Source organism: Mobula birostris, chromosome 9 (assembly GCF_030028105.1).
Source record: "Mobula birostris isolate sMobBir1 chromosome 9, sMobBir1.hap1, whole genome shotgun sequence".
NCBI lineage: Eukaryota > Metazoa > Chordata > Chondrichthyes > Myliobatiformes > Myliobatidae > Mobula > Mobula birostris.
Genome location: NC_092378.1, coordinates 105468344 through 105612522, shown reverse-complemented (window position 1 = coordinate 105612522; position 144179 = coordinate 105468344). Strand labels below are relative to the sequence as shown.

Below are 144179 nucleotides of genomic sequence, written 5' to 3'. Positions count from 1 at the left end.
TGCGTGGGTGCATGGCCACACAGTAACTGAAATGCTCATGTGCACATTGCTTTTGTTGCTGCACAGCTGGAATTTTTTTAATATAATGTTTCATTGAAGCGCTATGCAGTTTTCGGGCCACGTAAAAACTTCCTGCTCAGAGCAATAGTTGGTCTAAGCAGCTGTAAAAACAAATTAGAAGGAACATTGCTTACACCTAGCAATTGGATCTGAACTTAATTCCATAGACAAATAGCACATGAAGTACCTTTAATTAAGGAATTCAATGAATTATGCCAAAATTATTAAAATTTGTGCCTGTTAACAACATTGGCCCATGCTCCTCTGTAGCCATTCACCCTTACACAGAAAACAATTTCCAGTCCATGTGCAAATGAGGTCATCAGTCCCTGCTCTTCTGCCTTTAATGTCATAAACTGTTCTTGTTGTCTGCAAAGTTCAGGATTTGATTATTTTTCATCTGTGAGAACATCATGCTACTTAAGAGCTATTTATATGATTTAAAAGTACACCGCTGACCTTCGAATATCGGTTTGGGCATCTTCAGAAATTGGATTAGGTTATTAACATGCCTTCCAAAGCCCATTGATTCTGCTGGAATCCACAGTGTGACCTCTGCTGCCTTTAACAGCTTGAGTTCAAATCTAATGGGGACATCAATCGTCATGGGTGTTATCAGCTACTGGATGAATAGATACGACGATGAATGGCCACATGGTTTCGCTGATAGAAAAGCCATTTACAGACTAAACTGGCGGATCATCAGAAGCACCCACTACACATCCATCCTCAGGGAGAGCATGCAGCCAGACATTTACAGAGAGAACAACAAGAACTTCCGTCTCTTTTCTTGACTCCTTGCTCCTGAGTGATTCCTTGTTCTGTAGAACACAATTAAAAATGAAAACTATTGGGTTAGCAGAAACATTTGGCGTTCACGACAAATTTCTGAATGCAGCAGTAAATGCAGCAGGACATTGGGGCAACGAGCCACAAGCACTACCTGCTGCGGCACTGAGTTATCATCCATTATCTGTACTCTCGACCTCCACGCCACTGTTTAGCTGCTAAGTAGGTTAGTAATTTGTCCTCAGTTCCCTCACGTACAAAATGCTCTGAATTGCACTGAAGTAAGGTGCTTCCCTGCCTTGCTACATAAATGTCAACATAAATGCCAACAAACTTTCTGTTTGCTTTGAATAACAACAGAAAATGCAGGTCAGGCCATGTCTGAACTGCTGCTTCTAAAGCCTGCATTGATCTCTATATAACAGTTTCTGTCTGGGTACATTCCAGCACTTCTGGGCTTAAAACTGAATCCACACAACTTCAGGTAACTAGATTTCTCTGAGTGTATCAGTCACCTATCTGTGATAACTCAGCTTCTTTATCTTCCTTTTGTCCCTCAGTGAGTACAAGACATGACCAGCAGATCATTCTGACCTACCGGGCATGTCTTGCTGCTCTGCATTTCACAATTCTTACATGCCTTTATCTATGTTTACACTCTGTAACTGCTCTAATTAATCAATTGACTATATTATCCTTTTTTCTGTTTATCCCACTGGTCATCCTGGTTTTACCCTGCTCCACCCCTCTGCAGTTTAACAAGCTTCATTTGGCTTCTTTCCAGTTGTTACAAAGGGTCTTCAATCTAAAATATTTGGGTATTTATGTGTGTGTGCATTTATTTATTGAGAACAGCACGGAATTTTTATCCAGTTGTTCATCTCTCTCCTATCAAGGAGGAGGCTAAACCTAGCATCCATCCGACTCAAAAACAGTTTCCCCAAGCAGTGAAGCTTAACCACACCTCCACAAACCCCCAACTGCCATTCCTGTTAGTCACCTCACTCCTGTGCCTAGCAAGATTTTATGGACATACAATCAATCTATGTGTATAAGCTATCTTATGTATTTATATTTATTGTGTTTTTTTAAATCTTATTAAGTTTATCTAACTGTGTTTTTTTGTGCTATGTCAGATCCGGAGTAACAATTGTTTTGTTCTCCTTTGCACTTGTATACTGGAAATTGCTTTAAATGATCTTGCCCTGCGTAATATCTTGTTATGTTTTCTTTTCTTTTTTTGGCGTGTGCCTGTGTGCCCGCAAGTCTGTGCGTGCGCATCTGTGTGTCCGTGCGTGCGTCCATGATGATGGATTTTTTATAGCTTTTTTACAAGACAAGGCGCGAGAGAGAGGGAAAGAGACTGTGTGGCATGCCACGCCTCACACGGACATTTTTCGCAGTATTTTCCCTTTGTTTTACAAGGTCAAGTTGTGATCCCGACACTCAACCCGGCACGGATGGAAAGCGTACTTGGGGGCGGACCCGACTGGTTTCGAACTCGGGAACCTCCGCTCCCAGGTCCGGCACCGATGTCGTTGCGCCACCAGCCAGCCATGTAAAAGGCACTATGCAAAGCATCGGATGATATTCCCATCACACAAAATTGTAATTTCTACATCATGCACTACAGTAATTAGCCATTGGAAAGGTATTTTTAGGCATTTTCTTGGGGGTTTTGGGTTAAATTATGATGTGGAGAAATACCATGTGGAGAAATACCCAGTACACACAGTGATGAAGATGACAGCGAGATCCATTCACAATTGGTTAATGCTCCAAACAAACAAGTGAGTTGGGTAAGAGGTGTGTCACTGGGAGAGGAGAAGCTTGGCCCAATCCAAAATTCATTCTCAGAAGCTTTCCCTGAAACTTCCAAACATCCAATCTACATTCTTTTTACCTCTCAAAATGTTGTTGGCTCCCCTGGAATTAGAATGGGCTACAGAAAGCAGAAATATTAAAATATTAGACTCCTTATTGTATACAGATAATTCCCATTCTGCAAAGATTGAGTCAACGGACAGCAGTCTTGGTTCATGACAGTACTAATGACAAAAGGTAAAAGAAGGATGAGGTTCTACAAGCTGAAGAGGGGGCTAGAAAGCAGATTTTTAAAAATGGACCTTGAAAGTAATCAAATCAAGAATACTACCAGAGTAAAATTTAACAACATAGATTGGATGAATACATGACTACAGCAATGGGTGTAAAGGAAGTGGATCAAGTTTCCTATTACTGTCGAGATGATACTGGTGGGAGTGAAGCCAGTTGGATGACTGCCCCTGGGAAAGACTGAGACCGATGTGCTTGTTAGCGGTATTGCGGAGGCTTTAAACTAAAGTGGCAAATGGTTGGGAGCCTCTTCATGGAGACTGAGAATGGAAAAGCTAGAAACGTAAACAGAAGATAGGTATCAGGAAGAGGAAGTAAATCGGATTCGATATTGGCTTTGCGGGAGAAGTCAGAGAGTGGAAGTAGATGGTTGCCTCTCTGACTAGTGGTGTGGCGCACGAATCGGTGCTAGATCCATTGTGGTTTGTCATTTCACTCACACTCCCGTGATGTTCACTCCTCTCTCTGCGGTGCCGCGGCTGTGAGACTGCTCCCGTTGTTACGTGCGTCATGTCTGTGAGCTTCGTGATGAGCTGAAACCAAGGCTTTGGGCCTACTCCCACTGCCCTGGAGATTCGGGGTCTATGGACTCAATTTGGTTCGGAATGCTGTTGTTTGCATGACTTGTGTTTGTTCTCTTTCTCCGCGCAATTGGTGTTAGTCTTTCTTTTTTAATTGGGTTCTTTCGGGTTTCTTGCCTTGAGGCTGCCTGTCACAGAAACTTACTATCACCAATTAGACTTAAACAAAGACACAGACCCTGGTATCTGGTTTAATTACTTTATTAAGTGACCATGGAGAGCCCACTAAGACACTCAGCTAAAGCGAGCACAAGCATGCTCTTCCACGCCTTAAAATACATGCAGTTCAGCCGGTTTCAGGGATCAAGAGATCCTGCTTAACCTATATTGACAAGGTTCAGGATGCTTCCATACCTTACACAAAATTAGACATGGGTACCCGCATACACAATCAGTTCCCCATTAATAAGAAGAAACCAAGCTGTTAGTTCTGTTGTCTAGAGGGCTCAGGGTTCCTCCTTACACACAACATCCGTGCTTCTCAGTTCTTCATTACTAACAGGACTTACTACATCTATAGGTTATGTTATCAGTTCTTCATTTCTTACAGGACCTATTGCTAATTAGTACAAGTAGACAGACAGATCCCATCTGCTTCTCACCCAGTTATGATTTTGTTAACCCCTAATCCTCAGGCTTAATTTTCTTCCACACTGCCTGTAAGCAGAAAAATGTCAAGTTTGTGTAATTTATGCATACATTGATAATAAATCTGATGCAACATATAACAATACACTAAAATAAAGAACACAATAATTTTAAAAATACTACAAATACAGATAAGGTAGGTTTTATACATAAACTGATTATATGTACGTAACTTGATTCTAGGTACAGGAGTCTCTGTGCATAAGGCGGCTCTGACAGGAAGTGATAAAGTAGTTGTGGTGGAGGGTGAGGCAGAGTGAGTTAGTGGGTGAAGTTATTGATCAGCCTTGCTGTTTGGGGAAAGAAACTGCTTTTTGGGCCTGGTGGTCCTGGTGTGGATGCTACGTAACCTCCTCCCTGATGCGAGTGGGACAAACATTCCAAGAGCAGGGTGGTTGATGTCCCTTATGATATTGCATCCTTTTTGCCGGCACCTTTCTGTATAGATGCCCTTGATGGTATGTAGACTGGAGCTGGTGATGAATTGAGTAGCTTTATTTACCTGTTGTAAAGCCTTCCTGCCCCCTGCAGTCCAGTTTCTGCACCACACAGTGGTCCAGCATGTTAGGATGCTCTCTACCGCACATCTGTAGAAGGTCGAGAGTATTGACGAGCACAGTCCAGCTCTCTTGCGCCTCTTCAGAAAGTAGAGGCATTGCTGAACTTTCTTGATTGTGAAGGATGTGTTCTGGGACCAAGAGAGGTTGTATGAGATGTGCACACCCAGGAGTTTGAAACTGCTCACAGTTTCCACTGCTGTGCCACCGATTTAAACAAAGGTTTGGAGAGTGCGAGTTCTCCTGAAGTCGATAACCATCTCCTTTGTCTTGTTGACAAGCAGGAAGAGGTTATTTGCCTGGCACCAGGCTTCGAGCTTTTCCATTTCCTCCACTGTTGTTGGTGATGAGCCCCACTACCGTCGTGTCATCGACAAACTTGAAAATGTGATTAATCGGGCATTTGGACGTGCAGTCATGTGTGGGCACTGCACAGCAGTGGGCTCAGTGCACAACCCTGAAGGCCACCTGTGTTGAGGATGGTGGGGAGGGAGGAGCGGTTTTGCATCCTGACTGTCTAAGGTCTGTTGGTTAGGGAGTCCAGTACAACACAGTGGTGTATTTAGATGGGGAGTAAGAGTTTGTTCACCAGGGTCTGTGGGACAATAGTGTTGAATGCCGGACTGAAATCCAGAAACAGTATTCTGACATTAGTGTCCTTGTATTCTAGGTGTGTCAGGGCCAGGTGCATGACAGATGCCATAGCTGTTGGCAGGCATATTCGTGAGTGTCCAGTGTGGCAGGAATGGAGCATTACCTGCTGTTTCAGTGCCACTGTTCTTTAGTAGTCACTTAGTTATGCAGGTGTGGAGTTCTTTGGCACATGAATGATGCTGGCTGATTTGAAGCATGTGGGTCAGCAGCCTGGATGAGTGAAGTGTTGTAGATGTCCGTGAAGACGTTAGTGAGCTGGTACGTACACTCCAAGTACGTACTCAGCCTGGGATGTCGTCTGGCCCGGCAGCCTTTCGAGGTTTGACTCTCTGCAGAGTCCTTCTCACGTCTGTTGCAGTTACAGAGGTGGCTGTTCACCTGGAAGGGGGTAGTTTTCGCGGCCAGCGTTCTGTTTCATGCCTCAAAGCGTGTAGAAAAGTTGTTTAGAGCCTCGGGGGGGGGGGGGAGAGGGGAGACCGGTACAATTGACAATGTTTTTCCTTGATATCCAGCCACATACGCAGGGAAAAATTATTAGATAGGTGTTCCTGAATTTTTTGTACGTAGAGAGTCGTTGCCCTCTTGGTGCCTAAGATGAGGTTTCTTCTGGCAGCTCAGAGAGCTGTTGTGTCACAGACTTAAAGGCAGCATCCAGGCTTTTTAACAGAGGGCACACCTCTGCATTCAGCCAGGGCTTGTTCTTGAGGTATTATGTACACACTTACAGATATAACTGGTGGCAGATAGGGCATATTTCTCAAGGTCTGTGCCTTCTCCATTTGTGCTGGCCTCCTTGAACATCTGCCAGTTAGTCGAGTCAAAACTGTCCTGAAGCACGGAGGTTCCCTCATTAGGCCATACAGTGATGGTTCCCTTGACAAGTTTTTCCATCTGCTGGTTAAAGAGGAGCCTAAGGCAGTAGTAAGGAAAGATATCAGCAAAGATGATGTAGAATCTGCATGTGGAGCTAAGAACTCACAAGCATCAAAAAGCCTTCGTGGGAGTTGTTCGCAAGCTCCCAAAAAGCAACAGTTCTGGGGATGACATTAAAAAGGAACTTGGAGGTGCTTGAAATAAGGAAGAAAGAAAGCAAATATTTAGGAAGGCAAAATTTATTTGCTGACCTTCATAGGGAGAGGATCTGAGTACAAATGCTGGGATATTTCACTGAAATAATTCTGGACCTCACCATGTGCACTGTGTGCAGGTTTGTTCTACTTATCTGAGGAGGGGTGTTTGTGCAGTGGAGGGGATGCACTAAAGAATCAGCACATTGATTCTATGAATCAGGATAATTAAGCTTATATTTGCTGGAGTTTAGGTGACTAAGATAAAAGCATCCGTTAGTCTTGCGAGACCATGGATCTGCGCCGGGAAAGTCTTCACTCTCCAGGGTGCAGGCCTGGGCAAGGGTGTATGGAAGACCAGCAGTTGCCCATGCTGCAAGTCTTCCCTCTCCACGACACCAATGTTGTCCAAGGTAAGGGCATTAGGACCCATACAGCTTGGCACCAGTGTCGTCGCAGAGCAATGTGGAATTAAGTGCCTTGCTCAAGGACACAACACGTTGCCTCGGCTGGGGCTCGAACTCACGACTTACAGGTTGCTAGTCCAATGCCTTAACCACTTGGCCATGTGATGACAGAGAAGAGCCCTAACTAAGACAAAGACAAAGATTTAACAGACCAGACAGGGCGAAGGAAATAGAGAACCAGAGATCACAATCTAAGAAGAGAGGGAAGCTATTCCATTTTGTAATGAGGAGAAATGTATTCACCCAAAGAACAGTCTCAGGAAAATAAAACTGAAGGTGTGCACTCCGCTTCAGAGAGACATGCACTCCAGCCTGAGGGCTTCACCTTCCTAACACAGACTGCATCATGGCATCAGGTAAAGACAGAGGCAGTGGTGTCTGCTCCATGATGAACTCATCATGGTACACAAATGTGGTGGTTTTGCCTCAGTCTGGCTCCCCAAAGCTGGAATTATGTGGGGCTCAAATTTGGTCTATTCTATCTACAGTTCTCCACCGCCATCCTGGTAGGGGTGTACAGTAAATTCCACCATTGACAAATGTCAGGCTTGCCTGGAGAAGCTGAGCACTGTGATCAACAGTCACAAGACAGCATACTCTGATCTCTTCCTAACTGTTGTGGGGAACTACAACCAGGACAGCATAAAGCAGTCTCTGAAAAATGGCCACCAGCATGTCATCTATGGAACCAGCACACTTGATCACTGTTACACCACCACAGAGAATGGTTAACATACCACCCGTCACCCACACTTTGGCAAGTCCAATTACCCTGTGCTTCTACTCCCTGCATATCATATCGGCAGACACTGAGGATCACAACATCAGTGATGAGGATCATGAAGGTATGGTCAAAGGAGGTGGAGGGGCATTTACAGGAATCAGTGGACTGGACCATATTCACGGATGCATTTCTGGATTGGAATGGATGGGCCACTGCCGACACCAACTTCATCAAGACGTCTGTGAATGAGTGCTTGCCTTTGAAAAGATAAGGGCCTCTTCGTCTTCTATTTCTTGAAAGGCAAAATCCATCAGCATAAATATCAGTGATACTTCACGCTTCCGATGAGCTCAATGTCTTTCATGCATGCTTTGAAAGGAAGAGTAACACCATACTTGTGCAAGTCCCCTCAGCATGCGGCGATCCTGTGATACCTGTCTCAAAGGCTGATGTCAAAACATCCTTCAGGAGGGTGAATCCTCACAAGGCATCAGACCCCAATGGTGTACCCGAAGAGCACAGAAAACCTGTGCCAATCAACTGGTTGAAGTATCTACAGCCTCTTACTGCTGCAGTGCGAGGTTCTTACCTACTTCAAAAGGGCATCAATCATACTGGTGCTCAAGAAAAGGGTGAGCTGCCTCAATGACTATCAACTGGTAGCACTCACATCTACTGTGATGAAGTGCTTTGAGAGGTTAGTCACGGCTAGAATCAATTACTACCCAAGCAAGGACCTGGACCTGCTGCAACTTGCCTACTGCCACACAGATCTGGCAGATACAACGTCACTGACTCTCCATTTGGCTTTTCATCATCTGGACAACCACAATACATATGTCAGGCTGCTGTTAATCAACGACAGATCAGTGTTCAATGCCATCATCCCATCATTACTATTTAAAAGATTCAAAACTGGGCCTCTGTACCTCCCTCTGCAATTGAATCCTGACTTCCTTATCGGGAGACCAGTCAGTGCAGACCAGAAATAATATCCCCTCGCTGGCAATCAACACCAGTCCACTGCAAGAATGTATTCTTAGCCCACTGCTCTATTCTCTCAGCACTCATAACTATGTGGCTAGGCACGGTTGAAAAGCCATTGACAAACTTGCCGATAACACTACCATCGTCGGCAGAATCTCAGAATGTGTGAGATAGATCAGCTGCTTACGTGGTGTCACAAAAGCAACCTTCACTCAATATCAGCAAGATCAAGGAAATAATTGTGGACTTCTTGAAGGGGAAGTCAGGAGAACACATGCCAGTTCTCACTGAGGGGTCAGTGGTGGAAAGAGTGAGCAGCTTCCAAGTTCCTGGTTGTCAACGTCTCAGAGGATTTATCCTGGGCCCAACACATAGATGCAATCATGATGAAGGCACACTTCTTTGGGAGTCTGAGGAGCTTCAGGTATTCTTGCTAATTTCTACATATGTATTGTGGAGAGCATTCTGATTGGTTGCATCAGCTGCTGGTGTGGAGGTTCCAAAGTGCAGGATCAAAAGAGGCTTCGGAGGGTTGCAGACTCAGCCAGATCCATCACGGGTAGAACCCTCCCCACCACTGAGGACGTCTTCAGAAAGGAGAGCCTCAATAATGCAGCATCATTCATTAAGAACCCTCACGATCCGAGACATTGCCTCTGCAATTACAAGAATCAGAGAGAAGGTACAGGAGCCTAAAGGTACATTCAGTGTTCAAGGAACAGCTTCTTTTCATCCATCATCGCATATCTGAATAGTTTATGAACATTACCTCACTATTTGTCTTTTACTTATTTTTTAACTTGCAGCAATGTTTATGTCTTGCACTGTTTTGCTGCCACGAAGCAAGAAATTTCACAACATGTCAGTGATAATAAGTATGATTCTGATTCTGTTCACCCCTGGAATTTTCAACCACAGAGGGAAGCAGGGGTCAAATCATTTCATTATATTCTAGAAAGGGTTTGATTCAGTTCTAAAGGTTAAAGACGTCAAGTGATAAGGAGAGAAGCAGGAACACGTTATGAATTTGAGTGTTCGGCCACCATCATATTGAATGGTGTGGAAGGCTTGATGGCTGAATGATCTTCTTCAGCTTTTACAGTCTACGTTTCTTTGATTTCAAAAACATAATCATCTAAACCAACAATGGTAAATAATAGTGCTGTCAAAAGAACTAAAAATGTTATGCTGTTCATCTCAGAGTGTTACAGCACAGAAACAGGCTCTTTGGCCAACCAAGTTGATGCAGCCTGTTGTATCTCCCTACACTAATCTGTTTTACCTGAATTCAGTTCATAGTCTTCTGTGTCTTGGCAATTCAGGTATTTGGTTGGATACTTCTTAAATGAAACAGAAATTTCTGCTCAAACACGAGGAAATCTGCAGATGCTGGAATTTCAAACAACACACATAAAAGTTGCTGGTGAACGCAGCAGGCCAGGCAACATCTCTAGGAAGAAGTACAGTCGACGTTTCGGGCCGCGACCCTTCATCAGGACTAACTGAAGGAAGAGGGAGTAAGAGATTTGAAAGTGAGAGGGGGAGGGGGAGATCCGAAATGATAGGAGAAGACAGGAGGGGGAGGGATGGAGCCAAGAGCTGGACAGTTGATTGGCAAAAGGGATATGAGAGGATCATGGGACAGGAGGCCTAGGGAGAAAGAAAAGGGGGAGGGGGGGAACCCAGAGGATGGGCAAGGGGTGTAGTGGGAGGGACAGAGGGAGAAAAAGGAGAGAGAGAAAAAGAAAGTGTGTATATAAATAAATAAATAACGGATGGGGTAGGAGGGGGAGATGGGGCACTAGCAGAAGTTTGAGAAGTCAATGTTCATGCCATCAGGTTGGAGGCTACCCCTTTTCTTTCTCCTTGGGCCTCCTGTCCCATGATCCTCTCATATCCCTTTTGCCAATCACCCATCCAGCTCTTGGCTCCACCCCTCCCCCTCCTGTCTTCTCCTATCATTTCGGATCTCCCCCTCCCCCTCCCACTTTCAAATCTCTTACTAGCTCTTCCTTCAGTTAGCCCTGACGAAGGGTCTCAGCCTGAAACGTCGACTGTACCTCTTCCTAGAGATGCTGCCTGGCCTGCTGCATTCACCAGCAACTTTGATGTGTGTTGCTATAATGTGTGAGTACAGTGTTTGCTGTCACCATTTCCTTTGCCTTTTGGAAAGCCACCTCACACGCTTTGTCCATTGCTATTTCTTCCCAATCCGTAGTAATGAATACAAGGGTTGGAGCACGGTAGCCAAGTTAGGCAGAAACCTGTGAAAGTAATTGACAAATTTTAAAAAGAACTGCAACTGTGACAAGTCCTCGTAGCCTTGGGGCATCCGCCACTGCTTGAATTCTCTCAGCACACCTGTGTAATTCTTGTACATCAATGATATGACAACAGTAAGCAATGCTTGATTTAAAGAATTCACACTTGTCGCATTCTGTTCTGGGCCCATAATCTTCTAATCTTCCTAATACTGTCCTGAGATTTGGAGATGTTCCTTGTCATCCTCACCAGTAACAATAATGTTATCCAAATAATACTGAGTGCCTAAGCATCCTTGCAGTACCTGGTCCATAGTTTTCTGCCAGAGTGCAGGTGCAGGTGCTACTCCAAAAATAAGCCTATTATAGCGATGAAGCCCTTTGTGAGTGTTCATGGTGAGAGATACTTTGGACTCTTCTTCCATTTCCATCTGTAGGTAGGCCTCAGCTATTTTAAGTCCATTTTGCAGTATTTCCCTCCAGAAAGGTTTGCAAAGATATCCTCTATCCTGGGCAGAGGGTATTGATCTCCTTTCAATACTGGGTTGATGGTGACCTTAAAATCACCACAGATCCTGACAGACCCATCCCGATGTTGCCCATGAGCCCCACTTAACCTTGGAAAGAATTCCTTTATCCTCCATGTAATCTAGCTCACTGGCTACTTTATCACCGGTGGTATAAGGAATTGGATGGGCTTTGCAAAACTTGAGTGTGGCATTTTCATTTAACACTATTTTACCCTTGACATGTTTCAGTTTTGCAATTCCATCCTTGACTACGTCTGTGCATCATGTGGTACCTTTCTTAATTTGCTTTCAGTTGACTCCACTGCATGCAAAAGGTGGATGGATCTCCAATCAAGATGTAGTTGTCTCAGCCAACCACAGCCCCACAATGCTGGCCCTCCTGTTTTTACCATATACAAGCCCAATGTGGCTTGTTTGTACTTTATTTCATTGTTATGAATGTCATTCCCACAGGAGTTATCTTCTCCCCGGTGTAAGTTCTTAGGCTACAGGCTTCAGTTCAGTATCTGTGAAATGCTGTTCAAACTCACTGTGTAGAATGACTGAAGCAGCTGAGCCAGTGTCCAATTCCATTTTAATTAATTTGCCATTGACTTGTGGTGGAAGCCATATTGCTGGTCTCTTCTTGGTTTTCACATTGTAAATCTCAAAGCTACCTAGTCAAACTGCAACTTGACTTTTTATCTTTTTCCTCTTCCCTGTGCAGTCTATTTATTTTTGTCTGCCCGGTATGCTCTTTATATGTTTCCTACTTTGTTGCCTTGTTTTTTTCAAGTTTTGCCGTAAACCCTGCAATAGTCTAGTGTATGTGAGCCTCTGCCACAATGGTAACACAATTTATTCGGCCAGTCAGATTTCTCTTTAGATGTTGCAATTTTGTTCACACTGACTTTCATTCCAGGCTGCAATTCAATTGCGTTTCTGGCCTCTATTTCCATTGATACAGTGATATCAACTCTTCTTTTAAATGTGAGCTGTGCTTCAGTTAGGAGCCGGTTCTGAATGCTTTCTTGTAAGATTCCATGAACTAAACAACCTCTCAGTGCATCATTAAGCTCATCACTGAACAGACAATGCTCAGACAATCTCTTCAATTCAACCACATAAGCTGAAATGGACTCCCCTTCTCTTTGATCCCGCTTATGAAACCTAAAGCATTCTGCGATCAACAATGGTTTTGGTCCTGCATTACGTTCACGATTATCAGCAAAGCTCATTTTGGCTGGTTTGGTTGAAGCAGTCAAACTTCTAAGCAAACTGTATCTTTTCCATCTATTACACTCAGTAACACAGATAATAGTTTTTCATTGCTATTTCATTTGCTTCAAAATACTGTTCAATTTGTTCAGTATACATTATTCAGTTACCTTTTATGCAAAGGAACATGTCTATCTTTACAATGTAGCCAGCCATTCTGCTTTGCCGTCTCAAATTATCCTCGCAGTTAACTAGCCAGTTTACTCATCTTCAACAACTTTAAATAAATTTAAAAGCACACTTTAATGTTATGTGATAGATCAGATCTTGCTGGCCTGGTCACCTTCTCCCCTGCCGCAATAACATTAACTTTACACCAAAACAGACTATCCATCCCAGTGTCACTCTGCATTCCACCTGGATGACAATATTGCTTTGAGGTCCTGCCCTCTAATCAAGCTAAGTCAGCAAAGTTGACTTAAAGTTGGCTTTGCCAGCAATAAAACATGCATTTAACCTTAAATAGGCTTTAAATGTCTAAATTCAAGACATAGAAACAACAAATATTGCAATAAATAACCTTTATGTCAGAGGTCATTTTAATTAAGATATTAAACTAAGATGCAGAAGTAATTACAAAATTAAGCAATAGCAAAATTAGGTTACCTTCCTCTTTGTGTCTTAAATCTTTTCTTTTGAAATTAATAGTGTCAAGTGGAGTCCAATAGTGAACCAATTAGAGATATAACATGCTAGGTCTACCAATAATTTCAAATTTTAGCTTTTCATGGGATTGGGGCAAAACTTTGGGACTTCTAACTTAATGGTTACATTCTGGTAATTCCGATGAAGACTACCAGCCATATTCAGAAAGATCCAGCTGATCTTTCAGAAGGAAACTTATTTTACTTTATTCAAAATAAACTAAGTTTTAAATGGGTAACCACAATAGAAACAATAGGATAATTGTTTTTTTATTGAGTAACTGAACACACAATTGTACAATAGAATAAATTAAACCACAATAATAATCTCATGAGTACATTTCAGTCTGTAATGAATGAATGGTTGGGAAGTAAGGGGCATATCCTGGTGCGAAAATCCAACATCATTCTTAAAAGGGCAGGTGTAAGGAGGGAGAATCACAGCAATTTTGTTGTGAAAAAAAATTTGAATGCAACAAAACATGCAGCAGAGCAAATGTCTGATAGGACAGACTCCATATTTTCGAGAACAAATATTAACACTGTCTATCTATATTCTGCATTCCTGTGAATAAGTTCAAAGTAAATATGTTATACATATATGTCACCATATACAATCCTGAGATTCATTTTCTTGCTAGTATGCTCAATAAATCTATAAAATAATAACCACAATAGAATCAATGAAAGACTGCCCAATTTGGGCATCAACTTGTGTTTCATAAAGTCTCAAAACACATTTTGTAATCAGCACCTTGATTGCCAGGTGTCAAAAACTGACAAGATAGAAAGTCTTTACCAACATATCATGCATCCACTTGCTCAAAGAGACGGTATTCATTCCCACCATGCTGTCCAACACCAATCATTCCCACTGCATCATGTGTAATAAAATTCAAAGCCCAAGCAGCTGACAAAGCATTTACATTTTAAAGCCGTGCATTCTGCCAGCAATATTTGAAAGGCAAGTTTCAAGTTGACCTTTGCAGCAATTGGCATATTTTTTGGCTGAATTCAAGCCTACACTGTGGCCACTTTATTAGGTACACCCATCCACCTGTTCATTAATGCAAACACCTAATCAGCCAATCATGTGGCAACTCAATGCAGACATATCCAAGAGGTTCAGTTGCTGTTCAGACCAAACATAAGAATGGGGAATAAAACTACACTTGTGCAAATCCCGGCAGCATCTGGTGACCCCGTGACCTCTGTTTCAAAGACTGACGTCAGAATATCTTTAAAAAGAATGAATCCTCACAAGGCATCAGGTCCTGATGGTTTACCTGAAAACTTGTGTCTACCAATTACTAGGAGTGTTTAAGGACATCTTCAATCTCTCACTGCTGTAGCTGGAGGCTCCTATCTGCTTCAAAAGGGTGACAATCATACCAGTGCCCAAGAACAGCAGTGTGAGCTACCTCAATGACTATCACCCAGCTGCTCTCACCTCTAGTGTGATGAAATGCTTTGAGAGGTTGGTCATGTCTAGAATCAACTCCTGCTTAAGCAAGGACCTGAACCCACTGCAATTTGCCTATTGCCACAATAGGTCTACAGCAGGTGCAATCTCAATGGCTCTCCTGAACAAGCTAAATATTCTTTATGCTTGATTCAAGATTGATAGAACTGAATCTCTGACAAGACCTGTACCTTGGTGATCTCTGAGGTTAAGGTATATAGAACATTCCAATGTCTCAACAGCAGCAAGGCAGCGGGCCAGACGGCACTCCAGGGTGCATCCTTAAAGTGTGTGCTGTACAGTTGGCTGGTGTGTTTATGCACATTTTTAATGTCTCCCTTTCCCAGTGTGTAGTGCCCTCCTGTTTCAAATCGTCCATCATTGTCCCTGTACCTAAGAAAACCAAGGTAGCATGCCTGAGTGATTGGCGTCCTGTCGCACTCACCTCAATTATAAGCAAATGTTTTGAGAGGCTGGTTAAAGACTACATCTGCAGCGTGGTACCACCCACACTGGACCCCGACAACCTGCTTACCGATGGAACCGGTCTACCACCTGGACTCTCTGATGATGGTGACTGAAAAGAGGGTGCTGTCCAAGTTGCATGCCATCTTGGACAATGTTTCCCATCCACTACATAATGTACTGGTTGGGCACAGGAGCACATTCAGCCAGAGACTCATTCCACCGAGACGCAACACAGATAATTCCCTCCAGACTTGACAGGAAGCACAGAGACCTCAGTGGTCCTTGTGCAGCTGGGAGCTGATTTTGGATTACAGGAGGAGCAAACACAAGCTCGCCCCGATCAACATCAATAGGCCTGTAGTTGAGAGGGTGAGTAGTTTCAAATTCCTCCATATACTCATCACCGATGATCTCACCTGGACTGTACACGCCGGCTTTGTGGGGGAAAAAAGCATAACAGCGTCTCTTCCACCTCAGGAGATTGAAGAGGTTCAGTATGGGCCCCCAAATCCTCAAGACCTTCTACAGGTGCACCATTAAGAGCATGCTGACTGGCTGTATCCCTACCTGGTACAGGAACTGCACCAACCTTGATCTCTGCGCACTGCAGAGAGTGGTGCAGACAGCCCAGCGCATCTGTGGATGTAAACCTCCCTCCATTGAGGACATTTACGCAGCAGGTGTGTAAAGAAGGCCCAGAAGATTATTGGGGACACCAGGCACCCCAACCATAAACTGTTTCAGCTGCTTCCATCTGGCAAGCGCTATCACAGCATTAAAGCCAGGACCAACAGGCTACGAGATAGCTTCTTTCTACAAGCCATTAGATTTATAAATTCACACGTCTGTATATTGCAGTGGTGTCATAATCCAAAGATTTTTACTCCCTCATATTGTGGGATGGATGTAAGATTTAAAGAGGAGGAGAAGATGGCAACGCAATGCAGCGCATGCAGCCTCTCCGGTGATGAATAACTGTTATCTGTCAAGTAGGGTGCCATGCACAATTCTGATTTGATGGAGGCAGACGTGAGAGCACGAAGGAACATCTGGAGAAACTTCTGAAATGCCTGCCTTGCTGCTGCTGCTACTGTGTAATCCAAAATCTCCGGAGGGGAAGGCCCCGAATCCTCCGCTTTGCCTGTTGCTTGGCGGCTGGGGTCAGGGTCAAAGCGCTTATTAGAGATGGTGCTTGGTGTCGGAGGCTCGAAGTTTTCGGACAGACTCAGAGTCAGACTGTGGTCGGGTGCTTCCAGGGTGCTGCATCGGCAGGTTTGCGGCGCTGGAAGCTCATGGCAGGGAGAGTTTCTTCCTGCTACTGTCTGCCTGAGATGATGGGTTATCGGGACTTGGAGACTTTTTTTTACCGTGCCCATAGTCTGCTCTTCATCAAATTATGGTATTGCTTTGCACTGTTGTAACTATATGTTAAAATTATGTGTTTTTTGTCAGTTTTAGTCTTGGTTTGTCTTGTGTTTCTGTGAGATCATACCAGAGGAATATTGTGTCATTTTTTAATGCATGCATCTCTAAATGACAATAAATAAGGACTGAGTGTCCTCATAATCTAAGTCTAAATAAATTCTAAATTCCACTCGGCCTTGGATCACCTGGACAATAGCAATCCCAACATCAGGCTGCTGTTATTGATTACAGCTCAGTGTTCAACACCATCACACACTCAGTTCTAATCATCAAGCTCCAAAATCTTGCCGTCTGTACCTCCCTCTGCAACTGGATTCTTGACTTCCTCAATGGGAGGCCACAGTCAGTTCGGATTGGAAGTAACATTTCTTCTTCACTGACAATTAGCACAGGTGCACGTTTAGCTCACTGCCCTACTCTCTCTACACCAAGGACTATGCGGCTAGGCACAGCTCGAACGCCATTTATAAATGTGCTGATGACACAACTATAGTTGGCAGAATTTCAGACAGTGATGAAGAGGCATACAGGAGTGAGATTAACCCTTTGCCCTGTCCATCACACCTAGGCTGTGAGCTGCTGCAAGTATGGAGACCATAGGACAGATCATTAAGGATCTTCACATCCAGGACATGAACCTTTCCTGTTACTACTATCAAGGAGAGGTACAAGAACCAGAAGACACACACTCAACAATTCAGAAACAGCTTCTCCCCCTTCGTATGCCAATCTACACACTAAAGGCAATTTATAACATTCCAACATTTAAAAAAAAGAGAATTTAGTGTTTTCCCAGTATATATGACAAATAAGCTCTTCTCAGGATTCAATCCAGGTACGGGTATCAATCATAACCAATGTTTCGATAACAAACTCTGCCATCTTCTTCAGGGATGATGCCTGGGCAAGTCTAGTCTGGTGGTATTTATACCCCTGCATTCTGTCCCTCCTCATTGGTTAGACCTCATCCAATCAGGTTTCCACACTCCCACCTTGTTTACAGTCGAATTCCAGTTCCTACTTAGTGCAAGAACTTCAGCTTTTTTACAATTCTTTTCCTCTAGTTTTAGTTCAATGGCTTTCTTTACCAGGCAGTCCCAAAAGCCATTGGCATGGCACGGTAGTTTTGGGCCATTGAAGTCAATCCCATGGCCATTCCAAATGCAATGTTCTGTTACTGCCGATTTCTCCAGGTAACCCAAGCAGATGCACCTCCTGAGCTCCGATGCAGATTTCCACTGTGTGCCCCATCTGACCGATATACACTGCTCCGCATTCACAAGGGATCCTGTAAATGCCAGCCTACCTGAGTCCTAGGTCATCTTTGTTCTGCATAAACTGCACCTTGTGCTTTCTTACAGGTTTGTGGATGGTATTAATCTGGTATTTCTTCAGGATCCTGGTGATCCTCCCAGAAATCGTGGATATATGGGGAAGACAGGCGGTAGTGATGGGTTCCTCCTTGTTGTTAGATTTCCTGGTTTTTCTGTCAGCCCTTTAAGTGCTTGATTGATTTCCTTCACCTTGTAGCCATTCTGTAGGAATGTCATGTGCAATTTTCTTATTTCATTGGGAAGACTCTTCAGGTCCAAAACAGTTTTTGCACAGTTAATCAAAGTAGAAAAAACAGCTCTACATTGTGTGATGGAGGCTGTTATTATTGAGGAATAAGTCTCTGTGAGTGGGTTTTCGATAGACAGCATGTCCGAGGCCAGTTTTCTTCGTAAACAGTTAACATTCTAACCCATACATCCTCGGAATATGGGAGGAAACCAGAGCACCCAGAGAAAAGCCTCACAGTCACAGGGAGATATGCAAACTCCACAGAGACAGCATTGGTCATAGTCCCTGAACCTGGGTCAATGCAGTCATAAGGCAGCAGCACCACCAGCTGTGACACTGTGCTGCTCAAAGGTCAGAGGTAGCTTGAGGAACCCTCGAAGTCGAGTCGATTTAGTTAAATGACCTTTCTATTGAAGAGAAACCTGGTATGACTGCTTTCTTCAATCCAAGGAGAAGGAGATGAAAGGCGTCTGATGTGCTGAGTATTTCCAATTTTTTTTTTATTCTCTTGCTGTGTTAGGTTGTGTGCTGGAGCTGCATTATGGAATGATCCTGGAGGATAGGCTTTTTTTCCCTTCTTCCTACCAAATGTACAGTAGCAGTTGTGCAGTGGGCTCTTATTCTTTTCACCTTTCCCTTATGCTGTGGTTCCCAAATCAACAAACAATGAAAATGACTAACCCAAGGCAAAACTCTGTTAGCATTGTTATCTGTAATCAGGTATATTTCTCCACTTACAGCAGATCTGCAAGGATGATTAGCTTTAATTCATAATGTAGCATTTTAGAAATATTATGCAGATATTTACAATTTCAGAACACCACAGCTAAATATCCTTTTTTCCAAATACATTCTATGGGATCTAGGGGTACTATGTCTTCACTAAGTACCCTATGATGAGATGTCAGCTGTAACTCAGAGGCACTCTCAGCTTGATTCTGAAGGATGCAGGGTCATAATCCACTTTGGAGTTTTGAAGGTACGATTTAGGCTGACACTTGACTGCAATTTTGAGGGTGTGAAGAACAATAAAATATTTCTTGTAAAGATTAGAGAAGCTGACAAGGAAATAGTGAAAGATATGATTCTGAAGGATATAATTATGAAGCCCTTGAAACACACCATTGTTAAATAGAAACTGTCCAACATATACATATTCCTAAAGACAACTGGCATCTTAGTGTGACTGGCACTCCAATACCTCAGGTTAGTAGCTAAAAACTTGGACTTGTGCTGTTTACACCAATGATGTTAATTCTGATGGAAGTTTCCAATTTAATCTGAGTTCAGTCCAATTTACAGTCAGTGGCCACTTTATTAGCACCTATTAAAGTGGCTACTGAGTGTATGTTCATGGTCGTCTGCTGCTGTAGCCCATTCGCTGTGCACCACGTAAGGCCAGCATTTAACATTCATACCTAGTTAACTGAGAAGGTGGAGATGGGCTACCTTAAATTCCTGTATCCTAGTTGTGAAAGTGTTCCATAGTGCAGTTTGGTAGGGGAATCCAGGATTTTGAGAGAGTAAAGGGTAATATATTAAGGTGATGAAATTCAATTTGAATATATTATTCTCCTGCACCCCACGTTTGTGTTAGTCTCTAAATAAAGGCATCCATTAGTCTTGCGAGACCATGGATCTGCGCCTGGAAAGTCTTCACTCTCCAGGGCGCAGGCCTGGGCAAGGTTGTATGGAAGACCAGCAGTTACCTATGCTGCAAGTCTCTCCTCTCCACGACACCAATGTTGTCCAAGGGAAGGGCAGTAGGACCCATACAGCTTGGCACCAGTGTCATCGCAGAGCAATGTGTGATTAAGTGCCTTGCTCAAGGACACAACACATTCCCTCAGCTGGGGCTCGAACTCGCTAGTCCAATGCCTTAACCACTTGTCCACGTGTTAGTCTCTATGCACATGATATACCCTCAGTGGCCACTTTATTAGGTACAGGAGTGGAGCCCAGTGTAGTCTTCTGCTGCTGCTGTAGTCCACCTAATCCAAGGTTCAACGCATTTTGCATTCAGAGATGTTCTTCTGCACACCACTGTTGTGGTTATTTGAGTTACTGTCATCTTCCTGTCAGCTTGAACCAGTCTGGTCATTCTCCTCTGACCTCTCTCATCAACAAAACATTTTCACCCACAGAACTGCTGCTCACTGGATGTTTTTGTTTTCACACCACTCCCTGTAAACTCTAGAGACTGTTGTGCGTGAAAATGCTGGGGGGTCAGCAGTTTCCGAGAAACTCAAACCACCCCACCTGGCACCAACAATCCTTCCATGTTTAAAGTCACTTAGATCACATTTCAGAATCAGGTTTAATATCACTGGCATATGTCGTGAAATCTGTTGTTTTGCAGCAGCTGTACATTATAATGCATAATAATATATATAAATTACAATAAGATATATATATATATATACACATTAAATAGATAGTGCAAAAGGAGAGCAAAAAAGAAAAAAAAGTGAGGTGGTGCATATGGCTTCATTGTCTATTCAGAAATTTGATGGTGGAGGGGAAAATGTTGTTCCTAAAACATTGAGTGTGTGTCTTCAGGCTCCTGTACATCCTTCTTGATAGTAGCAATGAGAAAAGGACATGTCCTGGGTGATGGGACCCTTACAACCCGCTTACTATTCCCACAAGCAGCATGTACAACATTCTCGCTGGATTGAAACAGGAGGTTCATAAAAGTTTTACAGAGATTGTGTTGGAGATTGGTTTTAGTAGTCCACCACTGTTCCAACAGAGCTAATTGGAGATCAAAAATGAAGTCTGTTCTTCAATGAATCACTCCTTGCACTAACCTGCAACTTTAAAATAATTTTCATCTCATTTTAAATTCAGGATCTAAAATAAATGTGAAACAATACAATGATGCCCTTTCATGAAAAACAATTAAATTCCTTTTCTACATTCTAAGGCAATGGGCACCAGGGTATGGTTCAAAACAAATTTTCTTGTCGTCTACAGAAATATTATTTTATATTTAAGGGATTTGTATCACAAAATGAGTTAATATCTTACTGAGGTGGATTGCAATCCGGTTCATTGTTTCTGGGAACAAATCTCAGAAAAGATATCCTGAACTTCTAAAGGGTTGATGTAGGTTCACCAGAATTTTACCAGTTTTAGAAGATTAAATTGTAAAGACAGACTGGGCAATTTTGGCTTGCATTCAGTTGAGTTATGATTGAGGATGTTAAATAGAAGCACTTAAATTGATAATAGAAAAGGGCATATTAGAAGTGCTCAATACCCAGTTCAAACTATACCTATGGAGGGAAAGGGTAAACCTTTTCTTGTCAATGATGTGGAAATTGATAGTTTCAAAAGAGTGCATGCAGAGTAGTTGCTCCCTTAACAGGAAACCAAATGGAATCAATTGCAATTACAAATCAGGGAAAATAAACAAGATCATAAGACCATAAGATACAGAAACAGAATTAGACCATTTGGCCCATTGAGTGCTCTGACATTTCAGCATGGCTGATCCAATTTTCCTCTCAACCCCAGTCTGCTGCCTTCTCTTCATATCCCTGACCAATCAAGAATCTATCAACCTCTGCCTTAAATATACATAAAGTCTTGATCTCCACAGCTGCCTGTGGTAAAGAATTCCACAGATTCACCACTCTTTGGCTAAAGAAATTCCACCTCATCTCTGTTCTAAAAGGACATCCCTCTATTCTGAGGCAGTGTCCTCTGGTCTTAAGACTCTCCCACCATAGGAAACACCCTCTCCACATCAACTCTATCATAGCCTTTCACCATTCAATGGGTTTCAATGAGGTCACCTCTCATTCTTCTGAATTCCAGTGAATACAGGCACAGAGCCATCAAAAGCTCTTCATATGACAAGCCGTTCAATCCTGAAATCATTTTTGTGAACCTCTTTTGAATCTTCTCCAGTTTCAGCACATCCTAAGGGGCCCAAAACTGCTCACAATACTCCAAGTGAGGCCTCACCAATGCAATGCTTTATAAAGTCTCAACATTATATCCTTGCTTGTATATACAGTAGTAGTCCTCTTGAAATGAATGATAATATCACATTTGCCTTCCTCACCACAGACTCAACCTGCAAAGTAACCTTAGGGAACCCTGCACAAGGTCTCTCAAGTCCCTTTACACCTCAGTGTTTTGTGTTTTCTCTCCATTTAGAAAATAGGCAACCTTTTCATTTCTTCTCTCAAACTGCATGACCATACACTTCCTGACACTGTATTTCATCTGCCATTTCTTTGCCCATTCTCCTAATCTGTCCAAGTCCTTCTGTAGCCTCTCTACTTCCTCAAAACGACCTGCCCTTCCACCTATCTTCATATCATTTGCAAACTTTACAGCAAAGCTATCAATTCCACCATTCAAATCATTGACATTTAACGTAAAAAGATTCAGCCTCAACACAGACACCTGTGGATCACCACTCGTCACCAACAGCTAACCAGAAAAGGCCCCCTTTATTCCCACTGTGTCTCCAACCAGTTAGCCACTGTTTTATCCGCACTAGAATCTTTCCTGGAATACCATGGGTCTGAGCTGATGAAGCAGCCTCATGTGTGGCAGCTTATCAAAGGCCTTCTGAAAAACTAAGTACACAACATAAACCAATTCTCCTTTGTCTATCCTGCTTGGTATTTCTTCAAAGAATTCCAAAGACTTGTCTGGCAAGATTATCCCCTAAGGAAACCAAGGTAATTTTGGCCTATTTTATCCTGTGCCTTCAAGTACCCTGAGACTTCATCCTTAACAATCAGGTCCAACATCTTCCCAACCACTGAGGTCAGACTAACTGGCCTATAGTTTTCTTTTTTCTGCCTCTCTCCCATCTTGAATAGTGAAGTGACATTTGCAATTTCCAGTCTTCTGGAACGATTCCGGAATCTGGTGATACTTGAAAGATCATTACTAATGCCTCCACAATCTCTTCAGCTAACTCTTCCAGAACTCTGGGGTATACACCATCTGGTTCAGGTGATTTACCTACCTTCAGACCTTTTATTTCCCAATAGTAATCCTAACTTCACGGCCACTGAAACCTGGAACTTCCACCATAGTGCTGGTGTCTTCCACACTGAAGACTAATGCAAAATTTCTTAATCAGTTTGTCTGCTATTTCCTCATTCCCCATCACTACCTCTCCAGCATCATTTTACAGTGGTAAACATCATTAACTCTTGCATCTCTTTTACACTTCATGTAACTGAAGAAACTTTTGGTATCCTCTGATATTATTGTCTGCCTTACTAATCCTATCTGCCTGCACATGTTCTGTATCCCTCCATATTCATGTGCCTGCTGCTTTTGGATCTCCTTCCATGCAGCGCACCCACCACTCTCTAAGCAAAACCAAAACTTGGCTTGTTACTCTCCTTCAAAATTTCTCCCTCTCATCTTAAAGCTATGTCCCCTAGTATTTAAGATTTCCACCCTCGGGAAAAGACCATATCTACCCTATCTACGCCTCTCATAATTGTGTATCTTTCTAAAAGGTCACCCCTCAGCTTCTGACACTCCAGAGAAAACAGTCCAAGATATACACCTCTCCACAAAGGAAGTTGTCAAGTTGCACTTTTAAACACAAGAGATTCTGCAGATGCTGGAAATCCAAACCAACACAAAGTGCTGGAGGAACTCAGCAGGTCAGGCAGCATCTATAGAAATGAATAAACAGTCAGCGTTTCAGGCCAAGACCCTTTTTCAGGACTGGAAAGGTGGGGAAAGATGCTGGAATGAAAAAATGGGGGAAGGGGAAGGAGGATAAGCTAGAAAATGATAGGTGAAGCCAGGTAGGTGGGAAAGGTGGAGAACAAGGAATCTGATGGGAGAAGAGATTGGACCATGGGAGAAAGGGAAGAAGGGGCACCAGGGTCAGGTGAAGAGAAGAGATGAGAGGCTGGAATGGGGAATAAAAGAGAAAAGGGGGCAGGATTTTTTTTAATTACTGGAAGAGAATCCCATGTTTATGCCATCAAGTCAGAGGCTACCTAGATGGAATGTGAGGTGGTGATCCTCCGTTTTGAGAGTGGTCTCATCATGGCAGAAGAGGAGGCCGTGGACTGACGTGTTAGAATGGGCATGGGGATAGGAATTTAAATGGTTGACAACAAGGAAATTCCACTTTTGATGGACAAAGCGGTCCCCTAATTTATGTCGTATCTTATCAATGTAGAGGAAGCTGCATCACGTGTACTGGATGCAATAGATGACCCTAACAGATTTGCTGGTGAACTGGAAGGAAAGTTTGGGGCCCTGAATGGAGGTGAGGGTGGAGTTGAATGGACAGGTGTAGCACTTCAGTCGCTTGGAGGGATATTTGCCAGGATTAGTTGGGAGGGATGAATGGACAAGGGAATAATGGAGGAAAGTTGGAGGAGGTAAAGATGTGTTTGATGATGCAATCTTGTTGATGGCACCTTTGTAACTTGAATAATTTCTGTATTTCAGAAACATTATCAATGGGAATATAGAACAATATAAAGATTAAATTCAGCATGTGAGGAGTTATTGCCTGAGGCCACACTGCCATCTGCTACTGACAACCTTATTGGTGTTTATTTTTAAATTGGGTGTCTATATACTTCATTCATCTGCAATTAAGCAAAAATAAATATTAATAAAAATGTCTGTTAATAAAATAAAAATAAATATTTAAATATTCACATTTTCCTCATCTAATGGTAAACATTATAGGTGAAGTGGTAAACAATGTGGTGAAATGATTCACAAGATTAGTAAGAACCGTTGTTCCTGAAAAGTAAAATGAAAACAATATTAAAACAATATTAAAGTATCTGAGTGAGGCATATTTTTCATTGTGATGAATCATATTGCTTATTTTCATCTTATCTAATGAAATGTTCAAACGCAAATGTAGTTCTAAAGTTATGGAGATGAGGCAGCTTTTTTTTTAGCCAGAGGGTGGTGAATCTGTGGCATTTATTGCCACAGACCACTGTAAGAGGCCAAGTTATTAAGTATATGTGCTTAAAACAGAAGTTGATAGGTACTCAATTAGCAAGGATACCTGCCAAAGGATCTCAGCCCAAAAAGTTGACTGTACTTTTTTTCCATAGATACTGCCTGGCCTGCTGAGTTGCTTGAATTTCCAGCATCTGCAGATTTTCTCTTATTTGTGTTTTATGAGAATTAGTTGTTGCCAAAGTCCTTGTTCGGGGTAACATAATTGGGAGAAATGTATATCATTCACAACCACCGCCATCGCGTTGGGGTTTCAACTTTAAGAGGCTGATCCATCGTGATAAAAGGTGTTACCAGTTTCATTAAACGTTATGAAACCCGTAACATCTGTTATTGAACTCCAAAACCTACACAACAAAAGCACGCTAAAACACTTTTACCTAAATGTCACCACGTCAGACTAGCTTCTTTAAAGTGCAACCCCAACTCGATATCGATGGTTGTGAATTCTGTACATTTCTCCCTATTGTGTCACCCTACTTGTAACAAGCCTCTGAAAATGGAAGCCATGACAATTTTTTTTTAAGTAGAACATTACTTCAACTATAAAAGGTTTATTATGGCTGGCTATGCTGTAACATCCAACTTCAGCACAGTTGGGAAGGCTTCGATGATACATAAATTTACCAAAGTGGGAAGATTTTACTTCCACAGATAACTGAATAATGTGGAATTATTATCCTTGGAACAGAGACTGGAGGAATCTGGTAGAGGTATCATGAAAAATAAGGTAGACAGAAACAATTCCTTTGTGAACTGGGGAATGTAAAATGAGGATGTTTGCTTGAAGAACTAAGAGGCACATTTTATATGGCCAGTGCTTAAGGTCAGGAAAACACCCCAAGTGCAGTAGTGGAGGTAAATTTAGTTCTAGCATTCAAAAGGGGTCTGCTGAAGGAATCTGCAGAGATGCATGGAGCTGGGAGGAAGGGAGTGTGCAGGGTTGCCTGGTTGGACCGAACAGGTAGAATGGCTTCCTTCCATTCAGGAACAATCACCCTTCTCAACTTATAACTTTCTTGGCTCTGATGAAAGGTCCTCGGCTCGCAATTTTAACTTTGAATCTCCACAAATCTTGCTTGAACTTTCCGGCATCTTGCGTTTTTATTTCATATTTCAGGTGTCTCGTTTCCCCTTTTTACAGAAGTCAGCCTGTTTGAAGGAAAATCAAACGCTAAAAATACTCAACAGGTCGGGCGCCAGTGATGGAAACGTGACAAAGAAAACGTTTCAGTTCGATGTCCCTCAGATCTCCTACTAGAAGGTGAAAGAGGAAACCATCGAAGCGTGCGCCCGCCTGCCTCCGCCGCCCAGAGCCCGGCTCGGGCTCAACGCCTCCTCCAGGCCGCTGTGTGGACTCGCGAGATTTACAGCTGAGTTCTCGTCTGCGTCAGGACGTGGTAGCGCCGGTCGGCCTGTTGCCATGGCGGGGTTATGGTTTCTCTTCGCCGCCTTCATCGTGGTCCCCGTCTGCAGTTTTACTGATGCGGATGTGTGCCTGCTGTGCGTGGGGGCGGCGCTGGTGCTGGTCTCGGTCCCGGTGGTGTGGGCATCCCGGCGGCGGGGAGCTGTCGACCGCAGGGCTGTGTGTGTGCTGGTCATGGGGGACCTGGGCCGCAGCCCCCGCATGTTGTACCACTCGCTGTCTCTGGCCAGGCACGGCTTCAGCGTCACTGCAGTCGGCTACCCCGGTGCGTCCGTTCGGAAGGCTGGCTGCCGGATTCAAATCCACTGTGATATCTGACCAAAAAAAATCAAATTAATTCTCAGACATTTAGACTGATATTTAAGCAACGTCAAATGCAGTTAGTCATTCAATTAAATTAATCTTAATCCTTATATTTGAATAACTGGAGGTTGTTTTGAACCAATGAAGTCCATCCTACTTAATTTGACGCACTGATATAAAAACTGCATGCAACACATGTCATTTGTAAATCATCAGAAGCAAGCGATTTTAGATAATATCTTAAACATTTAATTGTCTATAAAGATGCTTTATAGCCAGTGATTTCAGTAGTGTTTTTTGTCCTCATGTCTTGTGAGTAATGGATAAAATGATTTGCATTTACTTCACATCTTTCAGGAACGGATGTTTCAAAATCCCCTTATGTCAAAGTACTTTGGAACTGCAATCACTGCTATAAATGTGGCAGCAAATTTGCGACTCAGTCATCTCCCACAGGTGCATTTGTGATGAGGACTGATCTGTTTTAGTTTAGATTATTGTTATGTAAAGAGTTAACAGGACTTTCCTCAGGTTTAATCTAAAATGCAATGTTTCTAACATTTGGACATTGCCAGACACCTACACTTTAGAGTTGAAACCTCATAAATTGATTAGCTTCTCTTTAGCCATTTGTATTGAATGTGTTTTGTTTGAATTTATTTAAATAAACCATGCCATAGTTCTTGAGTTCGGTATTTTTCTTCCCCCCCCCCCCCACTGATAGTTCCTCCATTTGTTCCCCCTCGCCCAACTCTTGGTACCATCCACCTACTAACCAACAGTTCACCCATTGAATCCTTTCCCCTGTTGGGTTCCACTTCTCCCTGCTATGTGTCAGCCTCCAGCACTGGTGTTCCTGGCTATTCTTCCCCACCTTTTGGCTCTATCTGTTATCTTTGAGCCCTCCTTGGTCCAGGTATCATCCAACTGTTCCTATCCTACTTGCTTTTCTCCACTGTGGTGTAGTATCTCAACTGGAATATTGACAGTTCCTTTCTTACTGACGTTGATGAACCTGTGAGTTTCTCCAGTATATTATTGGTGCTTTTACATATCTTTATGTTATCCAAATCTGTAATAACTCGATTTTTTAAAATACTGAGTTTGAATTATATTTTTCAGGTTCAAAACCTCATAGAGATGTTTTACATAATGATAAGATTAAAATTGTCTACTTAACAGAGATTACAACAGCAACAAAATGTAAGTATTGTCATCTTTGTTACACAAATTATACATTTAAATTTGGAAGTGTATGGATTGAATTGTGAACCACCAGTCTTAAGCCATTCACAGAGAAGCCCAGGATTTAAGCATAACCACTTTGGGAATCATTGAGCTACCAATTCTATTTCAGCTGTTGATGGTGATTTAATACAACAATGTAGCCATGTTAAATAATTGCAGTGGATTGATCTTCATGACACCAGACACTTCAAAAAAAAAATCCAAAAATAAAAGATAAACAATGCATTATAAGGGTGGCAGAATTTAAAACAGTTCTTATTACTAGAGAAAAGTACAAGAAAAACTAATGGGGCTAAAAGCCAACAGGTTCCTTGGGTTCTAGTATTTTAAAACAAGTGGCTGCAGAGATGGTGATTGCTCAGTTGTAATCTAAAGTTCAAAGTAAGTTTTTATCAAAATACATATATTCTATACCTTAAATTTATAGTTAAAACAAAGTATCTCTGAAATACAGGTATGTTAAATTATTCTGTAATCAGTTTACAAACTATTGTTCTATATTTTGTAGTTGGACCAAAGATTTTTCAATATGGGGTGAAGGTGGTAGTGCAGGCTTTGCAAATATGTTTTGCCCTCCTAAAAGTTGATCCACCATCCTACATGCTGCTGCAGGTAAATGGTTTATTTTAGTTGTTTTTTATTCTCTGAATTACTTGAATAAACTGATATTAAATTTTCTATGTTTTTTTTTGATAATTCCATACAGAATCCTCCAGGCCTCCCAGCAATTGCAGCTGTGTGGGCAGTATGTTTATTAAGAGGAAGTAAATTTATCATTGACTGGCATAATTACGGTTACACCATTATGGGACTGACTCATGGAGTTCATCACCCAATTGTGCAGATTGCCAAATGGTTAGTATCGAAATATTTTCTATGGTTAATTTTGATATAACATCTTATTATACCTATTCTGTATACTTCATCTGAAGAATCAGTAAGCTTGATACTTTTGCACATGTAAAGCCTTTAACCCCAACTGATTCCCATTGCCTAGGGTGAATAGCCGTCAACTCCACCAAACAGTCCAAATGCTTTGGTGCAGATACGGTGTGAGGTACCCAATGATCAGCCTCGACACAAATATCAAACAATATACCAAGTGTGAATAAAGAATTATACCTTATAGTAATTTTTGGTTATGGGTTAGTAGCAACAACTAAAAGAAAAGGCGCCACATAAGTAACTTACCAGTCTTGTGCACATAGTATTTTAATACATTGGAGCTCACACCTCCTATTCCATCCACAACGTCCTTCCGAGATTCCAGCCACCATCCAAACCCCCAAGGTCTGGTATCTGCCGCCCTGGAACCGCGGTCCATTCCCGCACGTCCGTCCTCCCCGCTCGCCTTCTGGAAAAAGCTCGCGATCCTCAGCTCAGCACACACATATACAAGACAGCAGAACATGACTTCCATTGGCTAGCAAACGAATACAATTTCCTTTATCTCTAATTATAACCCAAACATACCGCCACAGAGAACCCCTTGCTCAGCAGTTAACAGTACAAGAAGCCATTTTGTAATAAGCAATTAACAGTTAACAGTCCAGCTAATATTACTGAGAACCTTACACACAAATACAAATTACAAACAAATGAACTAAGACGTAAGAACATAGAAGTAGCACAAGCCCCTTACCTTTGCTTGACCATTCAGTAACATCGTGGCTGATCTTTTACCTTAGCGACATCTTCCAGCACTAACTCCATGTTCCTTGATACCCTTGCGCATAAAATTTATTCACCTTTACCTAAGTTTTATAATGACTGAACCTCCATAGTTTTCTTGGGAAGATGATTCACTATCCCCTGTATGAAGAAATTTCTTCCTGTGTCACTCTTGAAAGAACAACACTTTCACTGATGAGGTGCAAGATGACTGACAAGGCAGGCAGGTGGATGGTTTGTGAGGGGTGTTCTCATTTCATTGTTTGTGCAAGGCTTCTGTGAGCTCCAGCTGTGTGGACTGAAGGTTCTCAACATCATCTTGAATGTTACTTTGAGCAGTCATGGGCCAGAAATTTCCAGGAGTCAACATAGCTGTTGCTTTGAGTGACTCCTTGAATATTTTCCTCTCCCTGTGTGGTACTCCTTTCCCATGACGAAATTCAGAATGGTTCTGTTTTGGAGTCTGGTGTCAGGCATGTGAATAGTCATGGCCAGCCTAATGGATTTGAAAGAATATAACTAGGACCTGAGAGAGGACGCTGATATTGGTTTACTTTTCTTCCCAGTGAATTTGGAGTACTTTGTGGATAGAATAGGTTATATTTTTCCAATATTTTGAGGTGCCTGCTGCAGAAGGGTTGGGATTACTGGAACCCAGCAAACCACATGTTGTGCTTGTAGCATCTGGATGTTAGCATAGTGATTTGAGTACTAGGAACCTGGGCTGTATTTGAACCAACATCTTTATTCTCTCACTGTTTAAAAATTATGTTTTTCCTATTAAATTGGAAGGAGGAAACATGCATTTTACTATGTATTTCATTTGCCAGATCTTTGCCTTAATCACTTAACTTTTCTCCCCTGAAACCTCTCCGAATCTTCCTCGCAGTCCACTCTGCCTCCTCGCTTTGTGCCCTCTGCAAATTTGGATGGATTGCATTTGACCCCTCTCATTCAGATCACAACATAGATTGTGAACAGCTGTGACTCCAGCTTTGATTCCTGCAGGAACCACTCGTCACAGCCTCCCAAACTAAAACGACAATTTACTTCCATTCTTTCTATCTATTAGTTAGACTACAATTCCAGTTAATATATTATTTCCAATATAGTGTGCTTTAATTTTCTTAAATAATCCCAGTTGTGGCTTCTTGTTGAAGGCCTTTTGAAGATTCCAGGTAACCATATTAGCATGTTCTCTACAATTTGCTTGTTGCAAACTTGGAAAATCTGTCATTGTTAAATATGATATCTTTCACAAATCTGTTTAATAATTCTCAAGTGTTTTGTAATAATACATTTAAAAGATGCTAGCATTTTTTGATGACTGATGTCAGGGTAACTGGTGTGTTTTCTTTCACAAACAGTTTTGTACTATTCAATCATTGTAGAATCTACTTAATTGTAATAAATGGCACAGTTAAGTGCTTCCATTATCTTAAAAACACATCTGCTTCAAAATCAGAAGACACAAGTCATCAGGCCTGAGATTGTTAAACACCTTTCAGTCTCATTATGTCTGAATAATTTATTTTTATTAATTCTAATTACTTTGAGCTCCTCATCCACTCTAAATCTTTAGTACTATTTGTGAATGATTTTCTGTGTTTTCCAAAAGGGCAGGCACAAAATATTTGTTTAATTTCTCTGTCATTTCCTTAATCCCCAATAGAATTTCTCTTGTCTCAGTCAAAAAGCAGTTCACATTAATTTTTAACTAATCATTTTTTTTTATTTCTATTGCTTCTTCTTTGCCTGCTCTGATATTCTACTTTCTCTTTCCTTGCAATGCATTATTTCTACTTTACTGAATTCTTAGATTTTCCAAGGCAATATTATGTGCATTTTCCTTTGATATAGTTTAATAGCATCACATTTTTCTGGGTTTTATTGCATTTTAAAGGGTGATGCATTAATTCTTTAACTGGGTTGTAAGTAGTAGTCACACAACAGATGGAGGTCATTGAGCTGGTTGAATTTTTGCCAGTTGTTTAGTACAGTGGTCCCCAACCACCGGGCCATGAGGAAATGATATGATTTGGCGATATGAAACGATATGAGTCAGCTGCACCTTTCCTCATTCCTTGTCACGCACTGGTGAACTTGAACATCCTCCCCCCCCCCCCCCCCCCCCCCCCAGTCGGCTGGTCCTCAAGAATATTGTTAATATTAAACCAGTCCGTGTTGCGCAAAAGGTTGGGGACCCCTGGTTTAGTAGATCTAATTGGTCCCATCCTCTGCTCTTTTAGTCAGCAAATTTCCCCTTTCACTTCCCATGTGTAAATATGATTGTTATTTAAATTTTACTGTTGAATCTTTTTCCAACACCCTTTCAGCTAATCCATTCCTGAACTTCTCAAAATTCCACATTTCCCACTTAGGTTTCTTGTTAGTTATGTACACACGTAATCTTGAATGTTTATGGACCTTCTTGGGCAAATTTTTTTTTAAATCTGAAGGTCATCTATATCATTAACAGTGAGAAGTCTGTCAGAAACAGTGAGGGCCATTAGAAACAAATATTGGAACTGATTTGCTGTTGAGGCCAAAAGATGTGGTTGAGATGCTAAATGAATATTTTACACAGAAGAAGAGGATTCTTAAAAAAGTGATGGTAAAGAACAATGCTCTGTTATCTATCTGAAGTGTCAATTCAGTTTCTCTCTCTACTTGACTTCCTTAGTATTTGCAGTAGTTTCTATCCCTTGACACTGTGAGGTTGCTAGAAGTGGTAACGTACTTAAAAGTTGCTTAGAAATGTGTTCTGGATAGGATACAGTATGGTTACTGAGGAAATTAAAATTAGAGTCTGGAGCTGTGCTCACAGTATTCTTGCACACCGCACCCACTTGGATAATATAAGGGAGATTAAAAACTGCATATTGTACCAACTGAAATATGTATTGTCTGGTTCTTGGGCTGGAAGTTAATTTTGTAAACAGTCTTAGAAAGAAATTAATTGCCAGTTGGACATTCATGGGCCAGTGCAGGAGAGCCCACTTTTAAAAAGCAAGTCACTTCAATAATGTCATTGGAGGAGACTGAGGAACATAGAAATTAGAAACAGCAGCAGGCTGTTGAACTTTCTTGGGTATTCACTGTGATCATGGCAACTTGTTATCCTGTTTTTGCATTCTCCCTATATTCCTTAATCTCTTTAGCTATTGGTAATATTTTCAGCTGTTCCATGAATACATTTAATGACTTAGCCTCATTTGCCTTCTGTGCTAGAGAATTCCACAAGTTCACTACTCTTGAGAGCAGAAATATTTCTTCCTCTCTCTCCTAAATGGCATAATGCATATCTTTAAGCTGTGACCCCTGGTTCTGGGCATTGTCATGGCATATTTTAAATGTTTAATAACATGAATTTAAAATTCTTTAGATCTGCTCACCAAAAAGATATTTATGACTTAAATATTTATAATGTTTGAAAGTTCAGATTAATGTATTTGTCACAGATGATTTGTTATTAATATTTGCAATGATTTTGTTTTTAATTAGGTATGAACATTTTTTTGGTAAGCTGTCTGATGCAAATTTGTGTGTCACTGAAGCCATGAAAGAAGACTTGAGAGTGAACTGGAGGATCAAGTGAGCCTGCATTCTTTGCTTAATATATTTGACCATAATATATGTCAACTGAATTGCTTAAAGCATGTTCTCTGTTACTGTTTTGTAAACCCAGCAGTTAATACATTCTTTAACTGGGTGGAAATAATTAGATGTATTATTTATTCATATATCGTGTAAATTGGGTGTCAGTGTGTGTGGACTGCTCATAATCTGTGGCTGAGTTACGAAATTTGAAAGTTTCTGGCTAATAATCTGATCTTTTTGGAAAGTTTCTTGCTACATCAAGTCAAGTTGTGGGGTTAAGTATGAAAAGATATAATTAAAAATGTAGAGATGAGCAATGCTGGATGTTGGATTTATCCAGAACTGATAGTGGTTAAGATAAAATGGAAGAGAATAAATGACCCATACTGTAAAACAAGTGCAGAATGTACAGCCCACAGACCACATCTGGCCCCTGGAACTGCTTGGTGCAGTCTGTTGTAGTAAATAGTGAAATAAACTAAATCTTCACACTTTCATACTGCCCTCTCTGTTGTCTTGCAAGGAATTACCCTGAGTTCTATTTCTCTGGAGATTTTGTATCTTGATATTCACTCTAGTTATTAAGAAGTGCTATTGAGTACTTCCTAACATACTAGTGATGCCTACTTTAGTTTATGCCAAGACCATTCCAAACATGCACCAAGGTGCTGAATTCCAGAGGTGAGGTTAATGTGATTGATCAGTATAAAGGTTGCATTTAACCGAGTATGCCATCACGGAGTCTTGGTAAAATTAAACTTAATGGTATCACATTCCCCAATTATTGGAATCATACTTTGCACAAAAAAGATAGTGTGTTTGCCAGAGATCAGTCATTGTAGTTTTAGTTCATCATTACAGGAGTTCTTCAGGGCGGAACTCAATGCACAACTGCTTCATCGTTGACTATCCTTCCATTATTAGGTTAGGTGTTTGGTGATAATTGCACGACGTTTAATTCTGTTCACAACCCTTAGCAAATGAAGAAGCCCACACCTACATGCAATAAGACGAGACAAATTCAAGCATGGTTTGATGAGTGGGAACTAAAATTGCACCACTTATCAGCCTGTGCCTGAATGTTGTCTGTCTTGCTTCATGCGAATATGAGATGACAAATACCAAATCCAACTAGAGGCATTTAATGACCTACTGAGACATTCAGTGGCATTACCACAACAAAGCTCCAGCTCATGAATAAAGTGGATACGAGAAGAGGTCAAAGGCTGGGTATTCCAAGTCAAGTGACTCACTTTGTAACACTCCAATGGCTTTCCAACATCAACATGGCATTAGTCAGGAACGTAATGGGTTACTCCATTTATCTGGATGAGTGCAGCTCCAATAACTCGCAAGAGACATAACACCATCCAGATGCTTGTTTGTTTGGCACTCCCTAAATGTTTGTTCCTTGCACTTCCTGCAGAGCATTTGCAGTGTTTGCCATCTACAAAATGCTTTCCAGTTGTTCACAAAGAATCTCCCGAATCAACAACCTGTACCACCAAAAAGAACAAAGGTAGCAGGTGCATAGGAACACTATAACTTGCAAGCTCTCCTCCATCCCATATAAATTCCTGACTTGGAAGTACATTGCCTATCCTTCTGGAACTCCATACTCAAAGCAGTGTCGAGGACCTCCACCCATAGGGCTGCATCAGTTCAATAAGGCAGCTCACCTTCATCTTCTCAGGGCAATTATAGGTGAGCAATAAACGCTGGTCCTGTCAGTGTCACCCAGATACCAAATATGAATAGTAAAAAGCGTAGTAATATAGTTCAGAGTTTTTAATTACATGCTTTTATTGACATTTGTATAGACAATTTATCTTTGTCCTAATTTTCAGTGGTATGTTGAGTATGTTTCAGCTTTATTTTTTAAGTGTTTTTCATTTACAGGGCAGTCACACTATATGATTCCCCATCTCCCATTTTCAGAGAAGTTCCTCTAGAATTGCAACATAAGTTATTTAAGAAGCTTGCCAATGATTTTGTCGCATTTAGAGCAAGGTATGTTTTATGTGTGACATTTTTTGTTTATTAATTACTTAGTAGAAAAGCTAAGCAGTGTTTGATATTTTTATATCAAAAACAATTGAAATCAGACATAGAACCAGAAAGCCTTTTCTATCTGCCAAATTCCAAAAATAGACTTCTTGAGCAAGTAGATCTACTTAATAATGTAGTATACAACAGTTTTATTTCAGACACATCTTTTGACACTATAAGGCATAAACTATACATTTTTTGCTGTGAAATTAGGACCGAATCTGTGCCTTCTAATTTGGAACAGACGGCCTTTACTGTACTGAATACAAATACTGGAAATATCACACATGTCCAAGGAAGACCTACATTATTGCTTAGCAGTACTAGCTGGACAGGTAAGTCAGATTTTTCTTTGAGAACATAGCCAGTTTTACAATACTACTTGTTGTGCATACTAATAATTGAATGTTTAAATATCTTTATATGAACATGAAACAGGATAAGGTGATGGAGGGACGTCAATGAAGATTGCAACCAGCGCCAATTAATGATTTCAAATAGCAATGAACTATAAATAAGTTCCTTATACTGAGCTGGTTCTTTTAGATGGAAGTACAATGATTTTAAAAGATAGAGAATTTTTAATTCTCTAAAATATATGTCAATATAACTAAAAGAACATAGAACAGTACAGAACAGGAACTGGCCTTCAGCCCACAATGTCTTTGCTGAATATATGACAAATTAAACTAATTTGCTTCCTCCTGTACTGTATCTGATCCATATTCCTCTATTCCCTTCATATTTATGTGTCTATCCAACAACCTTGTAAATGCCATTATAGTTTCTGTCTCCATTACTCCCCATGGCAGCCTGTTCCAGGCACCTACATCCAGTTCCATAGCCTTTTAACTTCATTTTCAGTTATCCAGAATTAAATTATTCACAGACCGATTAATTGTTCTGATTTATTGCCTGAAAACTTGGTCACAAAGAAATTAATTCCATCATCCAAATCATTCATGTACAACGTGGAAAAAAAATCAGTCCCGAAACCTATCCTGTGGGAAAAGAAGCGATCCCAAAGCCAACCCTGTGGAACACCACTAGTCTCTGGCAGCCAACCAGAAAAGGCCCCCTTTATTCCTATTTTTTGCCTCCTGACAGTCAGCCAATCTAATATCCATGTTAGTATTTTTCATGAAATACCATAATCAGTCACGTGTGGCAGCTTGTCAAAGGCCTTCTGAAAATTCAAGTAAACAACATCCACTGACTCTCCTTCATCTGTCCTGCCTGTTATTTCCTCAAAGAATTTCAACAGATTTGTCAAGCAAGATTTCCCCTCAAGGAAACCATGCTGACTATTTCATCATGTACCTTCAAATATCCTAAAACCTCTTCCTTAGTAATGGACTCCAACATCTTTCCAACCACTAATGTCAAGCTAACTGGCCTATAATTTCCTGTTTTTTGTCTCCCTCTCTTCCTAAAAATGGAGTGACATTTGCAATTTCCAGTCTTCCAGAACTATTCCTGAATATAGCGATCCTTGATTGATGACGACTAATGCTTCCACAATCTATTCAGTTAACTATCAAAACCCTGGGATGTAGTCCATCTGGTCCAGGTGACTCAGCTAACTTCAGTCCTTTCAGCTTCCCAAGAAAAATACTTAATGAGTTTGTCCACCATTTCCTTGTCCTCCATTACTACCTCTCCAGTGCATTTACCTGTGGTCCGATATCCACTCTCGCCTATGTTTCTCTGTATATCTGAAAAAATTGCTATCCTCTTTTATATTATTGACTAGTTTACCTTCATATTTTGTCTTTTCTCTCATTGCTTTTTTAGTTGCCTTCATTTGGTTTTTAAAGGCTTCCCTATCCTCTAATTTCCCACTAATTTTTGGAGTATTATACGCCCTCTTTTGCTTTTATTCTGACCTTCATTTCCCTTGTCAGCCACGGTTGCTCACCCTCCCTTTAGAATACTACTACTTTTGGATGTAATTATCCTTCCCCTTCCAAAGTGCTCCCAGAAACTCCAGCCATTGCTGCTGTGCTATCATCACTGCTAGCGTCCCCGAGGCTGACTGCCTTTTTTATTTAGAGATACAATGCAGAACAGTCCCTTCCAGGCCTGCCAGCCGTGCCACCCAGCAACCCACCGATTTAACCCTGGCCGAATCACGGGACAATTGACAAAGACCAATTAGCCTACTAATTGGTATGTCTTTGAACTGTGGGAGGAAATTGGAGCACCTGGAGGAAACCCACATGCGCACGGGAAGGAACACACAAACTTGCTTACAGAGGGTGCCAGAATTGAGCTCTGAACTCCAACACCCTGTGCAGTAATTTTGTCCTGCTACCATCTTAAAGAAGGCGAAGGTTATATACCAACAGCACTAAAATGCTGTCAAAATAGCCAAATCTTTTTGCACCACTAATTTGAGATTTATACATATTAATTTACAAAGTGTTTAAAATGTGGCTTATGGGTCCTATGGATTTTTATGTGGCCCAGGAAGGAAGTTCCTTGGCTTCACCATAATAGCTTATCTTTATTTGATTTTCAGAGGATGAAGATTTCTCCATTCTATTAAAAGCATTAGAAGGTAGGTTACTGCTAATTTTTGTTTCCACTTAAATGTGTGGCACATTATTATCCTTATTTTAGAAGAATCAAATACATGCAGAAATGGATCACTACAGGAAATTAAAATTTTTTTTTGTCCCTCATATGTACAGAAAAGCAAAAACAGGCTGAGAACATCAGTGTTTAATGCATAACACCAAGTTCCCCATGAGAAGCAACACACATCAAAGTTGCTGGTGAACGCAGCAGGCCAGGCAGCATCTCTAGGAAGAGGCACAGTCAATGTTTCGGGCCGAGACCCTTTGTCAGGACTAACTGAAGGAAGAGCTAGTAAGAGATTTGGGAGGGGGAGGGGGAGATCCAAAATGATAGGAGAAGACAGGAGGGGGAGGGATGGAGCCAAGAGCTGGACAGGTGATAGGCAAAAGGGATATGAGAGGATCATGGGACAGGAGGCCCAGGGAGAAGGAAAAGGAGGGGGGGACCCAGAGGATGGGCAAGGGGTATAGTCAGAGGGACAGAGGGAGAAAAAGGAGAGAGAGAGAGAGAAAGAATGTATGTATATAAATAAATAACGGATGGGGTATGGGGGGAGGTGGGGCATTAGCCGGAAGTTAGAGGAGTCAATGTTCATGCCATCAGGTTGGAGGCTACCCAGACGGAATATAAGGTGTTGTTCCTCCAACCTGAGTGTGGCTTCATCTCTACAGTAGAGGAGACCATGGATAGACATATCAGAATAGGAATGGGACGTGTAATTAAAATGTGTGACATATCAGAATGGGAATGGATTTTAATTCACACATTACGACAACTCAAGCACAGTTAAATGCTTTTATTAGTAAGAACATAATTTCCTTTTTAAAAGTATTTACAAACGGTTACTATGAATGTTAATATAAACTATGCCAAGTCATTGAAAGGCCCTTGATAAATTCTCCATTTCTTCACTGAAGTTGCTCACAGTATGTCCTTTCAGTCTTTAAATTTTGTTCTTCACAGAGGCATCTGGTAAAGCCTCCTCACCACTCTCGTCACCTTGACTCGATGCACATAACGTCAGAGAAGCTCACCAGCTGCTGCTTTTCAAAGTAAACACTCTCCAATGAATTGGGTAGTTGATTTTGAGTGGAGTGGTACTGTTCAGTACCTGTACGATTATATCTCAGAACCTGCGATCCATCCTCGACACAGGTGTATGGGCTGCCATTCTCTATTCCAAAAAATTGATGAAGGTCTGGGAGAACACAGATTATCTTCTGCACCATCATGAACACCAACCAACCTGGAACTCTCATGGTGTTGGTTTCTAGCACTCAGGAGTGATATTGCTGAGTCTGACTGCAGAAACTGGAGTTGTTGCTGCTATTTATTGAGGGGAAGATAAACACCGTGCTCAAATATGGTCATTGTAATGATGGCTTCATCATATTAGGACATTCACATTATATCTGCCCATATTTAGTCATTTGGTTCATCTAGTTATCAACCATTGTTGATGTGTAACTGTCACACAATTTACCTTCCCCCAATAAATAGCAGCAACAACTCCAGTTTCTGCAGTCAGACTCAGCAATATCACTCCTGAGTGCTAGAAATCAACACCATGAGAGTTCCAGGTTGGTTGGTGTTCATGATGGTGCAGAAGATAATCTGTGTTCTCCCAGACCTTCATCAATTTTTGGGAATAGAGAATGGCAGCCCATACACCAGTGTCGAGGATGGATCGCAGGTTCTGAGATATGATCGTACAGGTACTGAACAGTACCACTCCACTCAAAATCCACTACCCAATTCATTGGAGGGTGTTTACTTTGAAAAGCAGCAGCTGGTGAGCTTCTCTGACGTTATGTGCATCGAGTCAAGGTGACGAGAGTGGTGAAGAGGCTTTACCAGATGCCTCTGTGAAGAACAAAATTTAAAGACTGAAAGGACACACTGTGAGCAACTTCAGTGAAGAAATGAAGAATTTATCAAGGGCCTTTCAATGACTTGGCATCGTTTATATTAACATTCATAGTAACCATTTGTAAATACTTTTAAAAAGGAAATTATATTCTTATTAATAAAAGCATTTAACCGTGCTTGAGTTGTTGTAATGTGTGAATTAAAATCCATTCCCATTCTGATATGTCACACATTTTAACTCCATGCCCCATTCCCATTCTGATATGTCTATCCATGGTCTCCTCTACTGTAAAGATGAAGCCACACTCAGGTTGGAGGAACAACACCTTATATTCCATCTAGGTAGCTTCCAACCCGATGGCATGAACATTGACTTCTCTAACTTCCGCTAATGCCCCACCTCCCCCTCGTACCCCATCTGTTATTTATTTATATACACACATTCTTTCTCTCTCTCTCTCCTTTTTCTCCCTCTGTCCCATGATCCTCTCATATCCCTTTTGCCAATCACCCGTCCAGCTCTTGGCTCCATCCCTCCCCCTCCTGTCTTCTCCTATCATTTTGGATCTCCCCCTCCCCCTCTCAAATCTCTTACTAGCTCTTCCTTCAGTTAGTCCTGACGAAGGGTCTCGGCCCGAACCGTCGACTGTACCTCTTCCTAGAGATGCTGCCTGGCCTGCTGTGTTCACCAGCAACTTTGATGTGTGTTGCTTGAATTTCCAGCATCTGCAGAATTCCTCGTGTTTATGTTCCCCATGAGAATATGGTAATGACCTGTCCTTTTAAACTACATCAGGGTACTTTTCTAATAGTGCTAGTGGACTGTTTTGGAAGTTCGCAAATTATTTTCTAGTTCAGATGACATTTGACTTGCAGGTGATAGCTTTCTCATATACCATCTGCCCTCATCCTTCTGAATAGTCGGGTCTGCAAGCTAGAGAAGTATCGTCAAAAAGATCTTGCCAGATTGCTATACTACTTGTCAATGCATACAGGGCATGGAAAAAGTGAGTTTCAGTTTGTCAGATGAAGGTGGGTTGATTGTCCTGGAGAATGCACTTGTGCATCACACATCTTAGCTTTTAGGAAAGATGGGTTAGTGGGCAGAGGGAGTGGTATGGCTCTGTGTATAAGAAATAATATTAAATCATTGGAAAGAGATGACATAGGATTGGAAGGTGTAGAGTCTCTCTGGATTGAGTTGAGAAATGGCAAGGGGAAAAGGACCCTAATGGCAATTGTACACAGGCCTCCAAACAGCAGCCGGGATATGGATTACAAATTACAGCAGGAGATAGAAAAGGCATGTCAGAAAAGCAATGTCATGATAATTGTTGGGGATTTTAATATGAAGGTGGATTGAGAAAACCAGGTCAGTACTAGACCTCGACAGAGAATTTGTAGAATGTCTAAGGGATGGCTTTTCAGAACAGCTTGTTGAGCCCACTAGGGGATCGGCTGTGCTGGATTGGGTGGTGTGCAATGATCCAGAGGTGATAAGAGAGCTTAAGGTTAAGGAACCCTTGGGAAACAGTGATCACAATATGATCGAGTTCACTTTGAAATTTGAGAGGGGAAAAAATAAAATCCAATGTGTCGGTATTTTGGTGGAATAAAGGAAATTACAATGGCGTGAGAGGGGAACTGGCCAGAGTTGACTGGAAAGGGACATTTGCAGGAAAGACAGCAGAGCAGCAATGGCTGGAGTTTCTGTGAAAAATGAGGGAAGTACAAGATAGATACATTCCAAATAAGAAATTTTCAAAGGGAAGAAGGACATTTCTGTGGCTGACAAGTGAAGTCAGGGCCAAAGTAAAAGCAAAAGAGAGGGCATACAAGAAACCAGAGCTAGTGGGAAAGTAGAAGATTGGGGAGCTTTTTAAAAACTTGCACAAGGAAACAAAGAAGGTCATTCGGAAGGAAAAGATGAATTATGAGAGGAAGCTGGCAACTAGTATCAAAGAAGATACTAAAAGTTTTTTAAGGATATAACAGGTAAGAGAGTGTCAAGGGTAGCTATAGGACCAATAGAAAATGATGCTGGAGATATTGTAATGAGAGACGCAGAGATGGCAGAGGAACTGAATGTGTATTTTGCATCAGTCTTCATAGTGGAAGACGTCTGCAATATACTGGACTTTCAAGAGTGTCAGGGAAGTGAAGTTTGTGCAGTGAAAATTACAACTGAGAAGGTGCTCAGGAAGCTTAATGGTCTGAGGGTGGATAAACCTGGACCTGATGGAATGCACCCTCGGGTTCTGAAGGAAGTAGCTGGAGAGATTGTGGAGGCACTAACAATGATCTTTCAAGAATCGCTAGATTCTGGCATTGTGCTGGATGACTGGAAAATTGCAAATGTTACTCTGCTATTTAAGAAGGGTGGGAGGCAGCAGAAAGGAAACTATAGACCTGTTATCCTGACATCAGTGGTTGGGAAGTTGTTGGAATCGATTATTAGGGATGCGATTACGGAGTACCTGGAGACACATGACAAGATAGGTCAAAGCCAGCATGGTTTCCTGAAAAGAAAATCCTGCCTGACAAACCCACTGCAATTCTTTGAGAAAATTACAAGCTGGGTAGACAGAGGAGATGCAGTAGATGTGGTGTACTTGGGTTTTCAGAAGGCCTTTGACAAGGTGCTGCACAAGAGGCTGCTTAGCAAGATAAGAGCCCATGGAATTACAGGGAAGTTCCTAGCGTGGGTGGAGCATTGGTTGGTCGGCAGAAAACAGAGTGATAATAAAGGGATCCTTTTCTGGCTGGCTACTGGTTACCAGTGCAGTTCCAGAGGGGTTGGTGTTGGGACCGCTGCTTTTTACGATGTATGTGAATGATTTGGACTATGGTATTAATGGATTTGTGGCTAAATTTGTCAATGATACAAAGATAGGTGGAGGAGTAGGTAGTGTTGAGGAAACAGGGAGCCCACAGAAAGACTTGATGTGCAAAGAAGTGGCAAATGAAATGCAATGTTGGAAAGTGTATGGTCATGCACTTTGGTGGAAGAAATAAATGGGCAGACTATTATTTAGATGGGGAGAGAATTCAAAATGCAGAGATGCGAAGGGACTTGGGAGTCCTTGTGCAAGATACCCTATAGGTTAACCTCCAGGTTGAGTCGGTTGTGAAGAAGGTGAATGCAATGTTGGCATTCATTTCTAGAGGTATAGAATATAAGAGCAGGGGTGTGATGTTGAGGCTATGTAACACACTCGTGAGACCACACTTGAAGTATTGTGTGCAGTTTTGGGCTCCTTATTTTAGAAAGGATATACTGACATTGGAGAGGGTTCAGAGAAGATTCATGAGAATGATACCAGGAATGAAATGGTTACTGTATGAGCAACGTCTGGCAGCTCTTGGGCTGTATTCCCTGGAGTTCAGGAGAATGAGGGGGGATCTCATAGAAGCATTCCAAATGTTAAAATGCCTGAACAGATTAGATATGGCAAAGTTATTTCCCATGGTAGGGGATTCTAGGACAAGAGGGCACCACTTCAGGATTGAAGGACGTCCTTTTAGAACTGAGACGCTGAGAAATTACTTCAGTCAGATGGTGGTAAATCTGTGGAATCTGTTGCCACGAGCGGCTGTGAAGGCCAAGTCATTGGGTGCATTTAAGGCAGAGATAGGTTCTCGATTAGCCAGAGCATCAAAGGTTATGAGGTGAAAGCAGGGGAGTGGGGGTGACTGGAAGAATTGGATCAGCCCATGATTGGTGCAGCAGACTCGATGGGCCAAATGGCCTACTTCTGCTCCTATATTTTATGGTCTTATGGTCTTTTACTTTGAAAATGATGGAAAGACTTTGTGGAATCAAGAAATAAATATTGCATGCAGAACACCATGCCTCAACGTGGTGATCATACCATTGAATATTACAGGGAAATGGGTATACCCTCCCTTGAACTTGGAGATTGTGCTTTACTTGTGTGGCATATACTTTTCTTTTTAAAGTCCAAGCAACAATGATAACTATTTAGTGTTTAGACCATTCTATGATTTTGTAATTTAATTGTTATCTTCCTTTTATTTCTGCCCTCTTCTTCCATGCGGTATTGAGGGGAGATAAAAATTTCTTTCTTTACTTTATTTTCTTGTTTGCTTGTTGCAGGGTGAAATCCTCTTATTTTATAATGTTTGTTATCTCAGTGTTTTTGCATTGACGATCTCTTGTTCTCAGTCCTTTTTTTTTCTTTTACTTTGTTTTACTGAAAATATCTTCTAACAGAATTGTCCAAGCCACTTTTTAAAATGTTGTATCTTTAACAGGGAGAAAACAATTCGAAAGACTTTCATGGGGATGTTATTAAACAAAATTTCAGTTGAATCATGTAATAAGACAACCAATAGCACTGCTCAAAGAGAGCTTTTATAGATACCCTAAAGAAAGAAAAAGACTGGCTAGAGAAGATTAGGTAGTCACAATTCCAGTCAAAGGTGAAGGACTTAAATTAAGGGATCTGGAGAGAATAGAGTTAAAGGAGCAGAGTTATCTTGCAGGAGACTAGAGATGAGAAGTGCTGAGACCATGATGTCGTCATTCTGCCTCTGATTTATACAACCATGGTTTTTGAATAACTCCAGCTGGAACATTAAATTCCTGTATATTACATTTACAAAACCTGTTTTGGATGAAGGAATAACGTTTATCCATATTGTAGTTTTGCTGGAGCCCACTTCCATCTTGAAGATATTATTTAGATTTCATCTTGTGAACTTGCTGAGTGTTATCAACCAGGCTGTTTTATAAAATCTTAAATATGCAATTCAATGCTGCCTCCTTATTTAAAAAAAAATTGTTGTCATCTCCAGTTTGTCAAATAAATGGCATTTCTACCATATATTATACATACATGCATAAGATAGATTTTAAATCTATTTTGTTTCCATGCCCAGTATTTAATTTTCAATCTGATCTTCTAAACACTGCAAGGATATGGATTCCAGTGACAGTAGAATGAATTTTCTGTAGAACCGAATTCTTGGGAGGACTGGAAATTATTGCATCAAGGAAATCAATGTAATCTGTCAGCAGTATTCAATTTGCTTGATTGCAAATGCAGGAATTTAAAGTATTATGGTAGCTGCATCAAAGGCTAGGAATTATGTTGTTTGTGGGGATTAGATAGGACAGTTGAAATTGGGTCTTTTTTTTGAGTTATGTAGCATTATAAGCCCATAAGAATTAACAAGTATTTTTGATAGGTACTAAACATAAGTTTAATAATGGTCCAATGTCTGCTTCAGTTAGTTTCTGGCAAAATGATCAGTGCATCATGAACTGCAGACAAAGAAAACAACCAGAAATAATGCCTACAAGAGGAAAATGAGAGATTTTTTAAATGCTGGTTGATCTTTTGCTGAATATTATGTTTTGTTCTGTGTGGGCATAAAACTTTATGAAGGGTATCAAAGCCATGAAGATGCAGAAGACTTATAACAATACCTTCATTTTTACTTTGATACTGGCAAAGCCACAGTAGTGGTTGGGAAGTTGTTGGAATCGATTATTAGAGATTGAACCAAAGACCAGCTTTAATTTCCTTGGTGGCTTTATATCACAAGATGCTAGAAGTAAAGTAGAAATAAAAAGAACTGCCATTGCCAAAACCAGCTTCCAAAAAATGAAACCCATTTTTGCCAACAGACACATTTCTATGACAACAAGGCTTAGGCTACTAAAATGTTACATCTGGTCAATCTTGCTGTGTGCTTCCGAAACATGGACTATAACACCAGAACTCCAAAGAAACTTAGAAGCAACAGGAATGTGGTTTCTTAGAAGAATGCTGAAAATATCATATAGAGATAGGGTAACTACTCCAACGTGCCCATACAAAAAGATCTTTAATGAGAACATTAAATGAGAGGAAACTTAAATTCCTGGCCCATGTCATCAGAAAGGGAGAAATAGAATGCCTTACATTACAAGGCTGTATGCCTGGGAAACATGGAAGAGGAAGGCAAAGAAGAAAATATATGGACACTGTGAAAGAACTAACAGATCTAAGTGTGCGAGATATCATTGACGCTATGAGGGATCGTTTGATGTGGAGAGCCATGATCGCCCAAGCGTGTAACGCGCAAGGCACATGAAGAGGAAGATTGGCAAAGTTGTATTGTCCTCCCTGGAGCCAAGATGATTAAAAAAAGATTTGATTGCAATGTTCAAAATTTTGAAAGTATTTGTAACTAATAAGCAGAAACTGCCTTCTCAGTGTTAAGACCATCTATAACAAAAACATATAAAAGATAATGGTCGATCTGGAGGTGCGCTAATGAAACTTTGACAGCAATTTGCCCGTAGCGTCCCAGTGGTGAAAACGATTCTTTAACAATAAAGTTATATGTACTTTGATAATAAATTTACTTTGAGTAACTGTAGTACTTGAGAAGGAGAAAGCATTACATGGTTAGTGTAACAATTTGATTGGATTGCTTTATACCGTCTCACTTTTCAAGTTATTGTGCATTTTTGCATTTTTTTTCCAATTTAAGCATTATTTGTATTTTCTTTTCAGAATATGAAAGATTTATAACCAGTGGTTCCAAATTGCCATCCCTTGTTTGTGCTATTACAGGTACATTTCTGAACATCTGTTTTCTCATTCATCCTGAAAATCTCTTGCTTATTTTCTTCTCAATTCCCTACTCCCACCACCTTTCTCACTTCATCCTCTCCCTCTTTCTTTTCTCAGTGCCCTGACCTCAAATCTTACTCTTCCCACACTCATCAACTCTCCCTAGTTCACTGAATTTAAATATGATTAAATGTATTCTGTTTTTCAGGAAAAGGTCCATTAAAGGAATTTTACACCAATCTAATTGAAAAAATGCATTTTAAGTATGTTCATATTTGCACTCCATGGCTGGAAGCAGAGGACTATCCAGTGCTGCTAGGTAAAATTGCTTTTGATACACACATTTTAAATAGCAGTAATTTTAATAGTTATTTTGGGTTTTTTCACTTCATAATTGAAACTGATTAAGGAATAACATGGTAAATCTTCCAACCTGTCATAATACTTTCTGAAGCTTAGTTGTGCATAAAGCATGGCTGAGCTTATTGAACCAATATTTAGGGTGATACTGGTTTGTAAAGGCAGAGAACTTAGTATCCATGGAAGTATTGGCAAAGTCATAGAACTCTACACTTTGATTCTTTGCAATTGTACTTTTCTTTTAAATAGCTGAAGATTTTAAGAAAATATTTTTGCTGGAATATTTTGTACGGATCCATAATGCAATTGGATTAAACATGTAATGCACATTTCCCCCATACCTTATATTTTGTAATCATTTTATAGGATCTGGTGATTTAGGAGTTTGTCTTCATAAATCAAGCAGTGGGCTAGATTTGCCAATGAAGGTAGTAGACATGTTTGGTTGTCGTTTGCCCGTGTGTGCACTTGATTTCCAGTGGTACGTATAAGGTAAAATAATAACTCCCTGATTCTTCCCTTTCATCTCTCTGTTACATTGTCTATTTACAGTTTCTTAATTATGGTTAATCCTGAAATAACTTACTTCAAAAGCAGGATTTAAGCAAGCAAATATGTTGAGTATTAAGGCACTATTGTTTCATTATTATTTGTGTAATATTGAAAAATTGAGTTGCAGAAAATGTGTTAATTTCTATCATGTAAAAAAAAACACAGCAGCTCATCCATGCTTGCTGTTTGCCTGCTCAATACGGATTTTCTTTAAATATTCAGCTGTGATTTCTATGGTCCCTTAACCAATAATAGAGGTACCTCTGACACCAAGCTGTATCTTTGAAACCAGAATATTCACACTGCAAAACAGCTTTTACTACTCGTGCTTCAGGCATCCAGTATTGTAAATGCCTCCACAACACCGCCCCCCCCCCCCCCCCCAAAAGAGTCGGTCAAGTTTATTTTTAAATAGTGCATTTTCATTCGATTTTGGCATTTTGTTATTTAAATTTTGGAATTAATCCTCTGCACATTCAAAATATAAGAGATAAATATCAAAATCAATAAAGTCAGAAATTCCCGTACTTTACCAGTTTCACTCAACTAATTGTGATGTTTGATTACATTTGTTGTCAATTATTTTTCACTACCTTCCCTGTCCTATTCTTTTTCAGCTTCTCCTCTTGTTCCTGTCAGCCCTCTTACCTGTAATTTGTTTTTCAAGATCATTTGTAACATTCTTCTCATTATTTTACAGTCTACCAGAACTTGTGAAACATGAAGAAAATGGTCTAATATTTAAAAATTCTCATGAACTTGCTGAGCAACTAAAGGTAAGATGATATTTACAATGAAAATGATTTTTTAGCTTACTTTGGAACCTAAAATGAATTATTTTAATGCCCATGCTGGGACATCTTTTCCAGCCTTTATAAAATGGCTTTTGACATTCCATGAATAATTAGATACAAAAGTTTGAAGTTAATCACATTAATATTTTATACAGATTAAAAAATTTATGCTATTCCTACGTTAGTGCAGCAATCGGTAAATATGTAAATATCATCACTTTAAATCTTTATTAACTTGTATATAACAACCCATGTGTAATTTTGTTTGAAAAGCTGCCCTAAACTAGATTTGTCTAGTCTTGTGGTATGTATTAGACTTTACCACTCTGGTATCCAATTTTCAAGATGTAAGGTCAATATGATACCTGCTGAACTAATGTAAAACTATGTGCTATTAGTCTTAATTCTTGCTTATAACAGTTTCTCCTACAGCCTTTAATTATATCGTGTCGTCATATTTGTTACTGCACCAATTATGAAATTTAAGTTCATTACCCCTTTAATTATTCTTAATATGCTATCTACATTGATTATGATGCTTATGAATGGACATGTTCTAGTAATTCCATCAACTTAAGAATTTAGTGTACCCTATCCCTGCATCCCCTATAGTATCTCTTTTGAAATTAAGACTAAATTTGCACATAGCACAATGATCCTACCATGCCAAGGAAGAGCTTGTATTTTATTTGGGTAGCCTCCAGCCTGTTGGCATGAACGTTGAACTTAAGTAATGCCCCCACTATTTCCCATCCCCTTTTCCCTCTCACCTCCTTGCCCGCCCATTGCCTCCCTCTGCATATCACTCCTTTTTTTCTTTCTTCCATGGTCTTCTCTTTCACCAATCAACTTCCCAGCTCTTTACTTCTTCTCCCCCCCCCCTTCAGGTTTCACCTATCACTTTGTGTTTCTTCCGCCCCTCCTCTCACCAACTTTTAAATCTACTCCTCAGCTTTTATTCTCCAGACCTGCTGAATGGGTCTCGGCCCAAAACGTCGACTATACTCTTTTCCATAGATACTGCCTGGCCTGCTGAGTTCCTCCAGTATTTTGTGTGTGTTGCTTGGATTTCCAGCATCTGCAGATTTTCCCGTTTAAAATTATCTTACCGGATTTATGTTATAATCCTTACTATGCATTCCAAAGTAGAATCTACATTTCTCTGCCGATGGAGATCTTTACTAAATGATATAATTGACTTAATGACGCCTTGGTTAACTTGAATAGGTTCTCACCAAATAATTTATAACAGGTATAAATTACTCTTAACCTATTGGGATTCCTCTGGTAATTAGCTGCTAACTAATCAACCTGCCATGATCATCTATCAATAAGCTATATACCAATATTTTTACACTGCTATGCATTCTATTATGTTGGTGTGTGGTTAAGGCATTTGTCTAGTGATCTGAAGGTCACTAGTTCGAGCCTTGGCTGAGGCAGCATGTGTATCCTTAAGCAAGGCACTTAACCACACATTGCTCTGTGACAACACCGGTGCCAAGCTGTATGGGTCCTAATGCCCTTCCCTTGGACAATATTGGTGGCGTGGAGAGGGGAGACTTGTAGCATAGGCAACTGCTGGTCTTCCATACAACCTTGCCCAGATCTGCGCCCTGGAAACTTTCCAAGGCGCAAATCCATGGTCTCATGAGACTAACAGATGCCTATAAATGCATTCTATGCACTTAACATTAAGTCATGTTATATCATTGTAATAAAGAAATGTAGTTGAATAACTTTGAACTCTAAATTGCTTTTGAGAATAATGGCTGGTACTGGAAAGACAAATGTGATTTTACAAAGGTATTAGCAGATATGGTTAAGATTTTCCTTGGAACAGAAGATTAAGAGGTGTTCAATGGAAAGTTTCCATAGAATAAACAAGTTTGCTTTCTAGAGGGGAATAAATTAGTTTAATTGAGGATGGGTTAATGTTTTTAAAAAAGAGGAATAGTATTTGCAGGGAATAAGGGGGAGGTAAGAGAATAATCAGATAGACGAGTATAGAGATAGCCCGGCAAACTGCAGCCCAAATAAATGCTGATTTTTTTTTTTAAACTTACTATGTGGTGGAAGCAGGGAGAGAGGATTATTTTAATCTTGGATATCAATATTTAGTTCTTTGAGGACTCTCAGGATACTGAGATGGTTTTGATGATGGCATTATCATAAAATGAGGTTGTTACTCTCTCAAGATAGTGCCAGTGTTGCCCAGGTCTTGTTAAATTCAAGCCATTTGCTTCATTTTCTGAGAATATGGGAGTGGAACTGAGCACTATGCTTGCATCCGACCTTAAGTTACTGAAGATGTGGTCTAAGAGGATAAGTTTGGTAGTATATTGAGGGCATGGCTTTTCAAGAGCCATGGAAATTCTGGTCAAGATTATGGTGATCTGTGGTTTCTATTTAAGGTCATGGCTCAGACTAAGTTGTTTTTTTTAGATTGGTAGGGATGGTGTTGGGGACAGGGGAGGGGTTAGGCAAAAGTTTTGGCCCCTGTTCTCTATTCAAAGGCCAGTGATGTTGAACAAAAGACATCTGTGGTCAGATGTCAAGCTGGTGGACCCCCAAGTTTAGGAGTGACAGTGGATTCTAGGATCAGAGTTCTATGCAGGTGGGTGGGGGGGGGGTCAGCGATCCCCTGGGTATGTGAATCAGGAGGCCAGAGTTCAGGATCCTGTCACTGGGGAGTCTTCAATACAAAGCGTGGTGTTTGGGGGCCCTCATTGGTGGGTCCTGGGGTCGATACCAAAAATCAAAGCCCAGTGGTCACCTGGAAGGCAATGCCCAGGGTCTGGAAGTCAACTGGAGGCCAGAGGACTCTGCATGTGTATGTAGGTGGGTGGGAGAGGGGAAAACATGGGGCTTGTTTTGCTGTTGGTCGGCATCTATGCTGGTGCCAGAAATTGTGGCAATACTTGTGGGCTGTCCCCAGCACATCATACACAAAGGACACATTTCACTGTTTTGATGTATATGTGAAAAATAAATGATTCCAAAATCTGAAGTTGAATAATTTGAAAGCTGTGTTGTGACCATGAATTACAAACATCAACATATCCAAAGTTAGTATTGTAGCAATGGGGTTATTTTTTTTTTAAACACTACTTTGCAACTCCTTAAGATTTATTGAATTTTATATATAGCAACAAAACACAACCAACTGCATTTATATAAAAACAAGTAGGCCCTGTTACACCTCCTTGCATTTGGCATACATTTCTCCTTTACCTGTGATATACTTTAAATCTTAAACATTTCTTTGATCTTTGCCAATAAGAGTTGTATTTTCAGCTTCTCTTCACAGATTTCCACAACGAAACAAACAAACTTGGTGTATTTAAAAGAAACTTGAAAGAAGCCAAGATGGTTCAGTGGGATGAGAACTGGGATGAAATGGTGCTTCCTCTGCTGGCAAGTCATTGAAATCTGACCATTACTGAGACTCTTCAGCAGGTCTGGCTGTGTCTACAGTTGCTTCAGAATGGATCCTGAAATGCCATGGATAAGAAAAACCCAGTCTGGAGATGATGTGAAAACACTTGAGTACACCAATGAATGCCAAATAATTTTTGGATTACAAAACTGAAATGACTACATTTTACAAAAGTCAACCTTAATGTTTTACAAGTTAGGTGTTATTTTCAAATGGAATGCTTAGCCACTTTGACAGAAAAACATTGGACACAATAAATTAAAAGCTACAGCACTACTTTGAGTTTAAAAAAACTTGCCCCCTTGTGAAAAGCAGTGTGCAGTACATTTCTTTTAATATAAAAGAATTTAATTTTGTTTCCAGCATTTTGGACATTAAGTTCCATAATATAATTTAAGCAACTCTATTTTTGTACATCTGTTGTATGGAAACACCTCTGTAGCAGGTCCCTTCATCGTTTGATACTTAATTCCAATTTTACCTGTTTTCAAAAGAACAGAAGTAGCAGTTATTTTATAATGAATAAAGTCAATAATAAGTTAATAATAAAGTCAAGCAAGGGAAGGGTTGCAGGGAAAAGGGTATTAGATTAAAATATTTGTCTTTAAATCCTAGGTTGCAGAGCTTGTGGCTGAAAGCATTTGGGTCAGATGAAGGGAACTATGGTCAGTAAACACCATGGAGATGGGGAAGAATGTTAATTTAAATACCACAATGAGAATTTTGAAATGGTGGGGGATTTGGGACCATTTTATTTCAAGGATGCATGTTAAGTTTGCATAGGTTGAAGAATAGATCAACCAAGCGAAAATAGCTTAGATTTGGAAGGCAAAATTGTATTTGTATACTTGAAAATAGAGGTTGGGAATCATGTAACAATTTGGAAGAACGCATTTTTGTATAGGGCATTAAAGAGGGAATTGTTCACAGGCAGAAAGCACAATGAAAAAGGGAGGGCCACTGCACATTCAATTTCAGCATTTCAGAGAAATTTAGATAGGTACACAGATGGGAGAGGTGGAGAGGGCTATGCAGGTAGGACTATGCAAACTAATTTTTGGTATGGACTAGAGAGACTGAAGGGCTGTTTTTAGGCTATAGTGTTCTATGACTCTACATTGGATGTGCAGCCTAGTGATTTAAAGATGGTGGAGGGGTTTAGAAAGGTGGTCATGTCATCAATGTACACATGAAACCTAGTGTTGATGTGACCAAGTGGTAACATAAATAAGTAGGTAAGACATTAGAAAAAGTGATTCCAGTAAAACTCCAATAATATGCTGTCCAATTAACCAAAAATCACAATACAGTAACTGGATCACAGGTGATAATTCCCATGAACCCTTGTATCCACCACAGTACCAGTTCCCTTAGCCCCTTTCATACACAGAGCATTAGTTGCTACATTTCCTTTCACTCCTTGTGGCCAGGCTCTCCTCCACTTCCATGGATCTCACCAAACTTCGAGTTCATCTGATATTGTTTCTCCAAACTGCCTTTAAAGTTAGTCAACTGGAAAATTGATTTTATTGTGTAACATCTTAAAAAGTACATTGTGCATTGGAGAATAACATCCCATTGTATTTTCACCTTTGTATTTGTTTTTTTTGAACAATGGTTGGTGTTCCATTCTGGTGGGTGCAGTCTTTCATTGATTCTATTGTGTTTCTTGGGTTTACTGAGTAAGCCCAGAAGAAAATGAATTTCAGGGTTGTAAGGGTGACATGTACAGCGTCTATTGGTAGTACTCAACCCCCGCCCCCCCCCCCGGAAGATTTCATGGTTTATTGTCTTACAACATTGAATCACGGATTTAATTTGGCTTTTTTTTTTTGACACTGATCAACAGGAAAAAGACTGTGTCAAAGCAAAGTGATCTAAATTAATTACAAATATAAAACACAAAATAATTGATTGTAAAAGTATTCACCCCCCCTTCAAGTCAGTATTTAGTAGACACACCTTTGGCAGCAATTACAGCTTTGACTCTGTGTGGATAGGTCTCTCAGTTTTGCACATCTAGACACTAATTTTTCCCCCTTTTTTTTTATGAAATTGCTCAAGCTCTCAAATTGCTTGGGGATCATGAGTGAACAGCCCTTTTCAAGTCCAGCCACAAATTCCCAACTGGACTCTGATTTGGTCACTCCAGGACATTAACTTTTGTTTTTAAGCCATTCCTGTGTAGCTTTGGTTTTATGCTTGGGGTCATTGTCTTGCTGGAAAACAAATCTTCCCCCAAGACACAGTTCTCTTGCAGAGTGCATCAGGTTTTCTTCCAGGATTTCTCTGTATTTTGCTGCATTCATTTCACCCTCTACCTTCACAAGCCTTCCAGGGCCTGTTGCAGTGAAGCATCCCCACAGCACGATGCAGCCACCATGCTTCACAGTAGGGATGGTGTGTTTTTGATGATGTGCGGGGTTCGGCTTGCGCCAAGCATAGCATTTAGTCTGATGGCTAAAAAGCTCAATTTTGGTTTCATCAGACCATAGAACCTTCTTCCAGTTCGCTTCAGTCTCCCACATGCCTTCTGGCAAACTCTAGCTGAGATTTCATGTTAGTGTTTTTTTTTTCAACAGTGGCTTTCTCTTTGCCACTCTCCCATAATGCTGCAACTGGTGAAGCACCCAGGCAACAGTTGTTATATGCACAGTCTCTCCCATCTCAGCCACTGAAGCTTTTAACTCCTCCAGAGCTGTCATAGATCTCTTGGTGGCCTCCCTCACTAGTCCCCTTGCACAATCACTCGGTTTTTGAGGACAGCCTGCTCTAGTCAGATTTACGGCTGTGCCATTTTCTTTCCATTTCTTGATGATTGACTTAACTGTACTCCAATATTCAGTACCTTGGAAATTTTCTTGTATCCATCTCCTGACTTGTGCTTCTCAAACTTTTTGCGGAGTTGCTTGGAGTGTTCTTTTGTCTACCTGGTGTCGTTTTTGCCAGGATACTGACTCACCAGCAGTTGGACCTTCTAGATACAGGTGTATTTTTACTACAACCAATTGAAACACCTTAACTGCACACAGGTCTCCAAAAACAGATCTCCATTTAACTGATTATGTGACTTCTAAAACTAATTGGTTGCACCAGTGAAGATTTGGTGTGTCATAAAAAGGAGGGGTGTGAATACATACGCACTCAATTATTTGGTTTTTTATATTTGTAATTGATTTATTTCACTTTGTAGAAATCTATTTTCACTTTGACCCAAGAGTTTTTCTGTTAATCAGTGTCAAGAAAGCCAAATTAAATCCACTGTGATTCATTGTTGTAAAACAATAGAACATAGAAACATAGAGAAACATAGAAAATAGGTGGAGTAGGCCATTCGGCCCTTCGAGCCTGCACCGCCATTTATTATGATCATGGCTGATCATCCAACTCAGAACCCTGCCCCAGCCTTCCCTCCATACCCCCTGATCCCCGTAGCCACAAGGGCCATATCTAACTCCCTCTTAAATATAGCCAAAGTACTGGCCTCAACTGCTTCCTGTGGCAGAGAATTCCACAGATTCACCACTCTCTGAGTGAAGAAGTTTTTCCTAATCTCGGTCCTAAAAGGCTTCCCCTTTATCTTCAAACTGTGACACCTCGTTCTGGACTTCCCCAACATCGGGAACAATCTTCCTGCATCTAGCCTGTCCAATCCCTTTAGGATTTTATACGTTTCAATCAGATCCCGCCTCAATCTTCTAAATTCCAATGCGTACAAGCCCAGTTCATCCAGTCTTTCTTCATATGAAAGTCCTGCCATCCCAGGAATCAATCTGGTGAACCTTCTCTGTACTCCCTCTATGGCAAGGATGTCTTTCCTCAGATTAGGGGACCAAAACTGCACACAATACTCCAGGTGTGGTCTCACCAAGGCCTTGTACAACTGCAGTAGTACCTCCCTGCTCCTGTACTCGAATCCTCTCGCTATAAATGCCAGCATACCATTCGCCTTTTTCACTGCCTGCTGTACCTGCATGCCCACTTTCAATGACTGGTGTATAATAACACCCAGGTCTCGTTGCACCTCCCCTTTTCCTAATCGGCCACCATTCAGATAATAATCTGTTTTCCTATTTTTGCTACCAAAGTGGATAACTTCACATTTATCCACATTAAATTGCATCTGCCATGAATTTGCCCACTCACCCAACCTATCCAAGTCACTCTGCATCTTCTTAGCATCCTCCTCACAGCTAACACTGCCACCCAGCTTCGTGTCATCCGCAAACTTGGAGATGCTGCATTTAATTCCCTCATCCAAGTCATTAATATATATTGTAAACAACTGGGGTCCCAGCACTGAACCTTGCGGTACCCCACTAGTCACCATGAAATCAACATGAAAATCTCCAAGGGGGTTGACTACTTTTTATAGACACTGTACGTACTTTGATAATAAATTCACTTTGAACTTTGAAGCCTGTACCTTGGGTGTGACCACCCCAGTTTAAGTTTTACCTATGAAGATCTCAGCTGCCTTGATGGTTCCAAGTACATCCATCTCCAGCTCCAGTCCCTTTATGCTTGGGGTCATTGTCTTGCTGGAAAACAAACCTCCCCCCCCAGGTCACAGTTCTCTTGCAGAGTGCAACAATCTGTCAGGAGCTACAGCTGTGTACACTTCTCATAGATGCAGTCATCAGGGATACCTTGAGGTTCCCCTACTTCCCACACCTTGCAGGAGAGCATGCAACTACCCCAACTGCTGTCCTGCTTATACATATCAAGCATTAAGGATGAACAGCAGAATTTAGCTGAGTGGTGTAATAACAACAACCTCTCACTCAATGTCAATAAGAGCAAGGAACTGATTGTAGACTGCAGGAGAAGGAAACCAGAGGTCCATGAGCTAGTAAGCATAAGAGGATCAGAGGTAGAGAGGATCAGAAACTTTAAATTCCTACGTGTCACTATCTCAGAGGACCTGTCCTGGACCCATCATATAAATATAATTGCAAAGAAAGCACGACAGCACCACTACTTCCTCAGGAGTCTGCGGAGAGTCGGCATGTCATCAAAAACCTTGGCAAACTTTTATAGATGTATGATCGAAAGTGTGCTGACTGGCTGCATTATGGTCTGGTATGGGAACACCAATACCTTTCAGCACAAATCCACTACAAAAAGTAGTGGATTTGGCCCAGTACATCACGGGTAAAGCCCTCCCAACCATTGAGCACATCTACATGAAAATTGCCATAGAAAAGATCCTCACCACCCAGGCCACGCGCTTTTCTTGCTGCTACCAACAGGTAGAAGGTACAAGTGTCTCAGGATTTGCACCACCAGGTTCATGAACAGTTCCTACCCCTCAACCTTCAGGCTCTTAAACACTTATTCTATTTCTGGTGTTCCCACAACCGATGGTCTCACTTTAAGGACTCTTTTTATTGTGTTATTTCATGCTCATTACTTATTGCTATTTATTTATGTCTGCATTTGCACAGTTTGTTGTTCATTGATCCTGTTTACAGTTACTGTTCTATAGATTTGCTGAGTATGCTCACAGGGAAAAGAATCTCAAGAGTTGTATCTGGTGACGTGTATACTGTAATAATAAATTTTACCTTGAACTTTGAAATAAAACCTTATCTGTGCTCTGTCACCAAGGTCTCTTGAGCTAAGGCCTGAGCTCTCCAATCTCACAATTTCTGCTCCAAAAGCCCACTCCACTTAACCTTACTTTTCTTTTATTGGATAAAGTGCCCTCCAATTAGACAATCAATGAGATTTGCCTTTTCAAAGTTCCTGCTCTCAGTCCAAGCACCTTTCGCCACTTAATCAGCCTCTTCAGCCAAAATCCTTCCCCTTCTACACTGGCCCACCCTCACAATTTGAAGAGATGGGGATTGTTCCCAAGCATAAATATTAACAGTTAACAGCATAAGATAATAGTGGAAAGGAAAATGTACATTCGTTACTTTAATGGAAATAGGATTAGAAGATGACAGGTACACAAGACAAACTCAAAAGAAGGCATAAAGGAAATAGGATGAACTTAGCAATGTTGCAAATCTATGACCAGGGTACAGTCCATGGGCCAGAGGAAAGTGGGACCCTGATCAGATGATTTAAGATCTTTGCGATAAATAGGTTCATTAGCTCTTTACACTTTCCAGGGCAAGGGTGGAGGAGGCAACCACTTCTCTAAAAGGGCAGTGAACCTCTGCAATTATCTGTACCTCGAGGGTGATAGAAGCCCCAAAGTAGTGAGGATTATTATCAAATGAACGCAGATACCTGTTTAAAAGATTGACAAATTGAGGGTTATGGAGAACTAGCACAGAAGAGGAGTCAAAACCAGCACCAATTGGCCATTATCATACCGAACGGCAGGGAAAATTTGAGGGGGCTGGTGGTTTACTTCTATTGTGATAGAAGAGATGTGTTTAAGACAGTCATCTGCATGGAAGATATTTGGGCTTGAAACTTCAGAATGTTCCCAGAATAGCAAATGGAACCAGTCATGCTTCAGAAAGATCATACAAATCTGGTGCTGAATGGCTAAATAGCTGCACCATGAATTGTTATTCTGGAGTGAAATGTGGAGAAGTGGTAATAGTTGAACTACTGGCAAAATCCAAAAGCCAGTGCTACAAAGGCAGAGTTGGACAGAAAAACTGGCTGCATTATAGCAGCAAGAGTCCTAAGTAAAAAGAATGACAAAAATGTGAATGAGCAGCCAAAGTTCTTTATATGGGGTTTAGTGGGATCCAGGTTCAGCCATGATGAAATGGTGGAGCAAACTTGACAGGCTGAATGGCCTAATTCTGCTCCTATGTCTTATGGTCTTTCTCATTAGAAGGCAGCAAGTAATATATTGCTTGCTGTTCATAGGACAACACAGCTATAATGTTGATCATTCACTATAATAAATCTGATTTGTCTGCAACAAATCGGGGCTGCATTGGGAGAAAAGCCAACAACTTTGCAACCACAGATATAAAAATCAAATGTTCCCTATAATCCAAATATATGTATTAAAGTATTGGTCGAAGATCACAAGCACTGCAGACAAATATCTCTTAACACTTCTCAGGACCAAACAGCATGCTAGAAATTGAGTAAACAAGCCGATGTGCCTGAGTTTGCTGTCATGCCAACTTAGAAATATAACAAAAAAATTAAATTAAATTTGTGTTGATGCTTCCTATTTACCCAAATCAGACACGCTTCTGTGTTGATGTTGTAAATATGGTGATGGATTAGAGAAACTTATGACAAGTGACACTGATAGCAGGGAGCCCTTTTACCAGCCTTCTCACCATCTCACTGCCCAACCCCACCCACCACCCACCAAAACTTGTGGGAGTTCCGTTGTGACTGTTGCCACAATATCTGAATTTAGCAGCTTCAGCAGTTTGAATCCTGTTATGCATTGTTAATGATCCAAGCCCCAAGAACTGGTATCAGATGGAACTGCGATGGAAACAACTACAGGAAGAATCTGAACAATTGTCTCTTTAGAAATTACCAGCGACTTACCTAGTTCCACTTTGAATTGGTGATATGTCTCTGGATTACGTATGGTGGATGCCAAATATACAACAGTACTTGTTTTCATCTTTCCACTAGTTGTAGCTACAAGAAGTTTCTCCAGTGCAGAAACTAAGCAGAGGACGACCTCAGGATCATAAATTATATCTATTTATTAAGAGAATAAAAAGTAACATACACTTTCAATTGGACTCTTTGATATTAAAATAACAGCCTCGATTGAACATCTATACACATATTTTACTGAAGTACGGATCTCTACATCTCCAATTCAGACAACTCAGTGCTTTCACAGTACAGTGTTCAATACCCAAATATTTTAGTCATAAATAAGCAAAGTTGGCTTATGTAATTTTATAAAAGAATAGCTGTAGTACATATATATTGTGGTTCTCTATAAAGTGGACCTCAAATCATCTGTTCTCCGACTCACTACATAGCTCAATCACCTGCTATGATCTGTGAAACAATGACTGAAGTGGGTCTTAAATGAGTCCTCAAAGTGCAGTGATCATTCCGAAAGACTAGAAAGGGGAAAGGCTAATGAACACATATACAGCAGGACATTCTAAACAATGAAACAGTGAGTCACTTACGTAGCTCCACTAGCCTGATCCACCTTTTAATAAGATCATAACTGATCTAACCCAATGCCATCCTTACAAATCAAAAACTTGCATTTATACCTTTTAGACTCTCAACTCAACCCAAAATTCCTTACTGCCAACAATGGATTTCTCAAGAGCAGTCACTATAAGTGCAATTGTCACAAAGAACAATAAGATAATTTCTGATAAACTTCGGCCAAGGCAACTCTTCTTCATGTCCATAACAATAGGACTTAAAGTTTAATTCTCATACGAAAGACAGCATTACTTCCAAAGTACAGCTCAGAAGACAGCCTAGATTTTGGGTCCCAGCTTGTGGAATAGATCTTGAATCTGCAACATTCAGATCAAATAGATGGAGTGTTTACAAATGAGGCCTGGCTTACACAAATCCAACAGACTCAGATATGTCTATGAAGGTTTTAAGTCGTCCAAGTCACTGTATATCAGCTGGTATTTCAGACCATCTGTCCTCCCTGTCCAAACAACTCACAGAGTTTATAAGCCGGAAAACTACTCACCATGGATCAGCACTGAAGAAGCCTCTCGGATGAGTGGCCAAACATCTTCTAGACCGGTGGTCCCCAACCTCCAGGCCGTGAAGCATGCAGGGGTCCAGCAGTAGCCGGCGCACACCCAGCACATCTTTAAGAAAAAAGCTGAAATAAACAAGCTAATTAATTAGATGCCACCCGGCACGTAAATGTCAGCCCAGATCAGAGGCGATTGCCGATTGCGTAGAGCAAGTGATCTGGGCTGACATCTACGTGCCGGGCAGCCCCTAATTAATTAGCTTGTTTATTTCGGCTTTTTTCTTATAGATGTGCTGGGTGCGTCCTGGCTACCGCGGCACCACTACATGCTTCACGGCAATGTATCGGTCCGCGGCCCGGAGGTTGGGGACCACTGTGATAGACAACACAGGAAGTCCAGTTGCCTTGATTTACTGCTGCTTGATGAACAAACTCAGATATAATCCTGACTTTGCAAGAGGATCCCAAACATTTGCCACCCTTTGCAAGTAAATTCCTAACTTCCAAAATGTCCTCACACTAATTTTTTTTTAGATATGAACACTGGTTCAAGATCTCAACTAACTTGAGGTCTGGAACCATCTATCCATTCTTGAAACACACATCAAAGTTGCTGGTGAATGCAGCAGGCCAGGCAGCATCTCTAGGAAGAAGTACAGTCGACGTTTCGGGCCGAGACCCTTCGTCAGGACTAACTGAAGGAAGAGCTAGTAAGAGATTTGAAACTGGGAGGGGGAGGGGGAGATCCAAAATGATAGGAGAAGACAGGAGGGGGAGGGATGGAGCCAAGAGCTGGACAGGTGATTGGCAAAAGGGATATGAGAGGATCATGGGACAGGAGGTCTGGGGAGAAAGAAAAGGGGGAGGGGGGAAACCCAGAGGATGGCCAAGGGGTATAGTGAGAGGGACAGAGGGAGAAAAAGGAGAGAGAGAGAAAGAATGTGTGTATATAAATAAATAATGGATGGGGTACGAGGGGGAGGTGGGGCATTAGCGGAAGTTATAGAAGTCAATGTTCATGCCATCAGGTTGCTCTTACTCTGATTTAGAACATCTCATTAACTGTGTTGGCAGGCTTACAACCTTCTCTCACGTTAATATTATTCAGTTTGGACTCCTTCCTTAAATTACTGAGGTATGGTAGCATTCTTATTTTCATTGATTTGCAGTTACCTTGACTACATTACCTGTAATCCTAGCTCCTACAAGGACCAAATTCCATTCTCGCATTTTCTCCACCCTGTCGCATCTTTATTGAGAAGCCAATTTTCCATACTCCTTCAACTGTGGATTCCCTCCGCCATTCATAACAGGGCCCTCAAATATGTATGTTACATTTCTCAAACTTCTGCTATAACCCCTGCTCTTCTCAGCTGGAACATGGACAAGGTTTTACCCTCCACACTCAACTCTTATCACTAATGGCACCTTCAACGTAATACCACAGCCAAAAGTTACTGCTGCCCACCACTCTCCCAGCCCAAAAGGAGCACATGGCCACTAGAATCCTCTTGTTGAAACCTTTACCTGTGTGCTATGTCTAGATGCAATTGTTGTTCCAATGGCTTTCTCTGTATTGGGAAGACCAAATGCAAATCAGATCACTTCTTCGTAGAACACCTTTGTGTAGATGACAAAATTGCGATAAGAGCCCACACCTCTACCATCCAGAACAAAAGTCACCAGTTAGCAGGTGTATGGGGTTGAATGAGATCCGGGATCAGCCATGATGAAACGGCAGTGCAGTCTCGATGGGATGAATGGCCTAATTCTGTTCCTATGTCTTATGGCAGTTGCAAGCTCAAGTCACACACTACCCTGAAGTGGAAATCTATCACCATATCCAAATGCTGGACTCCCTACCTAATGGCACAGCAATACACCATGGCTGCAAAGATCACCATTAAACATATCAAAATCATCTTCTCAAGGACTGCCAGCTTTATCCATATCCCATAACTGAATAGAAGTATAATTGTACACTATACATAAACCCTGATAAATACCTCCTAGCTGGAGAATTGTGCCCCAAAGTATTCATATTGCCAGTTTATCATTCTGCCACATCGCCCCTTTCCTATTGAGACCAATTCTCCCTTCCAGCTGGCATGTCAAACCCTCATTAATACTCCTCCTCTTTGATAATTATATAGCCGGCTGGTGGCGTACTGGCATCAGTGCTGGACTTCGGCACGAAGGCTCCCAAGTTCGAATCCAGCCGGCTCCCTTGCATGCTTTCCATCCGTGCTGGGTTGAGCGTCAAGCTAGCAACTTGGCTTTGTAAAAATAAGAAAGCCTGCTTAAAAAAACACCGTCATGACGGTGTCCCAACAACTCCACTCGGAGTTAAGGGCTTTCTTCTTCTTTGGTAACTATAATTATATCAGAAGCTGGAATAACACCCTCTACTGTTTCACTGGTACCATATGATGCCAATCAAATACAAAGATTTTAGGGCCAGAGATGACGAGCAAGCAAGCAATACATTGAGACTGGTTCTTTCATAAAGCCAGCCCAGACACAGTAGGTAAAATGTCTTCATTCATGTGGCTCATTCAAGGCTTTATGTAACTGACGTGTCTGAAAGGAACTACATGCTATCCACCTTTTGGCTCCTGACAAGGATCTGTGAAAATATTATATCCTTTGAACATCATAACACCAATAATACCAAACTTTTCTCATTAAAGAACTAAAGTGAAATGGATTAAACAAACTTTCAGCGCCTCAGGATCTAATCCAGATTTGTGTAGTTAGGAAGTCAGCTGATGTGTAAGTACTGATTATATCATAGTCTTATTCAGAATGCACAATTAAGAAAAGTATTAGCCTGCCACACTTAACCTACCTGTTGCAATAATAATATCTGACTGAAGCTCTGAGGCCTGTTCTTGTGTAATTGCTCCCCAATCCAACCGAACAATGGCAACTTTTGGTCTTTGGATTTCTTCAGATCCATTGTTACTCTCGACTTCCACTTCACAGTCTTTTGTATTCCAGATGCCAGAATCTATCTGCAGATTGTTTCTAATAATATTCTTCCTGAGTTGCTTAAGTACATTAGAATGGTAATCACTGAAGGTGTACTGTTTCAGGTTGCAAGTCTTGCAAATGGCAATTCCTGTGAGACCAATTCCACTACCCAACTCCAAAACGGTCCTGATACAAAGTTAACAATTAGATGCTTCATAAGTGGGTCATTAACTTGTTGAAGGCTCATAATTATGCAAACAAATAATTTTATTTGCTTCTAACAAACTTCCCAAGCAATTTCTACTTCATACGTAGCCTTAAACCCAGTTAGATTGCAAAGGTAAGAAGTTTAGTTGAAGAGTACATTTACAATATTTAAAAGTAGAACATTTGTAATTCAACTTTGGTGAATCAGTGTGGGGGAGGTATTATAATGAGGAATGACTCAGCGACTTGATGAATTCTTAAAAAAAACAAACAAGAATCTAGGTTATACTTAGACACATCCTAATAAAACATGGAGTAGCATTAAAGGTATAATAATTTAAAAGAGAGAATATAACTTAAATTTATCAAATTTACTTGGAAGTAGAAAACAACGAGAAGATATTAATTTCCCTTTCCACGGGAATAAAATTGATTCCTAATTCTACTAATTCTGACCTGCAATTAAACACTTCAGGGTTTTCCATGGCCCATTCTGCAAAGTACAACGCAGCTTCCCAAGTGACCAGACCAGTAGTTCCTTCAGAAATTATTGCCACCTTTTCAGCAAGCGTAATGTTCTCTCCTGACAACTGAATAATGATCTTTTTTTAAAAACTTGAAGACACTTGAGTATTTCTTTCCCACTGCTCATTTTTGTGCAATTAAATCAAAAGACAATAGAAAATTAATCCTGATGAGATTATAACAAGAATGCATGCACACACACTCACTTAAACACACACACTGTAAACCAATAACAATATGAATGAGCAAGCAGGATTGACAAAAACAAATCTGGTGTCAGGTTCAAAATGATGTTCTCCAGGATCAGTTCTGGGACAGACCAATGTTGTTCACCATTTACACAGCTATTTGTTGTTAAAGGAATAGAAAATCAGTAGATGCGAAACAACTGGATACCAGACAAAATAAGGAATTTGTAACAAATTAAATGATATTAACAAATGGAAGGATTTTAATAGAGATAAATGTGGTGCTTTTGGATAAAAATTCCACATGATCATCAGGAAATAGGTGTGTAAATAAAATACAGGACCAAAGTGTGTAAGACGAATGGATACAGAATCAATAAACATTGTAATCAAGAACGAGGTGTTCATAATTACAACAAAGTATCAATGCTCATTTTTAAAAGGAAAAGAATTGAAAAAAATCAGAGAAATCATGTTATAATGGATAGCTGTACCACATTGTAATACAGTGCACCAAACTAATCTACCAATTATAAATAACGAATCGAGGTGATTAAAGTGCAAACAAAGATATCAAAGGGTTGCATGTAGGGAAGATATTTCTGCTTCTGGTGAACTATGGCTTCACTGAGAGTTAAATGTGAATTTGGAGTAGTTGAACAGAAAAACAAGATGCAAGGTATTGTAATGTACTACTGCCACAAAACAACAAATTTCACAGCATGTGCCAGTAATATTAAATCTGATTCTGACTTCAGTTTAATGTCTTATTCAAATATCAAAATTAAATTAATATGCCCAGCTTAGGTTTTTTTTTAAGACTCCTGTGTCAAGAGTAGGGGTTAAGTCCCAGATTTCTCAACTGGAGAGAACAAAGTAGAGAACAACTGATCCATGGCTGATAAACGCAAGAAATTTATCCTTGATCACCAGCTGTACCCTTGATACCAGCTCTTCTAGAACTGGGTTTGCTGGCACAGATGTTCTGTCCCTCAAACGGTTGCTGGTACTCACAGCTGGAGTTTCCAAGATGATTTTTGTTCATCAAATATTTCAAGGCATACGAAGGATTGCTCTGGAACATATTCTAATTAACTTTGCTGCAGTGCACATTCTAATTAAGTGGTAGAGGGGCTGAATGTCTTACCCCTGTTCATTAGAACTAAATTCCCAACAACTTTAAACAGTGAAAGATTTTGTTGGTCAGTCTCAAGGCTACACAGGTTAAAAAAGTGGTTAAGAAGGCTTATGGAATGCTTGCTTTTATTAGTTGAGTTCAAAAGTCAAGAGGTTATGTTGTAACTTTATAAAACTCCGGTTAGGCCACATTTGTAGTATTGTAGCATTCTGGTCGGCCCACTAGAGGGAAGATGCTGAGGTTTGGAGGTGGGGGGGGGGGGTGTAGAAGAGGTTTAACAGGATGCTGCCTAGCTTAGAGGGCTTGTGCTATCATGAGAGGTTGGATAATCTTGGATTGTTTTCTCTGGATCGGTAGAGGCTGAGGGGAGATCTGATAGAAGGTTTAAAAGATTATGAGAGGCATAGATAGAGTGGACAGGGAGTAACTATTTCCCAGGGTTGAAATTTCTAAGACCAAAGGGCATGCTTTGAAGGTGAGAGTGGGTAGGTTCAAGGGTGATGTGAGTGGCAAGCTTTTTACTCAGAGTGTGGTGCATGCCTGGAATGCGCTGTCTGGTACAGTGGTAGAGGCAAATACATTAAAGACTTTTAAGAGACTTTGGGATAGGCACACAGATGTGAGAAGATGGAGGGATATGGACCACAAACACCAGAAAATCTGTAAATGCTGGAAATCCAAGCACAAACACAAAATGCTGGAGGAAATTCGCAGGCCAGGCAGCATTCATGGAAATGAGAAGTAGTGAATGTTTCTGGCTGAGACCCTTCCTCAGGGATATGGAGATCGTATACGTAGGAGGGCTGAGTGTTTGGGTGTTTTCGATTTGCTTTTAGCTGGTTCGGCACGATACTATGGGTCGAATGGCCTGTCTTGTGCTGTACTGTTCTACGCTCTAATATCTACTGGAGATAACTGGTATTTACTTCCTTCCCAGATAGAATATACTGCAGCAGCAATACTGAGAACAGTGAATAATATTCTGCTTGTTTGTGGAATGGAGATAGTAACAAGCAAATCTGAAAACTCATAATTTTAACCTCTAGTAAATCACACGTAATGTTTATACACTACTAACTGTGCAATAATTTGAATGTTTTTATTCTTGTAGGATTGCTAGAATTGAATATGAAATAATTAAGTTGTACTGTACACTGACCAAAAAGTAGTTCTTGTAACATATTGGTGAATCTTCTGACCTCAGTACTTCACCCAGTGCATTATACAAATCATCCAGAGACTCAGCACCTGTTGCTTCATGCTAGATTGGGAAGAAACATTTTACTGGATATAAATGTGCCGGAAAAAAAAAACATGAGTAGTATTTTACACGTCACAAGTAACTCAGCAGAAGGCGTGGCCGTGAAATAAAAGTGATATGCATAGTGAATGCCTTCACACGAACTACCATTTGGGTATCAACTAACATGCTAGTTATTTCGAGGATGATATCTATATTTTATAGTCAGAAATAATACTCAATTTACAGTGTTCATCACGGGCTTTTAACTGGAAACAATAATGAACTGCAATCTGTTGTAAAGTTTTTTCCTGCAAATCTTCAAACTATTATTACTGTCATTCAAAAGAATTTACCTTTTTAATCAGCTCAGATAGAAAAAATCTTCTGTACTTCACCGATGGAGGATATTTTTTGCAAAGAGGATGCAGTACTGTCTGACAAATAATAAGAAATGCAAATGAGTTGTAGTTCCTACAAATTTACTTTATTACTATTTTTGTATCTGGTTACCACAGGGGCAAAAACAGACTTTCCTTTGATGTTCTAATCCAATAATTACATTGACAAAAATTTATTAACTTCAATATAATACGTGTAAGCAGATGATTGAGTGTAACTATAAGACAACAGAACCAAAGGTTCTACATAAGAATATTCATACTGATATTTGAATTAACTACCAATCCCTCAACATGTATATAGCCTGTGACCACTGACGTGCATATATTACAGCATGCAAATGCCTGTCAAAGTGTTTAATTTCGTCATTATATGTATGTTCAGGTGAGGACTGAGTGAGTGGATAAACAATCAGCTCCTTTGCCTACCAGTTACTTTCACATTCCTACAGAACGTAAAAGGAGCAGCAGTTTCTGTACTGAGTTGGACACAGTTCTCAAATGGAAATACATTCCAACTGTTATAAACTCATTTGATCTGTGGAAGGTTAAACTACTGAGGAAATTTAAAGAATTTTTGTAATGTTTCATTGCAATGCTACCTTCAAACTATTAACCTGAAAATATTTTAATTTTTTAATACTGCAAAATCTGGAAATCTGAGTTAAACAAAAAGATATTTTATGCAACAACTACAACTTGAGAATAACACACTTCAACTCTGAAACAAACTGGTGATCAGCAGCACTGATAGCAGAAAATGACTAACAGACAACTTTCTAGTCAGACACACAGGTCAAGTTTTTTTTAATATACAAGGTTTGGGCATTGATAAAGACAGCACTTATTGCCTATCATTTGCTGTCCTTGAGAACTTTATGGTAAACCACCTCTTCAACTGTCGTGTCACAGAGACACAGCAGGTCCGGTGCATCTTCTAGACAGGTTCTCCAGTGAATCACTTAACCTGTAGATTACATGAAGCGGGGGGGGGGGGGGCACGTTCTCCAGTGAATCACTTAACCTGTAGATTACATGAAGGGGGGGGGGGCAGGTTCTCCGGTGAATCACTTAACCTGTAGATTACATGAAGGGGGGGGCACATTCTCCAGTGAATCACTTAACCTGTAGATTACATGAAGGGGGGGGGCAGGTTCTCCGGTGAATCACTTAACCTGTAGATTACATGAAGGTGGGGGGGGGCAGGTTCTCCGGTGAATCACTTAACCTGTAGATTACATGAAGGGGGGGGGGCAGGTTCTCCAGTGAATCACTTAACCTGTAGATTACATGAAGGGGGGGGGGGGCAGGTTCTCCGGTGAATCATTTAACCTGTAGATTACATGAAGGGGGGGGGCAGGTTCTCCAGTGAATCACTTAACCTGTAGATTACATGAAGTGGGGGGGGGGGGGCAGGAACTGCTCTATTTCATTCAGGAAGGCAAGTTGTTAAAAGCACTCATCCCGTGAGACACCTGAAATGTAATATATAGCTGTGAAAGTGTATAAGGCACTTCAATGATGGAGAATATTTTTTGCAGAGGATGAAGAACTGTCTAACTAAATAAAGAAATGCAGATAAGTTGTAGTTCCTTCAAATATACTTTATTAGCATTTTTGTAACTTAGTTACCACAGAGGCAAAAACTAGCCTTGCTTTGACTTTCTGATTTCTGCAATTAAATAATATCCAATAATTACATTCACAAAAAAGTATTAACTTCAAATTAGCAAGAGTAAACAGATACTTGTGTAATAGATGCTTCTACTGTACAAGACAGTAGAACCAAAGCTTCTCCTTCAGAATATTCAAGCTGACAAGTAAAACTCAACATGCCCATAATTTATGACCACTATTTCTGAGTAAAGCAGTATCATAAATAACGCAAAATAATCTTTGGACAAAGTTGTGTACTGGTTATTTACAAACTTCCACCCGGTACCTTATAGCTTCATTGGTTGTTTGCTCCAATACTGGATAATTGTACGGACTTAAGCCCATCTGAAAATGAGGGGGATACACAAGTTGGCTGAATATTTCCCCATCTCAAATCACACAAGACGATGAAAATGCAGTTCTACTGTATACCTGCCGCAAAATCTGGTGCAATAAAGTAGGATTTCGGTTATTCCTCAACCTGTCTTCAAGCTCCTAAAAAGTATACAAACAAACAGTCAAGAATTGATTTTAAAAGCGACAATTAGACTCAAACTGTATGGAACTATAAACTTTCAAAGGTGAGCTTCAAGTCTGTGCATCTACATCTGGCTCTGATGCACAGGGTAGAGTTTAGGAGAGTTATGATTACTGAAAACTCAATAGTTAGGAGGGCAGACAGGAAATTAGGAGGCAGCAAATGAGATATGTTGTCTCCCTGGTACCGTGGTCAAAGCTGTCTTCAAATGGCTGCAGAATATTTTCAAGGGGGAGGAGGAACAGCCAGAGGTCATTGTACACATTGAGAAAAAGGGATGTGGTCCTAGAAAGTAAATATAGGGTGTGAGGCAGAAGGCTAAAGAACAGGTCCTCCACGGTTGTAATCTCTGGATTACTTCCCGTGCCATGTGCCACTCAGGAGGAAATAGGACAATACGGAAAATACTGCCTGAAAGAGCTGATGCCGGGATTCAATTTCTTATAGTATTCAGACTGCTTCCATGGCAGAGGTGACCTCAAAAAAAGGGGTAGGGTGCATCTGAAATGGAGAGAGACCAATACCTTGGTGGGGATTTCCACAAGAGTAGGTTTAAACTATAGCCGGCCAGTGGTGCAGTGTCATCCATACCAGACTTCCAGGAAACTGGTCCCAGGTTTAAATCCGGCCGGCTCCTTGCATGCTTTCCATCCATGCTGGGTTGAACGTCAAGCTACCAACTTGGCCTTGTAAAAAAAAAAGTACAGAAATACTAAAGAAACGGGAAGGTTGCCGCCCAGTATGCCACAAGGCACAGAAAGGAACAACAAAGTTTAAACAAGTCTGATGGGGTAAGTAGTGCATAATAGTAGTATAATAGTTGAGAAAACAGAAGTAAATAAAGAATGTGAACAAGTCTTTTAGCCAGGGCAGGCAGGGGAAGATCATTGAGCAAGGAAAGACTGATAAGATAAAGTGGCTTAATTCAGGCCATGGATCATGATATCACACCTATTAAAGAAACATAATTAATATTGGGAGCCCAATATTCCAGGGTATAAATACAAGATAGGAGCGGAGGTAAGAGAGGGAAAAGTTGCAATATTGAAGAGGGAGAACATCACTGTGTTCCAGGTAGAATGTGCAGCAAGGTCATGTGTGTAGAATTTAGAAACTTAAAAAAAGTTGGTAGCTTCAATGGGATTATTCTCTGCACAGGTTGAAAGATGGTGAAAAGGCACATGGCATGCTTGCTTTTATTATTTGAGGCACTGAATTCAAGGGTCAGGAAGTCTGGTTGGGAGTTTCTGGCTTGTTTGTGAGTCATTTTATAGGACTTGGAACTTGGAGTGAGACCAACAGCGTTTAAAAGAAACATGTCTTGGGAATTACATTTGAATTCCACTTCACAAGAATTTAAAAGAGGTAAACTAATTAGCTGATTAATGGCAGCCAAAAAAAAGATAGGGTCATGCAGAATTTTCAGAAGGCATTTGACAAGGTGCCACACATGAGGCTGCTTAACAAGATAAAATTCTATGGCGTTACAGGAAAGATACTGGCATGGATAGAGGAATGGCTGACAGGCAGGAGGCAGCAAGTGGGAGTAAAGGGGGCCTTTTCTGGTTGGCTGCCAGTGACTAGTGGTGTTCCACAGGGATGAGCATGGGGACCGCTACCTTTCACACTGTTTGTCAATAATTTAGATAGAGGAATTGACATCTTTGTGGCAAAGCTTGTGGATGATATGAAGATAGGTGAAGAAGCAATGTGATTGCAAGACTTGGACAAATTGGAAAAATGGGCAAAAACAGTGGCAGACAGAATACGGTGTTGGGAAATGTATGGTAATGCATTCTGGTAAAAGGAACAATAAATAGTATGGACTATTATCAAAACAGGGAGAAGGTTCAAATATCAGAGGGACAGAAGGACATAGGAGTCCTCGTGCAAGACTCCCATAAGATTAATTCACTGGTTGAGGCTGTGGTAAAGAAGGCAATTGCAATGTTGGCATTTATTTCAAGGGGAATAGAATGTAAAAGCAAGAAGATAACGCAGAGTCTTAATAAGACACTAGTTAGGTTGTCAACAGTTTTGGGGCCCACATTTCAGAAAGTGGAGAGAGTCCAGAGGAGATTCACAAGGATGATTCCAGGAATGATAGGGTTAACATATGAGGAGTGTTTGGCAGCTTTGGCTCTGTACTCACTGGAATTTAGAAGAATGCGGGGGAATCTCATTGAAACCCACCAAATGTTGAAAGGACCAGATAAGGTGGATGTGGAGAGGATGTTTCCTATGATGGGGGTATCCAGAGGGCATAGCCTCAAAATTGAGGGGTGACCTTTTAGAACAGAGGTAAGGACGAATTTTTTTAGCCAGAGAGTGGTGAATCCATGGAATGCTCTGCCACAGACTGCAGTGGAGGCCAAGTCCGTGGGTATATTTAAGGCAGAAGTTGGTAGTTCCCTGATCGGTCAGAGCAACAAAGGATATGGCAAGAAGGCAGGTGTATGGTGCTGGGTGGGATCTGGGAGCAGCCATGATGGAATGGTGGAGCAGACTCGATGGGCTGAATGGTCTAATTCTGCTCCTATGTCTTATGGTCCATTGTAGCAGTAGGGAGCTGAGGCTTTGGTGTGTGGAGGCTGAGCAAGTAGTCTAGGCGTTGAGAGTGACTCTTCAAAACTAAGTTTTTTAAAAATTAGTATTTCTGTTCATTGAGGAGAAAATTATGGTTACTCAGGAGATCAGGGAAACAAGTGATGTTTTGGATGACATTCACATTACAGGGAGGAGGGATTTACAGGCTTACAGTACACTCATCATCATTATGTGTTGTATCGTATGACGTGGGTGATCATGGTCTTCCATCTGCTGATCATGATAGTTCTTGGCTAATTTTTCTACAGAAGTGGTTTGCCACTGCCTTCTTCTTGGCAGTGTCTTTACAAGACAGGTGACTCCAGCTATTATCAGTTCTCTTCAGAGAATACTGCTTGGAGTCAGTGGTTGCATAAACAGGACTTGTGATGTTCATCAGCTGCTGTACATTAAGGTGGATAAATCAACAAGTCTTTGCCTAGTGCTTCCTTAGACTTCGTGGGAAGCTACAGGAGAAATTGTGGAGGCCCTTGCAGAAATACTTGCTTTATCATAGGCCATTGGTGAAGGTCCTGAAGACTAGAAAGTGGCTAATCTTTTTCTTTTGGTAAAAGGGTAGCAAGTACAAGTCAGGGAACTGCAGACTGGTCAGCCTGACATCAATAGTGGGGAATTTACTGGAAGGAATTCTGATGGATAGGATTCACCAGCATTTGGACAGAGACTGATTAAGAGTCGTCAGCATGGTTTTATGCATAGGAGATCATACTTGACAAACCTCTTACGAGTATTTTAAGAGAAAAGTAGATGAGGGTGGGGCAGTGCGTGCTGTTTATATGAACTTCAGCAGAACATTCAACAAGGTCTCACATGGTAGGCTGATGGGGAAGGTTAGGTCCCATGGAATCCAGGAAGAGCTGGATTCAAAATTGGGTTGAAAGTAGAAAGCAGAGGGTATCTTAAGGATTTCTTGGAATGGAGGCTGGTGACCAGATGTGTGTCACAGGAATTGGAGTTAGGACACTTGTTATTTCTTATTTATATAAAATGAAATGCATCTGAATCCACAAGGCTTGATCAGTAAGTTTGCAGATGACACATAATTAGGAGGTGTTCACAGTGAAAAAGGTTATCATAGAATACAGGGGGATATTGGTCAGTTACTAAGGAATGGACCAAGTGTGAGGTGATGCATTTTGAAAAGTCAAACCAGTGTACAACTTGTACTATGAATAGCAGAGTTCTTGGTAGAGTAACAGAACAGAGGACAAGTGTACAGTTCATTAAGTGATGTCACAGGTAGACAGTGTGGAGAAAAAAGTATTTGGGCACACTGGCTTTTGTCAGTCAGGGCATTTAAATATAGGAGTTGGGACATTATGTTTCAGTAACTGGTGGACAGTGAAGGTAGAAGATTGACATCAGCTGAGAAAGTGGGCAAAGGAACAACAAGTGGAGTTTAACTTAGACAAGTGTGAAGTGATTATCATTGGTTAGGCAACACTTGATTGAAGTATTGCTGCCGTTCTGGTCTCCAGTCTACAGAATTTTTAAATTACAGAGGATGCAAAAGAAGTTCACAAGGATGCTGTCTGGATTGGAGGGCTTGAGTTATGGTGAGATTAGGTGAGCTGCAGCAACAATCTGCTGGAAGAACTCAGTGGGCCAACCAGTATCTGTGAGGGGAAAGGAATTGGTAACACTTTGGATCAAAAACTCTGCCTCAGGAAATACTGACAATCCCTTTCCCCAATAAATAGCAGCAACAATTCCAGTTTCTGCAGTCAGACTCAGCAATATCACTCCTGAGTGCTAGAAATCAACACCATGAGAGTTCCAGGTTGGTTGGTGTTCATGATGGTGCAGAAGATAATCTGTGTTCTCCCAGACCTTCATCAATTTTTGGGAATAGAGAATGGCAGCCCATACACCTGTGTCGAGGATGGATCGCAGGTTCTGAGATATGATCGTACAGGTACTGAACAGTACCACTCCACTCAAAATCAACTACCCAATTCATTGGAGAGTGTTTACTTTGAAAAGCAGCAGCTGGTGAGCTTCTCCGACATTATGTGCATCGAGTCAAGGTGACGAGAGTGGTGAAGAGGCTTTACCAGATGCCTCTGTGAAGAACAAAATTTAAAGACTGAAAGGACACACTGTGAGCAACTTCAGTGAAGAAATGAAGAATTTATCAAGTGCCTTTCAATGACTTGGCATAGTTTATATTAACATTCACAGTAACCATTTGTAAATACTTTTAAAAAGGAAATTATATTCTTACTAATAAAAGCATTTAACCGTGCTTGAGTTGTCGTAATGTGTGAAATAAAATCCATTCCCATTCTGATATGTCACACATTTTAATACCACATCCCATTCCCATTCTGATATGTCTATCCATGGCCTCCTCTATTGTAAAGATGAAGCCACACTCAGGTTGGAGGAAGAACACCTTATATTCCATCTGGGTAGCCTCCAAGCTGATGGCATGAACACTGACTTCTCTAACTTCCGGCTAATGCCTCACCTCCCCCTCGTACCCCATCCGTTATTTATTTATATACACACATTCTTTCTCTCTCTCTCTCTCTCTCTCTCTCTCTCTCTTTCTCCTTTTACTCCCTCTGACTATACCCCTTGCCCATCCTCTGGGTTCCCCCCCCACCTTTCCTTCTCCCTGGGCCTCCTGTCCCATGATCCTCTCATATCCCTTTTGCTAATCACCTGTCCAGCTCTTGGCTCCATCCCTCCCCCTCCTGTCTTCTCCTATCATTTTGGATCTCCCCCTCCCCCTCTCAAAACTCTTACTAGCTCTTCCTTCAGTTAGTCCTGACAAAGGGTCTCAGCCCAAAACGTCGACTGTACCTCTTCCGAGAGATGTTGCCTGGTCTGCTGCGTTCACCAGCAACTTTGATGTGTGTTGCTTGAATTTCCAGCATCTGCAGAATTCCCTGACTTAAGATGATATTGTAAAGCTGTAAAGTTAGCATTGTGGGATAGTAGTGATGAACACAAACAGTAAACTCTTTAAGCCGATAACGTGGCCAGCATTTCATTGTCAGCAAGACAAAAGAGATAGTTATTCCACTTTTTAAGAGGTGAGAGAGGCAAAAAACAGGAAATTGTAGGCCAGTTAGCCTGACTTCAGCGGTTGGTAAGATGTTGGAGTCCAGTATTAAGGATGATTTTTCAGGGTACTTGCTGACACTTGATAAAGCAGTACACAGCATGGTTTCCTTAAGGGAAAATCTTGCCTGATGAATCTGTTGAAGTTCTTTGAGGAAATAACAGACAGGATAGACAAAGGCGAGTTAGTAGATCCTGTTTCCTTGGATTTTCTCAAGGCCTTGAACAAGGCGCCACATGAGGCTGCTAAACAAAATGAGCCCATGGTATTACAGAGACCGTGTTAGGGATCTGGAGCTGCAGCTTGATGACCTACTGCTTATCAGGGAAAGTGAAGAGGTGATAGACAGGAGCTACAGGGAGGTAGTCATCCCTAGGCTACAGGGGTCAGAAAACTGGGTCACTGTCAAGAGAGGGAAGGGAAATGCCAGGATAGTGGAGAGCACACCTGTGGCTGTCCCCCTCAGCAACAAATATCTTGTTCCAGATGCTGTTGAGGGGGATGACCTGACAGGGGACGCCCACGGTGACCGGGTCTCTGGCACTGAGCCTGGCACTGCTGTGCAGGAGAGAAGGAGGGTGAAGAGAAATGCGGTAGTCATGGGGGATTCCATAGTCGGGGGAACGGACAGGAGATTCTGTGAGCCTGATAGAGATACCCGCATGGTGTGTTGCCTCCCAGGTGCCAGAGTACGGGATGTCTCGGATCGGGTCCTGATATTCTGAAGGGGGAGGGTGAGCAGCCAGTTGTCTTGGTACATGTTGATACCAATGACATAGATAGGACAAAGGAGGAGGTCCTGAAGAGAGATTTCCAGGGGTTAGGAAGGAAGCTGAGAAGCAGGACCTCCAGGGTAGTAATCTCGGGATTGCTACCTGTGCCACGTGCTAGCGAGGGCAAGAATAGTAGGATCAGGCAGATGAATGCATGGCTGAGAGACTGGTGCAGGGGGCAGGGCTTCAGATTCTTGGATAATTGGGATCTCTTCTGGGGGAAGTATGACCTGTTCAAAAAGGACAGGTTACACCTGAACCCGAAGGGGACCAATATCCTGGCAGGAAAGTTTAATAGAGCTGTTAGGGAGGGTTTAAACTAATTTGGCAGGGGGATGGGAACCAGAATGGCAGAGTGGAGGAAGGGGAAAACAGAAATAAATCTAAGATAGTGAGCAGTAAAGATGTCAGAAAAGACAGGCAGGTGATGGGGCAAATTTGTAGCCATTGGGATGAGTTGCAGTGCAATAAAGTTGCAGTGAAATCAAAGCAAAAAGTACCAAATACTGGTCTTAAGGTGTTATACTTAAATGCACGCAGCATAAGAAATAAGGTGGATGATCTTGTCGTACAGCTACAGATTGGCAGGTATGATATCGTGGCCATCACTGAGACGTGGCTAAAGGATGCATGTCTCTGGGAGCTGAATGTCCAAGGATACACGGTGTACCGGAAGGATAGGAAGGTAGGCAGAGGGGGAGGCGTGGCTTTATTGGTAAGAAATGATATTAAATCATTAGAAGGAGGTGATATAGGATCGGAAGGTGCAGAATCTTTATGGGTTGAGCTAAGAAATTGCAGGGGTAAAAGGACCCTGATGGCAGTTATTTATAGGCCTCCAAACAGCTGCAGGGATGTGGACTACAAATTACAACTGGAAATAGAAAAGGCTTCTCAGAAGGGCAGTGTTATGATAATTGTGGGGGATTTTAACATGCGAGTGGATTGGGAAAATCATGTCAGCACTGGATCTCAAGAGAGAGAATTTGTAGAATGTCCGCGAGATGGCTTTTTAGAACAGCTTGTTGTTGAGCCCACTAGGGGATCGACTGTACTGGATTGGGTATTGTGTAATGAACCGGAGGTGATTAGACAGATTGAGGTGAAGGAACCCTTAGGAGGCAGTGATCATAACATGATTGAGTTCACTGTGAAATTTGAAAAAGAGAAGCCGAAATCTGATGTGTCGGTATTTCAGTGGAGTAAAGGAAATTACAGTGGCATGAGAGAGGAACTGGCCAAAGTTGACTGGAAAGGGTCACTGGCGGGAAAGACGGCAGAGTAGCAGTGGCTGGAGTTTATGCGAGAAGTGAGGAAGGTGCAAGACAGGTATATTCCAAAAAAGAAGAAATTTTCGAATGGAAAAAGGAGGTAACCGTGGTTGACAAGAGAAGTCAAAACCAAAGTTAAAGCAAAGGAGAGGGCATACAAGAAAGCAAAAATTAGTGGGAAGACAGAGGATTGGGAAGTTTTTAAAATCTTACAAAAGGAAACCAAGAAGGTCATTAAGAGGGAAAAGATTAACTATGAAAGGAAGCTAGCAAATAATATCAAAGAGGATACTAAAAGCTTTTTCAAGTATATAAACAGTAAAAGACAGGTGAGAGTAGATATAGGACCAATAGAAAATGATGCTGGAGAAATTGTAATGGGAGATAAGGAGATGGCAGAGGAACTGAACGAGTATTTTGCATCAGTCTTCACTGAAGAAGACATCAGCAGTATACCAGACTCTCAAGGGTGGCAGGGAAGAGAAGTGTGCGCAGTCACAATTACTACAGAGAAAGTATTCAGGAAGCTGTATAGTCTAAAGGTAGATAAATCTCCTGGACGAGATGGAATGCGCCCTCGTGTTCTGAAGGAACCAGCTGTGGAGATTGCAGAGGCATTAGCGATGATCTTTCAAAAGTCGATAGATTCTGGCATGGTTCCGGAGGACTGGAAGATTGCAAATGTCACTCCGCTATTTAAGAAGGGGGCAAGGAAGCAAAAAGGAAATTATAGACCTGTTAGCTTGACATTGGTGGTTGGGAAGTTGTTGGAGTCGATTGTCAAGGATGAGGTTACAGAGTACCTGGAGGCATATGACAAGATAGCAGAACTCAGCATGGATTCCTTAAAGGAAAATCCTGCCTGACAAACCTATTACAATTTTTTGAGGAAATTACCAGTAGGTTAGACAAGGGAGATACAGTGGATGTTGTACATTTGGATTTTCAGAAGGCCTTTGACAAGGTGCCACACATGAGGCTTCTTAACAAGATAAGAGCCCATGGAATTACGGGAAAGTTACATACATGGATGGAGTGTTGGCTGATTGGCAGGAAACAGAGAGTGGGAATAAAGGGATCCTATTCTGGTTGGCTGCCGGTTACCAGTGGTGTTCCACAGGTAACCGTGTTGGGGCCGCTTCTTTTTACATTGTACATCAACGATTTGGATTATGGAATAGATGGCTTTGTGGCTAAGTTTGCTGATGATACGAAGATCGGTGGAGGGGCCGGTAGTGCTGAGGAAATGGAGAGTCTGCCGAGAGACTTGGATAGATTGGAAGAATGGGCAGAGAAGTGGCAAATGAAGTACAATGTTGGAAAGTGTATGGTTATGTACTTTGGCAGAAACAATAAACGGGCAAACTATTATTTAAGTGGGGAGAGAATTCAAAGTTCTGAGATGCAACGGGACTTGGGAGTCCTCGTACAGGATACCCTTAAGGTTAACCTCCAGGTTGAGTCGGTAGTGAAGAAGGCGAATGCAATGTTGGTATTCATTTCTAGAGGAATAGAGTATAGGAGCAGGAATGTGATGTTGAAGCTCTATAAGGCACTAGTGAGACCTCACTTGGAGTACTGTAGTTTTGGTTTTGGTCTCCTTATTTAAGAAAGGATGTGCTGACGTTGGAGAGGGTACAGAGAAGATTTACTAGAATGATTCCAGGAATGAGAGGGTTAACATATGAGGAACGTTTGTCCGCTCTTGGACTGTATTCCTTCGAGTTTAGAAGAATAAGGGGAGACCTCATAGAAACATTCCGAATGTTGAAAGGCATGGACAGAGTGCATGTGGCAAAGTTGTTTCCCATGATGGGGGAGTCTAGTACGAGAGGGCATGACTTAAGGATTGAAGGGCGCCCATTCAGAACAGAAATGCGAAGAGATTTTTTTAGTCAGAGGGTGGTGAATCTATGGAATTTGTTGCCACGGGCGGCAGTGGAGGCCAAGTCATTGGGTGTATTTAAGGCAGAGATTGATAGATATCTGAGTAGCCAGGGCATCAAAGGTTATGGTGAGAAGGCGGGGGAGTGGGACTAAATGGGAGAATGGATCAGCTCATGATAAAATGGTGGAGCAGACTCGATGGGCCGAATGGCTGACTTCTGCTCCTTTGTCTTATGGTCTTATGGAAAGATTCTAGCCTGGGTCGAAGATTGGCTGACTGGCAGGAAGCAAAGAATGGGAATAAAAGGGGCCTTTTCTGGTTGGCTGCCGTTGACTAGTGGTGTTCTGCAGGGGTCAGTGTTGGGACTGCGTCTTTTCACGTTACTTATCAGTGATTTGGATGACGAAATTGATGGCTTTATGACCAAGCTTGCGATTGATACAAAGATAGGTGGAGGGGCAGGTAGTGTTGAGGAAGCAGGGAGTCTACAGAAAGACTTAAGACAGATTGGGAGAATGGGCAAATACCTGGCTGATGGAGTACAGTATAGGGAAATGTATGCTCATGCACTTCAGTTGAATGAATAAAGGTGTAGACTATTTTCTAAATGGGCAGCAAATTCGGAAAACAGACATGCAAAAGGATTTGGGAGTTCTCGTGTAGGATTCCCTAAAGGTCAATAGGTATATCTAAAGTGGAGGTTGTGAATAGTAAGCTCAAAGGTTATGGGGAGAAGGCAGGAGAACGGCATTGAGAAGGATAATAAATCAGCCATGATGGAATGGCAGAGCAGATTCGATGGGCAAATTGAACTAATCTTGCTCCTACATCTTAAGGCCTTATCAACTTCAGAATGCCTGCACCACTCACACCCCTCTTTACACCAGTGGCACAGCACTGAAATTCTGAGCAGCTTCAAACTCTTGGGAGTGCATATCTTACACAACCTCCCAGAACACAGCCTCCAATCAAGAAAGCTCACCAAGACTCACGACCTGCCTCAGATGTGCTTTAAAAGCGTCCTAACATGCTGCATCAGGCAGACAGGACAGCTCCACAATGGGTAATTAAACTTGCACACACATCACTGACACCAGCCTAACTGCCATCAAGGACATAGATACAGAAAGCTGCCAATAAAAAGGCCAGCAATATCACAAAGGATCGCACCCAACCACCCTATGGACAGTCTGGCCCACTCCCAAAAGGGAAGAGACTATGTAACATCCACACCAGGACCACTAGACTCAAAGACAGTTACTTCCCTTAAACCATCAGGCTGATCAACACCTCCACTCATTAACCCATCTCACCACTGCACATCACCAACTCCTCTCCACAGCCCCTCAGCACTCTTCATCCCCACCACCCACCCCATGCACTGTCACTTTACGGTTACATGCCAGACCTCATACCTACACTGGCATAGTCACTGTGCTATCAGAAAGTGGAGAATATCTGCAGATGCCAGAAATCCAAGCAACACACACAAAATGCTGGAGGAACTCAGCAGGCCAGGCAGCATCTATGGAAAACAGTAAATAGTTGATGTTTCTGGCCAAAACATCGACTGTACTCTTTTCCGTTGATGCCGCCTGCCCTGAGTTCATCCAGCATTTTGTGTGCGTTGCACAGTCACTATCCTACTGTATTCATTTGTCCTGCTGCTACAGACAAGAGTTCCTCCTGTCACTTTGTCATTTCCAGTCAGTTACCTCATGTTCAGATACTCCTGCACCTAGCGTCATTTTATGTGGATACCATCCGTTTATGCGTATAAACTAATCTATACCTATAATTTACACCTATAAAGTATATACAGCCACACTCAACAGTTACTTGTACATTATGTTTTGCAGAATTGTCATATTTTTTTGTTTATGCTGCATCAGATCCAAGGCAATCAGTCTACTTAACACCTGTTTACTGAACAATGACAATAACCAGACTTGAATATTGAGTGATCAGAATCGAATGCAATACTCCGAATGTAGCCCAGAGTTTTAAAAGCTGCCAAATAACTTCCCTACTCTTGAACTCAATGCCTCAACTTATAAAAGGTACATCTTCTAAATCAACCTGTACATCCACTTTCAATGAATTACGGACTTGGATCTGTTAAGGATCTTGCAATTAACAGTGTATTTGTCCCAGAGAAATGGTAGAGCTGGGAACAACATTTAAAACATATTTCACGAGGAAATCTGCAGGTGCTGGAAATTCAAGCAACACACACAAAAAATGCTGGTGAACGCAGCAGGCCAGGCTGCATCTCTAGGAAGAGGTACAGTCGACGTTTCGGGCCGAGACCCTTCGTCAGGACTAACTGAAGGAAGAGCTAGTAAGAAATTTGAAAGTGGGAGGGGGAGGGATAGAGCCAAGAGCCGGACAGGTGATTGGCAAAAGGGATACGAGGCTGGAGAAGGGAGAGGATCACAGGACGGGAAGCCTAGGGAGAAAGAAGCGGAGGGAGAGCCCACAGGATGGGCAAGGGGTATATTCAGAGGGACAGAGGGAGAAAAAGGAGAGTGAGAGAAAGAATGTGTGTATAAAAATAAGTAACAGATGGGGTACGAGGGGGAGGTGGGGCCTTAGCGGAAGTTAGAGAAGTCAATGTTCATGCCATCAGGTTGGAGGCTACCCAGATGGAATATAAGGTGTTGTTCCTCCAACCTGAGTGTGGCTTCATCTTTACAGTAGAGGAGGCCGTGGATAGACATATCAGAATGGGAATGGGACGTGGAATTAAAATGTGTGGCCACTGGGAGATCCTGCTTTCTCTGGCGGACAGAGCGTAGGTGATCAAAACACCTTTGATCAGATTCATGGATAGAAAAGGTTTAGAGGGATATGAGGCAAGTGCATGCCGGCACGCCGAAGGGTCTGTTTCCGTGCTAGACAACTATGAGGAGTAGTTGACTCCCGGTAGGAATCGCCACCACAGCTCAGCCTCAGTGCGAGGACCGGCCAGGCAGCTCAGTGCAAGGGCGATGGCGGAAACGTCCATTACCTACCGCCATGGGGAAGCTGTCCGGCCGGCACATAGCGAAAAACAACCGCTGGAAATTGAGGAGGAAACGTCCCTCCTCCTGCTGCCGCCACTCGGGGCCATCATCACGGACCAGCAGACACCACGGGCCACTCGACACCATGGTCCAGCCGCAGTGTCACTGGCCGGCAGCGTTTCCGGGTCATGCAGCTGCCCCGGCCCCGGCAGCGCTTCCGGGTCACCCTCCTCGGCGGGCGGCAATCCTGACGAAGGGTGTCGGCCTGAAATGTCAACTCCTCATTTTCCTCCATAGATGCTGCTGGACCTACTGAGCTCCTCCAGAATGTTGTATGCGTTGATATTAAGGGACAACCCATTTTCCACTGAAACTTCGCACCCAACACGCATTATCCTCCGCAACTTACGCCATCTCCCGAGGGGTTTCTTATCTGGAAACGTATCTTTACCCCCCCTTTCCTCAGGGATCGCTCCCTGCGTGATTCCCTTGTCCGTTCGACCCTCCCAGCAGGCGGACTAACTGCTACACCTACCCATTCAGGAAGCCAGACAGTCCTTCCAGCTGAGGCAACACTTCACCCGCGAATCTGCTGGGGTAGCCTGTTGTGTCCGCCGCTCCCGAGCTCCTCTACATTGGTGAGACTCTACGCCGAGCACCCGCTGCAAGCGGGATTTCCCAGAGGCCAAACATTTTAATTCCCAACCCCATTCTGACATGTCGGTCCATGGCCTCCTCTTTTGCCACAACGAGGCCCCTCAAGGTGCGGGACAACACCTCATTTTCCGTCTCGGTAGCGTCCAACCTGACGGCATGAACACAGATATTACAGTAATGCTAGGGTTTTGTAGAGCTGCATTCTATGGGAAGACACTATCTCCTGGTGCAAACTGACAATAGAATCTGAGATGTAATTATTAGACTTGGAATAATGTTGAGATTAGTTGGGTATATTCATGTTGGGATGAAATCTGATAATTGAGATCGTGGGTAAATCAGTAATGGGGTCTATTGCATGAAGCAAAGGTTGGTGAAGTTTGTGGAAGATGAGTTTTGAAGATATCTTAATTTAACTTGACTATGCACATGAGGTCATTAAACTTCTCACAGAACTATCTTTTAGACTTCTTCTCCACCCTGCTTGACTTCTGAAGAACCTCCTGGGGCCCCAGGGATACAGAACTTCTCTCCGATTCTTCAAACAAGGCCCTCTTTCCCTCCCACTTTCAAATCTCTTACTAGCTCTTCTTTCAGTTAGTCCTGACGAAGGGCCTCAGCCCAAAACGTCAACTGTACCTCTTCCTAGAGTTGCTGCCTCATCTCCCAGGTCTCAGTTTTCTTGCAGACTGCATCAGGTTTTCCTCCAGGATTTCCCTGTATTTTGCTGCATTCATTTTACCCTCTAATTCACAAGCCTTCCAGGGCCTGCTGCATTTTTGATGACGTGCAGTGTTTGGCTTTGCCAAACATAGTGTTTAGTCTGATGGCCAAAAAGCTCAATTTTGGTTTCATTACACCATAGCGTCATCTTCCAGCTGACTTCAGAGTCACCCACATGCCACAAGGTCGCTGGGTGATCTCCCTCAATAGCCCCCTTCTTGCACAATCACTCAGTTTTTGAGGACGGCCTGCTCTAGGCAGATTTACAGCTGTGCCATATTCTTTCCATTTCTAGATGATTGACTTCACTGTACTCTGAGGGATAATCAATGACTTAGAAATTTTCTTGTATCCACCTCCCGACTTGTGCTTTTCAATAAGCTTTTTGCAAAGTTGCTTAGAGTGTTCTTTTGTCTTCATGGTGTAGTTTTTGCCAGGATACTGACTCCCCAGCAGTTGGACCTCCCAGGTACAGGTGTGTTTAATTCTATCAGTTGAAACACCTTGACTGCACATGTGATCTCCATTTAACCAGTTATGTGACTTCTAAAACCAATTGGCTGCAGCAGTGATGATTCGGTGTGTCATATTAAATGGGGTGAAATCTTATGCAATCAATTATTTTGTGTTTTATATTTAGAGTTAATTTAGATCACTTTGTAGAGATCTGTTTTCACTTTGACATGAAAGAGTTGTTTTCTGTTGATCAGTGTCAATAAAGCCAAATTAAATCCACTGTGATTCAATGTTGTAAAACAATAAACCATCAAAATGTTAAAGGAGGGATGAATACTTTTTAAGACTGTATACTTTTTAAAACTGTATGTCTAAAAGTCAGAATATCCATTCTTGCCCTTGATCCTCTTTGTCTTTAAGACAAACTCCAAGGAATATCACTTACAGCCACTGAGCACCTTTCCTTTGGAGTTGCAGGCATGGTTTCATTGGGCATGAGCTAGCCCAACTGGTACTGGTTACTCATGAAGTATGCTCAGCAAACATGAACTGAACAGATGCTGCAATCAACATAATGAGATGAAAGTACAAATTATCTGTGCATTCCATATCAGGTCAAATAGACATGCTGTAATTGTGAGATATAGGCATCTCAAGACACTGGAAAGATACAACCAGCACTCATCTGAAAAATCCTCAAAATTTACTAAGGAATAAAGGAATCAATGTCACTGACCCACTCAAGCCAATGTCTTCATCATTAAGGCTTTAGTTACACTCATTCAGCTACGCGGGGCAGACCACATCATTCAAATGCTCAGCACCAGACTCCAGAAACAGAGACTGTTCTGAGTCCTATCATTGGAAGACATCACTAGGCAAACAGAGGAAACGACTGAAAATTGTGGTCAAAGCTGTAGGGTGATTTTTGGATTCAGGACATATAGTAAAATATTGATTTTAGTAATCAACCTTCAGATTTGAATAGGCATTGAAGAGAAAATTTAAAATGCAGCTCAAAATAGTAAAAATGCAGACGAGGAAACAAACAAGAGAAAATCTGCAGATGCTGAAAATCCAAGCAACACACACACACACACAATGCCGGAGAGACCCAGCAGGCCAGACTGCAGCCATGGAAAAGAGTACACTTGACATTTTGGGCCAAGACCCTTCATCAGGACTGGAGAAAATAAAGAAGATGAGGAGTCAAAGTAAGGGGTGGGGGGAGGGGTGAAGTAAAGAGCTGGGAAGTTGATTGGTGAAAGAGGTACAAGGCTGGGGAAGGGAGAGTCTGACAGGAGAGGACAGAAGGCCATGGGAGAAAAAAGGGGGAGGAGTTTCAGAGGGAGGTGATGGGCAGGTGAAGAGATATGGTGAGAGAGGGAAATGGGAATGGGGAATTTTGGGGGTTATTACCGGAAGTTCGAGGAATCAATGTTCATGCCATCAGGTTGGAGGCTACCCAGATGGAATGTAAGGAGCGTATGGCCTCATCACGTTGGTAGACATGTCAGAATAGGAGTGAAATGGAATTAAAATAGCTGCCACTGTGAGATCCCAGCTTTTCTGGTGAATGGAGCATAGGTGCTCAGTGAAGTGGTCTCCCAATCTGTCAGGTCTCACTGATATAGAGGAGGCCGCACTGGGAGCACCAGACACAGTATATGACCCCAACAGACTCACAGGTGAAATTTTACCTCACCTACAAGGACTGTTTGGGGCCCTGAGTGGTGTTGAGAGAGGAAGTGTAGGGGCAGGTGTGGCACTTGTTCTGCTTACAAGGGTAAGTGCCAGGAGGGAGACCAGTGGGGAGGGATGAATGGTGAATGGACAAGTGAGTCACTTAGGGAGTGATCCTGGCAGAAAGCAGAAAGTGGGGGGGGGGAGGGAAAGATGTGCGTAATGGTGGGAACATATTGGAGATGGTGGAAGTTACAGACAGTTATGTGCTAGACGCGGAGGCTGGTGGGATGGTAGGTGAGGACAAGAGGAAGTCTATCCCTGGTGGGTTGGCAGGACAATGGAATGAGGGTAGACTTACACAAAATGACGAAACAGAAGAGATGTGGTTGAGCTCACCGTTGACAGTGGAGGAAGGGAAGCCCCTTTCTTTGAAGAAAGAAGCCACCTCCTTTGTTCTGGACTGAAGACCCTCATCCTGAGAGCCGATGCGGCAGAGATGGGGGAATTGAGAGAAGGAAATGGTGGTTTTACAAGTAATAGGATGGGAAGAGGTATAGTCCAGGTAAATGCGGGAGTCAATGGTTTATAATAGACATCAGTAGATAAGCTGTCTCCAGAGGTAGACAGAGAGATCAAGAAAGGGGAGGAAATGGACCAGGTAAGTTTGAGAGCAGGGTGGAAGTTGGAGGCAAAGTTGATGAAATTGACGAGCTCTGCATGTGTGCAGGAAACCGCACCAATGCAATTGTTGACATAGTGCCAGGAAACAGGCACTTAGCTGATTGGCTACATATGCAAGAGTCTAACCAACATCGCATTGCATGGATATGACAGTAATTAACACTTATTATGGGTGTGATAGTGTGAAGATCCAGAGATTTGAAACGTTTACATGTGGTTCAAAGGAAGCATTGTAAATATGGATTTGTTTGAATTGTCCTGAATTTTTCTTTGATCTTTAGCATATAAAGTGTTATGGAGTCCTTGACCAAGCAGACCTTGAAAGGGTATCTCTCTTTCTTCCATCTTGTGACTTCAAAAGCTGTCAGCTCATTTGTGATATTTTGCAGAATAAAGACAGTGCTTCATGTCTACTAGTACTTCTTCTCCAGTGACTCACTCACACAACAATAAAAGCTTCCTTGAAGAAACGCAATACATTCTCAGATTTTCGGAAACCTCTGGTCCATGGCTACCGAAAGGAGCATTCAGAATGGTATTCAAAAATTCAAGGTCATACATACAGAGCATGCACAGTGGCCCTAGGTATGCGTAGGTAGTTCCATTTGGCAAACTACCAACCTGCCACTTGCCCGTCCCATGGAAGAGTCTGTGGTTCTGACATTGATCACATTAACTCTCTCAGAACCTAGAAGACAGAAGTGAAACAAGTCGTCCTCAATCCTGAGGGACTGCTGAAGAAGAGGTATGATTTAGTAGCAGTTGCTTATACTCCACTCTGAAATTTAGTTCCTTTAGCACCAAACAAAATTTGCCAAAAATTGACCCAAAAAAGTGAAATTTCTTCTGTTATGTTTTCTTGTAAATCAGAAAGCACATTTCTTCTGAGTTCATAAGAAAGATACAATCATCCCTGCAGAAGCAATTAAATAAACAAACTTTTTTTAAAAATCATGTTGGTTAAAAGATTAAAATTGGCCAAGACACCAGAGAAATATCCTTACATTTCTTTGAACAGTACGTAAGTACACCAGCCTGGTACTTCAACTGCAACTTAGAAGAAAAAAGAAAAAGTAATTATCCACTGATCATATCCTGCTGGCCAATTATATGAAACACAGGTAGGACTGTGTGTAGCATGTTATGTTTAAATGAGCTTCATAGTAAATAAATACTTCCAAATCAGCCACTATGTCTAATTCTCAGTGTTAGGTTTACTTCCTCTAGCTTCTGTTGATGAACACTACAAAGTGTTGATTAGAAAATTACACTTGTTTTCTTTTAAGCTACTAAAAGCTTTGAGAAGACAAAGGCTGTTGGATTTTGAGTGTGACATTTGAAAAAGCAAGCGGGGCCAGTTGGGACATCCAGTGGGCTTGAGATACTTTATACTTTATTGTCACCAAGCAATTGATACTAGAACGAACAATCATCACAGCGATATTTGATTCTGCGCTTCGCGCTCCCTGGAGTACAAATCAATAGTAAATATTAAAAATTTACATTATTTATCATAAATAGAAAATAGAAAAGTGAAAGTAAGGTAGTGCAAAAAAACCGAGAGGCAGGTCTGGATATTTGGAGGGTACGGCCCAGATCCGGGTCAGGATCCATTCAGCAGTCTTATCACAGTTGGAAAGAAGCTGTTCCCAAATCTGGCCGTACAAGTCTTCAAGCTCCTGAGCCTTCTCCTGGAGGGAAGAGGGATGAAAAGTGTGTTGGCTGGGTGGGTCGTGTCCTTGATTATCCTGGCAGCACTGCTCTGACAGCGTGCAGTGTAAAGTGAGTCCACGGACGGAAGATTGGTTTGTGTGATGTGCTGTGCTGTTTTCACGATCTTCTGCAGCTTCTTCCGGTCTTGGACAGGACAACTTCCATACCAGGTCGTGATGCACCCTGGAAGAATGCTTTCTACGGTGCATCTATAAAAATTAGTGAGAGTTTTACGGGACAGGCCAAATTTCTTTAGTTTTCTTAGGAAGTAAAGGTGCTGGTGGGCCTTCTTGGCAGTGGACTCTGCTTGGTTGGACCAAGTCAGGTCATTTGTGATATTGACCCCAAGGAACTTAAAGCTTTTGACCTGTTCCACTTGCGCACCACCAATGTAAATGGGGTTGTGCAGTCCACTACTCCTTCTGAAGTCAACAACCAATTCCTTCGTCTTGCTGATGTTGAGGGATAGGTTACTGTCTTCACACCATGCCACCAGGTTCTTAATTTCTTCTCTGTACTCAAACTCATTATTACCCAAGATACGGCCTACAATTGTGGTGTCATCAGCAAACTTATATATTGAGTTTGATGGAAACTTGGCTACACAATCATGGGTGTACAGTGAGTACAGCAGGGGGCTGAGTGCACAGCCTCGTGGGGCACCGGTGCTCAGTGATTGTAGAGGAGAGCTTGTCCCCTATTTTTACAGCCTGGGTCCCGTCTGTGAGGAAGTTGAAGATCCACCTGCAGGTCTGAGTGCTAAGGCCCAGGTTCCCAATATTCGTTGGGTAATTCGGCACTTGGCAAAGGCCAATAAAAAGAGATTAGGTTTAAGCAGCCATTGTGTGAGTGGGATAGTGTTAGAGTGGCTTTGGTGAGGAGAGTGTAAGCTAAGATAGGTTTCTGGTGAGTTTCCTTCTTTCTTTGTCTACTCGTGCCCAGCTAGCATAGTGAGAATGGGTCCAGGGTCAGTGATATGTTCTTCATGCCAGATGTGGGAGTTCTGGGAAACCTTCAGTCTCCCTGATAACTACATCTGCATAAAGTTCATCCAGCAGCAGTTCATTTCAAACCGTGTTAGGAAACTGGAGCTGCAGCTGGATGATCTGGGCTCATACGGGAGAATGAGGAGATGATAGGGAGGTAGTGACCCTGAAACTGCAGGAGGCAGGTAGCTGGGTAATTGGCAAGAGGGAAAGGGAATAGACAGATGGTATAGAGTACCCTTGTGGCTGTTCTACACAATAACAGATAGATTGTTTTGGATACTGTTGGTGGGAGTGTGGAGGGGATGCTGAATGACCCTCTAGGGGAAAGCCACAGCGACCAGGTTTCTGGCTTTGGCACTGTGGCTCAGAAGGGAAGGGGGAGAAGAGGGGTGCAGTGGTGATGGGGAGTTCCATAGATTATCTACTGAGTCAGGGTGTGTGGAAGTCATAAACAGGAAAAGACCAATCACTCTATTAGAGCTATTCTATAGACACCCCCCGCCCCCCTCCACCAATTGCAACAGAGACACTGAAGAATAGATCAGGAGGCAGGTTTTGGAAATCTACACTAGTTGCAAACCAGCCTAAGAGAAGTTTCCCACTTCCACATAGAAATTGCCTTTTAAGACCCTTTACTCTAATACAGGGGTGCCCAACCTGGTGTCCACAGACCCCTTGCCTAATGGTATCGGTGCATGGCATAAAGACGGTTGGGAGACACTGATCTAATACTATCCCAGCCAAACATGCTTTTCACCATTATTTACTCTCAAAGCTTTAGACTGGTAGTCACACTAAGTTATTAAAACATTACCTTGGACTGGTTTCCTTGTATTTTCTCAAAACTTTCCCATGTTCCAGACTAACACCGTTTTATCTTACAAGCTTCTATTTTGTATCACTTACCATGGAAGAATCAACTTTAACTCTTAGCCTTACAACACCCCAATATTGTTTGGACATTATAGCAGTCAGAAAGCAAATTTTCTGCTATTATATAACTGAAGCCAAAACTCTATATTCATTATTTTAACCAAGCTCAAAATCCTACAGGAATATTAGATGAATGAATGTCATTATGAATAAGCTTGCTAATAATATTGCAAAGCCCAACTTCAAACTCCTTCTGTTATAACAATTCTGGAGATGCACCGGTCTGGCAGTATTTATGTAGAAACAGAACCCAAGTGATACATTGTTGACCTATCATGAAAGCTCTTTTCCTCTCACTCTCCGAGTCTCCATGAATACTGCCTGACCTGTTGAACATTTCCAATATAGTTTACACAGTATTCAGTTTTCCAGTATTAGCAGTATTTTACTTTGGTAAAAATCTCGAATTATGCTGGACAATCTGACACGTTGTGCACAGAATGGGTAGATGACATGTTAGCCACTGTTAAGCTTAATATATTATTTCAGTTTCATGGCAATTACTGAAGTCCACAACAGGCAGTTTTAATACTTCCACCTCTCCTGCCCAACCTGCTCCCAGACCCCACACCTGTAGAATATTGTTGCATTTCACACCTTAGTATCGAGACTTTTATAACTTTAATCTTAGCATTTTGTCCTAAAGAATCCTCTGCAGACAGTGTAATTGGTAGCTACTGATGCTATTACATTGCTTCTAAAATATGAACTGCTACCCTGCTTTTAGATAATAACAACATGAGGGGTAGATTTTGTCTTGCTTTAATGTACAGAAAAAAAATTAAAAGAACTTTTCCATTGTTAGGGATGGATAACACTATACTCCTCAGTAGAAGCAGGGATCACCACCTACGGTTTCACAAGGAAGGCAAATTTGCCAATATTTCAATCTTGAACAGCATTACAATTTTTTTTGTAATTTAGTGTAATTGATAGACTGGTTCCTATGATAATCCTTTCAGAATCAAAATGATGTTGATGAAAAAACATTGCTGGGGATTTCCATGCTCGGATCTAGAAAAACAAAATACAAATATTATATAACCTGGAAAGTCTTAAGACAAAAATCAAAAGATATTGGTTGCATGCTTTAGACAGATATTAACTAACACTTTAATCTACTTATAAAAATCACTCACATACCAATCTAACATAAAGTTTACAGAATTTCACATACATTTCTTTCATAATCTATTTCTGTACTTAAAAGTTAATGGAAACAAATATCTTTATAGATCCAATAATATATCACTTTTAAACTACTATCATCAGTCTCCTCCCGTCCAGAGTAGGTGGCAAGTTGTGAGGAAGACATAAAGGGCCTACAGAGGACTATAGATAGATTCAAAAAGGCAATAATTATACCAGTGCCTAAGAAGAATAATGTGAGCTGCCTTAATGACTATCGCCCGTTAGCACTCACATCTACACTAATGAAATGCTTTGAGAGGTTGGGCATAACTAGACTGAACTCCTGCCTCAGCAAGGACCTGGACCCATTGCAATTTGCCTATCACCACAATAGGTCAACGGCAGACGCAATCTCAATGGCTCTCCACGTGGCTTTAGACCACTTGGACACCTATGTCAGGATGCTGTTCATCGACTATAGCTCAGCACTTAATACCATCATTCCCACAATCCTGATTGAGAAGTTGCAGAACTTGGGCCTCTGTACCTCCCTCTGCAAATGGATCCTCGACTTTCTAACTGGAAGACCACAATCTGTGCAGATTGGTAATAATATCTCCTCCTTGCTGATGATCGACCCTGGTGACCTCAAGGGTGCGTGCTTAGCCCACTGCTCTACTCTCTCTATACCCATGACTGTGTGGCTAGGAGTAACTCAAATACCATTTGCTGATGATACAACCATTGTTGGTAGAATCTCAGATGGTGTACAGGAGTGAGATATGCCAAAAAGTGGAGTGGTGCTGCAGCAACAACCCTGCACTCAATGTCAGTAAGAGTGCAGGAAGAATAATGTTGAATTTCACACCTTAATATCGAGACTTTTATCACTTTAATCTTAGCATTTTGTCCTAAAGAATCCTCTGCAGACAGTGTAAGATGAAGGAACACATACTAATCCTCACAGAGGGATCAGACGTGGAGAGAGTGAGCCGTTTCAAGTTCCTGGGTGTCAAACCTCTGACAACCTAACCTGGTCCCAACATATTGATGCAGTTATAAAGAAGGCAAGACAGCATTTATACTTCATTAGGAGTTTGAAGGGATTTGGTATGTCAACAAATACACTCAAAAACTTCTATAGATGTACCATGGAGAGCATTCTGACCGGCTGCATCACTGTCTGGTATGGGGGGGTCTACTGCACAGGACTGAAAGAAACTGCAGGGGGTCATAAATTTATTTGGCCCCATCTTGTGTATTAGGCTACAAAGTATCCAGGACATCTTCAAGGAGCCGTTTCTCAGAAAGATAGTATCTATTATTCAGGTCCCCCAGCACGCAGGGCACGCCCTTTTCTCACTGTTACCATCAGGTAGGAGGTATGAAAGCCTGAAGGCATACACTCAGTGATTCAGGAACAGCTTCATCACCTCTGCCATCTGATTCCCAAATGGACATTGAACCCGTGAACACTACCTCACTTTTTAAATATATGTTACTTCTGCTTTTTGCACAATTTTTAATATATTGTACACTGTAATTTATTTATTTATTTATTTTTATCATTATTATTTTCTTCTTCATCATCTTCTATATTATGTACTGTATTGCATTGAACTGCTGCTGCTAAGTGAACAAATTTCATGACACATGCTGGTCATAATAAACCTGATTCTGATTCTGATTGAACAGGTGAACATGAAATTGACAGATGGACCATAACAAGGGAAAATGTGAGCATACCACTTTGGAAAAAAGGCTAATTATTGGGGCAAGCAAATGGAGTATAACCACAAAACATTGCTGTACAAGGGAACCTGAGAGTCCTAGAACATGAAGCACAAAGGACAACACACGTAATTACAAAGGCTAAAGGAATGCTGGCCTTGATTGCAAAGGACATGATATAAAAGTAGGGAATTTTTGTCGCAACTTCACAGAGGAACTGGCGAGAACACACCTGAAGAACTAAGTATAATCCCTATTTTTTAAAAAAACAAATGATACACATGCAATGAAGACAGTACAGAGAAGATTTTGCAGGTTGGTTCCTCAAAGGAAAAGGTTGATGTATACAGAAAGGTTGAGCAGGTTAGGTCTATCCTCATTGGAATTTAGAAGATCAAGAGGTAATCTTATTGAAATGTGTAAGATTCCAAGAGAATTTGACAGGGAGAAGGCTGAAAGAATATTTCTCCAAATGGAGTTAGCTGGAATTAGTGGGCATGGTATCAGAATAAAGAGTCATCCATTTAGACAGAGATAAGGTGGAATTTGTTCAATCAGATGATCTTGACTCTTCGGAATTCTCTACCACAGATAAATGCAGAGACAAAATCATTTAAAACTGAGATTAACAGAAAACTTACAAGAGAGTTATTGAAATTGAAATGTGTAAGATTCTGAGAGAAACGATGTTTCTCCATATGGAGTTAGCTAGAATTAGTGGGCATGGTATCAGTATAAAGGGTCATCCACTTAGACAGAGATAAGGTACTTTGAACCTTTGATTTGGCTGCAATTGTTCTTGCACTGAGCTGGTAAGGCTCAGCAGGTCTCTGCGCCCTTGGTCTAGACTGTTTGCCATTCTATAATTTGGGCATGCAGACTGAAATCATAAGTGCATGCAAGTCATAGATATTCAGGCTGGCTGAATATGTTCAAGAAAATCTAGATACATAGACACAGTTCAACACATCCTAATGTGCATAACATTTTGATGCAATGCACAGACCTATATAAAAATTCCTACTTTTGCATCAGCGAGGTCTATAACATAAACTTAAAGTAGTACCCTGTCCTCTCAAGACCTAAGTAAAGGCAGAACTAAAGAAGATGAAATACTCTGGAACCCTTGTTAAGATATGAGGGAGGTGAACGAGTGACACCAAGATTTGGCCCTTCAAAGTTCACAAAGGCGACCTCAGTAGCAACTATGAAACCCTAGTGAACAGAGCAGTGAATGATGAATAGTATTCCTTGTATATAATCCAAGGAGTGCTGACAGGCAAATTTTTTTCACAAGATTGTATTATATATTCCAGCTCAAAGTAAAGCCACTCAAAGGTGAGAAGACTTGTATACAAATATAAAATTAGGTAAAATTGGCCCCTGAGATTTTGCCAGCAGTCAAGATTCAAGATTCAAGATTCAAAAAACTTCATTGTCATTCTAACCATACATCAGCTCTGCAGGGCAAAGTGAGACAGCGTTTCCCAGGAGCAGTGCAATCATAACATAACAAACGCAACACTAAATAATAAACATAACAATAAATAGTAAAACACAACAGCCACGTGTCAGTTAAGATCAAGTTATAAGTATCCAGTGCAAGTTAAAAGTGTCCAAAGCAGAGTCAGGTGGAGCAGCTATTTAGCAGTCTGACTGCCTGTGGGAGGAAGCTGTTTAGTAGCCTTGTGGTTTTAGTTTTGATGCTCCTGTAACGTTTGCCTGATGGCAGAAGAACAAACAGTTCATGGAGAGGGTGTGAGGGGTCTTTAATGATGTACCGTGTCTTCTGGAGGCATCGACTCTGAAAGAGGTCTTGGACAGAAGGTAGGGAGACCCCACTAAACCTTCTCTGCTCCCCTAACCACACTCTGCTAGGCTTTTTTGTTGACAGCACTGCAGCTGGAGTACCAGGTTGTGATGCAAAAGGTCAGCACACTCTCAACCACGCCTCTGTAGAATGTAGTTAAGATGTTAGTGGGGAGTGATGCTTGTTTAAGCTTCCTCAGAAAGTGCAATCTCTGCTGGGCCCATTTCACAATCCCAGTGATGTTGCTGGACCAGGTGAGATTGTCCGAGATCTGCACCCCAAGGAACTTGATGTCTTCCACGCTCTCCACTGGGGAGCCGCTGATGCTGAGGAGTGTGCGCTCAGGCTGAGACCGTCTGAAATCGACCATCATCTCCTTGGTTTTGGTGACATTAAGCATCAAGTTGTTATCACTGCACCAGCTCCCTAGGTGTTTGACCTCCTCCCTGTACATTGTTTCATCATTTTTGCTGATAACCCCACCACTGTGGTATCATCAGCAAATTTAATGATCAGGTTCTCCTAGAATCTGGCTGCACAGTCATGTGTTAGCAGTGTAAAGAGCAATGGGCTAAGCACACAGCCTTGTAGGGATCCAGTGCTCAGTGTGATGGAGTCAGAGATGTTCCTACCAACACGGACTGACTGTGGTCTCTCTGTCAAGAAATCCAGAATCCAGCGACACATGGCAATGCTAAGGCCAAGCAGCGACAGTTTCTCCACTAGTCTCTGCGGGATGATGGTATTGAACGCTGAACTGAAATCAATGTACAGGATTCTGGCATAAGTGTCTTTGTTGTTCAAGTGAGAGAGAACTGTGTGCAGTGTGGTGGATATTGCATCCTCCGCAGAGCGATTTGGACGATAAGCAAACTGCAGAGGATCCAGTGATGAGGGGGGGCTGGCTGTGATATGAGGCTTGACAAGCCGTTCAAAACATTTCATCACTATGGGGGTCAGGGCAACAGGACGGTAATCATTCAGACAGGCTACAACTGATTTCTTTGCTACCAGAATGATTGTGGAGGTTTTGAAGCATCTGGGGACAATGGCTTGACTAAGGGAGATGTTGAAAATGTCTGTCAGGACATCTGCTAATACATCAGCACATTCCTTGAGCGCACGTCCAGGGATGTTGTCGGGACCTCCCGCTTTTCGTGGGTTGACCCTGGCAAGGGTCCTCCGTGTTTGCTCTGGATCAATGATTGGAGCCGGCTGGTCAGATGGTAAAAAGGGACTGGCTCTCTCCCTTGCTGTAGTGTTTGATGCTTCGAAGCGTGCAAAGAAATTGTTAAGCCTGTCTGGAAGAGAGGCATCGCTGTCATCAGTTTTCTGCCTGATCTTGTAGTCTGTCAGAGCTTTAATTCCCTGCCACATCCGTCTGGTGTCAACCGTGTCACAGAAGTGTCCATGTATTTTGCCCGCGTAGGCCCTTTTCGCTTTCCTGATTCCTAGTGAAAGTGCAGACCTGGCTGAGCGAAAAGCACTCCTGTCCCCGTCCTCGACACACGTCATTTCCTATTGTCACTATAAACAATATAATATCTGACTGCCAGAGCAACTGAGGAAGAGCACTTTGGAATGTGAGTTGCGACTTTCTGGAGGCACAACGTCCAAGAGCAGGTGTGCTTTCCTGCAAAAAGGGGTGATACAACCAGGACTAAAAGTGGATATGAATGACTGTATCATCTTAGGGAGAGGCAGCAGAAATTCTGAATGCCTGCAGATCTGAAACATCACAGAGGTTGAGCCCTACCTTGATGTGTGTTTTATTTAAATCTTATTAAATAAGTTATGTTTAATGTCCACTTTCAGTATAACTTCCAGATATGTTGGTATATTGACAAGGGAGCTGAACTACAGCTAGCTGCTTCAACATCTCCTTACCGTTTTCTTTTTTGAATGGCAACCATATCAAACCAATTGTGAACACTATAGTCAGAAAGCCAAGGACTACACCTAATCCTATGACTGCAGAGGCGCTATCCGATCTCCCCTGGTACTTGTGAGGACCTGAAAGAGAATCATATAAACTTAGTTTACTGCTTTGTTGGAGTATCTTAACCTGTTTACTTTTAAGCTGAAATGTACAATTTGCCATAAAATATATACATCACTGTGCAATATTAAACAGTGTACAATACAGTATTTCATCCACTGGAGTGAGTACTCTCTTGCATATGTATGTTTCTAGAAAATACAACATTCCTTAGGTTGTGTTTTATCTAAAGCTACAGATTGGCAAGTATGACGTAGTGGCCACCTCTGAAACTTGGCTAAAGGATGGCTGCCATTGGGAGCTGAACATCCAAGGATATACGGTGTATCAGAAGAATAGGTTAGTAGGCATAGGGGGTGGTGTGGCCCTGTGTATAAGAAATAATATTAAATCATTAGAAAGGGATGATATAGGATCGGAAGGTGTAGAGTCTCTATGGGTTGAGTTAAGAAATGACAAGGGTAAAAGGATCCAAACAGCAGCCGGGATGTGGATTACAAATATTAGCAGAAGATAGCAAAGGTATGTCAGAAGGGCAATGTCATGATAATCGTTGGGGATTTTAACATGAAAGTGGATAGGGAAAACCAGGTCAGTACTGGACCTAACGAGAGAGAATTTGTATAATGTCTAAGGGATGGCTTTTCAGAACAGCTTGTTGTTGAGCCCACTAGGGGATTGGCTGTGCTGGATTGGGTGTTGTGCAATGATCCAGAGGTGATAAGAGAGCTTAAGGTTAAGGAACCCTTGGGAAACAGTGATCACAATATGATCGAGTTCACTTTGAAATTTGAGAAGGAGAAACTAAATTCCAATGTGTTGTATTTCAGTGGAATAAAGGAAATTACAATGGCATGAGAGGGGAACTGGCCAAGGTTGACTAGAAAGAAACATTAGCAGGAAGGACAGCAGAGCAGCAATGGCTGGAGTTTCTGTGAAAAATGAGGGAAATGTAAGATAAATATATTCCAAATAAGAAGAAATTTTCAAATGGAATCAGGACACTACCAAAGTCAGAGCCAAAGTAAAAGCAAAAGAGAGAGCATACAAGGAAGCCAAAGCTAATGGGAAGATAGAGGATTGGGAAGCTTTTAAAAACTTGCAGAAGGAAACTAAGAAGGTTATTAGGAAGGAAAAGATGAATTATAAAAGGAAGCTGGCGACTAATATTATAGAAGATACTAAAAGCTTTTTGAAGTATATAAAGGGTAGAAGAGAGTTGAGGGTAGATATAGGACCAATAGAAAATGATACTGGAGATATTGTAATGAGGGACGTAGAGATGACAGAGGAACTGAATGTGTATTTTGCATCAGTCTTCACAGTGGAAGACATCTGCAGTATACCGAACATTCAAGAGTGTCAGGGAAGTAAAGTATGTACAGTGAAAATTACGACTGAGAAGGTGCTCAGGAAGATTAATGGTCTGAGAGTGGATAATTCTCCTGGACCTGATGGAATGCACCCTTGGGTTCTGAAGGAAGTAGTTGGAGAGATGGCGGAGGCATTAACAATGATCTTTCAAGAATCAACAGATTCTGGTATTGTACCGGATGACTGGAAAATTGCAAATGTTACTCTGCTATTTAAGAAGGGTGGGAGGCAGCAGAAAGGAAACCATAGACCTGTTAGCCTGACATTAGTGGTTGGGAATTTGTTGGAATCAATTGTTAGGGATGAGATTATGGAATACCTGGAGGCACATGACAAGATAAGCCAAAGCCAGCATGGTTTCCTGAAAGGAAAATCCTGCCTGACTAAACTACTTTAATTTTTTGAGGAAAATACAAGCAGGGTAGACAAAGGAGATACAGTAGATGTGGTCTACTTGGATTTTCAGAAGGCCTTTGACAAGTTGCCGCAAATGAAACTGCCTAGCAAGCCCATGAAATTACAGAGGAGTTTCTAGCATGGGTGGATCATTGGCTGAATAGCAGAAAACAGGAAGTGGGAATAATGGGATCCTATTCTAGCTGGCTGCCAGTTACCAGTGGAGTTCCACAGGGGTCGGTGTTGGGACCACTGCTTTTTACAATGTATGTCAGTGATTTGGACTATGGGATTAATGGATTTGTGGCTAAATTTGCCAATGATACAAAGATAGGTGGAGGAGCGGATAGTTTTGAGGAAACAGAACCCACAGAAAGACTTAGATAGTTTAGGGGAATGGGCAAAGAAGTGGCAAATGAAATACAATGTTGGAAAGTGTATGGTCATGCGCTTTGGTAGAAGAAATAAATGGGCAGACTATTATTTAGATGGGGAGAGAATTCAAAATGCAGAGATGCAAAGGGACTTGGGAGTCCTTGTGCAGCATACTCTAAAGGCTAACCTCCAGGTTGAGTTGGTGGTGAAGAAGGCAAATGCAATGTTGGCATTCATTTCTAGAGGCATAGAATATAAGAGCAGGGATGTGATGTTGAGGCTCTATAAGGCACTCGTGAGACCACATTTGGAGTATCGTGTGCAGTTTTGGGCTCCCTATTTTAGAAAGGATATACTGACATTGGAGAGGATTCAGAGAAGATTCATGAGAATGATCCCAGGAATGAGAAATATCTGGCAGCTCTTGGGCTGTATTCCCTGGAGTTCAGGAGAACGATGGGCGATTTCATAGAAACATTCCAAATGTTAAAAGGCCTGATCAGATTAGATATAGCAAAGTTATTTCTGATGTTAGGGGAGTCTAGGACATGAGGGCACGACTTCAGGGTTGAAGGACGTCCATTTAGAACACAGACGCGCAGAAATTACTTTAGTCAGAGGTTGGTAAATCTGTGGAATTTGTTGCCAGTACGGCTGTGGAGGCCAAGTCATTGGGTGCATTTACGGCAGAGATAGATAGGTTCTTGATCAGCCAGGGTAGTAAATCCTATGGGTAGAAGGCAGGGGAGTGAGGATGACTAGAAGAATTGGATCAGCCCATGATTGAATGGCGAAACAGACTCGATGGGCCAAGTGGCCTGCTTCTGCTCCTATATCTTATGGTCTTAGAGAATGCAACCTCCTTTAGGTTCATTTTTGAACACTAGTTAAAATGGAAAATGAAAGAAGGTAGTACACACTGGGGTGGGGTGCAGAATCTCTGTTTGAACTTATAAAACTTCCTAAGCTACTGTAGTTTTCAATGATTAATGCAGACATCTGCACTGCCATTTCAACAACAAAATCTGGACCTCTATTGACAGGCCTGAGATTCAGTATCAGCAAATGTCCAATGCTTTGCACGCATCACTTTAGGCCCAAAAATAAACCAAAGGAATTTACATCCTGTGGATATCATTATGTCTTATTGCAGAGACAAATTTTGGCCAAATACTCTGTGGTAATAACTGAAAGTTCTGGAAACACTCATTGGATCAGGCAGCAACTATTCTCTATTGCTTTCTTGTCTATAAATTCCACTTTTAATGTAATCTTCACATCTTCTGTGTCCACTGTTAATGACAGAGGAAACGGAAGCATTTAATATTCCCTGCCTCAACATGAAGGATACCTTTGGGTTCCTAATTTACATAACTTATTTCCCCAGCTAACATTTTCCCCTAGCTCTCTCCACTTTGGCAATAGAAACATAACAGCACCTTGGTCAATTTGGAGTATGCTGCTATGGTCAGGAATTCCCCTCTCGCAAGAAAACTCAAGCACCACTCCTTAAGCGCAGAGCAGAAGAATGGGATTTTTGAGGAAGTTGATCTCCAACCTTGGAGTTCAATTCAGAAGAGGTAATCTGGACAGAATGGTAGTTCTTGATAGGTTCTACCCACTTTTAGGGTCATAACAGAACGGGCTCATTTTGTGTTCTGGTGTCCCGCTGTGATCATCAGTTTTTAAAAGCCAAGACACAAACTATCTTTCCAGTTCCCTTCACAAGTATCCATTGGAAAGACAACTAGAAGTAACTTCAAATTCTCTAAATTACTCCTCATCAGCCCCCCTCCCCCTCAGGGCAGCTTCAAAAGTTTCCCAAAGCTTGCCATTATTAGCAGTTTCCTGGTTGCTATGAAGTTCTATAATTATTGATCAATTAAGTTTTCAGCTGACATTTTCACATGTATTAGTTTCCACACACTGAACATAAACAATGCAATTTTCTCTTAAAGTTACATGTCTATGTCATAAAATGTATAGGTGTATGCAGAAGTTGCTCTTTCAATACCTGGAGAATTGGTTGCAGGTATTTTGCCAGATTTATCTACAAGCATTTCATTAGTGAATGCCAGTGATCCATTGTTTGGTTCAGGTTTCACTCCCAATAACTTGCACATCAGAGGGTATATGTGAATACTGTCAAAGGGCCCTGCCAGGTAAGAGCTCTTAAAATCTGGGCCAAAAGCTCTGAAAATCATCTTCATATCCATTTCTCCATTGTCAAATCCATGATCTCCTTTGTTTAAGTATATGATGATTCTCTGAAATGATAAATGGTCAGTCTTAAATAGTTTAGTCAATTTTGCTATTGTGTTTTTTATCCAGAAATCTGTAGCCATTGTCTTATAAATAATGAAATCCTGTAAATCACTTTACTGAATTTAAAACAATGACAAAACTAATGTCACTGAGTCTACAGTTTTTTGTAAATGTGAAAATCAGTCAGCAACTTAAAAGAAATGCAGTTGCATTCGTAACCAGAAGCCAAGTAAGGGAATTGTGTGACGAAGAAACAGCTATGAGAGGGAAGAAAGAGTAGAACTGAATACTGTAAGTAATAAGTGTTTCAGTAATTAGTGTGTAAAAGAATCAGTAAAAGCGCTATAGTACCTCCTTCACTTCAGAGAGCTGAAGTAGTACGGCATGAGTCCCCCATATCCTCAGGGCTTTCTATAGGGGCATCATAGAGAGCATCCTGACTGGCTGTGTCACTGCCTGGTACAGGAACTCTACCTCCCTCAATCGCAGGGCACTGTAGAGAGTAATGGACAGCTCGGCAAATCTGTGGACGTGAACTTCCCTCTGTTCAGGACATTTACAGCAGCAGGTGCATAAAAAGGGCCCAAAGGATCACCAGGGACTCCAGCCACCCCAACCAAAAACTGTTTCAGCTGTTTCCATCTGGCAAATGGTACCGCAGCATTAAGGCCAGGACCAATAGGCTCTGGGGCAGCTTCATTCATCAAGCCATCGGATTTATCAATACATATTGTACCTGATTGTGTCTTTGACTGTACATAGATGTATACAAAACAATTATGTATACAATCTGAGTGTTTGGACTATATCCTCCCACATTTCCCTTCCTTATTGCCTGTACAAAGCAACGGAGATGCAACATAAAGATTTTAACTCCCTCATATTGTGAGATGGATGTAAGAAATAAAATAAATTCTAAATTCTAGTGACCAGTTTGTTTAAATATCTTGATAAAGTACAAGGCAGTGGAGTTGGGACCTGTACTTTTCTGCACATATACGCACAATCTCAGTGTGTTCTTCCTGAGAATGGTACGCTAAAGTGATTCTATTTCAAGACATCCTACAGTACTGAGGATTCCTCTCTTCAGTCTGGGAATAACAATCTGCTAGAAGAACTCAGCAATTTCAGGCAGCATCTGTGGGAGGAAAGGAATTGTTAATGTTTCGGGTTAAAACCCTGCCTCAGAATTTGAACCAAATCGTTGACAATTCCTTTCCTCCCACAGCTACTGCTTGACCTGCTGAGTTTCTTCGAAAGATTGTTTGTTGCTCCAGTTTCCAACATCTGCAGATTCTTATGCCTTCAATCTGGGAACGCTGTGTAGAAAAAACTGGTTTGTTTGAGTAAAATAAGAATATAGAATTAAGGAATGAGAAGGGCTACACTTTGGCACAGCTCATAGCTCCAGTGACCTGGGTTCAGTTCGGATCTTTGGTGCTGTCAGTGTGGATGTTCTCCCTGTGTCAATTCAGGTTTCCTCCAGGTGCTCTGGTTTCCTTCTACACCCCAAAGGTCTGTTGGTTGGTAGGTTAATTGGTCACTGTAAATTACCACCAGTACGGATATGAAGGTTTGAAGGGGAAAGTTAGGAGAATAAAATGGGATTAGAAGGACTAGTGCAAATGGGTGCTTAATGGTTGACATGAGTTTGGTAGGCTAAGGGTCCCGTTTTCATGTAGTACAACAGCATGATTACACTATCACTATGAGCTAAATGGCCGTTGTTTTCGTATTTTGCTGCTGTCTGAAAGTTTGACTAAAAAGGGCCTACAAGTATGAATGAAACTCACAGGGAAAATAGAAAGAACTGAGGGTGGAATCAGCAAACTCATCATTTCAGAAGTTGTTCGTTGACAAGGCACTAGAGAAATAAATATTTCTGAAGGAAGACGTTCATATTATTTTGCTATTCATAATTTCAATTAGATCAATGTTGAACATATAAAGAATATATAGATTCATAAATTTTGATACCATTAGATCCCTCTCAGCTACCAAAGAAATAGCTCTCCTTTTCACCTCTTAAATAATTAAAAGGAAACAAATTCAGGGCCACTTACCCCATTTACACTATAGCCAATGTCTCCATAAACAAGGATGGGCAAAATACGATCATTCTTGCTATAGTGAAATCTTTCAGGAAATTCTTCTTTTTTATATACTTTTAGATGAGGATGGGCATTCTTCAGTGCCTGGTAGACTTCTTCAGTTTTTCCATTCTTTGGAGAAATCATCCCCAATCCTCCATAGTCTAATAATTCAAATCGAATATTTTTAAAATTGACAAAATTTGACAGCTTGATTTCATCAATTTCAGGGTTTTTCTTTACTGTTGTCATTCCATGGTCCGAAGTTATTATAACATTTAGTATGTCTTTCAGATTGTGCTTTTCAATACTAGATATTAAATAACCAATGGTTCTGTCAATCTGTCGGATTATATCCTGCCTCTGAGGTGTTTCTGGTCCAACTTTGTGCCCGATGCCATCAGGTTCTCCATAGTAAAGAGTTACAAAATCAAAGTCTTCCTTTTCAAACCAATCCAGGACCATATCAATATTTATTTTCCATTCTGTTTCATTAGAATCTGGGTGAGTGAGTGATTCTCCCAGAGATCTGTACACTGCTTGTCCGCCATAGGTCACATTTCCTCCTGGGTAATGAAATGATGCAACTTTTTTTCCCTGTATGCAGAATTCAAAATATTTGTTACTTTTTTTTTACTCTTAATGGTGAAAGTTAACTTGCAAAAGAACTTTGGAATGACCCTTCTAATAATTCATTGGGAAAATGTCCCTGCTATTATTTTCTGTATCCAGGGAAATTGCTGGTGTTGTTTTACAAATTAATCAAATTTTTAATTAATTAATGAATGAAAGAATGCCCTAGAAAATTCATTTAACTGTATTATCAATCTCCCTAACATTGTTTCAAAAAACACAAAATTGATTAATGTCATTTTCAGAACATCACTGGCAAGCATTCTTGTATAACACGACTCAGATTCTGAAACAATGGAGTAAAATTTCCCTTATGAGTATCATCTTTCTTCCAAGGTTTTGCATTAAAGGGTCATATAATGACTCTACTTCTTCAGTACTGGCAATGTTGACAAGAAATTAGGTAATTCTCTTTCCTGTGCAATACGGAATTCCTTGACTGCACCGTCTTCTGAAGAACACTGCAGACAGGATGCAGTGCAAGAGGTAATTTCCAAGGTTTTTGTTACTTTACAAATAAGAGAGAGAAAGCAGATAAATCTTCATAGCCTTCTGAAAAAGAGTACGCACAAATTGGTAAATGCCTATATTTTCCACTTTAATTTAAAAGTAGGACGGTGTTGAGAGTGGGAGTATAAGGCTTTGACTCAAGAGGCTTCAACAAGAAGAGGCTGAGGCCAAAGACACAGGTTAGAAAATTTGGTCTTGGTTGCCCATTGTACACTGCAGACAGGATGGCAGATATGGCAGTGAAATGTTCCTCCTGTAGGATGTGGGAATTCATGGAACCTGATGGTCTCCGATGACTACACCTGCGGGAAGTGCAGCCAACTCCAGATCATGAAAGACCGCATTAACGAGCTGGAGCCAGAGTAGAATGAACTTAGGATCATCTGGGAGGCAGGGCAATTGATAGATATGACTTTTGAACAGGTGGCTACACCCAGAGTGTGGAATTCAGGCAGTAGATGGGTGAACACTGAGAGAGGTAAAGGGAGAAAGAAGACAGTGCAGGGTCCCCCTGTGGCCATTCCCCTCAGCAACAGGTACACCATTTGGATACTGCTGTGGGGGATGACCAATCTGGGCAAGGCAGCAGCAGCCTGACCTATAGCCCTGCGGTCGGCTCTGAACCTGAGAAGGGAAGGGTAAAGTCAACTGGAGCAATAGTCATTGGGGACTCGATAGTTAGGGGGACAGATAGGAGATTCTGCGGCAGCAAAAGAGCCACCAGGATAGCCTGTTGTCTTCAGGGTGCTAGGGTCCAGGATGTCTCCGAGTGTTTGCAGAATATTTTTGAAGGGGAGGGTGGATGCCACAGGTCGTGGTACATGTTGGTACCAATGACATAGGCAGGAGAGGGGTAAAGGTCTTGTGCAGTAAGTTTAGGGAGTTAGGAAGGAGGCTGAAGAGCAGGACCCCCAAGGCTGTAATCTCTGGATTGCTCCCTGTGCTATGAGCTAGTGAAGGTCAGAACAAGAAGAAAGCGCAGGTGAATGAGTGGCTGAAGAGATGGTGCAGGGGGCAGGGTTTCAAGTACTTAGATCAGTGGAGCCTTTTCCGGGGAAGGGGTGACATGTGCAAGTGGGACGGTTTGCACCTGAACTGAAAGGGAACCAATATCCTAGGAGGAGGTTTGCTAATGCTGTTGGGGAGGGTTTAAAACAGGGGGGTGAGAACCGAAGTGTTGGGGCGGTTAGCGCACAAGTAGAGTCAGCATGTAGGGAGTTTGTGAGGAGGGATAGGCAGATGATAGAGCAAAAAAGCACTCAGCCAGATGGTTTGAGGTGTGTCTATTTTAATGCAAGGAGTATCATGAGCAAGGCAGATGAACTTAGAGAACATGGATCAATACGTGGAACTATGATGTTGTGGCCATTACGGAGACTTGGATGACTCAGGAGCAGGAACGGATGCTGAGTGTGCTGGGCTTTAGATGTTTCAAAAAGGACAAGGAGGGAGGCAAAAGAGGTGGGGGTGTGGCACTGTTAATCATGGATAGTATTACGACTGCAGAAAAGGAGGAAGTCATGGGGGATGGTCTATTGAGGCATTGTGGGTGGAAGTCAGAAACAGGAAGGGGGCAATAACTCTATTGGGTGTTTTTATAGACCCCCCCCAATAGTAACAGAGACATCGAGGAGCAGATAGGGAGACAGATTCTGGAATGGTGCAATAATAATAGGTCTGTTGTGATTTTAACTTTCTTAATATGGACTGGCATCTCCTGAGAGTAAGGGGTTTAGATAGGGTGGAGTTTGTTAGGTGTGTTCAGGAAGGTTTCCTGACACAATATGTAGATAAGTCAACTAGAGGAGAGGCTGTACTTGATCTGGTGTTGGGAAATGAACCTGGTGAAGTGTCAAGTCTCTCGGTGTGACAGCATTTTGGAGGAAGTGATCACAACCCTATCTCCTTTACCAGGAACTTGGGAACATAAATTGGGAGTAGATGTTCTCAGGGAAATGCACAGCAGAAATGTGGCAAATGTTCAAGGAACATTTGCATGGTGTTCTGCATAAGTACTTACCAATGAGACAGGGAAAGGATGGTAGGGTACAGGAACCACGGTGTACAAAGGCTGTTGAAAATCTAGTCAAGAAGAAAAGCTTATGAAAGGTTCATGAAACTAGGTACGGTTAGAGCTCTAGAAAATTACAAGGGTGCCAGGAAGGAGCTCAAGAATGAAATTAGGAGAGTTAGAAGGGGCCTGAGAAGGCCTTGGCGAGCAGGATTAAGGAAACCCCCAAGACATTCTACAAGTATGTGAAGAGCAAGAGGATGAGCCATGTGAGAATAGGACCAGTCAGGAGTGAGAGTGGAAACGTGTGCTTCGAGTCGGAGGAGGTAGCGGAGGTACTTAATGAATACTTTGCTTCAGTATTCATCGGTGAAAAGGATCTTGGCAATTGTGGGGATGACTTAAGGTGGACTGAAACGCATGAGTGAAAAAACATTAAGAAAGAGAATGTGCTGGAGCTCTTGAAAAGTATTAAGTTAGATAAGTCAACGGGACCAGACAAGATATACCCCAGGCTACTGTCAGAGGTGAGGGAGGAGATTGCTGAGCCTCTGGTGATGATCTTTGCATCATCAATAGGGACAGGAGAAGTACCAGAGGATTGGAAGGTTGCAAACATTGTTCCCTTGTTCAAGAAAGGGAGAAGAGATAACCCAGGAAATTATAGACCAGTGAGTCTTACTTCAATGGTGGGCAAATTGTTGGAGAAGATCCTGAGAGGCAGGATTTATCAGCATTTGGAGAGACATAATCTAATTAGGGATGGTCAACATGGCTTTGTCATGGGCAGGTCATGATTTACAAACCTGACTGAATTCTTTGAGGATGTAACAAAACACATTGATGAAAGTAGAGCAGTGAATGTAATGTTTATGGATTTCAGTAAGGCATTTGATAAGGTTGCCCATGCGAGACTCATTCAGAAAGTAAAGCAGCATGGGATCCAAGGAGACCTTGCTTTGTGGATCCAGAATTGGCTTGGCCACAGAAGACGGTTATGGATAGTTCGTTCGACCCAGATAAGCGTGAAGTGGTTCAGTTAGATAGGTCAAATTTGAAGACAGAATATAATATTAATGGTAAGACTCTTGGCAGAGTGAAGGATCAGCGAGATCTTGGGATCCATGTCCATAGGACACTCAAAGCTGCTGCGCAGGTTGACAGTGTTGTTACGAAGGCATATGGTGTGTTGGCATTCATCAACCATGGGACTGAGTTCAAGAACCGTGAGGTAATGTTACAGCTACAGTATATAAGACCTTAGTTAGGACCCCACTTGGAGTACTGTGTTCAGCTCTGGTCACCTCATTACAGGAAAGATGTGGATACTATAGAGAGAGTACAGAGGAGATTTACAAGGATGATGCCTGGATTGGAGAGCATGCCTTAAGAGAAAAGGTTGGGTGAACTTGGCCTTTTCTCCTTGGAGCGATAGAGGATGAAAAGACAACTGATAGGGGTGTATAAGAAGATGGGAGGCATTGATTGTGTGGATAGCCAGAGGCTTTTTCCCAGGGCTGAAATGAGGGCATAGTTTTAAGGTACTTGGAAGTAGGTACAAGGGGGATGTCAGAGGTAAGTTTTTCCATACAGAGAGTGGTGGGTGCGTGGAATGCACTGCTAGAGATGGTGGTGGAGGCAGATACAATAGGGTCCTTTAAGAGACTCTTAGATAGGTACATCGAACTTAGAAAAATAGAGGGCAATGCGATAGGGAAATTCTAGGGAGTTTCTGGAGTAGGTTACATGGATGGCACAACATTATGGGCCGAAGGGCCTGTAATGTGCTGTAAATTTCTATATTTCTATTGCTCATCATCCCACTCCCACCCTGACCCTTTTGCCTCTTTCACTGCAACAAGAACAGCATCTTATCTTTCCTCTGGGCACTTTGCAGCCTCTGAACTCAGTATCAAGCTCCTCCATCTTCGGGGTAACTCGTCTTTTCATTCTGTCAGTATCAGAACTGGCTATTTCAGCCTATTATCATTTTATCTCTGTTAGGTCTTTCTATTACAGCTGCTCCCCAGGGTTTCCAGCAGGGTTCTGTTCCTGTAAACAGTTCAGAACCTGGACAGTTTGCATATCAGTAATGCAGCCACAAACTGAACTCTCAGGTGGCAGAAGACGCTCACAGCCCCACAGTAGCCACCAAATCCATCCTGCTGGTTCCCTAATCCTAATCCTCATTTGCATGTGCAAACTGTACACAGATCAAGTATTTGTAATCCAGAGAAGACCAGTAGTATAGTCTGGTTGTTGGGCATGTTTCACAACCTGGCTATTAGCAACACAAAGCATAACATGCTTCAAATTGCCACATTAATTCATTTAGAATCAGAATCAGGTTTATTATCACCGCAAGTGTCATGAAATTTGTTAACTTAGCGGGAACAGTTCAATGCAGTACATGATAACGTAGAAAAAAATAAATAAGTTAATAAATTCAGTAGGTGTAAATATGTATATTAGATAGTTGGATTAAAAATAGCGCAAAACAGAAATAATGTGAAAAAGCAAGGTAGTGTTCTTGGGTTGAATGTCCATTTAGGAATCGGGTGGCAGAGAGGAAGAAGCTGTTCCTAAATCACTGAGTGTGACCCTTCAGACTTCTGTACCTCCTTCCTGATGGTAACAATGAGAAGAAGGCATGTCCTGGGTGATGGGGGTCTTTAATAGACACCATCCTTTCTGAGGCACTGCTTCTTGAAAATGTCTTGGATACTAAGGAGGCTGATACCCAAAATGGAGCTGACTAATTTTACAACTTTCTGTAGCTTCTTTAGGTCCTGTGCAATAGCAACCCCCCCCCCCATTACCAGATAGTGATTCAGCCTGTCAGAATGCTCTCCACTGTACATCTATAGACATTTTCAAGTGTCTTAGGTGACAAACCAAATCTCTTCAATCTCCTAATAAAATAGAGCTGCTGTCTTGCCTTCTTTATAGATGCATCAATATGTTGGGACCAGGTTAGGTCCTCAGAGATCTTGACACCCAGGAACTTGAAATTGCCCACTCTTTCCACTTCTGATCCCTCTATGAGGATTGGTTCATGTTCCTTAGTCTTACCCTTCCTGAAGTTCACAATCATGACGAAAATCAAAGATAGACCTCTAGTTTCAGGCCCCAGGCACTTTGTCAGTATCTTTTTCCATGTATTCTGTCTGATCTGCTGAGTATTTCCAGCATTTTCCATTTTTTTATCATTGTGGAGTTCATGATTTTAGTTTCACATTGTCAGAAATATCCCCTTTATTTTGTAAATAACACTATTCTTTGCATTTCTGGTCAGATGCTAAATGCATTTCATTGGCTTTGTATCTGCACTCGGTACAATAACAATAAAGTTGAATCTAATCTAATCTAATCTAATCTTTATTTTTGATTTATCACTGCTATTAAAAACCAACTTTTTTTTAACTCTCTTTTCCACTTTTCATGAAGGGCTTAAAATGTTAACTGTTCTCTTTCCATGGATTCTACCTGACCCATGTTTCCAGCATTTTGTTCTTATTTTAAATATTCAGCAGTTGTACTTTAAAAACATTTCCTCCTATTTTTGCTAAATGTGACTCTGCATTTTCATTGGAGCATGCATTTGGCTGCATTGCAGGTTTCCCTAACGTGCATTTATAGAGGGCATTCATGCACTTACAATTTTCCTGACAACTTCCTTCCATGATTGGCACATCTTTTATCAGAAGTCTGTTTCAGTTTTTTAAATCATTTATAATCCGATGAACATACAACTTTTTTTGCAGGATTTGTTAGGTATATCTGACAAATTAATTTAGATGGGGGTGGTACTTGGAAGCCAATTGAAAACATCTAATGATGTGGTGACTGCAGTCCTAGTTTGGATCCATCCACATGAGGTTTGTATGGCAGAGCTGTGAAGTACAGTGCCAAGAACTGCAAGGGAAATATGTCTTAACCTTTCAATAATACTCATTTTGATCTTCAGGCATTATTAAAAACTGCTATTTTTGTGAGAGAATTGTCCATGTCACAATTTAGATTGTCCGAGCAGAGAAAAATTTCTTCAAGGTTGGCATTCCTGGAAGGGAAGAGGCAATGAATTCAACTGTAAATGAAAATCAAAACCAGAGCTATTGTTTCAAACCCCAGGCTGTCAACAGTTCTTTCCAGGTATGCTGCCTATTTCTCCTGAGTGCTTCCAGCTTTTTCCGTTTTTCCTTCAGATTTACAGCTTGTGTAATGATTTTGGCATTAATTTTGATTAAAAAGTAATTTTAATTTTGATTAGAAACTAACTTTGGGTGATGCATTGAGGTTGACCTTCTCTAAGGGAACTGGATGTGAGAAAAACCCTGCCAGATTATGTGACCTCAAAATAAAAAGTCCATTCTCTTTCAAGACTGGTGTCAGCTCAAATAGAAACATGAGGAAAATGTCATTAATACCATATTAAAGGGATTCTCATCTCCACAATACTTTTATCTTTGGACATTGTACAGACTAATTTCTAGGTCTTTTTAATCAAAGTGTTTTTAAAATGTATGAAAATATTGTTATTTGGTAGTTAACTGTTTAATAGTATATAAGTAGAAAGTAGAGAACATAGGAAATGCTCAGCAGGTCAAGCAGCACCTTTGGAGAAATAAACAGAATTAACATGAACACAGAATTAATCCTTTCTTATCCATCCCTCCATACAAGGATCTAAACAGTCCTTTGAGGTGAGGCAGAGATTCACCTCCTCCAACCTCCACTACTGCATTTGGCAAGACCAAGGTGACTGCTTTGCGATCTATCTAACCTACATATTCCTTTCCCAGTCCTACTGGAGACCTAGGTTCTGTCTCTATTAGAGGATCCATTCTATTCTGCCCACCAAGCCCCTCAACCCACTGTTGCATAGATTCATTACTCTTCACCTCCTGGTTCCACCTGCCCATCACCCACACACTTTTTCATCTTCAGTTTTTTTTCTCCCTGGACCTAGTTTTCCTGTCCCCACGCCCATCTACCCATCATCCCTCCCTTGTTTCGTTCCATATTACTTCCCAGTCTATATCTCTACCTTAGTCCTCTTCTCTCCCTGACTCCATCAGCCCATTTTTTTCCTTATGTGTGTCCAACTATAATCACCCTGTCTCAAAACTCCTTCCTCCACTCCTCCTCCTGCTTTAACTGCCCATCATCTTCCACATCACCTGGGTTGACCCACCACCTACTAGCCTATCTCACCCCTCCCTTTCACCTCTTTACACGAGCTGTCTTCTGTCTCCACTCTAAATCCTGAAGCAGTGTGTCAACGCAAAACGTTAATCATTCCTTTGTCTCCAGGGATGCTGAGTGACCCACTGACTGCCCAGACTCCAGCATCTGCAAGCTCTCATGTCAGCAGAATTAGCATCACAGGCCAAGGAACTGGAGAACTGAGAAGGTAACTCTGCTGGGGAGCAGAAACAAAGGGGTAACACACACAAACTGCTGGAGGGACTCAGCAGGTCAGGCAGCATCAATGGAGGTGAAAGGTCCTGGCCCCAAACGTAAACTTTTTATTCATTTCCATCAGTTCCTCCAGCAATCCGTGTGTGTTGCTCTGGATTTCCAGCGTCTGCTGAATCTCTGTGCTTAGTAAACAAAGGGAATGCCTGTGCTAGGGTGAAGATCAGATTATCTAGATAACATGAATGTTGCTGGTACCATTTATGAGAAGGTGATAAGTATTTGTTACACACACAAAATGCTGGTGGAACACAGCAGGCCAGACAGCATCCATAGGAAGAAGCACAGTCGATGTTTCGGGCCGAGACCCTTCATCAGGACTAACTGTTTGAGTCAAGTGATAATCAAGTGATTTGACAGTCCTAGGATGGTAATTGGTATGGGGCTGGGGGTGGGGGGTGGAAATAGGGGTAATTGTTGCCACAGGATGGACTAATTTTACATCCTGTTCATTGTAGGATGTATCCTGTATGGCATAGGAGCCCACTGATGAGATTTAATTTAACTTATTCTAAATTTAATCCAGCACCACATCCTTATACACCCAATAGGATGGGATCTACTGGGCTTTTGGACTTAGAAAACAAAGTAAAACTTTTCAGATTTAACATTCCCAGAATCACATGCTCTAACTAGACATGAATAGTAAGATCTATCTTTTGGAACAGAAATATTGTGGTCAAAATGTTTCTGTCAGTGTTGTTATCAATCATAGATAGTGAAGAACGGTGTCAGGTTAGCTAGGAAGTTGGGTGAGTGGTGGCAATGGAATTTAATCCAGGCAAATGTGCGGTAGTGCACTTTGGGAAGTCTGCTAGGACATATAGAGTAAATGACAGGCACGTTCAGATCACTGACGTACAGAGAGATTTTGGGCAACTCTCTGAAAGTGATGACACAGGTAGGCAGGGTATGAAAAAGGGATGGTATGATTGTCTTCATAGGCCAAGGCACTAAGCATAAGAGTTGTGATGTCGTGTCACAGCTGTAGACAGCACTTAAGAGTACTGCATACAGTTTGGTTGCCATATTACAGGAAAGATGTTTTAGCAATCGAGAGAGTGCAGAAGAGATTCAATGTGTTATTGCCTGGAATAAAAGCCTATTATGAGGACAGGTTGGTTAGGCTGTGTTTCTTCTCACTGCAGCATAGAAAGCTGAGGTTTCTAAACCCGCAGGTTTATAAAACTGAGGGGCCTTGATAGGATAGATAGCCTGGAATTTTTCCTAAGGGAGGGAAGTCTAGAATGAGAGAGCACAGGTCTAAAGGTGAGAGGTGAGAAATTTATAAGAGATCTGAGAGGAGCGTTTTTCAAGCAGAGGATGCCAGAGCAGGTGGCAGGCACAGTTTGAAAGACATTGGGCAGGTACTTGGATAGCAAAGGCCTAGAGGGATATGGGCCTAATGCAGGTATCATAGTCAGCATAGAGGAGGTGGGCCAAGAGGCCCATTTCTGTGCTGTACAGTTCTACAATTTTACTTAATTTGGTTAATAGACAATTTGCTCTTAGCTCTATAATTAGGTAAATCAAAGTGTGAAAAAACCTGGTTTTGTGCTGTGATCCATAAAGGAAGCACTCCATTATCCCACCACACAGTTTTCCTCAGTGTGAGTTTGTGTGGTAATTTAAGCATGGTTTTCGTATTGTAAAACATATTGTGAACAACTCCATGATCTTCAATCCACCGTCCTGTGAAAGAAAACAAATGTAACTGCAGCTACAAAACCAACAAGGAACATCAAAACCAGATATATTCAATCAACTAAATAAATTGCAAACCACTGCTTTATAACCTGCCCAACTCTGAAGTTATTAATACTTTTTAATAGTCCAAAGCTGAAAACTCCATATCAAATTTTAAATCTGTGGATTTATTCTCCTATTCCATGCATTCTGGAGAAATTTCAGGGGCAACATGTTAGGACAGTCAGCAGCATTTCCTCCCACATTGCAAGACGTGTGCATTAATTGATGAAGGTGAATGGTATTATCTAGGGGGGAGTTGATAGGAATGTGGGGAAATAAAAAAGGGATTAGGATAAAAAGATACTAAATGGTTGGCAAAAACTCACTGGGCAGAATGGACTGTTTCTGCACTGTGTTACTCTATATCAGTGATTCCCAACAGGGGTAGTACCGCCCTCCAAGAGGGTGCTTACGTATCCTGAGGGGGAATTCAGGGAAATAGAAGACATCAGAGGATACCCAAGATTTATGGGGAGGATGGTAAGCACCACCCTAACTTGAGACAGGAGACCTGACCAACCGTTAGTGGAGCAGGCACTTCCAAAAAAAAAGGATCAGGCACTGGAACACAGGAAGAGCTATAGCTCTGCAGGCAGTGAAATAGAGCCAATCAGTGAACCTGCGAACCCCAAGGATTCGTCCTGAGGAGTTCAAAGCAACCTTGGCTTCATATATGCAGGTCAAGAAACATCTTTGGGGATTATGAGACCTTAGGTGATTGGTCAATCGTGCTAACTGGAATAATATAAAGGTAGCTTGCTGAACACCGGCTCTATCCCAAATAACGTTCAGATTCCAAACTGAATCTCTGTTGACGTAGTTTCCGCTGTTGTGATTGTCTTCATCTTCGCCTTGCCATTCCTTTGCGTGCCACTACCATCATTCCATCCATGGCAACTCACTGCTGTCGCCAACATTGATGGGCATTCCCAGCTTGTGCTAATTTTTTATTTTAATTTAGCCCTACTAATGATGGATAAATATGTACGGTGCTATCTCTATGAGTCTGAAGGAGGTGAAGTCTTGAATTCTAACTCTGCTAGGAACCAATAGCTACAAAAATTGCGTCAATACAACGTTACGTACCTGGAGTATGGTTTTATTCCATTTCTGTTAGATCAGCGACACCCTATATGTTTTTTTTTGTAATACTGTATTGTCAAATGAAGCCATGAAAGCATCAAGATTGCAGGAACACTTCCATAAAAGACACCCTGAAAAGGCTACTTAGGTTATTTCTCTGTTCCAGAAGATGAAAGAAACATTTGAAAAGTGTTGCACACTGGAGTCATTTGCCAAGAAAGCTAAAAATGACCTTGATAGTGGTCTCATTGCTTCTTCTAACATTTCCTAAATGACAGCAAAGTGTGGAAAGCATCATACAATTGATGAAACATTAATAATGTCTGTTGTATCAGAAGTGTTCACCACTGTTCTCAAAATGCATACCAGTATTTTAAAATCAATTCCTCTGAGTAATAACTCTGTAGCTTGTCGTATTGACGAAACGAGTGAAGACATTGAGTCTCAGCTATGCACAGAGCTACAAAAATTAGAATTCGGGATACAACTGGATGAGTCAACTGTACGAGACAATGAGACATTGCTGATGGCATATGTATGGTTTATCAAAAATGGAAAAGTTTATGAAGAAATTCTCTTTTGTAAGAAGTTCAAAACAAATATCAATGAAGAATCAATCTATGATGAGCTCAAAATGTATATTGAGGATAAAAGTATTTCAATTAGGAATATAATTTCTTGTGTAACAGATAGAGTACCATATACAACAGGTCGTCATTCTAGTTTAGTGGCATTTATGAAAAAAGAAATTCCAAGTCTGTTTGCAATCCACTGCGTAATTCATCGTCAACATCTTGCAGCCAAAAACCTCAGCCAGCAACTTTTTTCACGGATGACTCTTGTAATATCTGCTATCGACAAAATTAAAGCTCATCTACTTAATAGCAGAATATTTCACCATGCCGAGATGGTGCTGTACGCCATGATGGGTGGTCGGAATAAATGAAAAGGAATTGAATTTACTGAGGAGGGTGGGGAACGCTGTTGAGAGGCCAACTAGGCAGTCGTGGCATCAGGAATGAATTCACCTGGTACTCATAACGGCTGCCCGTATACCAACTCAACTGTGGAAGACTGCAGTTCCTCCTTTGGAGTAGTTCTGAGCCCCAGCAGGACCCATGGGAGCCAATCATGCCAACACTCATCAGTCAGGGAAGCCCTCAGATCAGCCTTTAAGGAGTGGTGAAACCACTCACATAGGCCATTGGACTATGAAGTGGTGTTCTATATCCTAACACCAAGGTTCTAGACCATCACAGCCCAGAGGTCTGAAGAAATATCAGATGGGGTGCCAAACCAAGCAACCCAGGTGCTGATAAACGCCTGAGCCACATTGCAGCTGTTGTGAACTGATATGTAGGCCAGGTGGTGTAGCTGCCATGCAGAACAAGGGTTTGTTATTTTGGCCATCGCATGCTTGGGGGACTTGTGGTCAATGAACACTGTGAAATGGCCACATAGAGACCAAGAAGCACACAGTCAAACATGCTATACTTCCTTTCGGAGGGACTAAAAGTACACTAAAAACCTTTTACATAATAACATCATCACGTCAGACCAGCCTCTTAAAGGGAAACCCCAACCCAGTGTTGGTGGTTGTGAGTTATGTACATTTCTCCCAATTACATTAACCCTACACAGGCAATGTGAATTGTATTGAACTGGTTTATTATTGTCATGTGTAATGAAACACAGTGAAAAGCTTGTCTTGTATACTGTTCATACAGATCAGACAATTAAACAATGTATTGAAACAGAACAAGGTAAGGCAATAACAATGCAGAACAAAGTGTAACAGCTACAGAGAAAGTGCAGTGTGGGTTGTCATGTGTGACGTCAAGCAGAGCTGCAGGACGGACAATGCTAATGAGAGAGATAACGGAAGACAATGGAGAAACATTCAAAATGCTAATAAGAGAGAAGAGAGAGATTAACGAGAAAGAAACACAACTCCGATATTGGCGTCTGCGACAGGCCGTTTGCTTTGAACCTGAACTGTTTGAAGTAAAATAGCAGGTTTGCAAAGGCACGGAGCACACACGCCACGAGACCCTGGAAAGAGCAGTATGCCCCACAAGGTGGTGGGAGTTTGGAGGACCGGATCACGGGAATCGGTCAGAGGCTCACAGGGTATAAACGTACGATCGGTGGGAACCTGGTGTGTGTCCGCCCTTGCCTGGGTGCCGGGTTCACCACGGAAGAACGATCACATCCGGAACGGAGGGGTCACAGTCGGTGACCACAGCTGGATCAGAAGGCATCGAAAGGTTTGCCTGAAACCAACTGCATCTCTCACTCTCTCTCTCCCAACGGTACAACAACAGCGATTACTTCGAACTGCACTAGACTGAACTGAACTCTGCTTCACTTAAGACTGATCATTTTACCCCTAGACTGCAATAGAGCTTGGTTGATTCTTATTACCCTATTTCTGTGTATATGTGTATACTATCGTTGCTAACCTGACACATTTATATCCTTGCGATTAGTGTACTGTATTACTTATTTCTTTAATAAAACTTTATTAGTTCCCAGTAATCACAGACTCCAACACGTGGTCCATTTCTGCTGGTTTGGCAACCCAGTTACGGGGGTACGTAACATAAGTGGGGATCTCGTCCGGGATTTTGAACGCCAAAATTGGGACTGGGTAAATTGATTGGGTTAAAATTCCCGAACGAAAAAAAAGGGCAAACAGCAGAAATGGAGATTGAGGAATTTCTAAAGGTACCAACCTTGGAGGCATTAGAGGATGCCAGGAAATCAGAATTGGCGACTGTTGCAAAACGGTTAAATCTTTTTAAGGGGAAGCCGACGATGAGGAGAACGGAGATGCACAGAGCTATCATTGAGCATTATGTATCTAAAGGTGTGTTTCCCCATGGGGAGCTGGAGGTGCTGTCTATGAGCAGACCTGGTGGGGAGGCGGTGCAGCTGCAGATGGAAAAATTAAGGCTCGAACATGAGTTCCAAATGAAGCAGTTAAAACGGTAAGAGAGAGTAAAGCAGTTAGAACGAGAAGAGAGAGAGAAGGAAAGGGTGCTTGAGCTGGAGAAGTTAAGGATGGCGCTAGAGAGGGGCCAAATGCCGGACCAAGGTGGAGGGTTCAGGGCGACCCAAGAGGTTAGGTTGGTTCCCCCACTTGAGGAGGCCGATGTTGATCGGTACTTTCTACATTTCGAAAAAGTTGCTGCAAGTCAGGACTGGCCGAGGGATAAGTGGGTTGTTTTGCTTCAGAGCGTGCTTAAGAGGAAGGCTCAGCAAGCTTACTCAGCATTATCAGCAGAAGATGCCCAGAGGTATGATGTGGTGAAAGAGGCTATACTCAGGATTTATGAGTTGGTCCCGGAGGCATACTGGCGAAAGTTCCGGAATGTGAGGAAGCAGTGGGGCCGCACGTATTTAGAGTTTGCCCGTGAGATGCAAATGTATGGTGAGTGTTGGTGCACCTCGAAAGGGGTCACTGGGAATTATGACAAACTGCTACAGCTAATACTGATTGAGCAATTTAAAGGTTGTGTCCCTGAAGGTATGAGGCCCTATCTAGATGAGAAAGAGGCAGAAACCTTAGCCGCAACTGCTAAGTTAGCGGATGAGTACACGTTAACGCACAAAGTGAAGTTTATCCCGAGCAAGTGCTACCAGAAGGGTAGTTGAGAGGGCGGAGAAAGTTCGCCGGAAAAGCCAGAAAGTAAGCCGGGGACTAGTGAGAAGGATAAGGAAGACAGGAAGCAGTTTGGTAGGAAGTCTCCTGGGGTCGTATGCTATAATTGTGGGAAAGCCGGTCACTTTGCGTCCAGGTGTTTTGCCCCAAAGAAGGAAATGGGGAAAGGAAAAACGACAACTCCGACTGGCTGTATTGAGCCAGCAAACAAACCGCTAGGGGAGAAGAGGTCTGAGAGAGTTCAGGAAGGGCACGAGAAGTTTACTTCAGCTGGATTGGTGTCGGTGAAGGAGGGGTCAAACCCAATTCCAGTACGGATCTGGAGAGACACTAGGGCTTGTCAGTCATTGATCTTAAGGAGGGTGTTAGACTTTAGTGCAGAGACCGAGACTGGGGAGGTCAGTGTGATAAAAGGCATTGGGAAAGGGACTGAAGCAGTACCTTTGCACCAGATACACCTAGAAAGCGACTTGGTCTCCCGACCAGTCATGATAGGGGTGAGGCCCGAATTACCAATGGAAGACATGGAGGTCTTACTCAGTAACGACCTTGCAGGCGGAGATGTGTACCCAGCAGTAAAGCTGACGAGCAAGCCTGCCAGGACTGAGGACCCACCCACGGACTCACAGGTTTATCCCGTTTGCACAGTTACTCAGCGCATGTCCAGAAAGGCTGCCGAAGCGAATGTCAATTTAGCTGAGACGTTTTTACCAGCCTCGTACCAGGAGGGGTTAGAAAGTGAGAAGAAGGAGCATAGTGGAGCAGAAGGAAGTGAGGGAGTTGAGGTAGATTTATCATTAACGAGGAAGGAATTTATACAGGCACAGGAACGGGACGGGGAGCTGATGGTTTTGACGGAGACAGCTCTCTCCGAAGCAGAAATAAAAAGGGAACCAGTGGGCTATTATGTGAAGGAGGGAGTACTGATGAGGAAGTGGAGACCAAGTACCGTGCCCGCAGATGAGGAGTGGGGGGTGGTACACCAGGTGGTAGTGCCGAAAACTTATAGGGATGAGATTTTTAACCTGGCCCACAAGATACCCCTCGGTGGACATTTTGGGGTGAGGAAAACAGTCGATAGAATTATGAAAGAGTTTTACTGGCTGAACATGAGGAAGGATATTATTGAATATTGTAGACCGTGTCATTCCCGTCAGGTGGTAGGAAAGCCGAACCAGGTCCGGCCTAAAGCGCCCCTACGACCGATACCCACTTTCGGGGAACCTTTTTCCCGAATAATTGTGGATTTTGTCGGTCCCCTGCCCAGAACTACGAGTGGGCGAGAGTATGTGATGACTATGATGTGTGCCGCCATCAGGTTTCTGGAGGCTGTGCCCCCGGCAAGCGTCAAGGCTCCTGCAGTGGTAAAGGCGCCTGTGAAATTTTGGGGTTGCCAAGGGAAATTCAGTCAGATCAGGGGACTGTCTTCACAACTTACACATTCCAATGGATGTTGGATGAGATGGGAGCAAAGCAGATTTTGGCCTCCGCGTACCACCCGGAGTCCCAAGGGGCTTTGGAAAGATTCCACGCAACATTAAGGACCATGATTAAAACTTATTGTCAAGAGATCGCTAGAGACTGGGATGATGCTTTGCCCCTCTTGTTATTTGCCGTAAGGGACACAGTTCAGGAGTCACTGGGGTTCAGCCCATTCGAGCTTGTCTTCGGTCATCAGCCCAGAGGACCTCTGACCTTACTGAAAGAGCAATGGTCCAGTCTGACAGTACAAGTCAATGTGACTCATTATGTTTTAAAATTTCATGAGAGGCTTAAAAGGATCTGTGACCTTGCCAAAGAAAATCTACAACACTCCCAAACTAAAATGAAACAGTGGTATGATAGATGTGCCCGCGAACAAGTGTTTCAAGTGGGCGATAGGGTCTTAGTTCTGTTTCCAGTGGTAACCAACCCCCTCCAGGCGAGATTCCACGGTTCGTACAAAGTGATTAAAAAGATAGACTCTTTGAATTACGTTATTGAAATGCCAGACAGATGTAAGCCAACCCAATTAGTACATATTAATATGTTAGAAGCTTACCACGATAAGAAAGCAGATCTAGTCGGTGTTATCACAAAAATAAATGAGGCTGGGGTGCCAAATGATAAGGGGAAAACCCATCTTGAAAAGATAAATATGGTGCCGACCAGATTGGAGAACTCTATTGTTTTGGCCAACTTTGCTGATGAGGTCTCTCACTTAACCGCTGAACAGAGTGAGCCGCTGATAAAGCTAATTAACCAGCATGCAGATGTATGTCCGGATGTCCCGAGGCGTTGCAAGGGGATGGTACATGATGTTGTTGTTACATCAGATCAGCCTATTAAGCAACACCCCTATAGGATGAACTTGGAGAAGGGCAAGCTAGTGGAGAAAGAAATTGAACACATGCTAGCCACAAGTATTATTAGGCCATCCAAATCGGAATGGGCTTCTCCCTGTGTGGTTGTCCCGAAACCTGATGGGAGCATACGATTCTGTACAGATAACAGAAAGGTGGACGCCATCACAAAAACTGATGCTTACCCCATCCCAAGGGTAGACGATTGCATCGATAAAGTGGGGAGGACTAAGTACATCACAAAGATCGATTTGCTGAAAGGGTACTGGTGCGTTCCTTTAACCGAACGGGCTAGAGAAATCTCAGCATTTGTCACTCCATCCAGGTTATACGAGTATAATGTTTTACCTTTTGGCATGAAGAACGCCCCAGGGGCCTTCCAAAGGATGATTAATTCAGTGATAAAAGGGTTAAAGAACACAGAAGCATATAGTGACGATTTAGTGGTCTGGAGTGACACGTGGGAGGAGCACATTGTGGCAGTAGAGGAACTGTTTAAACAGCTGTCTGAAGCCAACCTGACAGTGAACCTCGCGAAAAGTGAGTTCGGCCACGCGAAGGTCACTTATCTGGGATTTGTGGTAGGACAGGGGCAGCTGGCACCAATGCAGGCTAAGGTGCAGGCTATCTCTGAAGTTCCCATCCCGACAGACAAGAGAGCTCTGAGAAGGTTCTTAGGGATGGTGGGGTACTATCAGAAGTTTTGCGAAAACTTTGCGGATATTACTCTCCCTCTTACTAAGCTCTTGCCGAAGAATGAGAAGTTTGTGTGGAACGACCTTTGTCAACAAGCCTTCGAGAGTCTGAAGGTGATATTGTGTCACCACCCTGTATTGAATGCGCCTGACTTTTCAAAACCCTTCTCCCTAGCAAGAGATTCTAGTGACGAAGCGGCAGGGGCGGTGCTGTTACAGACAGACAAAGAGGAGATTGAACACCCAGTGGCTTATTTTTCTAAGAAGTTTAATGTCCATCAGAGAAATTATTCCACTGTGGAGAAGGAATTACTGGCAATCATTCTGGCATTACAACATTTTGAGGTTTATATTTGTCCGGCACGGAAACCACTGATAGTGTACACTGATCACAATCCATTAGTGTTTTTGGCCACAATGAAGGATAAAAACAAACGTTTGTTAAGTTGGAGCCTGGTATTACAAGAATTTGATATTAAGATAAAACATATAGAAGGAACTGACAATGTGATTGCTGATTGTCTGTCCAGGTGTTAAAACTTAAAGTTCTCTATATTAGCCGAATGGCTGATGACTACCTGTATATTAGTGTGTATCTTATAATGTGCATTCATGCCCATAATTTTTACCCCGGTAAAAATCCTTTTAAGGGTGGGGGGTGTCATGTGTGATGCCAAGCAGAGCTGCAGGACGGATGATGCTAATGAGAGAGATAACAGAAGACAATGGAGAAACATTCAAAATGCTAATAAGAGAAAAGAGAGAGATTAACAAGAAAGAAGCACAATTCCGATGTTGGTGTCTACGACAGGCCGTTTGCTTTGAACCTGAACTGTTTGAAGTTTGATGGACAGGTGATACCCCAACAGGGGGATAAAAATAGCAGGTTTGCAAAGGCACGGAACCGACATGCCACGAGACCCTGGAAAGAGCAGTGTGCCCCACAAGGTGGTGGGAGATTGAAGGACCGGTTCGCGGGAATCGGTCAGAGGCTCAGACGGTATAAAGGTACGATCGGTGGGAACCTGGTGTGTGTCCACCCTTGCCTGGGTGCCGGGTTCACCATGGAAGGACGGTCACATCTGGAACGGAGGGGTCACAGTCGGTGACCACAGCTGGATCAGAAGGCATCGAAAAGGTTTGCCTGAAACCAACTGCATCTCTCACTCTCTCTCTCTCTCTCTCCAACAGTACAACAACAGCGATTACTTCGAACTACACTAGACTGAACTGAACTCTGCTTCACTTAATACTGATCATTTTACCCCTAGACTGCAATAGAGCTTGGTTGATTCCTATTACCCTATTTCTGTGTATATGTGTATACTATCGTTGCTAACCTGTTACATTATATCCTTGCGATTAGTGTACTGTATTACTTATTTCTTTAATAAAACTTTATTAGTTCCTAGTAATCACAGACTCCAACGAGTGTTCCATTTCTGCTGGTTTGGCAACCCAGTTACTGGGTACGTAACAGGGTAAACAGTAAGGCGCATGATCATAATGAGAAAGATTGTGAGGTCAAGACTCCAACTTATTGCACTAGGTAACTATTGAATGGTCTTTTAACAGTGGGATTAAAAACTGTCCATGAGCCTGGTGGTATGTGCTTTCAGGCTTTTGTATCTTCTGTCCAATGGAAAAGGGAAGAAGTGAGAATGTCTGGGGTGGGTGGGGTCCTTGATTATGCTGGCAACTTCATTGAGGCAGTGAGAAGTGTAGACAGAGTCCATCGAGGGGATGCTGGTTTCCATGACAAGACTATAAGACATAGGAACAGAATTAGGCTATTCAGCCCATCCAACATGGCCGATTTATTATCCCTCTCAACTTCACTCTCCTGCCTTCTTCCAGTAATCTTCCGCACCCTTACTAATCAAGTACCTATCAACCTCTACTTTCAACATATGCAATTTCACAGGTTCACCACCCTCTGGCGAAAGAAATTCCTCCTCAGTTCTGTTCTAAAGGGATGTTCTTCTATTCCGACGCTGTACCCTCTGGTCCTAGACCCCTCCACTATAGGAATCATCCTGCCCACATCTACTTAATCTAAACTCCAGCAAATTCAGACCCAAAGCCATCAAACACACTTCATATATTAACCCTTTCATTCCCCAGATCATTCTCACGAACCTCTTTTGGTGCCTCTCCAAATCCAACGCATCTTTTCTTAAAGAGCCCAAAACTGTTCACAATACTCCAAGTACACTCTGACCATTGCCTTATAAAGCATCAGCATTACATCCCTGCTTCCATATTCTACTCCTTTCAAAATCACCTCCCTCTAGTGACCCTCATTGTGCTGAGCTGTGTCCAAAATGTGTACCCTTTACCACAATTAGAAACTGTAAGAATAAAACAATCATAATGATGAAAGGGAGCACAAGAGAGACTACAGATACTGGAAATCTGGATCAACACACACAAAATACTGGAGGAATTCAGTGGATCAGGCAGCATCTATAGAGGGAAATGAACAATCGATGTTTCGGGTCCTGGTGAAGGGCCTCAGCCTAAAAGATCGACTTTCATATCCCTCTAAAGAGGCTGCCTGATCTTCTGAGTTCCTCCAGTATTTTGTAAGTGTTGATGAAAATGGACAATGAGTAATAATCAGATCAATTTGTTCTTACCAAAATCTCCATCTTAATTCAGGGAGCCATTTAAGAGGGGGGAGAGAAGAGAAATGTAGTGGTAATTGAGGATAGTACAGTCAGGGGAATTGGCAAAGTTCTCTGTCGCAGGGATAGAGCATCCCAAAGGCTATATTGTCTGCCTGGTGCCCAGGCTTCGGACATCTTACCTGACCTGCAGAGGAATTTGCAGTGGGAGGGAAAGATCCAGTTTTCATGGTCCACATGGGTATCAACGACATAGGTATAACAAGGAAAGAGGTTTGCCTGAGGGAATTTGAGCAGCTAGGGACCAACTTAAAAAGCAGGACCAAAAAAGTCGTAATCTCTGCGCCATGAGCAAATTGGCATTGGATAAAGAAGATTAGAGAGTTAAATGTGAACTCAAAGTCAGTGAACCTGTGGCACAAATCAGTATAAAAGGGGTATGATTTAGGGGGCATTACAGAAACGTGGTTGCAGGGTGGAGAGGATTGAGAATTAAATAACCAAGGATATCAGGTAATACAGAAAGATAGGCAGGAAGGTAAGGGAGGGTGGGGTAGCACTCTTAGCTAAGGATGAGATCAGGGAGATAGTAAGAGACGATATAAAATCTAAGGAGCGGAATGTTGAATCCATCTGGGCAGAGGTTAGGAATAGCAAAGGAAAAAAAGTCATTTGTAGGAGTTGTCTATAGGCCACCGAATAATAATATTACAGTGGCACAGGCAATAAACCGAAAAATATCTGAAGCATGTAAGAATGGAACAACTTTTATCACGGGGGACTTTAACTTGCACATAAACTGGGTGAATCAAGTTTGTCAAGGCAGTTGTGGGGAGGACTTCACAGAATGCATACGTGATTGCTTTCTTGAACAGCATGTTACCAAACCTACAAGGGTGCATGATATGTTGGATCTGGTCCTGTGTAATGAGACAGGTAAAATTAGCAACCTTGTGGTTAGGGATCCTCATGGAATCCACAGTATGATTGAGTTTCTCATACAAATGGAAGGAGCAATTGTTTGATCTGAAACCAGTGTATTATGCCTAAACAAGGGAGACTACAACCGGATGAGGGAGGAGTTGGATAGGGTAGACTAGGAACACAGGCTATATAGTGGGATGGTTGAGTAGAAGATTTTCAAAGAGATTTTTCACAGTGCTCAACAAAAGCATATTCTAGTTAAGAGCAAGGACAGTAAGGGTGGGGGGTAGCCTGCCATGGATAACTGAGGAAATAAAGGAAAGCATCAAACTAAAAGCTTGTGCATACAGTCACCAAGAGTAGTGGGAAACTGGAAGATTGGGAAAACTTTAAAAAGCAACAAGGAACCACTAAGCGAGCAATAAAGAAAGGGAAGATAGAATATAAAATGTTTTTCTCATTATATAAAGTGGAAACGGGTGGCCAAAGTGAATGTAGGTCCTTTGATATTGGGTAATGAGGAAGTGACCGAGGCTTTGAATGACTATCTTGTGTTGGCCTCCATGGTGGAGAACATGTCTAACATACCAAAGAGAGATGTTATGGATGTGATGGGAGGTGAGGGCCTTGATACAGTAGCTATCAGTAAGAGGTAGTGCTGCACAAACTTGTGGGCCTATAGATAGACAAGTCTCCTGGTCCCGATGGATTGCATCCCAGGGTACTAAAAGAAATGGCAGAGGTTGTAGTAGAGGCTTTGGTGATAATCTACCGAAATTCTCTGGACTCTGGACAGGTCCTGGCAGATTCAAAGATGGCGAATATCACACCATTGTTCAAAAAGGATGTAGGCAAAAGGCAGGAAACTATAGGCCAGTTAGTTTAACATCTGTAGTTGGGAAAATGCTTGAAGCTATCATTAAAGAAGAAATAGCAAGGTGCCTGTAAAGAAATGGATCCATCATGCAGACGCAGCATGGATTCAGCAAAGGCAGGTCCTGTTTGACAAACTTACTGGAGTTCTTCGAAGATATAATAAGTGCAGTGGATAGAGGGGAACAGATGAACGTTATTTACTTGGATTTCCGGAAGGCACTCCATAAGGTGCCACATAAAAGACTATCCATATGATAGGGATGCATGGAGTTGGGGTGATGTACTAGCATGGATAGAGGATTGGCTAACCAATAGAAAGCAGAGGGTTGAGATACTTGGGTGTTACTCTGGTTGAAAATCAGTGGTAAGTGGTGTGCCATAGGGGTCAGCAACTGTTCCCGATATACATTAACAATCTGGAAAAGGGGAACTTGTGTAGTGTATCTAAGTTTGCTGATGACACTAACTTGAGGGGAAAAACAAATTGTACAGAGGATACACAGAGTTTGCAGAGATCTATAGATAGGTTAAATGAGTGGGCAAGGTTTTGGCAGATGGAATGCTATGTTGGTGATGTGAGGTCATTCATTTTGGAAGGAAAAATGAAAGATCTGATTATTATTTAAATGGTAAAATACTGCAGCATGCTGCTACGCAGAAGGACTTGGGAGTGCTTGTGGTGGAATTGCAAAAGGTTGGTTTGTAGGTGCGGCAGGCTATCAAGAAGGAAAATGGAATGTTGGCCTTTATTGCTAGAAGAATTGAATTTAAGAGCAGGGGGGTTATACTGCAACTGTATTAGGTACTGGTGAGGCTGCACCTGGAGTACTGTGTGCAATTCTGGTCTCCTTACTTGAGGAAGGATATACTGGTTTTGGAGGCGGTGCAGAGGAGGTTCACCAGACTGATTCCAGAGTTGAGGGGGTTAGACTATGAGAAGAGATTGAGTCACCTGGGACAGTACTCACTGGAATTCAGAAGGATGAGAGGAGATCTTATAGAAGCATATAAAATTATGAAAGGGATAGATAAGATAGAGGAAGGAAAGTTGTTTCCACTGGTAAGTGAGACTAGAACTAGGGGACATAGCTTCAAGGTTCGGGGGAGTAGATTTAGGATGGAGATAAGGAGGAACTGTTTTTCCAAAAGAGTGGTGAGTCTGTGGAATTCTCTGCCCAATGAAGCTGTGGAGGCTACCTCAGTAAATATATTGAAGACAAGGTTGGATAGAATTTTGCATAGTAGGGGAATTAAGGGTTATGGGGAAAAGGCAGGTAGATGGCGATGAATCAACAGTCAGTTCAGCCATGAGCTTATTGAATGGCGGAGGAGGCTCCATGGGCCAGATGGCTACTCCTGTTCCCATTTCTTATGTTCTTACCTTAATGAAATCACTCCTGTGTTTCATAATGATCGTCATAAAAGAAAGTGCTGACAGGCCACTTGGCCTGTTTGGAAAGACAAATGATGAAATATGCCCTTTCATCCCAGTTTATTGCTTGGAGATCAGAGATTAATAGCATGATAATGTAAAAGAATTTATAGTACAAAATAAATTTATTTGACTATTTGCTTACCTAATTTGTTCTGAGGGTAATTAAAAAGGGTTTTTAACCATTTTCAGTCCACCTCTGCATACTGTGGCTGCTGAGTACTACTAACAGAGCATACTATCTACTGATTTCCCTGCATCAACTTACTACAACTCCTTTACAAAGCCACATTAAATCTCCAAAATCAGCAATGTTGACCAGAGGGGAAGCACCAATGCTTCCAAAATCCTACTATCCTGAAACAAAATTAGAAAATTTTGTTTACCCATTCAGTAAGTTGGGCAGTAATTATAGAAAGAGAAACAACGTTAACGCTTCAGGCTTAAGACCATTCTGGTATAACACCTGGTTAAATAATTAAACATATTGAAGAAAATACAAATAATTTGAAGTAACATAAATTAGCATAAATCTGCTTTCAAATATATAGCCTCATAGATCCTGGATGCGAAGCTCAGTGATAAAGCAGTGTTACAAATTCAACAGCAAGATCTATCAACAAGTTCTGCATTTTGATGCTCAACTGCTTAACAGCAAGTCCCATTCTTGTCTAAACTTATTTATTTACTGAGAGACAGCACAGAATAGGCCGTTCTGGCCCTTTGAGCCACACTGCCCAGCGACCCCCGATTTAACCCTAGCCTAATCACAGGACAATTTACAATGACCAATTAACCTACCAAACAGTATGATGTCTTTGGACTGTGCGAGGAAGCCGCGGCATCCATAGGAAACCCACATAGTCACAGGGAGAATGCACAAACTCTTAACAGACAGCGGCAGGAACTGAACCCCGGTCTGAGGTACTGTAAAGCGCTGTGCTAACCACTAGGCTACTGTGCCACCATAATAGTCATGAATAAAACAGTAAATTAGCAACATGGAGCCAGTTCAATCAACACTGAGAAAGATTGTTATTTTACTCTGAAATCCCACCTGTGATGGTTGTAAAATGTGAAGGCGATGTCATGGTTACAAAAGGTGGATTAATATACTTTGCCTTTACTCCTGTGGTCACCAAGTAATCCAGAAAAGGCGTCTCGACATCCTGATCATAATCCCAACGAAATCCATCAAAGGAAATCAACAGGAGTTTATTTGGCTTCTTGCTACTGTGAGTCTGGTGTATCGGCACACATTTCACCTCAATTACCAAGAAGCATATCAGTGCTGCGAAAATGAGAGGCTTCTTGCCAGTTCCCATGTTGAGCTTCAGATGAGGCTGTTCAGCAATTGAAAGGGAATGACAAAGTGACGGCTGGCAACTTGAAACAGTGCTGCTCTTAACGTGATTCCTTACGTGCTATCTTCTATCTTGATTTAAAAAGACAAAGATCAAGTTTGGTTTTATAATCTGAGTCAACATATTTCTCTGATAAATAACTTGCTCAATTGTACTCCACTAAGATATTTTTTTTCCTTTCACCACACAGAGGTCAGTATTTAAACCTGCATTGCAGGATAATGTTCCTCCAACCTGGGTATGGCCTCCTCTACTGCCACAATGAAGCCATATTCAGGCTGGAGGAACAATACCTCATATTCTGTCTTGGTAAACTCCAATCTGATGCTATGAACATCGATTTCTCCAACTTCCAGTAATTTCTTCCCCCTCCCTTCTTCTGTTTCTATTCTCCATTCTGGTTACCCTCTCACCTGCCCATCATCTCCCTTTGGTTCTCCTCCTCCTTCCCTTTTTCCATGGCCCACTGCCCTCTCCTGTTAGATTCCTTCTTTTCTAGCCCCTTATCTCTTCCATCTATCACTTCCCAGATTCTCATATTACTCCCCCGCACCTGGTTTGACCTATCACCGTCTAATTTGTAAAATGTGAAAGCGATGTCATGGTTACAAAAGGTGGATTAATATATTTTGCCTTAACTCCTCTGGTCACCAAGTAATCCAGAAAAGGCTCCTGCCTCCTTCTGATTCTGGCTTCTGTCCCCTTCCTTTAAAGCCCTAATGAACAGTCTTGGCCCAAAATATTGACTGTGTATTCCCCTCCATATATACAACCTGACTTGCTGAGCTCCTCCAGCATTTTGTGTGGAGCCATGATCTAGTCAAACTCTGGTTACTGGGTGACAAGGATTGTACTGTCATAAATAGTCTTGTTTCTCAAGTCTGAAGCATCCACACATAAATACATCTAGCCTTTAACGAGAAGCAGCAATGTCAAAAATAAGTTTACTGAATAAGCTGATGGCATTCTACTTGCTTATAAAAGAGAGCTTACAGATACAATTGAAACATGGTCTTAAGATCTCTGGGCCCAGAAGACTTACCATGAGTGGCAGTAGTCTGAACTGGTTAGCAGTCTCTCTCTCTGGCTATCCATCCCATAGGATGATGATGGTTCCTTTCAGTCAGTTAGTGGGGTGGTACCCCACTCCTCAGAAAGGAACAGCATGTGCATGAGTGGATTTTAGGTGAGTAGGGGGTTGCACAGGTCCAGACCCACCCTCTTGACATCCCCTCCCGGATCCAGCGGCATGGTAGGGTCCAAGACGGCTGGGGGAAGTTCTGTTGCAGTGAATGGCCAGACCAAGCTTCGATATAAGGGATGCACGTGTTTGCTAGATGACCGTTGACCCTACGAGAGGGTTCATCCGCCCTTTGACAGGTCTTGTTTTTCGTCCTGCAGGGTGTCTAGCCACCTTCCTCACTAGGCAAGCCTGGAGGGGGAGCCAGTTTAGTTGCCGACCACCCGACCATGTGACAGGTAGTACTGGGTTACGTGGTACCAGCAGCACTCAGACGAGTGACCTGACCTGAGTGACCTTTAACTGTTAGCAGTAAAGAGATTGGGAATGCTGTCATCCTGAGATAGTAGGGAGATGGGTAGCATCAGGTCAATCCATAGGTTTGTTCTCCAAATCAGAGATCCAAGTATCACTGTCACATTTAGGCATTCATTCATAGCAGAAACTGAGACATTGGCATAAAAGCTTCATAATAGCTGGATCTACAAAATGTTGAAGTAGTGTTGGTAACCACTTCCATACTAGGAAGGATGGACTGTTGACTTCATGGACAGCCTTGTCCTTGCTGCTTGACATTGGACACATATTTTCTAACAAGCCAATATACAAAATTCCACTGTACACAGACAAAGCCTTCTTTTGTAGCCTTCCCCATCAACGTCTTCATCTGAATCCTCTGCGATAAAGTACACGTGCAATGTCACTTTCTTGAGGGTAAGCATTTGGAATTACTTTGTGCTGACTTTTGCAGTGAACAATTTTAGTATCTACTGGCTGTAAAAGTCAGTTCAAACAATGGAACACCTTCATCTTTGCTGCCTTGTTACTGACGTGTCTTCGGCTGTTCGAAAGAAAAAGAGCACAGGGTAAGGCCATTGTCAGTGGAAGAGAGTAAACTTGATGCTAAAACCATTCACAGCTGGTTATCAGAAGAACTTGTGCTTGCAAGGAAGAAATAAAAGACACCACTTTCAGTGGTCTCAGCACCACTGGTCACAGGCTCCATGAAGGCTGTAGCCATCACACCCAGCACACTTTCCAATAGCTGTGCACGTCCTCTGCCAATATTTTGTTGCTGGTGTCAGTTCTGTTCCATCATCATCTGCAAGAGAGAGTGAGTACTTTCGCTATTATGAATAGCAGGACAGGTCATTTAAACTAACTACACGTAGCAGATTGCTCTGTTGCTCCAGGTTTCGTTTCTATGGACTCACTTTCATTCTGAACCTGTTTGCTTGCTCTTATAGTTTGCACGATTTGTGTTTTTTCCTCATTCTCTACACATTGGGTGTTAGTTGGAATTTTTTTTAAATAGGTTCTTTTTGGATTTCTTGTTTTGTGGCTGCTTGTAAGGAGACAAATCTCAAGGTTGTATAATATATACGTACCTTGATAATCAATGTACTTTGAACTTTAAGACAATTCCAATATGTAGTAACTCAGCATGAATGCCACATGTATTCAGTATTATAAAATAATGACAATATAACTCAATATTAACACAAGATAAAATCAGGTATCAGAAAATTGTGGTCAATTAAGTCAAAATGGGCCAAATGCGGAGAAAGGCTAAAGAAGGAATAGTTTTAAAACCTGTAGATTGTGAAGGTCAGAGTGTTCTGAGACTGGAAGAGATGGACCATTCTTTGTGTCACCCTAAGGTAATAGAGCTATAAAAGAGGTTGGGCAATTAACATAAACTTGTGACAGCAATAAAAATAACATTCATTAATGCATAATAAGTTACTGTAAAGCAATTTTTGGACTGACTCCCATCACACAACTAAATGACAGTAAGGAATTATACTTGTTTGGGAAAGAAAGATATTAATCAGCATAAATAAAAGAGGAATAAAGGATGAGATAAAAACAAGATTTTATTTCTTTTCAAGCCTGCAAGTCAATCCATCCAGAAAGAGGGCAAAAAATAGGATCTGTTCTCCAATAAATGTCACTGTGACCTATTAGAAATAGGGTTTCATTTAGAAGTAGAAAGAAGAACAAAGGACAATTCTGGGATTAAGATAATCAAAAAAGTTTGTGTTCATAATTGAATAATTTAAACATTCAAGGAAACACTATATTAGTACATTTTTCCTGGGCTACTGAATATGATGGAAAAACTATACAATCTTATTTTGGCTGTTGATTGGCGTGTGAAAGAGAGTAAGTTTCAGAGTTACAAAGAAGTAGGAGATGTGCATAGTATTGATAAAATTGCTGTGTACAGACCCAACATAGACATCATAGGCCAAATATCCTCCTTTCCAGTATGTATATTCTCAATTACAAAAGGGGCAGTTACTCTACCAGTGGAAAGCTTCCAATATTTTTTGAATAGGATTAAAGTACCTGGATGTAATTTTTAAGTTAGAAAATGTATTGCTACACATCATGGCCTAGTACAGAGACACCAATGCCCAAAAATGGAAAAGCCTACAAAAAGTGGTCGATCCACAAACAAGAGAAAATCTGTAGGTGCTGGAAATCCGAGCAACACACACAAAATGCTGGAGGAACTCAGCAGTCCAAACAGCATCTATGGAAAAAAGTACAGTTGACTTTTTGGGCCGAAACCCTACAACCTAGTGCATCAAAGTTTAAAGTAAATTTATTATCAAAGCATATATCACAATATACTTCCCTGAGATTTGTTTTCTTGCAGGCATTCATACTAGAACAAAGAAATACAATAAAATCAATGAAAATCCATACACAAAGAAAGACTGACAAACAACCAATGTGCAAAAGAAGAGACATTGTGCAAATACAAAAAAAACAAATGAAATTAATAGTAAATAAATAAAACTGAGAACATGAGTTATAGAAACATAGAAAGTAGGTGCAGGAGTAGGCCATTCGGCCCTTCGAGCCTGCACCGCCATTCAGTATGATCATGGCTGATCATCCAACTCAGAACCCTGCACCAGCCTTCCCTCCATACCCCCTGATCCCTTTAGCCACAAGGGCCATATCTAACTCCCTCTTAAATATAGCCAATGAACTGGCCTCAACTGTTTCCTGTGGCAGAGAATTCCACAGATTCACCACTCTCTGTGTGAAGAAGTTTTTCCTCATCTCAGTCCTAAAAGGCTTCCCCTTTATCCTCAAACTGTGACCCCTCGTTCTGGACTTCCCCAACATCGGGAACAATCTTCCTGCATCTAGCCTGTCCAATCCCTTTAGGATTTTATATGTTTCAATCAGATCCCCCCTCAATCTTCTAAATTCCAACGAGTATAAGCCTAGTTCATCCAGTCTTTCATCATATGAAAGTCCTGCCGTCCCAGGAGTCAATCTGGTGAACCTTCTTTGTACTCCCTCTATGGCAAGGATGTCTTTCCTCAGATTAGGGGACCAAAACTGCACACAACACTCCAGGTGTGGTCTCACCAAGGCCTAGTACAACTGCAGTAGTACCTCCCTGCTCCTGTACTTGAATCCTCTTGCTATAAATGCCAGCATACCATTCGCCTTTTTCACCGCCTGCTGTACCTGCATGCCCACTTTCAATGACTGGTGTATAATGACACCCAGGTCTCGTTGCACCTCCCCTTTTCCTAATCGGCCACCATTCAGATAATAATCTGTTTTCCTGTTTTTGCCACCAAAGTGGATAACTTCACATTTATCCACATTAAATTGCATCTGCCATGAATTTGCCCACTCACCTAACCTATCCAAGTCACCCTGCATCCTCTTAGCATCCTCCTCACAGCTAACACTGCCACCCAGCTTTGTGTCATCCGCAAACTTGGAGATGCTGCATTTAATTCCCTCATCCAAGTCATTAATATATATTGTAAACAAATGGGGTCCCAGCACTGAGCCTTGCGGTACCCCACTAGTCACTGCCTGCCATTCTGAAAAGGTCCCGTTTATTCCCACTCTTTGCTTCCTGTCTGCCAACCAATTCTCTATCCACATTAATACCTTACCCCCAATACCATGTGCTTTAAGTTTGCACACTAATCTCCTGTGTGGGACCTTGTCAAAAGTTTATAGAGTCCTTGAAATTGAGTCCATCAGTTCAGTGTTGAGATGACTGATGTTATCCATACCGGTTCAGGAGCCTGACGGTTGAAGGTAATAACTGTTCCTCAACCTGGTTATGTGGGACCGAAGGCTCCTGTACCTTCTTCTGGATGGCAGCAGCAAGAAGAGACCATGGCCCAATGGTGAAGGGTCCTTGACGATGGATGTTGCTTTCTTGTGGCAGCGTTCCTTGTAGATATGCTCAGCGATGGGGAGGGATTTTCCTGTGATGAATTTGGCTGGATCTACCACTTTTTTGTAGGCTTTTGTTCTTGGGCATTCATGTTTCCATACCAGACCATGATGCAACCAGTCAGAATACTCTCCCCTGTGCATCAGTAGAAGTTTGTTAAAGCTTTAGATGACATGAAAATCTGCACAAACTTCTAAGAGAGGTGCTGCCATGCCTACTTAATGGTGGCACTTAGGTGCTGGTCCCAGGACAGCTCCTCTGATATGACCTTGCCAAGGAATTTAAAATTACTGACCCTCTCCACCTCTTATTCCCTTATGAGGACCGGCTCATGGTCCTTCAGCTTCTTTCTCCTATCGTCAATAATCAGCACTTTGGTTTTGCTGACTTTGAATGATAGGTTGTTGTTATGGCACCATTCAACCAGATTTTCAACCTCCCTCCTACATGCTCATTCATTTCACCTCCGATTCGGCCAACAACGGTGGTGTCATCAGCAAAATTAAATCTGACATTGAAGCTGTATATAACATCACCGTCATAACTGTAACGCGAGTAGAGCAGGGGGCTAAGCGCACAGCCTTGTGCTGTACCTGTACTGATGGTAAGACCATAAGACATAAGAGCAAAATGAGGCCATTCAGCCCATCGAGGCTGTCTGCTATTCTATCATAGCTGATCCTGGATCCCACATCCCACTCAACCCCATACACCTGCCTTCTCGCCATATCCTTCGATGCCCTGACCAATCAGGAAACTATCAACTTCTGCCTTAAATATACCCATGGACTTGGCCTCCACTGCAATCTGTGGCACAGCATTCCAGATTCACCACTCCCTGGCTAAAAAAATTCCTCCTTACCTCTGTTCTAAAAGGTCACCTCTCAATTTTGAGGCTGTGCCCTCTAGTTCTGGATACCCCCACCTTAAGAAACTTCCTCTCCAGATCCACCCCATTTAGTCCTTCCGTAGGTTTCAATGAGATCCCCACGCTTTCTTCTAAGTTCCCATGAGCACAGGCCCAAAGCTGCCAAACGTTCCTCATATGTTAATCCCTTCATTCCCGGAATCATCCTTGTGAACCTCCTCTGGACTCACTCCAACGACAACATATCCCTTCTGAGACATGGGGCACAAAACTGTTGACAATACAGCAAGTGCGGCCTGCCTAGTGTCTTATAAAGCCTCAGCATTATCTCCTTGCTTTTATATTCGCTTCCCCTTGAAATAAACGCTAATATTGCATTTGCCTTCTTTACCACAGTCTCAACCTGTATATTGACCTTCTGGGAGTCCTGCACGAGGACTCCTAAGCCTTCTGCACCTCTGGTGTTTGAATCTTCTCACCTTTTAGATAATAGTCTGCACTATTGTTCCTTTTACCAAAAAGCATTATCATGCATTTCCCAACACTGTCTTCCATTTGCCACTATTTTGCCCTTTCTTCCAATTTGTCTAAGTCTTCCTGCTTTCGCAGTGCTTCCTCAGCACTACCTACCCCTTCACCTATCTTCGTATCATCTGCAAATTTTGCCATAAAGTCCTCAATTCCATAATCCAAATCATAGATAAACAATGTGAAAAGTAGCGGTCCCAATACTGACCCCTGAAGAACACCACTAGTCACTGGCAGCCAACCAGAAAAGGCCCCCTTTATCCCTACTCACTGCCTCCTGCCTGTCAGCCATTCCTCTATCCATGCCAGTACCTTTCCTGTAATGTCATAAGATTTTATCTTGTTGAATAACCTCGTGTGGCACCTTATCAAATGCCTTCTGAAAATCCAAGTAAATGACATTCACTGCCTCTCTTTTGTCCACCCTGTTTGTTACTTCCTCGAAGAACTCTAGCAGATTTGTCAGGCATGATTTTCCTTTATAGAAACCATGCTGACTTGGACTTATTTTATCATTAGTCTCCAAATACCCTGAAACCTCATCCTTAATAATAGACTCCAACAATTTCCCAACCACTGAGGTTAGGCTACCTGGCATATAATTTCCTTTCTTTTACCTTCCTCCCTTCTTAAAGAGTGCAGTGACATTTGCAACCTTCCAGTACTCTGGGACCATGCCAGAATCAAGTGATTCTTGAAATATCATGACCAATGCATCCATTATCTCTTCAGCAACCTCTCTCAGAACTCTGGAATGCAGTCCATCTGGTCCAGGTTACTTATCCAACTTAAGACCTTTGAGTTTGCCTAGTACTTTTTCCTTTGTAATAGCAATGGCACTCACTCCTGCTCCCTGACACTCACGGACCACTGGCACACTGCTAGTGTCTTCCACAGAGAAGACTGATGCAAAGATGCAAGATAATTGTGGAGGAGATGTTGTTGCCAATCCATACTGACGTACTGGCGTATGGAAGTGAGGAAATCAAGTATCCAATTGCACAAGGCGGTATTGAGGCCAAGGTCTTGGAGTTAATTGATTGATTAGTTTCAATCAATTATTGTCCTGTTGTGGCTGTAAGCAAATTGGAGTGGATCCAAGTCACTCCTCAGGTAGGCATTGATATGCTTCATGACCAACCTCTAAAAGCACTTCATCGCAGTGGATGTAAGTGCTATTGGATGACAGTTACAGGCAATACCTTCCCCACCACTGAGCTGATGTACAATGATGTTGCCACAAGAAAGCAGCATCCATCATCCAGGACCACCACCATCTAGGCCATGCTCTCTTCTTGCTGCTACCATCAGGAAGGAGGTACAGGAGCCTTAGGTCCCACATTATCAAGTTCAGAACATTATTACCCTTCAACCATCAGTTTCCTGAACGAGTGTGGGCAACTTCACTCACCTCTACTCTGAACTGATTCCACAAACCGTGAACTGGCTTTCAAGAACTTTACAACTCATGTTCTCTGTATTAATTCATCGTGTGTTTATTTATTTATTATTACTATTTTATTTACACAGTTTATCTTATTTTGCACAATGGTTGTTTGTCAGTCTGTGTATATAGTTTTTCATTGATTCTATTGTATTTTTTTGTTCTACTGAGTAGGCCTGCAAGAAAATGGATTTCAAGGTTGTATATAGTGACATATACATATTTTGATAGTAAATTCACTTTGACCTTTACATAGCTATTTACTTTTAGCTAAATTTATGCCTTCACCTATGAATATTTCAAGGGAAAAAAATTTGATAACCTGTCTACTAACTGAGACATGGAAGGACAAGTTTCTCCAGATTTCCTGATGCCTTTTTTGAGGAATACCTGAAAGCCAAAGGATGCTTGTGGCATGATACTGGGAATATTGGGAATCTGCTGTGAGAATGCAAACTGTTGATTGAAAGTGAGGCAACAAATCTGAGAAAACGTACAAATTCTGTATCAGACAAACAGTTCATTAACAAAATGGTTACTGTGGCTCATGATGAAGCGGGATATGTTTAAATTATCATGGCGCTGACATAATCCACTGAGAAAATGATTTAAGTTAGATAAGTTAGAGCACACAAATTACATTGAGACAAAACAATGATAAAGTTTTAGAAGATTGAAGAGAGGTTATATTTTGCAATACAGTATGAAATATTTGATAGGAACACGGAAAGACCTTTAGTTCATTTTTATCATGAAAGAATTGTATTTGCTTGCATATATAGAGAGCACTCAACTGAGAAATTAAAAATGCGAGCATGTGTCCCAGAGATGGTTAAACCTGTAGGGAAACTAATGAAGGGAATAAGAAAACATCCACACAGACTAAATGCTTTGAAGCAGCTAACAATGCAGGTGGTTATAGTCATAGAGAACCGTAGCACAGAAACAGCTCACCTAGTCTGTGCCGAACTATTATCCTGTCTCTTCCCGTTGACCTCCACCTGGACCATGGCCTTCCATACCCCTCACATCCATGTACTTATCTAAACTTCTCTTAAATGTTGAAATCAAACCCACCACTTCCACTGGCAACTTGACCCACACTCTCACCAACTTGTATGTGAAAACATTTTCTTTCATGTTCCACTTAAATATTTTACCTTTCACTTTAACCCATGACCTTTAGTTCTAGTCTCACCCAACCTCAGTGGAAAAGCGCAAACACGAGGAAATCTGCAGATGCTGGAAATTCAAGCAACACACATAAAAGTTGCTGGTGAACACAGCAGGCCAGGCAGCATCTCTAGGAAGAGGTACAGTCGACGTTTCAGGCCGAGACCCTTCGTCAGGACTAACTGAAAGAAGAGCTAGTAAGAGATTTGAAAGTGGGAGGGGGAGGGGGAGATCCAAAATGATAGGAGAAGACAGGAGGGGGAGAGATGGAGCCAAGAGCTGGACAGGTGATAGGCAAAAGGGATATGAGAGGATCATGGGACAGGAGGCCTAGGGAGAAAGAAAAGGTGGGGGAGCCAGATGATGGGCAAGGGGTATAGTGAGAGGGACAGAGGGAGAAAAAGGAGAGAGAGAAAAAGAATGTGTGTATATCTGGGAGATCGTTTCGCTGAACACCTACGCTCTGTCCACCAGAGAAAGCAGGATCTCCCAGTGGCCACACATTTTCCCATTCCCATTCTGATATGTCTATCCACGGCCTCCTCTACTGTAAAGATGAAGCCACACTCAGGTTGGAGGAACAACACCTTATATTCCGTCTGGGTAGCCTCCAACCCGATGGCATGAACATTGACTTCTCAAACTTCCGCTAATGCCCCACCTCCCCCTCGTACTCCATCCGTTATTTATTTATATACACACATCCTTTCTCTCACTCTCTCCTTTTTCCTCCCTCTGTCCCTCTCACTACACCCCTTGCCCATCCTCTGGGCTTCCCCCCTCCCCCTTTCTTTCTCCCTGGGCCTCCTGTCCCATGATCCTCTCATATCCCTTTTGCCTATCACCTGTCCAGCTCTTGGCTCCATCCCTCCCCCTCCTGTCTTCTCCTATCATTTCCGGTCTCCCCCTCCCCCTCTCACTTTCAAATCTCTTACTAGCTCTTCTTTCAGTTAGTCCTGACGAAGGGTCTCAGCCCGAAACGTCAACTGTACCTCTTCCTAGAGACGCTGCCTGGCCTGCTGCGTTAACCAGCAACTTTGATGTGTGTTGCTCAGTGGAAAAGGCCTGCTTGCATTTACGCTATGTATATTCCTCATAATTTTGGATACCCTTCTCATATCTCCCCTGATTCTCCTACACTCCAGGGAGTAAGGTCCTAACCCTTTTTAAACTTACAATAGAACTTGGGTTCTCAAAACATGGCAACATCCTTGTAAATTTTCTCTGTACTCTTTCAGTCTTATTGATATCTTTCCTGTAGATAGGCGACCAGAACTGCACACAATACTCCAAATTAAGCCTCACCAACATCTTATATTACTTCAACATAACGTCCCAACTCCTGCACTCAAAATTTTCATTTATGAAGGCCAATGTGCCAAAAGCTTTCTTTATGACCCTATCTACCTGTGACATAAATTAGAAGCAATTATGGCTCTTTTCTCCCCCAGATCCCTGTGTTCTACTGCACTCCGCGGTACCCTACCATTCTCTGTGTAAGTCCTACCCAAATTTGTTCTTCCAAAGTGTAACACCTTACACTTGTCTGCATTAAATTATTTCTAAATAAATAAATGCATTATTGACAGTACTGCTCTGCCAGGACTAACACAAACCCCTGTTCACTTTGCTGCTGCTGAGTGCTGTGGAAGGAACCTGACCTGAATCTCTGTCACCCCCTACTGGTGATAAATTCTCGATATACTGTACATGTCCCCAGCGTTGCTGCATGTAGCCCAAGCGGATGTATTATAAATGACAGGACCAGCCTTGGTCAGATGTAAGTCAGTTGAAAAAATTATTTTAGGAAGTTAAAGTTGTAAAGTTAAAATAACACTGTATCAAACATTAGTCCTGTGAAATATTTGAGAATTCACATTTCTTGCGCATTTTCTGAAATCTGTATGCTAATATGAATTCATCCACTTGGTATGCACTGAATTATAATAAATTGTCAAAAATATATCAGGTCTAATTTTAGTAATTTTCTCATTTGATTGTCTTATCCACTATATGGTCATATTTAACTATAACATTTTACTAAAAATACTAAACATACTACTATAAATTTGAATGAGACTATTATCCCTCTACTATAGGAATACATTAAATATATTTCCGGAATTCATGTACACCCACATAAGAATCTGATAAAAACATGAAGAATATTTTAAAAAATTTAAATAACTGTATAGCTAATTGAGTATGAGACTCAGTCCCAAACTTCATTAGCATGTTTGTTGAGGTCTGAATACCAAAGAAGTCAACCCAGGCATTACCCAATTGGAAACCACACCCTACTGAAGTCCAGGTCTGCAGCATTCAAACCAGATGACCCAGACCTATACAAGAAATCAAAGTACAACCTTTGTAAAGCTATCATGGATAGCAAGAAGCAATACTAAGCCAAAACAGAGTCCCAGAGCTGTCATCAGGATGACAGGAATTCTTTTTTGTTGGTTTTATCTTCAGACCCTTGAATGATATGCACACCACCACAGACACGTATTACTCTGCACGATTAACGTCAACTGCCAATATGACTGAGGATTTTGAGTGGCTACCATTCTTCCTTGTCTCTGCTCCTCAAGCTACTTAATGTCAAAGTTTTGGCCAGCTGCCCTTTTTGTATTTGATACAGGAACATCGATTTGCAAAGGTTCAAGGATTAACATAAAGTCTCATATCTCTCCAGTCCCGTAGTGTGTTGCTGTATGACAATTTCCAGTCAAACAGCACAGCTTCACAGCTATTTAGTCTGCTCAGATTTAGCAGTCACAGTTCTCTAGGTTTGACTAGAACGGAGTCAGACACTTGTATCTATGGTACTCTGTAATATATTTGGACCTTTAATGAAATCACTGGATGGTTTCCCTGGATATGTTAATCGATCTACAGGAGCACAGCTGCTGATAATGATGTTCTCTGTGATGCCAGGCAGAGAACCTTTTCAAAGATCAGTGATCATTCCTCCCACCCATCCCCCCCCCCAGGTTTTGTCACTACTGTGTCCCAAGGAAAGGATGTCCATTGTCATAATCAGCTTCTTCCCGCAGGCAAGGATTAAAACTTTATGAACACACTGTAGATGAGGTCTGTAGCAGTTGGAGTGTAGAATGGGATGCACGGTAGTGTCAAGACACGGTATCTTGGCAATTGAACAACACTGGGCAATTATTCATATCCCACCTACTATCTGGAGCTCAAAGAGTTAAGTGCCAAAGACAATTTCTGTCCAATGAAATTGATCTTGACAAGCCCAGAGAGGACTTCCCTTTGATGTCAATCGCAGATGTCCTCCTCCTCCTCTATTACCTGCTTCATCTGCTTATTCTCCTCCTACGTAACCTTCTTTTCTGGCAAAAGCAGAGCCACCCCAATGGCAGGATTTTGTGGGACTCAGCACACAGTAGAGTATTCAGTTCTCTGTAGAGAATAATGTAGGGTGCATCTACAGCAATTCAAACAATAGAAATTGCATCTTGGGGACCCTGATGCATTGTCCTTAATCTGCAATGCCACTGTGACAATGGCACTCAACTGCACTAGTTGAAGGGCAGGTAGGAGTCAAATGCGGATGAAGCATTTGAGGACAGATCTTTGTCTTTTTGATAATCCTTACAGCATTCAACATGGGTCAAATTTGAATCAAGATGATCACACAAATGCTCCAAACACCCCAATTGAACCCACTGTAAACATGAAGAACTGCAGTTCATTTTTTCTCTAGACAAATTTCAGCCTTCAGAAATTGATAGAAAATTTTCAGAAATTTGTTCTCTACTATTGTATTTGACTGGCCAGATTTGCTATATGCTGTACTAGAGCCTCACATATAAACAACTTTACAGTTCAAACAGAGATCCAGATTCTGAATGGGAAACAGAAACACTATGAGTGGAGTCCATTACCACTTGAACTTTCAAGCTTCCAGTTCAACGTGTCTGAACTTTGCTCAAGGTGAAAAATACACTTTTCCTTAAGTCAAGAGCACCAATCAATTTTTAATGCTATTTTGTAACACATATTGGAAAATGGGGCACAGACTGAATAATGAGCTGTACAACAGAAACAGACCCTTTGGCCACCAACCATTGTATCTATCTATACATGTACCATTTACTCTCATAGCCTTCTATACTTTAACAATTAATAATTTAAGTGCTTAAAATGCTGTGGGAGTATCTGTTTCCACACTTTCTCAAGTAGCTCATTTCAGATTCCAAACACTTTGCGAAAAAGTTCTCCTCAGACCACCTCAGAACCCCTACTTTTCACTTAAACGAAAGTCTTCTTGTCTTAGACATTCCCACACAGGGAACAACATGTTTCTTACTGTCTATCCCTCTCATAATTTTGTATACTTCTGTCAGGTCACCACTCGGCCCCCTGTGCTCCAGGAATGATGTGATTGTACTGGAAAGCGTGCAGAGATGTACCAGGATATTGCTTATCAAATACAGACCGTCCAAAAATTGTGACTCCATGTTTCATGCTCTTTGATCTTGCTACCAGGAAGCTTAATAACATGGTTTACTACATTAAGAGGTATGTAAATGCAAGTTAACATTGTTGGCTGCCTCTGCTGTATCCTGATCTTTTATCTTGCTCAGAAAAATTAAACTTTCTGCAAGGATTGCTTTTATTTTGGCCTTGATCCTCTGCCTTTTAGCTTCTTTCCCATCTCCCTTCTTGACCTCTTTTGAGAGGAGATAGAGGAGAAGCTGAAGGCCAAGATTAGGAAATTACCATTAGATAAATGTCGAACAGTCATTTCTTCAATTCAGTTTCAATAAACTGCTGACTGTGTAACTCACATAAAATGCTGGAGGAACTCAGCCAGTCAGGCAGCATCTATGGAAAGGAATAGTGTCGATGTTTCAGGCCAAGACCTTCATCCTGATTGTTTAACTTGAAAGGCCCAGATAGAGTGGATATGGATAGGATGTTTCCTATAGTGGGGGAGTTTAGAACACAGCCTCAGAATAGAGGTACATCTCTTCAGAACAGAGATGAGCAGGAATTTCTTTCGTGTGGAGGCCAAGTAATTTGGGTATATTTAAAGTGAAGGTTGATAAGTTCTCAATTAGTAAGGGCATCCAAGGTTATGGCGAGAAGGCAGGAAAACGAAGTTGAGAGGGATAATAAATCAGCCATGATGGAATGATGAAGCAGACTTGATGGACTGAATGTCCTAATTCTGTTCCTTTGTCTTTTGATTTTACCATCTAAATGCTCCAATCCAGACGATATCTCGGCACCCTTTCCAGTGCAATCACGTCATTCCAATTGTGGTGACTAGAATTATACTGTACACAATACTCTAACTCCTAACTAAAACTTGAAATAGCCTAGAGGTCAAGAAGTTCAAGGTGACAATTGTCACCATTCATAAGATCACTGAGCATTACCAGAGAATAAGAAAAAAAACATTCTCTATGCATTAAGGGAGAGCACTATTTCTGCAAAGTCTTTGTGTGACCTTGCAGCAGCCTCCCTGAGTTGTAGGAAACCTCCAGAGTGTTCTGCAGCTGATTGCCAAACAATTCCAACAACTAAATAGCACTGTTGAAATGAGTAATGAAAACATTATAAAAACATGCTCCTTAAGGACATATTAACATTAAAGAATGTAACTAACTTCCACATAAATTGAAAATCTGGAAAACAACCAGCAGCCCTGTCAACATCTGTTGACAGAGAAATAGAGTTAATACTTCAAATTAATGAGTTTCATCAGAAAGGGCCAATGAGGAAAAAGACCAATGTAAAGCTAACAGATGAAATGGCCACCTTTTGAGAAAATGCATCAAGGGAAGATCTTTGCTAGTTCAACTGACAATACTCTAAGTAGGCATTGGTAAGTCCTTAATGATGGATGCTAATCCCTCACCATTCAGGACATTCCTTCTTCATATTACTGCCATTAAGGAGAAGATTTTTTTTGTGTGCCATACTCTGCCAGAGCCTCAGCGACCATTTTTCAAGTGGTTGTCTTGGAGGAAAGATTCTGTGAGTGGTCCCCCACGTCCTTCTCACAGCGCAGTCATTTTTTTTACCAAGCCGCGTTGCGAGCTCGACACTCAACCCAGCACGGATGGAAAGCGTGCCCGGGAGTGGCCCGACTGGGTTTGAACTCGGGAACCTTTGCTCCAAAGTCTGCCGCTGATGTCACTGCGCCACCAGCCGGCATAAGGAGAAGATACAAGAATCCAAAGATCCAGACTCATTGCTTCAGGAACAGCTTCTTCCCTTCTACCATCAGATTTCTGATCAGTCCATGAATACATCTTCCCTATTCCTCTTTTGCACCTTTATTTATTTTTTTATTGGAAGTTATAGTAATTTGTCATGCTTGGAACTGTGCTGCTGCCACAAAGCAACAAATGTCATGATTAATCTCAGTGACAATGAATCTGATTATGATTATAAATGAAATCATGTACACATTCTATATGC

The 144179-nt window shown here is 41.8% G+C and overlaps 3 protein-coding genes across 4 annotated transcripts; 1 reads left to right on the top strand and 2 right to left on the bottom strand.

Moving 5' to 3' along the window:
- The first annotated feature begins 26581 nt into the window (after positions 1-26581).
- Positions 26582-57329, top strand: alg1 (ALG1 chitobiosyldiphosphodolichol beta-mannosyltransferase). Of its 2 annotated transcripts, XM_072268539.1 has the most exons (13): positions 26583-26937; positions 28098-28178; positions 28732-28835; positions 28930-29078; positions 33399-33488; positions 35394-35504; positions 35757-35878; positions 38065-38103; positions 46520-46579; positions 46788-46898; positions 47306-47420; positions 48192-48267; positions 51583-57329. In XM_072268539.1, the coding sequence occupies exons 1-13, from the start codon at positions 26670-26672 to the stop codon at positions 51712-51714; spliced, it is 1458 nt and encodes a 485-aa protein (XP_072124640.1). In that variant the 5' UTR covers positions 26583-26669; the 3' UTR covers positions 51715-57329. The 2 variants fall into 2 exon arrangements, with proteins under 2 accessions (XP_072124641.1, XP_072124640.1); XM_072268540.1 differs by lacking the exon at positions 51583-57329 and having other exon boundaries at positions 26582-26937; positions 47306-47431.
- eef2kmt (eukaryotic elongation factor 2 lysine methyltransferase) lies at positions 51339-82019 on the bottom strand. The gene is made up of 8 exons (XM_072268541.1): positions 81852-82019; positions 69123-69185; positions 66990-67070; positions 66553-66654; positions 63999-64132; positions 63211-63521; positions 59210-59368; positions 51339-52205 (listed from the first exon to the last, which is right to left on the bottom strand). Exons 1-8 carry the CDS (start codon positions 81987-81989, stop codon positions 52099-52101), a joined length of 1095 nt encoding a protein of 364 aa, XP_072124642.1. The 5' UTR covers positions 81990-82019; the 3' UTR covers positions 51339-52098.
- Positions 82020-100454: 18435 nt separating this feature from the next.
- On the bottom strand, positions 100455-128200 carry LOC140202430 (ectonucleotide pyrophosphatase/phosphodiesterase family member 7). Its single transcript, XM_072267295.1, has 4 exons — positions 127933-128200; positions 113030-113175; positions 102825-103448; positions 100455-100763 (listed from the first exon to the last, which is right to left on the bottom strand). The coding sequence occupies exons 1-4, from the start codon at positions 128198-128200 to the stop codon at positions 100455-100457; spliced, it is 1347 nt and encodes a 448-aa protein (XP_072123396.1).
- Between the last annotated feature and the right edge of the window lie 15979 nt (positions 128201-144179).

Bases quoted from the DNA above. Each gene is read 5' to 3' on its own strand.
- eef2kmt (XM_072268541.1), bottom strand. From the start codon at position 81,989: ATGGTGTCGAGTGGCCCGTGGTGTCTGCTGGTCCGTGATGATGGCCCC. The intron at 63,522-63,998 runs GTCAGAATTAGT...ACTTTGTATCAG, and splicing joins CCTGAAGTGTTTAATTGCAG to GACCGTTTTGGAGTTGGGTA. The intron at 52,206-59,209 runs GTAAGTCGCTGG...TTTTGAAAACAG, and splicing joins CCAATTCAAAGTGGAACTAG to GTAAAATTGGAATTAAGTAT.
- LOC140202430 (XM_072267295.1), bottom strand. From the start codon at position 128,200: ATGGGAACTGGCAAGAAGCCTCTCATTTTCGCAGCACTGATATGCTTC. The intron at 103,449-113,029 runs GTTTTTTCACAC...TTCTGCATACAG, and splicing joins GGATCACAGCACAAAACCAG to GGAAAAAAAGTTGCATCATT. The intron at 100,764-102,824 runs GTAAGTGGCCCT...TTATCATTTCAG, and splicing joins TTGGCTATAGTGTAAATGGG to AGAATCATCATATACTTAAA.
- alg1 (XM_072268539.1), top strand. From the start codon at position 26,670: ATGGCGGGGTTATGGTTTCTCTTCGCCGCCTTCATCGTGGTCCCCGTC. The intron at 29,079-33,398 runs GTTAGTATCGAA...GTTTTTAATTAG, and splicing joins ATTGTGCAGATTGCCAAATG to GTATGAACATTTTTTTGGTA. The intron at 33,489-35,393 runs GTGAGCCTGCAT...TTTCATTTACAG, and splicing joins AGAGTGAACTGGAGGATCAA to GGCAGTCACACTATATGATT.